The sequence below is a fragment of the Bufo gargarizans genome, chromosome 4 (genome assembly GCF_014858855.1).
Source record: "Bufo gargarizans isolate SCDJY-AF-19 chromosome 4, ASM1485885v1, whole genome shotgun sequence".
Taxonomy (NCBI): domain Eukaryota; kingdom Metazoa; phylum Chordata; class Amphibia; order Anura; family Bufonidae; genus Bufo; species Bufo gargarizans.
The window spans coordinates 532,117,762-532,240,497 of record NC_058083.1 but is presented as its reverse complement, the minus strand read 5'-3'; the positions used below and the strand labels follow the sequence as shown (position 1 = coordinate 532,240,497).

The following is a 122,736-nucleotide window of genomic DNA, read 5'->3' as shown; positions in this document are numbered from 1 at the left end:
TCTGGATTTTCGTCCAGAGTGGCTTGCCTCAAAACATTGTCATAATAGGAGCAACCAGGAATCCATTGTCTACCGTTTATCATACCAAGGAAAGATAACATTTCTTTCTTGGTGTGCGGGGCGACCAGACCCGCATTAGACTGGACTCTTTCTGTGCTGATTCTCCGTTCACCTTTTGTGAGGACAAAGCCCAAGTATTCAACCTGCATTTTACACCATTGCATTTTCTTAAGTGTCACTTTGTGACCACATCCTGACAACCATTTTAACAGTGATAAACCATCCTGAATGCTGGCCTCCGCTGACATGCTACACAGTAACAAATCATCGACATATTGCAGCAGCACAGAACCTTGGGGGGTGTACCATGGTTTTAACGTTGCTAGGAGGACCATGCTGTACACTACGGGTGAATCAGCATATCCCTGAGGCTTTCTGCACCAGGTCAGTTGACGTCTGTCAAAGGAAAAAAAACAAAAAGTAGTCTGGTTATCTTATCAACTGGGATAGAGAAGAAAGCATTTTTCAGATCTATCACACTGAACCAAACAGCGTCTGCTGGAATGGCAGAAGATAATTGAGGGACATCAGGCACAACAGGGGCTATAGGCACAATGATGTTGTTGACGGCCCTTAAATCCTGTACAAAGCGGGTAGTACCATCTGCCTTTGTCACTGGATTCACGGGCGTGCTGTAGGGTGAAATCACCTCTTCCAGGATTCCCTTTTGTAGGAATTCTTCTATCATTGGCCTAAGTCCATCAAGTTTCTCTTTTGACAGCGGGTAGTGTTTCTGGTATACTGAGATGACACCTGGTTTCACAGTAGCTATGTAAGGTGTGCAATCTATGAATCCTGTGTCATATTCATTTGAAGACCATAATGCAGGATTAAGTTCTGGGTGGTCCTGTATGTTTGCAAGAATCAGTGGGCCCGGTGTAGAGATTGGATGAGACCTGAGTGTACTCTTATGCCCTGATTCTTTGCTGATACCTGCAAGTCAAGCTTAATGAACAAATCTCTCCCTAATAGGCTGACTGGGCAATCTAGTATAATGCTAAATACATGATCTGTGATGTATTCCCTGTCCATGGTCTCGAATGGTAGTGAGTCAGTTTTGAAAAGTTTTGTCAAAACCTCATTAATTCACATAGAAGGCTCAGATTCTCTTTCCTCCCACTTTTAGGCATCTTAAGTCCACCCCTTTTAGTCGGACGCTGCGGTCATCCTTCCATCCGTCAGTAGTATGCCAGCTGCCCGTGAGAACAGAGCTCTGATGTTAAGCACAACACTTAACATGTAACTGCAAACATTGAAACAAACAGATCGGACAATACAGACATGAACACACAAAGGGCCCATAAAAAGTTTTCATTGACTTCAATAAATAAAAAATATACAGCTTGATCAAGGCTGTTGGCACCAATAAAAACCAAAAACTTCCAAGAAAAATAAAATAAAATTCTCAATGCGCACGTTATTCACATTTTCATGTACTCATTTCCACAAACAACTCATAACCTCGCTCTTACACATAAAAACTGAATTGCACACACAGCTCTGCTAAACATCTCACAGTCTTCGCACATTTTTCAACTTCACTTATAATTCAAAGCCATACTCATTCATATACCACTGAATCATATATCTTTCAATCTAGTCACACAATTTCTTTGTTACATTCCAAAACTTGCAACACAGACAAACACAGCTTTCCTGGAAACAGATATCCACACCATACCCAGAATTGCTAATGGTTTGTCATTGGTGAACTACTTTTTTTTCAATATCTTCTGTTCTTCACTCTGTGATTAATCAACTCTTATAAGAAGACAACATATGTGTTATACAGTACAGTAATTTTGTTAAAATCCAAATTATCTTATGTCATGTGGTTTTAGTTTAGTGTCGCACACATCGTCACTTACTCTATATAATCCCCCTTCCCCCCCTTTTCCTTTGCCTTGCGTCTCTTATTTCAGGAGTGTTCAAGCAGGGGAAGTAAAGCAATCAATCACAGGACATTCAACTGTCCCACATGTTTCTCAAACTTTTACTCATATCTGAATAGGGACTTAGAATGGGTGCAACCTTAGATTGATAGGATTGGACATGGGCACTTTCTTAACTAGTGGATTTGCAATCATTGGATCTAATTCAATGCTGAAGTCCTGTCTGTAAGATCTATAGATAACACAGGTTAGCATCTTCACAGTCTGCAGATGCATTACCAATTAGCAGCCTCCCCCCCCCCCCCCATATGAAATTCCTGAGCACAGGAGGGGGATGTGAGATGGGAGGGAGTTCTCTCTGAGAGCACATTTCCAGAGAGAACTGGTGGTACTACAAGTGAAATAATGACTTTTGAATGTTACAGCAGATATGGTGGGGGAAGGGATGCCACATGGCAACTTCTTTGTTCTCTGTAGGATTCAAAATCCTCCATTAATATCTTGCTATTACCTGCATCATACCAGTGGGGGGGCTATTTCCAGCCACTGTTCTCCTCCCCTGGACATGTACTCCATGTCCCAGGAAGGATCAGCATCGAAATGCGGCCAGGCTGTTTTATCACCTAGACATAGTCCTTTGACCATATCCATATGATAAATACTATTATCACCGTCCCTGGGGAATGGATGTGCAGCATCCATTACCTCAGTCCAGCCTGCTAGATTATCTACCCACGGGTTGATCAGGTAATAGTTTGTTGGACTAACACGAGCTACATTGATTTTGCAAGTCTCTACTGGTTCTGGTTTAGGGAATTTAGTTTGAGACCCTTGTCCTGCCATGTTAGTATTTATAGTTCAAAGAATAAGTGAGACAATCGCCGTCAGGACTGGCTGTGCTGCACTGAAATAGCGCCGACAAGACCTGTCAACTGATCAGCTGATTCGTATCTTAATGTCTCTCTATACTCTTTGGACCCCTATCGACTATTGTTGCTTTCGACCGCCACTTGCGTTCATATTTTCCGGGTCATCAGATTATTCCTAGCCGAAAAATTGGGGCGTCTTGCGGTCCTCCACAGCACAAACAATTTTACACATTAACAGTAAATAACCCAAAATACATCAATTTGACAATAACAGTGGGATATGACCGTACACTTACCACCCGGTCAGTATCTCACACAAACAGATAATCTTATCACTTCTAAAATACTTATACTATATATATATATATAAGAGTTAATCCAAGCTTTTAACCTTTCTGTTCCCTGAACAGTATCTCTAGTACGTACTACAAAGGGCATGGGTTCCCGGAACCTCTTACTGCCTATTTTAGCTCCCTGAGCTATAATTGCGTGTCCCGGACACAGCAATCTACCGAAATCATAAATAGATGGTTCAACTTACTTGATTGAGATTTTGGTCAGTGCCTCCAGGTCCAAGAAGGACAAAAATTGATGTCCTTCACTGTGGACGTGAAGATGAACCTCTCAATCCCAGACGATGCCCCCAGCTGTTGGACTCTATATATACGGACCCCTTTACCTTAGTGTCCCTCTAAATGATCTCGGCAGCAAGCTTGGATTAAGGCTTTCTGGTACCAGGAGGTGAATGAATGACAAACATGTGCCTTGTTCAAATTCACTCTGTTTAATGGCAGAAGAGCACAAGTAGATATAGGAGGGGTTGAACTTTCTTTACATCCAATCATGTGTTAGCATTTATCACAACCTATAGTATTCATACACATGAGCTCTGCATTAACATAAAGGATGCAGTAGTAACAGCACTTGACCAATCAGGTATGGACACATGGGCCACTATGCATCTAAAATCCTGATGACCTTATAAGGTGAAACTTCCAACTTTTAGGAATGTTTGGGTATTCTTGAAACCGCTCAGGAAGTGTCTCACATTCCAAAAGGGGGATGGAGATCTTAAACAGATGTACTGGTCAACTAAGAGAGACAAGATGGAGTTACCTATATCCCATCAGGCCTCCTGCACACAAACGTTTTTGGTTCCGTTTGGCAGAAAGCTTTTTCAATTCCATATATGGAACCATTCATTTCAATGGGTCCGCAAAAAAACGGAATGTACTCCCTATGCATTCAGTTTCTGTTTTTCATTTCAGTTCAAAGATAGAACAGGTCATATTATTGCCCGCAAATCATGTCCCGTGGCTCCATTCAAGTCAATGGGGCTGTAAAATGAACACAGAATGCATCCGTATGTTTTCCGTATCTGTTCCATTTTTTGCGGAACCGTCTATTGAAAATGTTATGCCCAGCCGAATTTTAGAATGCAATTACTGTGTATGCCTTGCTTCCGTTCCTCAAAAAACGGAAACCAAACGGAACGGAAACTGAGACAGTACTGAAACAAAAAAATGTAAAAACTGATCCGTTTAAAATGGACCGCAAAACCATCCAGTCTTCTGCAGGAGGCCTTATAATTAAAAATAAAAAACTGATTTTCTACCACTCATCTGTTAAACTTTATTTGGCAAAATTAATTGTAATTGATTCCATACCACAAAGGGTTAAGAAGGTCCTTTCGGCGTATGGAGTTTAGCCAATTCACGGTAGAGTCTAAATCCTAGCCAGCAAAAGGACCTGGTCCATCTGTTGACTATGAAATTAGCTTATGCTATATAAAAAGGCTGGATACTATTTTCCTAGGCAGCAGAAGGACCAGGTCCTTTATCCTATAGTATCCAGCCTTTTTATATAGCATAAGCTAATTTCCTAGACAACAGTAGGACCAGGTCCTTTTGCTGGCTAGGATTTAGCAATCTCACATAGAGCAGGCTATTTCCTAGGCAGCAGAGGGACCAGGTCCTTTAGCTGCCTAGGATTTAGACTCTACCGTTTAGACACAACCAATATCCTAGTGACTTCAGGACCTTTGATGATGTCATGGTCATGTGATCAGTCACATGAGGGGAGGGCTAAAGGAGTGGAGGTGTTTCACAGTTCAGCACTTCCTGTCATGTGACCAGTGTGACGTCATCGCAGGTCCTGCAGCCCCAGGAGGTGAGATCTGCAGGTCAGTTATTGGACTTGGTTCTGGGTTTATTAGAATGGAGCGGTTCTATAGGTGATATATAGCAGGTCCAGCCAGCAGGGGGCAGCACCGGCCATAGAGAGTCTCTGCTCACAGGAGGGGAGTTCTTCTCAGACATGTCTGCTCTCCCCCTGGAATATTAGGAGACCCCCAGACCCCTGTAAGAGGGGCTGTTCTCCTGGATTAGAGGGGTCTTCCATCACACAATGTTCTGTGATGTCACTAGGATATGGAGTCAGTGTGTGATCGGTGGGGACAACCTCTTCTAGATGAAGGGGCTGCAGCGCTGTGTCCTCTCCTCACTGTCCCTGCACAGCGGAGGCCGGAGCTCTAATGAGCAGGGACTGTGGAGGAGACTCAGCAGTAAAGCAGCTCTGCAGCCCCTTCATCCTCAGGATTAGTGGGGTCCGGATAGAGACGAGCCCCCACCTACCGCACACTGATGACCAGTAGGGTTGCCCCCCGGCCGGTATCTCATCGGCCAAGCCGGTAATTTACTGCCTCTGCTATTAATTTTTTCTACCAGCAATAATAATTACCGGTATTTTCCTATATGGGCTGTTACTAATGAGCGCTGTCATTGTGGGGGGCTCAATAGCACAGCCTTTAAATCCCCCCACCCACTTGTGTTAAGAAAAAAAAAAAGAACTCCCCTCCTCCATTTGATGGCGCTGCTGGGAACACTCGCTGCTCACTGGCAGCTCAGGACAGGACCGGCCGGACGCCATCATCCTGGAACGCAGCGGAGCCATTAAATGGATGAGCTGACTTCTTTGTTTTGCACATATAAGAGAAAGGAGCATTAGTAAATCTGGGGGGCACTAATGGGGGCATTACTATTACTGAGGGGGCTCTAATGGGGACATTATTAATTCTGGTGGGTACTAATGGAGGTATTACTGTTTCTGGGGGCACTAATGGGGACACTATTAATTCTGGGGGGCACTAATGGAGGTATTACTGTTTCTGGGGGCAGTAATGGGGACACTATTAATTCTGGGGGGCACTAATGTGGGCATTATTCATTTTGGGGGGCACTAATTGGGGCATTAATATTATTGGGGGCACAAATAGGGGCATTATTAATTCTGATGGACACTAATGGGGCATTACTGTTACTGGAGGCACTAATGAGGACTTAATTAATTCTGGGGGTCGCTAATGTGGGCATTATTAATGATGGGGGCACTAATTGGGGCATTAATATTATTTGGGGGCACTAATTGGGGCATTATTAATTCTAGGGGGCACTAATGGGGGCATTTATATTATTGGGGGCACTTTTAATTCTGGGAAGCACTAATGGGGGCACTTATTTCTGAGGGGCCCTAATAGGGCCATTATTAATTCTGGGGGGCACTAATGGGGGCATTAATAATTCTAGTCGGGCATTACTGTTACTGTGGGCACTAAATGGGGTAGTATTAATTCTAGGGGCACTAATGTGGGCATTATTCTAGGGACACTAATTGCAGCATTATTAATTCTGACAGGCACTAATGGTGGTATTACTATTACTGGGGACACTAATGGGGGCATTATTAATTCTGGGGGCACTAATGAGGGCACTATTAATTCTGGGAGGCACGAATGGAGGCATTACTATTACTGGGGGCACTAATGGGGCATTAATTCTGGGGGGTGCTGATGGGGGCATTAATAATTATGAGTGGCACTAATGGGGTTCATTACTATTACTGGAAACACTAATGGGGGCATTATCCATTGTGGATGGCACTGTGGCAGGCGCAGAGCTATGAAGTGCTTTTTGCTCTGTGGCATTAGAAGAATTTTAATATCTCTGACTTTTAGTCTAGCCAGACTGTCTGTTACTACAGTCGATTTAAAGAGCACACGAAATGCTTGAAATAACTTCTTTATTAACTTCTACTTTTCTTCATATATAACACTGCCGCCTCCGCAGCAGATAGTCCATGTACATAACACGTGTTGAAAAGATATCACAAGATGGCGGTATGCATAAGATGGTGGTTCAATTGTTCAATCTTGTCATTCAACATAAAATGGTGGATATATTTCTCTCTTCAGTATCTGTACTCTCACTTTAAGTTATGTAAGCACTTTATGATCTCTCTGAGAGGTATATCTGAGGTCTAACTAATAGTTCACTTGCTGAATTTGGTCGCAATTTGCAGTATGCAGTAACTATTTGCAGATTGGTTGAGCATGATCTGGTATGGTTGTATGCAATTTGGATTGCAATATGGAATTTGAATGGTTACTATTGTTTGTATGGTATTTGTAGTTTGTAGTGTTGAGCAAGCATGCATCACTATGCTCGGCACATGGTGGCATGCTCGAGTCTCCTTCCCGCACATTTCGCGGCTGCTATGCAGTCAATAAACGTGCAGGTAAGTACTGCCCTCACTGTAATGCCAGTAGCCATGTTGGCTACTGGCATTACAGTGATTGGCTGTCCGGAACACCTCATCGGGTGCTATATAGCACCCGATGACGCATGTTCGGCTCATTTGTAGTCAGGGAGAGCTGCGCTTCGGAAGGGAAAGAGAGTGTAGGGAGAGTGATTAACAATCTATTTAGTAGAAAAACGTTTCAAAGACCCAAAAGTCTTTTTAAGGACTATTGTGTGTGGTGGCAGGCTTTTTCTATAGAGGGTGTCTGCAGTGACTTGTAACATCTGTCCAATACCTTCTGTGTGTCAGGGCCAGAGATAGGAAAATATAAGTGAAAATTACTATATTTTTTCCATCATTTTCAATACTTTTTCTATAGAGGGTGTCTGCAGTGACTTGTGACATCTGTCCAATACCTTCTGTGTGTCAGGGCCAGAGATAGGAAAAATATCAGTGAAAATTACTATATTTTTTCCATCATTTTCAATACTTTTTCTATATAGGGTGTCTGCAGTGACTTGTAACATCTGTCCAATACCTTCTGTGTGTCAGGGCCAGAGATTGGAGAAATATAAGTGAAAATTTCTATATTTTTTCCATCATTTTCAATACTTTTTCTATATAGGGTGTCTGCAGTGACTTGTGACATCTTTCCAATACCTTCTGTGTGTCAGGGCCAGAGATTGGAAAAATATCAGTGAAATCTATTTTCCTTTTTCCATACTTTTACGTACTTTTTCCATATACTGTGCTTGCTGTGAACTGTGACATCCGCGCCACATCTTGTGTGTCAAGCGTGCATATAACATTTAGTATGAAGAAGGTGAGCAGTAAGGGACGGGGAAGTGGCCGTGATGCTGATGGTTCACACAGAGGCCGTGGCCCTGGGCGCGTTAAAACTGTGCCTGCTGCCAGAGCACAAGAAAAACAATCATCCAAGATACCTAGCTTCATGTCCCAGTTTGCAGGGTGGCGCAGGACACCACTCTTGAAGTCAGCCCAGTGCGAGCAGGTGGTCGGTTGGATTGCAGCAGATAATGCTTCCAGTCGGTTAAGCACCACCCTGTCTTCCACCAAGTCCAGTCTCAGTAGCCAGGCGTCTGGTCCACACAATCCCCACCCTGATCCTCCTTCCTTCCACCATTTACAGTGTGGCCAAACAAGTGATCCCACACTCGGATATTCCGAGGAGCTCTTTTCAGCGCCATTACTTGATTTGGCCCTCTCGCCAAGCACGCTTGAAGAGGGACATGAGATCTTGTGCCCTGATTCCCAACCTCTTGAGCATCCACAGTCACAAGAACATGACGGTGGGGAATGGAAATTAGTGTTTAAAAAGGTGGATAATGATGAGACACAGTTGCCAATGAGTCAACCGCAATTAGTGTCTCAAGAGGTTGATGAACAGGATGAGACACAGTTGTCAATCACTGAGGTTGTGGTTAGGTCAACAAATCAAGAAGATGATCAGAGTGAGGAAGTGGAAGAGGAGGTGGTGGACGATGAGGTCACTTACCCAACCTGGGAAGGTGGAAAGCCGAGCGAGGACAGCAGTACAGAGGGGGAGGGATCTGCAGTAACACAACAGGCTGGAAGAGGCAGTGGGGTGGCAAAAGGGAGAAGACGGGCCACACCAAACAGGCGTGCAACTGTTCCACGGAGCACCCCCTTGCGTAAATCTCCCTTGCCAAGGTTTAGGTGTTCCGCAGTATGTCGCTTTTTTGAAGAAAGTGCGGACGACAAAAGAATAGTAGTTTGCAACCTGTGCCACACTAAAATGAGCCGGGGAGTGAACACTAGCAACCTCACCACCACCAGCATGATCCGCCACATGGCATCCAAGCACCGTAATAAGTGGGACGACCATCTGGGTCCACAATCTGTGTCTGCGAGTCACACCACTGCCTCCTCTTCCTTTATGGTACGTGCTGGCCAATCGCCTGTCGAAGGCGCAGGTGAGGATGCCTCCTGCCCTGCACCTGGACCTTCGCAAGCACCATCAGCGACCACATCCACTTCTCAGTCCCAGCGCAGTGTCCAAATGTCCTTACCCCAGGCATTTGAACGGAAGCGCAAATACCCAGCCACCCACCCACAGGCCATAGCACTAAATGTGCACCTTTCAAAATTATTGGCCCTGGAAATGTTACCATTTAGGCTTGTGAACACTGAGGCCTTCCACAGCCTGATGTCGGCGGCCTTCCCGCGGTACTCTGTCCCCAGCCGCCACTATTTTTCAAGGTGTGCCATGCCCGCATGACACCAACATGTGTCCCGAAACATCACACGTGCCCTGACCAACGCAGTTACTGGGAAGGTCCACTTAACCACGGACACATGGACAAGTGCATTTGGCCAGGGACGCTACATTTCCCTGACGGCACACTGGGTGAACATTGTGGAGGCCGGGAGCGAGTCGTACCCTGGGATGGCACAGGTGCTACCGACGCCGAGAATGGCAGGCCCTAATTCCATCAGGGTTTCTGCCAGCACCTATGTTACTGGCTCCAACCCCCACTTCTCCGCCTCCTCCTCCTCTTCCATCTCCGTATTATCCGCGTGCAGGACCAGTCAGCCGGTAGCTGGAAGCAGTGTAGCACTGCAGTGGGGAAGCGTCAACAGGCCGTGCTGAAGCTGATATGCTTTGGGGACAAGCAGTACACCACCACAGAGCTGTTGCAGGGGATAAGAGACCAGACTGAGCTGTGGCTCTCGCCACTCAACCTACAGCAAGGCATGGTTGTGTGTGATAATGGCCGTGGCGGCTTTGGAGCTCAGCAAGCTCAGACACATCCCATGCCTAGCGCACATCTTAAACTTGGTGGTTCAGCGGTTTCTCAAAACCTAACCCAATTTGCCTGAGCTACTGGTGTCAGTGCGCCATGTGTGTGCACATTTCTGCAAGTCATCGACAGCTTCAGCCGGCCTGTCAACGCTGCAGCAGTGCTTTAACTTGCCAGCTCACCAGCTGTTGTTGCGATGTGAGCACGCGCTGGAACTCCACGTTCCACATGTTGGCCAGGCTTTGTGAGCAGCAGAGGGCAGTAGTGGAATACCAGCTGCAATATGGTTGTCTCCTTTCCAGTCAGTTTCCGCTAATCAGAAGCGAGGAGTGGGCATGGATGTCTGACCTCTGTGAGACTTTAAGGAATCAACACAGATGGTGAGCGGCGATAACGCTATTATCAGCGTAACCATCCCACTTCTGTGTCTACTCAAACGCTCGCAGCTCACAATTAAGGACGACGCTTTGCATGTGGAAGAGGTGGAAATGGGGAAAGAAGACATTACACAGGGTGATAGCCAGACCACCCTCCGTCCGTCTTCTCAGCGCGAATTGGACGATGAAGAGGAGGAGGAGCAGGAGACGGTTGCCTTCGCTACAGAGGGTAGTACCCATGGAAGTTTAATTCCATCTGTTCAGCATGGGTGGGCAGAAGAGGAGGAAGAGGATGAGGAGATGGACATTCATCCTCCTGATGATGACAGCGAAGTCTTGCCTGGCACATGGCTAACTTCATGTTAGGCTGCCTTTCCCGCGATCCATGCGTTATACGCATTTTAGACAACACAGATTATTGGGTGTTCACCCTTCTCGACCCCCGCTACAAAGAGAACTTCTCATCTCTCATTCCTCAGGTGTCGAGGAGGAGCAATACTAGAAGGTCCTTGTTTAAAAATTGCTCCAAAAATTTCCATCTGACAACACTGGTGGCAGAGTCCGTACTTCCTTGGGCAACCGAGGAGGGGAGACAAGGGAAACACACAGCAGTTCCAACAGAGGCAGGGAAACACTCTCCAAGGCCTGGGACAGTTTCATGACACCCTGCCAGCACCCTCACACTGATGCGCGGCCTAGTGTCACAAGGAGGGAAAAGTTTTGGAAGATGGTGAAGGAGTACGTAGCAGAGCGTGTCAGCGTCCTCAGTGATCCCTCAGTGCCTTACAACTACTGGGTGTCCAACCTGGACACATGGCATGAACTGGCGCTCTACGCCTTGCAGGTGCTGGCCTGCCCTGCCGCCAGCGTTTTGTCTGAGCGGGTATTTAGTATTACTGGTGGCATTATAACAGATAAGCGTACCTGCCTGTCAACTAAAAATGCTGACACGTTGACTCTTATAAAAATGAACAATGCCTGGATTGCCCCAGACTTCTCGACTCCACCAGTGGAAAGCGGATGAACAAAGGCAGTTTAAATGTGTTGTTTAATGTACTCAATGAACTGTATTCCAATGCACCCCTTCCACCACAAAAAAGGGTATATGGTTCAATGTTCCTTTTCTCCTCCTCAGCCATCATATCAACATGCTTATTCGTCACATATAATGCCCTCGCATATATGCCCTCGCATATAATTTTTTACAGGGTCAGCTCACCTGCAGGCCCTCGCATATAATGTTTTACAGGGTCAGCTCACCTGCAGGCCCTCACCTACAATCTTTTACATGGTCAGCTCACCTTCTGATGACGACAGCAAAGTCTTGCCTGTTGGTACTCTGGCACACATGGCTGACTTCATATTAGGCTGCCTGTCCCACGACCCGCGCGTTATACACATTTTAGACAACACGGATTACTGGTTGTTCACCCTTCTCGACCCCCACTACAAAGAGAACTTCTCATCTCTCATTTCTCTGGTGGATAGGACACGCAAAACGGTGCAATACCAGAAGGTCCTTGTTGAAAAATTGCTCCAAAGTTGATAGGGCAGACATCCAAATGGATCGTTGCCGTCACGGGGACGTGCGATCGCCTAGACGTTATCTATAGTCAACAAAGTGGCAGCAGGCCCTCATCTACAAGTCCAGTCTCAGTAGCCAATAGTCTGTTCAACATAATCCTCACCATGATGGCTCATTGCATGAACATTGTGGAGGCCAGGAGCAAGTTGGCTTCTGGCACAAGACTTGCCCTCCAATAGATCCTCGTTAACGGAAAGTGTACTCATTCCAATAGCAGGGCCTCTTAAGAGTGCTGTATTGTTATTTATCGTCGCTACCTCCCCGAGACGGGAGTGGGTAATTGACGCGCGCCTGCTGCCTTCCTTGGACGCTTGTACTTTAATAACTTGTCCCACCCTTTCTGGGTGGTTCACAATTAGGAAAAAAAGGGGCAAGGCAACAACAGCCAATCAGATTTCAGCCATTGACCTCCCTTGGATGTGGTAGCCGTTTCTCAGGCTCCCTCTCTGGCATCGAACCCTAATTCCCTGTTACCAGTGATCACCATGGTAGGCGCAGAAAAGAACATTGAAAGTTTATAGGGCAGACATCCAAATGGATCCTCGCCGTCACAGGGACGTGCGATCGCCTAGAAGTTATCTATAGTCAACAACAAAGCGGCAGCAGGCCCTCATCTACAAGTCCAGTCTCAGTATCCAAGAGTCTGGTCAACACAATCCCACTACCTAAACTATTGTACCACAATGTGAATGAGGCCCTCCATTATATGATATACAGGTTGTATCCGAGTACCTCTTCCTTGTAATTTTTGGCAGCACTTGCACTTTATATACAAGTAAATATACAGGAAAGAATGTTTCTTAACAATTTTTCCTCAAATTTTTTTTTTCCGGTTTTGTGCGTATTATTGTCAGTCTGTAAAAGTGGTGTACTACTCGGACAACATGGTTCCCAGCAGCTACCTGGGAGTCCAAGATGCATTGAGACATATCCTCAACCATTTCAGTGGTGTTTCCATAGATTTCTGACCTTTTCCTATAAACCAGACACCCTCCACTCTTCAGAGCAGGGGGTGCCTGATTTAATGCTCGGCTTCTCCAATTGACTTCCATTATACTCGGGTGCTCGGTAGAGCACCCGTGCTTACCGAAGTGTTCGGCCAGAGCACCCGAGCACTTTGGTGCTCGATCAACACTAGTAGCTTGCAATTGTATGGTATTTGCAATTGGTGGAACTGTAAGTAAACACACGTATACAGTTCTAATCACTATATTAACAGTGGGAACATTATATAACTGTTTTAAATACCTATGTTGGCCTCTCTGCTTCCATAAAACACAGCTCTTAGTGGAGTGAATGTCTGTTCAGCTTCTCTCTCTGGTGAATAATGATTTCTAGCAGCTCCTGCTAGGGAATTTCCCACACAGGCTGTGTATGAGGCTGGCTGTGATTGGTCAAAACTCCTGCTGTGTGTAATGCTGGCTGTGATTGGTCAAGACTCCTGCCCAGCAACAACAGTTTAACTCTATGCTTTCTGTTGTTTCTGCTGTGTCATTGAGCTTACCTTACATTATATAATGAATCTTAAAGGCATCATATTATCTTTTCTGCTTCTGTGAACACAATATATCACAGTTTTATGACATCCAAACATGAAGTCACTGTAAATAACTCTGCCCTTGTCTTTAACACACAAACATAGGAATTGTATTAAGGTTATTGGCAGGTTTAGCTGTATAAACATATAAGCTATATTAGCAACCTAGGACAGGTTCTAGGTGGCCAGCTACACTCCCACCAAAATTACCTATAATTCTATGTTCTTAGTGGTAGGACTTGAACATGAATTTGAGGAATTTTCCATCAGGTTCTTAACTTCCAAGTGTCTTTTATCACTCTCAAGTAGAGCAACTAACATCTGTATAGGATGTTCCAACTTGAGTGGAGTAGTGAGATGTTTTCCTTTTTTGTCAAGTTTTGAGTCTCCTATTTGTAATAAAACTGTTCTTACTAGTTTGTCTTCATCCTTTTGAACTTCTAGAACTTTGGCCAATTTCCATTGACTTCTAGGTAAATCTTCTTCTTTCACTAAGGCCTCATGCACACGACAGTTTATTTTCACGGTCCGCAAAAACGGGGTCCGTAGGTCCGTGACCGTTTTTTCGTCCGTGGGTCTTCCTTGATTTTTGGAGGATCCACGGACATGAAAAAAAAGTCGTTTTGGTGTCCGGCTGGCCGTGCGGAGCCAAACTGATCCGTCCTGAATTACAATGCAAGTCAATGGGGACGGATCCGTTTGACGTTGACACAATATGGTGCCATTTCAAACGGATCCGTCCCCATTGACTTTCAATGTAAAGTGTTCCTTTATACCATCGGATTGGAGTTTTCTCCAATCCGATGGTATATTTTAACTTGAAGCGTCCCCATCACCATGGGAACGCCTCTATGTTAGAATATACTGTCGGATATGAGCTACATCGTGAAACTCAGATCCGACAGTATATTCTAACACAGAGGCGTTCCCATGGTGATGGGGACGCTTCAGGTTAGAATATACAAAAAAACTGTGTACATGACTGCCCCCTGCTGCCTGGCAGGTGCTGCCAGGCAGCAGGGGGCAGACCCCCCCCCCTGTTTTTAACTCATTGGTGGCCAGTGACCCCCCCCCCTCCCTCCCCTGTACTTAACTCGTTGGTGGCACAGTGTGCGCCCCCCCTCCCTCCCTCTATTGTAATAAATCGTTGGTGGCACAGTGTGCGCCCCCATCGTCCCCCCCCTCCCTCCCTCTATTGTAATAAATCGTTGGTGGCACAGTGTGCACCCCCCCTCCCTCCCTCTATTGTAATAAATCGTTGGTGGCACAGTGTGCGCCCCCCATCGCCCCCCCTCCCTCCCTCTATTGTAATAAATCGTTGGTGGCACAGTGTGCGCCCCCCATCGGCCCCCCCCTCCCTCCCTCTATTGTAATAAATCATTGGTGGCACAGTGTGCGCCCCCCATCGCCCCCCCTCTATTGTAATAAATCGTTGGTGGCACAGTGTGCGCCCCCCCATCGGCCCCCTCTCCCTCTATAGCAGTAACAACATTGGTGGCCAGTGTGCGGCCTCCCATCCCCCCCCCCGATCATTGGTGGCAGCGTAGTTCCGATCGGAGTCCCAGTTTAATCGCTGGGGCTCCGATCGGTAACCATGGCAACCAGGAAGCTACTGCAGCCCTGGTTGCCATGGTTACTTAGCAATAGTACAATAGTAGAAGATTCATACTTACCTGCTTGCTGCTGCGATGTCTGCGACCGGCCGGGAGCTCCTCCTACTGGTAAGTGACAGTCCATTTACAGACCTGTCACTTACCAGTAGGTGGAGCTCCCGGCCGGACACAGACATCGCAGCAGCAAGCAGGTAACTATGAATCTTCTACTATTGTACTGTTGCTAAGTAACCATGGCAACCAGGACTGCAGTAGCGTCCTGGTTGCCATGGTTACCGATCGGAGCCCCAGCGATTAAACTGGGACTCTGATCGGAACTCCGCTGCCACCAATGATCGGGGGGGGGGGGGGGGAGATGAGAGGCCGCACACTGGCCACCAATGTTGTTACTGCTATAGAGGGAGGGGGGCCGATGGGGGGCGCACACTGTGCCACCAACGATTTATTACAATAGAGGGAGGGAGGGGGGGCCCGATGGGGGGCGCACACTGTGCCACCAACGATTTATTACAATAGAGGGAGGAAGGGGGGGCGGGGGGGGCGCACACTGTGCCACCAACGATTTATTACAATAGAGGGAGGAAGGGGGGGGCCGGGGGGCCGCACACTGGCCACCAAGCTATTATTACAATAGAGGGAGGGGGGGGGGCCGCACTGGCCACCAATGATATTCAAACTGGGGAGGGGGGGGGTCTGCCCCCTGCTGCCTGACGGCCCTGATCTCTTACAGGGGGATATGATAGTACAATTAATCCCTTCAGGTGCCGCACCTGAAGGGGTTAATTGTGCTGATCACCGCCCCCTGTAAGAGATCGGGTGCTGCCAGGCAGCAGGGGGCAGTCTTGTACACAGTTTGTAGTGTATTCTAACTAGAAGCGTCCCCATCACCATGGGAACGCTTCTGTGTTAGAATATACTGTCGGATATGAGTTTTCACAAAGTGAAAACTTACATCTAAAAAAAAGCTTTTATGCAGACGGATCTTCGGATCCGTCTGTATGAAAGCAACCTACGGCCACGGATCACGGACACGGATGCCAATCTTGTGTGCATCTGTGTTCTTTCACGGACCCATTGACTTGAATGGGTCCGTGAACCGTTGTCCGTCAAAAAAATAGGACAGGTCATATTTTTTGGACGGACAGGATACACGGATCACGGCCTCGGCTGCAAAACGGTGCATTTTCCGATTTTTCCACGGACCCATTGAAAGTCAATAGGTCCGCGAAAAAAAACGGAAAACGGCACAACGGCCACGGATGCACAGAACGGTCATGTGCATGAGGCCTAACCCTGTCACCAACTTGGACATTTCTTCTGGGTGTTTGCCATTTACTTCTTAGCATATGATTGGCTAAGTACTCTTTTCTCTATCTATTTCAAAACTGTTCTGATAGATATTGAACTCTTCGCCATCTCCTTCTGGCATATAAATCCTCTTTGGTGAACTTGCCAGATGGTGGCTGTATGTAATCAGACTTAAGGTGAAGTAGATGGTTGGGAGTTAAAGGGTCCAAACGTGTTGGATCGTTGATATTATCAACTGTAAGTGGACGAATGTTCACAATAGACATTACTTCAAAGAACAGGGTCCTAAGTGAAGCATCATCCATTCTTCCGGTGTTCTTTTTCAACACTGAACTTAACACATTTCTTACAGTTCTGATTTGTCTTTCCCAAACTCCTCCAGTGTGGCTTGCATGTGGAGCATTCATATGATAATCACACTGTTTCTCTAACAAATACTCAGTTACTTTTTCTTTATCGATCTCTTTTAGAGCTTTCTTCAATTCATTCTTTGCTCCGACAAAATTAGATCCTTGGTCAGATCTAAGCTCTCTGACGGTACCTCTAATGGCTATGAAACATCTCAAGGCGTTGATGAATGCGTCAGTTGACATATCCTCTAACATTTCCAGGTGAATTGCTCTAGAGCTCAGACATGTAAATATTTGTACTCCTTGCGGTTCTGTTTGGTGATGAATGGTCCAAAACAATGCATTCCGCTATAAAGAAATGGTGGTGATGGGTTTACACAATCTGCCATTCTTTGTTCTTCTGTAGGTCTAAGTGCCTTTCTGCAGACTACACATTTACTTATATATTTTGCTATAACTTTGCTTCCTTTTACTATCCAGTAACCACCTTCTCTCAAACAGCTTTGGGTAAAGCTTCTTCCTTGATGCAAGGATTTGTTGTGGTAGTGATCAATAATCAATCTTGTGACGAGTTTTTGGGGACAATTTCTGCTAGGTAAAGATTCATTTTCCAGTTTCCCTCCCACCTTCAGTATACCATCCTGCAGAACAAGATTAAGCTTGTACAATGGGTGGTTGTTTGTAAGCCTTTTAGGTTCTTGACTAAGTGATGGACGAACATCTGCCGGGACGGTTCGCGAACGCGATCAAATGTTCGCGAGCCGCAAGTTCGCAGCGGGTCCCATTCATTTTAATGGCAGGCAAACCTGAAAAACCTTCAGCTCATATTTGCAGCCAATAAATAATTACTAGAAGTGCACAAATAGTCCCACAACATGGACAGTGACATACCAGATGTATTATTCGAATTTGTGATCTCCATTCATTATTTTTTTCAAGGCAAAATATCGCCAATATAATTTTCAGGTACGCGCATGCGCAATGCACTATACAGTACCCAAATGCACTATAAAGAAAGTATATTGGTATATAACACCCCGCTTCAATAATTTTTTTTTGGGGGGGGACTGGTATATCACACCAGTAGAAATTATTTGTTCCAATAACGCTTGTCCCTCTATATACCTGCAGTATCGCAGCAGAACCGCACACAACTGCCGCACAATACAAATGCACTATAATATACTGTCTAACATAGAAAGTATATTATAACATTGTACAAGGAAGGCAATCTATTAGAATATACATGAAGATAAAACGTAACCTTTAATAATGTTACTATGAGGGTCCATTCACACGTCCGTAAGTGTTTTGCGGATCCGCAAAACACGGACGCCAGCAATGTGCATTCCGCAATTTGCGGACCGCACATCGCCGGCACTATAATAGAAAATGCCGAATCTTGTCTGCAATTGCGGACAAGAATAAGACGTGTTCTATTTTTTTTGCGGAAGCACGGATGTGGAAGTGTGGATCCGCAAATGCGGATGTGGATCCGCGGATGCGGACAGCAAATTCCAGCCCTATTGAAAATTAATGGGTCTGCACCCGTTCCACAAAATTGCGGAACGGATGCGGACCCTCAAAATGAAAATAAATTTAATTATTAAAGTTAAGCAAAAAGCATAGATGTGGTCGGCAATAACAAGTGCTCGGTGGCACTAAATCAGGTGCTCGGCGGCACCAAATCAGAAACCATATGTCCTACCACAATCCGGGGGGTTCCAGTGCACATCCATAAATCCAGAAGGGAAAGCAAAAAACATCTATCGCTAGGCTAGAAGATGATGTGGTATTGAAGGACAGGGTGGGCAAAGAACTGTCCCTGATATTGCCCTACAGGGGGTGCTATTCTAGCCCTGATAGCCTAACCACAGACCACCCGCCCTGATAAGAGCGACCCTGTCCGGAACCTTACCCTATATAAAAATGGCCCTAGTAAGCCCCCCCTAGCCCCTAGGCCCCTGACTTCCAGGTGATCACTATATTTGACTCATTATAAAAGCATATTATAAGTATATCGCACCCTCTGTGTATCACACCTATCGATAGCACACCTATACTAGTGCTTAAAATGACTTTTGTGGCCCTATTAGCTAGCGTTTGGTATCTCTAACAGCCTGTCCCTGCTCCACACAGCAACCTCTCCCTACACTAGCAAAACACTTAATGTAAAATGGCGGCCAGATCAGGTTTATTTATAAGGTAGGGGGTATGTCCATGTGCTGAAACATCTCAATTGGCTGTCTTGTACCACCTGATGGATGTGTCATGGGTTAAAGTTCTTCACAATGTAAAAGAATATGGCGGGCATGAACATCTCCATATGTTCGCATGTTCGGCGAATCGCGAACACGCAAAGTTCGCTGCGAAACGACCGCCGGGCGAACCGCAAGGCTATCTCTACTGATGACTGTTTCTTCAGCTTTCATTCTTTCTTCTACATTCAACAATTCCTTCTTTCTGATTCCCTTTGGCAAACGTTTAAAGGGCTTCTGTCACCCCACAAAAGTCATTTTTTTTTTTTGGCTAGTTACATTCCTTATAGCGCGATATATGAGAATATAATGTTGTCACTTACTTTCATGCGGCCGTTTCTTGAGAAAACGAAGTTTTATAATATGCAAATCCGGTCTCTACCAGCAAGTAGGGCGTCTACTTGCTGGTAGCCGCCGCAGAAAACCGCCCCCTCGTCGTGTTGATTGACAGGGCCAGCCGTGATCTCCTCCTCCGGCCGGCCCTGTCAGTATTTCAAAAATCGCGCGCCTCTGTTCATTCGGCGCAGGCGCTCTGAGATGAGGAGGCTCGTCTCCTCAGAACTCCCTCAGTGCGCCTGCGCCGATGACATCACCGAAAGAGAAGACGTCATCGGCGCAGGCGCACTGAGGGAGTTCTGAGGAGACGAGCCTCCTCATCTCAGAGCGCCTGCGCCGAATGAACAGAGGCGCGCGATTTTTGAAATACTGACAGGGCCGGCCGGAGGAGGAGATCACGGCTGGCCCTGTCAATCAACACGACGAGGGGGCGGTTTTCTGCGGCGGCTACCAGCAAGTAGACGCCCTACTTGCTGGTAGAGACCGGATTTGCATATTATAAAACTTTGTTTTCTCAAGAAACGGCCGCATGAAAGTAAGTGACAACATTATATTCTCATATATCGCGCTATAAGGAATGTAACTAGCCAAAAAAAAAAAAAGACTTTTGTGGGGTGACAGAAGCCCTTTAATTCGAGCTACTACATTTATGACCGTATTCCATTTTGAACATCTGGCTAGTCTTTCAAGTATGTCATCTTGACACTTGGCAGCAGTGCTCAATGTTTGTACAACTTTTAATTCTGGATCACCCATAGACAATTCTGTGTAACATTTACTGTTCGTGGTTTCCTTTTCCCAAAGGAACTCTGGGCCTGTTAACCAATTTGAATTTTTCAATTCTGTTACATTCAGGCCTTTTGAAGCATGATCTGCTGGGTTATGCTTTGTGTCAATGTGATGCCAATGTTCCGGATTTGTTATTTCACAAATTTTCTCAACTCTGTTGGCGACAAAGATATGGAGTCTTCAAGTTTTGTTGTTTATGTATCCGAGGACAACTTGTGAGTCTGTCCAAAAATATTCTTCATTTATTTTCAATTCCAAATCTTCTCTCAGAAACTTACTTACTGATGCTGAAACTACGGCTGCAGTCAGTTCAAGTTTTGGTATTGTCTGAATACTGGTAGTTGCAACTCTGGTTTTCCCCATAACCAGGGCACAGTGTATCTTTTCTTCTCATATTACTCTGATGTGGGAGCACTGGCCAAAACCATAACTACTGGCATGTGAAAAATGATGAAGTTCTATTTTCTTGTACTTTCCAAAATCATGAGGTACAAAACATCTGGGTATCCGAACTTCTCTCATGTTTTGCAAGTCTCTTATCCAACTCTCCCACATTGGCCTCAAATGTTCAGGTATGGGCTTGTCCCATCCCAACTTCTGTCTGCATAATTCTTTTAGTATTTCTTTTGCTCTGAGCATTACTGGGGCCAAGAATACCAATGGATCAAATATAGAAGCCACTGTGGAAAGAATGGTTTGTCTAGTTGCAACTTTCTCTTCAATAGATACTTCAAAGAAGAACTTGTCCTTCTCTACATTCCATCCCAATTCAAGTACGTTTTGAACTGGAAGATGATCATAATTGAGATCTACATTCTTCATTGTTGATGCACGTTCAGAGTCACTGACGGATTCCAGTACCTCTCTGTTGTTTGAGATGAATTTATGAAGGCACAGGTTTCCTCCTGGCATAACATTTGGCTTTCTTTAACTAGCTTGATTGCAGATTCTGTGGACTCTAGACTTATGAGACCATAATCTACATAAAAGTTTTTATTTAGAAAATTTGCTGCTGATGGGCAATCCTTTTCATTCTTATTGGCCAGGTGCTTCATACCATAATTGGCGCAACCTGGAGATGATTATGCTCTAAACAAGAGTACTTTCATTCTGTATTCTGCTGGCTCTGAATCTGTATCTCCGTTCTCCCAGCATAGAAACCTCAGGAAGTCTCTATCTTCATTCTTCACATGAAACTGGTGGAACATCTTTTCAATGTCACACATGGCCGCTGTGGGATACTTTCTGAATCTACAGAGTACTCCAGACAGAGTGTTTGGAAGATCTGGTCCTTCAACACCATTGTACTTTGCTGAGCAATTAAATACTACTCTAATCTTATCTGGTTTCTTTGAGTGGTAAACACCTTGATGTGGGATGTACCACACTTCTCCTTCTTTAGGTTGGTTATTAACTTTCTCTGCATGTCCTTCTTTGAGGATGCCTTCCATGAATTTTAAATAATCCTGCTTGAATTTGGGATCTCTTCCCATCTTTTTCTTCAAACATTTCAATCTTGCTTGGGCAAGATTTCTGTTATTTGGCAGACAAGGTCGTTCTCTAAAAGATAAGGGCATTTCAAGATGACCTTGCTGTTTTTGCTGAATACTTTCTTGTAGAGTGTGTACGAACTTTATGTCTTCTTGGGATACACTCTTTTCTTTAGAACTTATGTCTGCAAAGTCGGATTCAAGATCTTGATTACTTTTGCTGGACTTACAGTTGTATAACTCTTGGACAGATATTCGATGACACAATCCTGTCACCTGTCTTGAGTTTGCGATCTGCTGTTTTCCTCCAACAACACCCCATCCTAGATCAGTTTGAACAGCGTAGGGTTCACCCTTTCCTCCTGTGAATACCTTTCGTAGTACCAAGGCTTCGGGGCAATCATAACCTATCAACAGTCCAACACCAAACTCCTTCAGCGGGGACATTTCATGAAATATGACAGACAGGTGCTCCCATTCATTGGCTGTTTTACAGGTAGGTATGCAATCTCGATATAGAGATATATAGTCTTTTGTATAAGCTGGAGGTAGATCTAATGTGAAGTTAGAATGAAGTCCTCTAACTCCTTTGACCCTTTGACTGTTCACTAATGTGTCTCTCCCCGTTATTGTGGTGAGTTTGAGCTTCACTGGTTCTGTAGCCACTTGTAATTTCTTGCAGATTTCTTCAACAATGAAGGTGACGTCACTCTGGGCATCCTGTAGCGTACAGGCGTATACCTTCTTGTTCCTCCTTTCAGGATTTGAAATGCAAACTGGTACAACCAGTGATGTGCTGTTGCTTTCTCCTTCCCTCACTCTGCAAGAGAATACCAATACTTTCTTTCCTTCCTTAGTATCTATAGGTATTGAGGATTTATCCTTCTTTGGACGTTCTTCATGTAGTGGTGTAGGATGGGATCCTTTGCAAATGCTGCATGTGGCCTTTCTCTCACACTCCTTAGTAACGTGGCCTTTTCTTAGACATCCGAAACACAGTTGGTTATCAAGTACAAATTTTTTCTTTTCATCTGGGGACTTCTCCTTCAATTGTTTGGGCACTTGTGTATAGAGTGGTTCTCTTCACAGAACATAAATTTAAAGGTAGTCTGAAGATTTGTTAGTTCTGTCTCTCTACTGATCCCAGTAGTGACTTTGGACTTGCTCTCATAGGTATCTGGACCTTTAGCTGCTGTGTTGGTTGCAAAGCTAGTTGCTCTTGCGCATCTTATCTCTCTTGCAGGCCTTTCTTCTAAGGATTTTAAGACGTAAGATGATGTTACTGGATTACATGTTATCCGTGCTTCCTTATTGACGAACTCAGAGAACTCTTTAAAACTTGGGAAGTTCTTGTGTAGATCTAACTGTTCAGTCACATAGCGATTCCATCTAGAAGCCACTTCTTTAGGTAGCTTGGCTAGCATCTTGTGGTTTCTAGATAGTCGTTCAGTACTTCTAGACCTTGAACATGTGGGATGGCATTGCTGCATGCTTGCAGGAAATCACCATACACTTGGAGTCTGAAGAGTTCTTTGGGACCTATTTTAGGCCAGTTATTCAATTTCTCTCTAAAAGCTCTTTGTACTAAGAAAGGATGACCATATCTTGCATTAAATTTTTCCCAAGCTTGCTTGTAGGCTTCTTAGTCTTTTCTATAGAAGTTACCTTCAAGAACTTTCTTGGCTTCACCACCAACAGATCTCTGAAGGTAGAATAACTTGTCGACTGGACTGAAGCAATGATGCTCAATGGTCATTTCAAAACTTGCCTTCCACTCTATGAACTTCAGTACGTCTGCTGAAAATACAGTAGGTTCCAGAATGGGAATCTAGCTAGGACTGTTCTCTGTGGTCTTGCTGGGACAATGGTTGTAACATTTTCCTGAACATTGCTGTGGCATCTAGGAATTGAATAATCCGGCTCTATTTTCTCACTTAGTTCTGAATTAGGTGAGTCCCTTTCTTCTTCTTTTCCGGTAGAGATAGAGGGTAAATCCACACAGCTTTTTCCTAACACTGGACTAGGCCTCTCTTTGTCTTTCTGAGCAGGGATGGAAGGATAATGACTTATTTCTTCACTAGATGCTGGAGATTTCCTTTCATTCTCTTCGAGCTTATGAAGGAAATAGGAGTCTTTTTCTTCACTTAGTACAGATTTGAGCCTATGACTACTCTGACTCATATCCTCCTCTTGGATACTCTGAGTCTGGCTTTTATGATCTTAACTTCTTTCTTTCTTTCCAGACTTTTCATCTGTTGGGGCTGTGCTTCCTTTTCAGTTTCCTTTTGATGGCGCTGTGCCTCCATTTCAGCTTCCATCTAATGGCATTGTGCATCCATTTCAGCTTCCATTTGATGGCGCTGTGCTTCCATTTGACAGCGCTGTGCTTCGATGGCAGCTTCCATTTCAATTTCTGCTCTCTTGACAGCAAGTTGTTCAGCTAATTCCTTTCTTTTGGCTGAAGTATTTCAGCACTCTGATATATGGGTGGAACTTCTGCTAGCGAAGGAAGTCACACTTGAGATTGTGGTTCCCCCTAAGGACCTAAAAAGCTTGTTCATTCTACTTCTTGCTTTAACCTCATCATAATTAGCTGCAGATGAAAGTTCTCTCATCAGCTTTACTAAATCTTTAGTGACTGCAGTACATGTGACCATGTTCCTTACAATATCCTGGGAAGGTGTCTTAAACTACCGCAGGTTGACATATGCTGCCATAAGAAGCTCTGATTCAGATTCTTCTACCGTCTCTACCAGATCACTCAAGTTCCTTTTTATACTTTCTTGCTTTAGCTTTCTACGAATGTCTTTAATGTATGATTTCCACTTGTCATCCATCTGTGCAAATTTTTTCTCTTTTAATGCTGCTTCTTGCTCCAAATTTTCAAGCATCTTTGAGGTCGGTTTTTTGGCACGTGATGAACGTCTTAGTTCATCTGTTTGGGCTATATTTGTTTGAGGCAAGACTAATGCTGCATCTGACTCTTCTACCTCAGACAGGTTCCCTTGCTCTTCAACGTCTACTCTATCTATCTTTGTATCCTCTAACAGTGGCATGGTAATACTAGGCTCAGACATTTTACTTTCAATGCTATCACAATCAATACATATAATAAGATGCCTTTCATTTTAAATGTAATACTGACAAAATGCAGAAATAAATGACTTTCACTTTAAATACTTTAGAGTCCATATACTACAAACTGTCCTTTGTTTTTACTTTAAAGTGTTTTATTTCTGAACACAAAAAAAAATGTCTCTTTATGCCAAAGCCTATACAGTGGCGGAAATAATTATTTGACCCCTCACTGATTTTGTAAGTTTGTCCAATGACAAAGAAATGAAAAGTCTCAGAACAGTATCATTTCAATGGTAGGTTTATTGTAACAGTGGCAGATAGCACATCAAAAGGAAAATCGAAAAAATAACTTTAAATAAAAGATAGCAACTGATTTGCATTTCATTGAGTGAAATAAGTATTTGAACCCTCTAACAAAAAAAGACTTAATACTTGGTGGAAAAACCCTTGTTTGCAAGCACAGTGGTCAAATGTTTCTTGTAATTGATGACCAAGTTTGCGCACATTTTAGGAGGAATGTTGGTCCACTCCTCTTTGCAGATCATCTCTAAATCCCTAAGGTTTCGAGGCTGTCTCTGTGCAACTCTGAGCTTGAGCTCCCTCCATAGGTTTTCGATTGGATTAAGGTCCGGAGACTGACTAGGCCACTCCATGACCTTAATGTGCTTCTTCTTGAGCCACTCCTTTGTTGCCTTTGCTGTATGTTTTGGATCATTGTCGTGCTGGAACACCCGTCCACGACCCATTTTCAGTTTCCTGGCAGAGGGAAGGAGGTTGTCGCTCAGGATTTCACGATACATGGCTCCGTCCATTTTCCCGTTTATGCGAATAAGTTGTCCTGTGCCCTTAGCAGAAAAACACCCCCAAAGCAAAATGTTTCCACCCCCATGCTTGACGGTGGGGACGGTGTTTTGGGGGTCATAGGCAGCATTTTTCTTCCTCCAAACACAGCGAGTTGAGTTAATGCCAAAGAGCTCTATTTTGGTCTCATCAGACCACAGCACCTTCTCCCAGTCACTCTCTGAATCATTCAGGTGTTCATTGGCAAACTTCAGACGGGCCTGCACATGTGCCTTCCTGAGCAGGGGGACCTTGCGAGCCCTGCAGGATTTTAATCCATTGCGGTGTAATGTGTTTCCAATGGTTTTCTTGGTGACTGTGGTCCCTGCTAATTTGAGGTCATTAACTAACTCCTCCCGTGTAGTTCTAGGATGCTTTTTCACCTTTCTCAGAACCATTGACACCCCACGAGGTGAGATCTTGCGTGGAGCCCCAGAGCGAGGTCGATTGATGGTCATTTTGTGCTCCTTCCATTTTCGAACAATCGCACCAACAGTTGTCACCTTCTCTCCCAGCTTCTTGCTAATGGTTTTGTAGCCCATTCCAGCCTTGTGCAGGTCTACAATTTTGTCTCTGACATCCTTGGACAGCTCTTTGGTCTTTCCCATGTTGGAGAGTTTGGAGTCTGCTTGATTGATTGATTCTGTGGACAGGTGTCTTTTATACAGGTGACTAGTTAAGACAGGTGTCCTTAATGAGGGTGACTAATTGAGTAGAAGTGTCTAACCACTCTGTGGGAGCCAGAACTCTTAATGGTTGGTAGGGGTTCAAATACTTATTTCACTCAATGAAATGCAAATCAGTTGCTATCTTTTATTTAAAGTTATTTTTTCGATTTTCCTTTTGATGTGCTATCTGCCACTGTTACAATAAACCTACCATTGAAATTATACTGTTCTGAGACTTTTCATTTCTTTGTCATTGGACAAACTTACAAAATCAGTGAGGGGTCAAATAATTATTTCCGCCACTGTATGCAATGATAAGTAATCAAAGGAAAGCTCTGACCTTATTAAGACTGAACAAATGTCAGTCTTAAAGGAGATGTGTCTTTTCTTAATATATTGCGATGCTCTTTGCAGACTTGCGATGCTCTGTGCAGACTTGCAATGCTTGCCATGCACTGGCTTGGATACGCTGCTTGCTATGTTCTGTGCTGACTTGCGATTCTTTGTGCTGACGCGATGTGCTGGCTTGGATATGCTGCTGCAGACCTTGCGCCCAGTGGCATGAAACTAGCTGGCTGCAGTACGTGGTCTCTCTGTGGATAGCGGTGAGGGAACTCTAGCTCTAGACTTTGGCCTCCCACCATGCGTCTCTTTCTCTCTCTAGGGATCGCAGGAGGGTTGGCATTCTTTCCCTAACTATTTTGCCTTTGCCGTTCTGCCACTTTAAGAGTCGGCTGCAGTTTGACTAATGCACACGTTCTATGGCCTCTATGGTAGCTCTGCTGAGGTGTCTTTGTTTGCTCACTCAGTGAACAGTTGCTGCGCGGCGGTATATGCTGACGCTCTGCTGCTCTAATGTGCTCTTTACTGTGCAAGTTGAGGAGCGCTATCTCTTCACCCTCCAAGGGTAATAGTTCCACTGTGGCAGGCGCCGCACTATAAAGTGCCTATTGCGCTGTGGCATTACAAGAATTTTGATATCTCTGACTTTTAGTCTAACCAGACTGTCTATTACTCTGTAATTTCTCTAGCGCCGTTCTATGGAAACAGTTGGTTTAAAGAGCACACCAAATGCTTGAAATAGCTTATTTATTAACTTCAACTTTTCTTCATATAAAACACTGCCGCCTCCGCAGCAGATAGTCCATGTACATAACACGTGTTGAAAAGATATCACAAGATGGCGGTATACATAAAATAGTGGTTCAACTGTTCAATCTTGTCATTCAACATAACATGGTGGATATATTTCTCTCTTGAGTATCTGTACTCTCACTTTAAGTTATTTAACCCCTTTAGGACACAGCCTTATTTCACCTTAAGGACCAGGCCATTTTTTGCAAATCTGACCAGTGTCACTTTAAGTGGTGATAACTTTAAAACGCTTTGACTTATCCAGGCCATTCTTAGTTTTTTTGTCACATATTGTACTTCATGACACTGGTAAAATGAAGTAAAAAAAAATAATTTTTATTTATAAAAAAAATACCAAATTTACCAAAAATTTGGAAAAAATTGCAAATTTCCAAGTTTCAATTTCTCTACTGCTATAATACATAGTAATACCTCCAAAAATAGTTATTACTTTACATTCCCCATATGTCTACCTTATGTTTGGATCATTTTGGGAATGATAATTTATTTTTTGGGGATGTTACAAGGCATAGAAGTTTAGAAGCAAATCTTGAAATTTTTCTGAAGTTTTCAAAAACCCAATTTTTAGGGACTAGTTCAGGTCTGAAGTCACTTTGCGAGGCTTACATAATATAAACCACCCAAAAATGACCCCATTCTAGAAACTACACCCCTAAAGGTATTATTTTTGGAATGCAGATTTTGCTGGACAGTTTTTTTTTTTGACACCATGTCCCATTTGAAGCCCCCCTGATGCACCCCTAGAGTAGAAACTCCATAAAAGTGACCGATTTTACAAACTTTGTTAACCCTTTAGGTGTTCCACAAGAATTAATGGAAAATAGAGATACAATTTCAAAATTAAAATTTTTGGGCAGATTTTCCATTTTAATAATTTTTTTCCAGTAACAAAGCAAGGGTTAACAGCCAAACAAAACTCAATATTTATGCCATACGGTTTTTGGAAGGCAGATTTTGCTGGACTGTTTTTTTTTACACCATGTCTCATTTGAAGCCCCCCTGATGCACCCCTAGAGTAGAAACTCAAAAAAAGTGACCCCATCTAAGAAACTACGGAATAGGGTGGACGTTTTTTTGGTACTAGTTTAGGGTACATATGATTTTTGGTTGCTCTATATTAAACAAGGTAACAAGAAATAGCTGTTTTGGCACCGTTTTTATTTTTTGTTATTTACAACATTCATCTGATGAGCTGGTTAGATCATGTAGTATTTTTATAGACCAGGTTGTCACAGACACGGCGATACCTAATATGTATACTTTTTTTTTTATTTATGTAAGTTTTACACAATGATTTCATTTTTGAAGCAAAAAAAATTATGTTTTAGTGTTTCCATAGTCTGAGAGCCATCATCTTTTCAGTTTTTGGGCGATAACCTTGGGTAGGGTATGATTTTTGCGGGACGAGATGACGGTTTTATTGGCACTATTTTGGGGTGCTTGTGACTTTTTGATCGCTTGCTATTACACTTTTTGTGATGTAAGGTGACAAAAAATGGTTTATTTAGCACAGTTTTTATTTTTTTACGGTGTTCATCTGAGGGGTTAGGTCATGTTATATGTTTATAGAGCCGGTCAATACGGACGCGGCGATACCTAATATGTATACTTTTTTTTTTATTTATGTAAGTTTTACACAATAACAGCTTTTTTAAAACAAAAAAAAAAATCATGTTTTAGTGTCTCCATATTCTGAGAGCCATCGTTTTTTCAGTTTTTGGGCGATTATCTTAGGTAGGGTCTCATTTTTTGCGGGATGAGATGACGGTTTGATTTATACTATTTTGGTGTGCATATGTCTTTTTGATCGCTTGCTATTACACTTTTTGTGATGTAAGGTGAAATGTTTTTTTTATTTAGCACAGTTTTTATTTTTTAGGTCATGTTATATGTTTATAGAGCCGGTCGATACGGACGCGGCGATACCTAATATGTATACTTTTTATTTTATTTATGTAAGTTTTACACAATAACAGCTTTTTTAAAACAAAAAAATGATGTTTTAGTGTCTCCATATTCTGAGCCATATTTATTTATTTTTTTGGGCGATTTTCTCAGGTAGGTGCTCATTTTTTGCGGGATGAGATGACGGTTAGATGGGTACTATTGTGGTGGGCAAACGCCTTTTTGATCGCTTGCTGTTGTACTTTTTGTGATGTAAGGTGACAATTTTTTTTTTTATTTAGCACAGTTTTTATTTTTAATTTTTTACAGTGTTCATCTGAGGGGTTAGGTCATGTGATATGTTTATAGAGCCGGTTGATACGGACGCGGCGATACCTAATATGTAAAAAAAATTTCCCCCCTATTTTTTACCAATTTTTTATAACTTTATTTGGGGAAAATTAAGTTTTTGTTTATTTTTACTTAAAACTTTACATTTTTTGGGGGGAAAACTTTATTTTTTGTCATACTTTTGGACTTGAACTTTTGGGGGTCTAATCCCTTTACAATGCATTCCAATACTTCTGTATTTGAATGCATTGGCTGTATGAGTAATACTGTGTGTATTACTCATACAACTTCCGGCCAGTGAGATCCAGGGGGCTGGATCTCACAGGCTCGTTACCGGAAGGCAGCGCAATGCCTTTCTTAGGCATCGCGCTGCCTTCCATGCCATCGGGTCCCCCCTACAGCCCCATGGGGACCCGATGGCACCGCTGCCACCGCAATAGGTAAAAGCCGCAAACCGCAGGTCTGAATTGACCTGCGGTTTGCGGCGATCGCTGACATGGGGGGTCACGGGACCCCCCCGCGCATTTAGCCGAGGTGCCTGCTCAATGATTTGAGCAGGCACCGACTTCCGATCACCTCCCGCCGCGCAGCGGTGATCAGAAATACATAGGACGTACAGGTACGCCTTGTGTCCTTAAGTACCAGGACATCAGGGCGTACCTGTACGCCCTGTGTCCTGAAGAGGTTAAGCACTTTATGATCTCTCTGAGAGGTATATCTGAGGTCTAACTAATAGTTAACTTGCTGAAGTTGGTCGCGGTTTGCAATATGCAGTTAGCAGTAACTATTTGCAGATTGGTTGAGTATGATCTGGTATGGTTGTATGCAACTTGGATTGCAATATGGAATTTTAATGGTTGCAATTGTTTATATGGTATTTGCAATTGGTGGAACTGTAAGTAAACACACATATAACTTGTTCAGTATACAGTTCTAATCACTATATTTAAATACCTATTTTGGCCTCTCTGCTTCCATAAAACACAGCACAGTGGAGTGAATGTCTGCTCAGCTTCTCTCTCTGGTGAATAATGATTTCTAACAGCTCCTGCTAGGGTAATTTCCCACATAGGCTGTGTGTGCGGCTGGCTGTGATTGGTCAAAAATCCTGCTGTGTGTGAGGCTGGCTGTGATTGGTCAAAACTCCTGCACAGCAAAAACAGTTTAACTCTATGCTTTATGTTGCTTCTGCTGTGTCATTGAGCTTACCTTACATTATATAATGAATCTTAAAGGCAAATGATCTTTTCTGCTTCTGTCAACACAATATATATATATCAGTTATATGACATCCAAACATGAAGTCACTGTAAATAACTATGCTTTTGTCTTTAACCCCTTAAGGACACAGGGCGTACAGGTATGCCCTTGTGCCCTGGTACTTAAGGACACAGGGCGTACATGTACGCCCTGTGCATTTTCGATCACTGCCGTGCCGCTGGCAGTGATCGGAACCCGGTGCCTGCTCAAATCATTGAGCAGGCACCTAGGCTAAATGCGCGGGGGGGTCCCGTGACCCCCCCATGTCGGCGATCGCGGCAAACCGCAGGTCAATTCAGACCTGCGGTTTGCTGCGATTTCTGCAGTTTCTGATCCCCGCGGTCCCTGACCGCGGGGATCAGAAACTTTAGGATTAAAACTTTTTTCCAGTATCCCTCCCCCCTGCACCCCTGAGTTATTTGAGCACGGTGGGAGGTGCAGGGGGAGGGTTGCGGGCGGTGCGGGAGGCGGGCGGTGCGGTAGGCGGGATCGCGATCCCCCGCCCGCCTCCCATTGCGTAATCGTTGGCGTCTAGTGGGTATACCAGGGTGCCAGCACATTGCTGGCACCCTGGTATAAACGGCTGACATCGGTGATGCGATGTCAGCCGTTTAACCCTTTCCATACAGCGGTCCGTACGGACCGCTGTATGGAAAAGGTTAACAGCTCAGGGAGCTCCCTCCCTCTCCCATCGGGGGGCTGCTGTGCCTTTGCAGCCCCCGAATGGAGAGGGAGAGAGCTTCCAGGCAGCCCCCCAAGCCCCGTCCTTACCCTTCCCCGTCTGCGAAGTTCTGGCAACTACTGAGCAGACGGGAAGGTTCCCATGGCAACAGGACGCCTTCTCAGGCGTCCTGCTGTCCATGGTTCTGAACAGATCTGTGCTGAAAGCATAGATCTGTTCAGACAAAGTGTAAGTAAAATACAGTACAATATATATTGTACTGTACTGTATTATGCAGACATCAGACCCACTGGATCTTCAAGAACCAAGTGGGTCTGGGTCAAAAAAAAAGTGAAAAAAGTGAAAATAAAGTAAAAATCAAAAAACACATTTATCACTGATTAAAAATGAAAAAAATAAAATTCCCTACACATGTTTGGTATCGCCGCGTCCGTAACGACCTGATCTATAAAACGGTAATGTTACTTTACCCGAACGGTGAACGCCATAAAAATAAAAAATTAAAAACTATGATGAAATTGGAATTTTGCCCACCTTACTTCCCAAAAAAGGTAATAAAAGTGATCAAAAAAGTCGCATCTACGCCAAAATTGTAACAATCAAACCGTTATCTCATCCCGCAAAAATCATACCCTACCCAAGATAATCGCCCAAAAACTGAAAAAGTTATGGCTCTTAGACTATGGAAACACTAAAACATGATTTCTTTTGTTTCAAAAATGAAATCATTGTGTAAAACTTACATAAATAAAAAAAAGTATACATATTAGGTATCGCCGCGTCCGTATTGACCGGCTCTATAAAAATATCACATGACCTAACCCCTCAGATGACCACCGTAAAAAAATAAAAATAAAAACGGTGTAAAAAAAGCCATTTTTTGTCATCTTCCGTCACAAAAAGTGTAATAGCAAGCAATCAAAAAGTCATGTGCACCCCAAAATAGTGCCAATCAAACCGTCATCTCATCCCACAAAAAATGAGACCCTACTTAAGATAATCGCCCAAAAATTGAAAAAACTATGGCTCTTAGACTATGGAGACACTAAAACATTTTTTTTGTTTTAAAAATGAAATTATTGTGTAAAACGTACATAAATAAAAAAAATTGTATACATATTAGGGTATCACCAGCGTCCGTGACAACCTGCTCTATAAAATTACCACATGATCTAACCTGTCAGATGAATGGTGTAAATAACAAAAAAAAAAACGGTGCCAAAAAAGCAATTTCTTGTTACCTTGCCGCACAAAAAGTGTAATATAGAGCAACCAAAAATCATATGTACCCTAAACTTGTACCAACAAAACTGCCACCCTATCCCGTAGTTTCTAAAATGGGGTCACTTTTTTGGAGTTTCTACTCTAGGGGTGCATCAGGGGGGCTTCAAATGGGACATGGTGTCAAAAAAACCAGTCCAGCAAAATCTGCCTTCCAAAAACCGTATGGCATTCCTTTCCTTCTGCGCCCTGCCGTGTGACCGTACAGCGGTTTACGACCACATATGAGGTGTTTCTGTAAACTACAGAATCAGGGCCATAAATAATGAGTTTTGTTTGGCTGTTAACCCTTGCTTTGTAACTGGAAAAAAAATATTAAAATGGAAAATCTGCCAAAAAAGTGAAATTTTGAAATTGTATCTCTATTTTCCATTAAATCTTGTGCAACACCTAAAGGGTTAACAAAGTTTGTAAAATCAGTTTTGTATACCTTGAGGGGTGTAGTTTCTTAGATGGGGTCACTTTTATGGAGTTTCTACTCTAGGGGTGCATCAGGGGGCTTCAAAAGGGACATGGTGTAAAAAAAACAGTCCAGCAAAATCTGCCTTCAAAAAACCGTATGGCATTCCTTTCCTTCTGCGCCCTGCCGTGTGCCCGTACAGCAGTTTATGACCACATATGAGGTGTTTCTGTAAACTACAGAATCAGGGCCATAAATAATGAGTTTTGTTTGGCTGTTAACCCTTGCTTTGTAACTGGAAAAAAAATATTAAAATGGAAAATCTGCCAAAAAAGTGAAATTTTGAAATTGTATCTCTATTTTCCATTAAATCTTGTGCAACACCTAAAGGGTTAACAAAGTTTGTAAAATCAGTTTTGTATACCTTGAGGGGTGTAGTTTCTTAGATGGGGTAACTTTTATGGAGTTTCTACTCTAGGGGTGCATCAGGGGGGCTTCAAATGGGACATGGTGTCAAAAAACCAGTCCAGCAAAACATGCCTTCCAAAAACCAAACGGCGCACCTTTCACTCTACGCCCCGCTGTGTGGCCGTACAGTAGTTTACGGCCACATATGGGGTGTTTCTGTAAACGGCAGAGTCAGGGCAATAAAGATACAGTCTTGTTTGGCTGTTAACCCTTGCTTTGTTAGTGGAAAAAATGGGTTAAAATGGAAAATTAGGCAAAAAAATGAAATTCTCAAATTTCATCCCCATTTGCCAATAACTCTTGTGCAACACCTAAAGGGTTAACAAAGTTTGTAAAATCAGTTTTGAATACCTTGAGGGGTGTAGTTTCTTAGATGGGGTCACTTTTATGGAGTTTCTACTCTAGGGGTGCATCAGGGGGCTTCAAATGGGACATGGTGTCAAAAAACCAGTCCAGCAAAACCTGCCTTCCAAAAACCAAACGGCGCACCTTTCACTCTACGCCCCGCTGTGTGGCCGTACAGTAGTTTACGGCCACATATGGGGTGTTTCTGTAAACGGCAGAGTCAGGGCAATAAAGATACAGTCTTGTTTGGCTGTTAACCCTTGCTTTGTTAGTGGAAAAAATTGGTTAAAATGGAAAATTAGGCAATAAAATGAAATTCTCAAATTTCATCCCCATTTGCCAATAACTCTTGTGCAACACCTAAAGGGTTAACAAAGTTTGTAAAATCAGTTTTGAATACCTTGAGGGGTGTAGTTTATAGAATGGGGTCATTTTTGGGTGGTTTCTATTATGTAAGCCTCGCAAAGTGACTTCAGAGCTGTAGTGGTCCCTAAAAATTGGGTTTTTGTAAATTTCTGAAAAATTTCAAGATTTGCTTCTAAACTTCTAAGCCTTGTAACATCCCCAAAAAATAAAATATCATTCCCAAAATAATTCAAACATGAAGTAGACATATGGGGAATGTAAAGTCATCACAATTTTTAGGGGTATTACTATGTATTACAGAAGTAGAGAAACTGAAACTTTGAAATTTGCTAATTTTTCCCAATTTTTGGTAAATTTGACATTTTTTTATGCAAAAAAAATTTTTTTTTTTAACTTTATTTTACCAGTGTCATGAAGTACAATATGTGACGAAAAAACAATCTCAGAATGGCCTGGATAAGTCAAAGCGTTTTAAAGTTATCACCACTTAAAGTGACACTGGTCAGATTTGCAAAAAATGGCCTGGTCCTAAGGTGTAATAAGGCTGTGTCCCTAAGGGGTTAACATTTAAACATAGGAACTGTATTAAGGTTATTGGCAGGTTTAGCTGTATAAACATATAAGCTATATTAGCAACCTAGGACAGGTCTTAGCTGGCCAGCTACATGCACTAATGGGGGCACTATTTATATTGGGAGCCACATTATGACATAGCGACTTAACACCTTGTGTTAAGCCACGCCCCCACATCCCCATTGGGATGTGGCTTAACTTGGTCGGTATGTTTTGCTAGGAAAGGTGGTAACCGTAATGTCACAGTTCGACACCATAGACTAGAGCAGTGGTGGCGAACCTATGGCACGGATGCCAGAGGTGGCACTCAGAGCCCTCTCTGTGGGCACCCACGCACTGGAAAAAGTCTATGGTGTACCAATATGCCTTAGACTTTTCCTGCCATTCATCAGTGCAGGGCACGCTGTGAAAGACACGGGCAGCGCATTGAATGTAGGCAGGCTATTATAGCTAAATGATAAAGTAATAGTATAGATATAGTATACTATATTGGACTGTAGTATTCAGGTTAAATTGTCATGTTGGCACTTTTTGATAAATATGTGCGTTTTTGGTTACAGTTTGGGCACACAGTCTGTAAAAGGTTCGCCATCACTGGACTAGAGGTACAAAATTTGTTCCGCGACATAGGTCGTCGTGTTGATTAATGATGGATAAACACATGTGTGACCCCTTACAATAGTGCTGTCCCCTTAATGCCCCCTCACAATAGTGCTGTCCCCTTAGTGCCGCCTCACAATACTGCTGTCCCCTTAGTGCCGCCTCACAATAGTGCTGTCCCTTTAGTGCCGCTTCACAATAGTGCTGTCCCTTTAGTGCCGCCTCACAACAGTGCTGTCCCCTTAGTGCCGCCTCACAATAGTGCTGTCCCCTTAGTGCCGCCTCACAATAGTGCTGTCCCTTTAGTGACCCCTCACACTAGTGCTGTCCCCTTAGTAGTGCCCCTCTAAATTTGTGAGACACTTTACTTCATTTAAGATGTGATTTTGCTCTCAATCCTCCTTCTTTCCCTCGTTTCTTAGGTGCAGGAATCTCTTCTTTTTAGAGCCAATGGTCCTTTCCATCAAGGACCCACCAAGGATGGAGAAGGACAGAGACCTCATGGCTGCAAGGATATTAGACCTCACCCTGGAGATCATCTCCTTGATAACTGGAGAGGTGAGAGTCTCACGTGACATCACTCTTATCTCTAGTAATAAAACAGGGAAATGACTGGAAAGGTGAAGGATTCTTAGAATCTCTGTAGTGATCGGCGTCTCCCCATACACAGGATTACACGGTAGTGAAGAAGTCGTCTGGTGAGTGTGTGACACCCCGTGTGTCAGGAGGACGGAGCAGGACCCAGAGCCCCATCATCAAGCCTCCACCTCATCCCCTGATACATGAGCAGAAGATCCTAGAACTTACCACCAGGATCACTGAGCTGCTGAGTGGAGAGGTGAGCGCTGCTGGGAATGCTGGGACATTGTACAATAACGCCAAGGGAGGGGTCTGGTAATGACTGTATCCTTGTGTTGTCAGGTTCCTATAAGGTGTCAGGATGTCGCTATCTATTTCTCCATGGAGGAGTGGGAGTATTTAGAAGAACACAAGGATCTGTACAAGGACATCATGATGGAGAATCACCAGTCCCTCACATCACCGGGTAAGAGGAGACCTTCCATGATTGTAGAGGGGAGAACAGTTTTGAATTAGAGTGCGGATGTAGATGTGCTGTGCCACAGATTTGGCTGGGGCTACTGCTAAAGGAGCAGCTAGATTACCCCCTCCCCCCAGTCCTTACCTTTTAATTCATATGGACATCACTGCAGGGGAACCACCAGGCCACTACCTTTGGCAGCAGTCTCTGTTCAGTGACTGCTGACCCACTGGGATCAAGATATACCGATGAAAAGCCCCAAGGGATCAGTCAGAACTGTAGCCACAAGACAAGCAAAGATCAGAGTAGGCAGCACAGGGTCAGTACTAGAAACAGGCAGAGGTCAGGCAGCAATAAGTTAAATCCAGTTACCAGGCAGAGGTGAATAAGGCCGCTTTCAGACGAGCAAGTGTCACACTCCGGACTCGCAGCGCAGCTCCCGTCCTGACCTCCCAGCACTGCCGGGGTCGCATTATACTGATTTATGACGCTATGTAACGCTTACAGTTCTGGAACATATTGGATAACACTGACAGCATTATGTCAGTGTCATCCAATACATTCCAGACCTCTAAGGGTTACATAGCATCATAAATCGATATAATGCTATGCGACCCTGGCAGTGCTGGAAGTTCAGGACGGGTGCTGCGATGTGAGTCCTCAGCGTCACACTCGCTCATCTGAAAGCAGCCTAAATGTGCAGCTGAACTCAAGAGTGGAGCTCCTTGGTAGGAAACTAGAAACTCTAACCTCTTACTCAGGAATCATTCCACAGGGGAGGGTGCCTTAAATATCCCAGGGAGGCTAGCCATAGAGTGGACAGATTAGGGCCACACATGCTGGCCCTTTAAGAACCAGAAGAAGCACATGCCCTACAGGCGGACAAAGCCACTGCAGGCCAAGAGCTGGCCACAGATCAGCACGCTGTGGACAGAACAATGAAATGTCAACAGGTATGGACCACCGGAGCAGGGAATTGGGTAAGAGCTCCAACGGCCTTCAAGGAACAAGGAGATGTCAGCAGCCACGGACCGGCCACCATCACAGATTCACTCATTGGATATAGACAATGTATTCAGTCACTGTGTGTTTTCCTACAGATGGATCCAGTCAGAGAAATCCACCAGAGAGATGTCCCAGTCCTCAATATTCCCAGGACTGTCCAGAGGAGAAACCAAATATCCCACTGGATCATCAGGTAGGTGAAGCTGAGGTTTCTACAAATCCTCTATAGACTGATGTAATGGAGCTTTCTACTGACCTCCCCCAGCAGCAGTGGAGTATACTGTACGCTCCGTCTACTGACCTCCCCCAGCAGCAGTGGAGTATACTGTACTCTCCGTCTACTGACCTCCCCCAGCAGCAGTGGAGTATACTGTACTCTCCATCTACTGACCTCCCCCAGCAGCAGTGGAGTATACTGTACTCTCCATCTACTGACCTCCCCCAGCAGCAGTGGAGTATACTGTACGCTCCATCTACTGACCTCCCCCAGCAGCAGTGGAGTATACTGTACTCTCCATCTACTGACCTCCCCAGCAGCAGTGGAGTATACTGTACTCTCCATCTACTGACCTCCCCCAGCAGCAGTGGAGTATACTGTACTCTCCATCTACTGACCTCCCCCAGCAGCAGTGGAGTATACTGTACTCTCCGTCTACTGACCTCCCCCAGCAGCAGTGGAGTATACTGTACGCTCCGTCTACTGACCTCCCCCAGCAGCAGTGGAGTATACTGTACTCTCCATCTACTGACCTCCCCCAGCAGCAGTGGAGTATACTGTACTCTCCTCTACTGACCTCCCAGCAGCAGTGGAGTATCTGTACGCTCCATCTACTGACCTCCCCCAGCAGCAGTGGAGTATCTGTACCCTCCATCTACTGACCTCCCCCAGCAGCAGTGGAGTATACTGTACTCTCCATCTACTGACCTCCCCCAGCAGCAGTGGAGTATACTGTACTCTCCATCTACTGACCTCCCCCAGCAGCAGTGGAGTATACTGTACTCTCCATCTACTGACCTCCCCCAGCAGCAGTGGAGTATACTGTACTCTCCATCTACTGACCTCCCCCAGCAGCAGTGGAGTATACTGTACTCTCCATCTACTGACCTCCCCCAGCAGCAGTGGAGTATACTGTACTCTCCAGTCTACTGACCTCCCCCAGCAGCAGTGGAGTATACTGTACGCTCCGTCTACTGAACCTCCCCCAGCAGCAGTGGAGTATACTGTACGCTCCGTCTACTGACCTCCCCCAGCAGCAGTGGAGTATACTGTACTCTCCGTCTACTGACCTCCCCCAGCAGCAGTGGAGTATACTGTACTCTCCGTCTACTGACCTCCCCCAGCAGCAGTGGAGTATACTGTACTCTCCATCTACTGACCTCCCCCAGCAGCAGTGGAGTATACTGTACGCTCCATCTACTGACCTCCCCCAGCAGCAGTGGAGTATACTGTACTCTCCATCTACTGACCTCCCCCAGCAGCAGTGGAGTATACTGTACTCTCCATCTACTGACCTCCCCCAGCAGCAGTGGAGTATACTGTACGCTCCATCTACTGACCTCCCCCAGCAGCAGTGGAGTATACTGTACTCTCCATCTACTGACCTCCCCCAGCAGCAGTGGAGTATACTGTACGCTCCATCTACTGACCTCCCCCAGCAGCAGTGGAGTATACTGTACTCTCCATCTACTGACCTCCCCAGCAGCAGTGGAGTATACTGTACTCTCATCTACTGACCTCCCCCAGCAGCAGTGGAGTATACTGTACTCTCCATCTACTGACCTCCCCCAGCAGCAGTGGAGTATACTGTACTCTCCATCTACTGACCTCCCCCAGCAGCAGTGGAGTATACTGTACGCTCCGTCTACTGACCTCCCCCAGCAGCAGTGGAGTATACTGTACTCTCCATCTACTGACCTCCCCCAGCAGCAGTGGAGTATACTGTACTCTCCATCTACTGACCTCCCCCAGCAGCAGTGGAGTATACTGTACTCTCCATCTACTGACCTCCCCCAGCAGCAGTGGAGTATACTGTACTCTCCATCTACTGACCTCCCCCAGCAGCAGTGGAGTTACTGTACTCTCCGTCTACTGACCTCCCCAGCAGCAGTGGAGTATACTGTACTCTCCATCTACTGACCTCCCCCAGCAGCAGTGGAGTATACTGTACTCTCCGTCTACTGACCTCCCCCAGCAGCAGTGGAGTATACTGTACTCTCCAGTCTACTGACCTCCCCCAGCAGCAGTGGAGTATACTGTACGCTCCAGTCTACTGACCTCCCCCAGCAGCTAGTGGAGTATACTGTACTCTCCGTCTACTGACCTCCCCCAGCAGCAGTGGAGTATACTGTACTCTCCATCTACTGACCTCCCCCAGCAGCAGTGGAGTATACTGTACTCTCCATCTACTGACCTCCCCCAGCAGCAGTGGAGTATACTGTACTCTCCATCTACTGACCTCCCCCAGCAGCAGTGGAGTATACTGTACTCTCCGTCTACTGACCTCCCCCAGCAGCAGTGGAGTATACTGTACTCTCCGTCTACTGACCTCCCCCAGCAGCAGTGGAGTATACTGTACTCTCCATCTACTGACCTCCCCCAGCAGCAGTGGAGTATACTGTACTCTCCAGTCTACTGACCTCCCCCAGCAGCAGTGGAGTATACTGTACTCTCCATCTACTGACCTCCCCCAGCAGCAGTGGAGTATACTGTACTCTCCATCTACTGACCTCCCCAGCAGCAGTGGAGTATACTGTACTCTCCATCTACTGACCTCCCCAGCAGCAGTGGAGTATACTGTACGCTCCATCTACTGACCTCCCCCAGCAGCAGTGGAGTATACTGTACGCTCCATCTACTGACCTCCCCCAGCAGCAGTGGAGTATACTGTACTCTCCGTCTACTGACCTCCCCCAGCAGCAGTGGAGTATACTGTACTCTCCGTCTACTGACCTCCCCAGCAGCAGTGGAGTATACTGTACTCTCCATCTACTGACCTCCCCCAGCAGCAGTGGAGTATACTGTACTCTCCGTCTACTGACCTCCCCCAGCAGCAGTGGAGTATACTGTACTCTCCATCTACTGACCTCCCCAGCAGCAAGTGGAGTATACTTGTACTCTCCTCTACTGACCTCACCCAGATCAGTGGAGTATACTGTACTCTCCGTCTACTGACCTCCCCCAGCAAGCAGTGGAGTATACTGTACTCTCCGTTACTGACCTCCCCCAGCAGCAGTGGAGTATACTGTTACTTCTCTCCGTCTACTGACCTCCCCAGCAGCAGTGGAGTATACTGTACTCTCCATCTACTGACCTCCCCCAGCAGCAGTGGAGTATAACTGTACTCTCCGTCTACTGACCTCCCCCAGCAGCAGTGGATGTATACTGTACTCTCCTCTACTGACCTCCCACCAGCAGCCAGTGGAGTATACTGTACTCTCCGTCTACTGACCTCCCCCAGCAGCAGTGGAGTATACTGTACTCTCCTCTACTGACCTCCCCCCAGCAGCAGTGGAGTATACTGTACGCTCCATCTACTGACCTCCCCAGCAGCAGTGGAGTATACTGTACCTCCAGTCTACTGACCTCCCCCAGCAGCAGTGGAGTATACTGTACGCTCCGTCTACTGACCTCCCCCAGCAGCAGGTGGAGTATACTGTACGCTCCATCTACTGACCTCCCCCAGCAGCAGTGGAGTATACTGTACGCTCCGTCTACTGACCTCCCCCAGCAGCAGTGGAGTATACTGTACTCTCCGTCTACTGACCTCCCCCAGCAGCAGTGGAGTATACTGTACTCTCCGTCTACTGACCTCCCCCAGCAGCAGTGGAGTATACTGTACTCTCCATCTACTGACCTCCCCCAGCAGCAGTGGAGTATACTGTACTCTCCATCTACTGACCTCCCCCAGCAGCAGTGGAGTATACTGTACTCTCCAGTCTACTGACCTCCCCCAGCAGCAGTGGAGTATACTGTACTCTCCAGTCTACTGACCTCCCCCAGCAGCAGTGGAGTATACTGTACTCTCCGTCTACTGACCTCCCCCAGCAGCAGTGGAGTATACTGTACTCTCCGTCTACTGACCTCCCCCAGCAGCAGTGGAGTATACTGTACTCTCCGTCTACTGACCTCCCCCAGCAGCAGTGGAGTATACTGTACGCTCCGTCTACTGACCTCCCCCAGCAGCAGTGAGTATACTGTACTCTCCAGTCTACTGACCTCCTCCCAGCAGCAGTGGAGTATACTGTACGCTCCATCTACTGACCTCCCCAGCAAGCAGTGGGAGTATACTGTACTCTCCATCTACTGACCTCCCCAGCAGCAGTGGAGTATACTGTACGCTCCATCTACTGACCTCCCCCAGCAGCAGTGGAGTATACTGTACGCTCCATCTACTGACCTCCCCCAGCAGCAGTGGAGTATACTGTACTCTCCATCTACTGACCTCCCCCAGCAGCAGTGGAGTATACTGTAACGCTCCATCTACTGACCTCCCCCAGCAGCAGTGGAGTATACTGTACTCTCCAGTCTACTGACCTCCCCCAGCAGCAGTGGAGTATACTGTACTCTCCATCTACTGACCTCCCCCAGCAGCAGTGGAGTATACTGTACTCTCCATCTACTGACCTCCCCAGCAGCAGTGGAGTATACTGTACTCTCCAGTCTACTGACCTCCCCCAGCAGCAGTGGAGTATACTGTACGCTCATCTACTGACCTCCCCCAGCAGCAGTGGAGTATACTGTACTCTCCATCTACTGACCTCCCCCAGCAGCAGTGGAGTATACTGTACTCTCCATCTACTGACCTCCCCCAGCAGCAGTGGAGTATACTGTACTCTCCATCTACTGACCTCCCCAGCAGCAGTGGAGTATACTGTACGCTCCATCTACTGACCTCCCCCAGCAGCAGTGGAGTATACTGTACGCTCCATCTACTGACCTCCCCCAGCAGCAGTGGAGTATACTGTACTCTCCATCTACTGACCTCCCCCAGCAGCAGTGGAGTATACTGTACGCTCCATCTACTGACCTCCCCCAGCAGCAGTGGAGTATACTGTACGCTCCATCTACTGACCTCCCCCAGCAGCAGTGGAGTATACTGTACTCTCCATCTACTGACCTCCCCCAGCAGCAGTGGAGTATACTGTACTCTCCATCTACTGACCTCCCCCAGCAGCAGTGGAGTATACTGTACTCTCCGTCTACTGACCTCCCCCAGCAGCAGTGGAGTATCTGTACTCTCCATCTACTGACCTCCCCAGCAGCAGTGGAGTATACTGTACTCTCCATCTACTGACCTCCCCCAGCAGCAGTGGAGTATACTGTACTCTCCATCTACTGACCTCCCCCAGCAGCAGTGGAGTATACTGTACTCTCCATCTACTGACCTCCCCCAGCAGCAGTGGAGTATACTGTACTCTCCATCTACTGACCTCCCCCAGCAGCAGTGGAGTATACTGTACTCTCCATCTACTGACCTCCCCCAGCAGCAGTGGAGTATACTGTACTCTCCATCTACTGACCTCCCCCAGCAGCAGTGGAGTATACTGTACGCTCCATCTACTGACCTCCCCCAGCAGCAGTGGAGTATACTGTACTCTCCATCTACTGACCTCCCCCAGCAGCAGTGGAGTATACTGTACTCTCCATCTACTGACCTCCCCCAGCAGCAGTGGAGTATACTGTACTCTCCATCTACTGACCTCCCCCAGCAGCAGTGGAGTATACTGTACTCTCATCTACTGACCTCCCCCAGCAGCAGTGGAGTATACTGTACTCTCCATCTACTGACCTCCCCCAGCAGCAGTGGAGTATACTGTACTCTCCATCTACTGACCTCCCCCCAGCAGCAGTGGAGTATACTGTACTCTCCATCTACTGACCTCCCCCAGCAGCAGTGGAGTATACTGTACTCTCCATCTACTGACCTCCCCCAGCAGCAGTGGAGTATACTGTACTCTCATCTACTGACCTCCCCCAGCAGCAGTGGAGTATACTGTACGCTCCATCTACTGACCCTCCCCCAGCAGCAGTGGAGTATACTGTACTCTCCATCTACTGACCTCCCCCAGCAGCAGTGGAGTATACTGTACTCTCCATCTACTGACCTCCCCCAGCAGCAGTGGAGTATACTGTACTCTCCATCTACTGACCTCCCCCAGCAGCAGTGGAGTATACTGTACTCTCCATCTACTGACCTCCCCCAGCAGCAGTGGAGTATACTGTACGCTCCATCTACTGACCGCCCCCCCAGCAGCAGTGGAGTATACTGTACTCTCCATCTACTGACCTCCCCAGCAGCAGTGGAGTATACTGTACTCTCCATCTACTGACCTCCCCCAGCAGCAGTGGAGTATACTGTACGCTCCATCTACTGACCTCCCCCAGCAGCAGTGGAGTATACTGTACTCATCCCATGTCTACTGACCTCCCCCAGCAGCAGTGGAGTATACTGTACTCCAATCTACTGACTACCCAGCAGCAGTGAGTAACTGTAGCTCCATCATACTGACCTCCCCCAGCAGCAGTGGAGTATACTGTACTCTCCATCTACTGACCTCCCCCAGCAGCAGTGGAGTATACTGTACGCTCCATCTACTGACCTCCCCCAGCAGCAGTGGAGTATACTGTACGCTCCATCTACTGACCTCCCCCAGCAGCAGTGGAGTATACTGTACTCTCCATCTACTGACCCCCCCAGCAGCAGTGGAGTATACTGTACGCTCCATCTACTGACCTCCCCCAGCAGCAGTGGAGTATACTGTACTCTCCTATCTACTGACCTCCCCCAGCAGCAGTGGAGTATACTGTACTCTCCATCTACTGACCTCCCCCAGCAGCAGTGGAGTATACTGTACTCTCCATCTACTGACCTCCCCCAGCAGCAGTGGAGTATACTGTACTCTCCATCTACTGACCTCCCCCAGCAGCAGTGGAGTATACTGTACTCTCCATCTACTGACCTCCCCAGCAGCAGTGGAGTATACTGTACTCTCCATCTACTGACCTCCCCCAGCAGCAGTGGAGTATACTGTACTCTCCATCTACTGACCTCCCCAGCAGCAGTGGAGTATACTGTACTCTCATCTACTGACCTCCCCCAGCAGCAGTGGAGTATACTGTACTCTCCATCTACTGACCTCCCCCAGCAGCAGTGGAGTATACTGTACTCTCCATCTACTGACCTCCCCCAGCAGCAGTGGAGTATACTGTACTCTCCATCTACTGACCTCCCCCAGCAGCAGTGGAGTATACTGTACTCTCCATCTACTGACCTCCCCCAGCAGCAGTGGAGTATACTGTACTCTCCATCTACTGACCTCCCCCAGCAGCAGTGGAGTATACTGTACTCTCCGTCTACTGACCTCCCCCAGCAGCAGTGGAGTATACTGTACTCTCCATCTACTGACCTCCCCCAGCAGCAGTGGAGTATACTGTACTCTCCATCTACTGACCTCCCCCAGCAGCAGTGGAGTATACTGTACTCTCCATCTACTGACCTCCCCCAGCAGCAGTGGAGTATACTGTACTCTCCGTCTACTGACCTCCCCCAGCAGCAGTGGAGTATACTGTACTCTCCATCTACTGACCTCCCCCAGCAGCAGTGGAGTATACTGTACTCTCCATCTACTGACCTCCCCCAGCAGCAGTGGAGTATACTGTACTCTCCATCTACTGACCTCCCCCAGCAGCAGTGGAGTATACTGTACTCTCCATCTACTGACCTCCCCCAGCAGCAGTGGAGTATACTGTACTCTCCGTCTACTGACCTCCCCCAGCAGCAGTGGAGTATACTGTACTCTCCATCTACTGACCTCCCCCAGCAGCAGTGGAGTATACTGTACTCTCCATCTACTGACCTCCCCCAGCAGCAGTGGAGTATACTGTACTCTCCATCTACTGACCTCCCCCAGCAGCAGTGGAGTATACTGTACTCTCCATCTACTGACCTCCCCCAGCAGCAGTGGAGTATACTGTACACTCCATCTACTGACCTCCCCCAGCAGCAGTGGAGTATACTGTACGCTCCATCTACTGACCTCCCCCAGCAGCAGTGGAGTATACTGTACTCTCCGTCTACTGACCTCCCCCAGCAGCAGTGGAGTATACTGTACTCTCCATCTACTGCCCCCCCCCAGCAGCAGTGAAGTATACTGTACTCTGTATTTCATGTTATTGTTGTTTGCAAATGGTTTCTGGTGTCATAAAAGATTGTATTAATTGTAATTAAATGGAACTTGTCAGCAACAAAATGGCCCCTAAACTGTCCCCTTTAACCCTTTCCTGACATCCGCCATACATGTTCGGCGGATGTTGGGTCTCTGAAGATGTTGTTTGCTCCGAGACAAGCGCCTTAGCCGCCGGGTGCTTGCAGTTCCATACAGCAGACAAACGGGGCTAATGTCTATGATCAGTGATAATGCCGTTCACAGACATTAATCCCCTCAGACGCTGTGTTCCAATGTGACCGCGGCATCTGAGAGGTAAAAAACCCCAGAAACACGCGCTTTCTGGGCAGGAACACTTTTCCCTGGCTGAAATCAGGGAAGGCGTCCCATAGCAGTAATATGCCAGAGGCTGTAGAAGGCTTTTAGGACTATTACTTGTATATTCCAATGCAGGTGGCAGCATGTATTGTAATGTAATGATCTTTATATTCTGTAATGGCTAAAATTCCAATACTTAATATAAAAGACAATCTAATGATTGCATGTTGGGGGCCCAAAAAAGTTTTTTTTTTATTACAAAAATTCACCCACCCCCCTTTATCCCAAATTAAAATAAAAGTAAATAATAAAAAATATAGACATCATTACGTCCGATAACACCTCTACTATTTAAAGCTAAGAATATTGATCCCTTACGGAGAATAGTGTAATGGAAAAAAAAACATACCACAATAAAAACTGCAGATCGTCCCGCAAAAAATTAGCTCTTACACAGCTCCGTAGACCTAACTGAAAATGTTATGGGGGTCAAAATATGGAGATAAAAAGAAAAATTTATTTTTTAAACTTTAAAAAAAATAATAATTCATTATCAAAAAACTAGAAACACTGTATACAGTGTTATTCGACCTATTATACGAACCTGCCCATGAGACGCACCTAGGTTGTAAAGGAGGAAAACAAGAGTAATAATATTTTTTTATCCGACCTCAGCTCAGACCCCCAATGTTTATAAGACCCCCAATTAGGCATCAGATCAGACACCATGTTACTAACACTCCCATTCAGACCTCAAATCAGACCCCCATGTTAATAAAACCTCCAAGTTAATCAGTCCTCAGATCAGACAAAAACAATTAAAAAATCACTTTTCCTGTTCCGGGTCCCTCCTGAGATTCAGTGCTCTTCCTGCTGTGCTGTAGACCGACGTTGCACAGCGCGAGGTCACAAAGTACGCCGACATCCTCACGCTGTGCGCAGGTCACAGCGCAGCGCGCAGAGCCTGCAGAAGAAGACCAAGAAGCGGGGAGTACAGAGCTAGCACGGGGAGAGCTGTATTCACCGCTCCCTGGTCCTCCTGTACTAATTAGTGCTTCCAAGGATTTTTTTCTAGCTTCCCACTATATGATATGTAATATTAAATAGTGCCACTAGAAAGTACAACTTGTTCCACAAAAAACAAACCCCATATGGCTCTGTGAACAAAAAACAAAGAAGTTATGGCTCCAGGAGGCAGGAAGTGAAAAATGAAAATAGAAAATCTCTGTGTAAGAAAGCGGTTAAGCATTTTACCAGTGTGTTCATAGCAGGGCACGTTTATATGTACCTCTGTTAATTGCCAAATAGTTTCTGTGTAACTACCAATCATAATTCCACATTTTAGATTATTTGAGTGCCTCAGTATAAAAGTTTACTATAATGCTTTGTATAGCATCATTATACCGTGCAGTTTAATATAAGGCATTGTACTATTGCATCAATATATATACACCAGTTATTTAACGTATAAAACACATATATACACAGTACAGACCAAAAGTTTGGACACACCTTCTCATTCAAAGAGTTTTCTTTATTTTCATGACTATGAAAATTGTAGATTCACACTGAAGGCATCAAAACTATGAATTAACACATGTGGAATTATATACATAACAAAAAAGTGTGAAACAACTGAAAATATGTCATATTCTAGGTTCTTCAAAGTAGCCACCTTTTGCTTTGATTACTGCTTTGCACACTCTTGGCATTCTCTTGATGAGCTTCAAGAGGTAGTCACCTGAAATGATCTTCCAACAGTCTTGAAGGAGTTCCCAGAGATGCTTAGCACTTGTTGGCCCTTTTGCCTTCACTCTGCGGTCCCCAAACCATCTCGATTGGGTTCAGGTCCGGTGACTGTGGAGGCCAGGTCATCTGGCGCAGCACGCCATCACTCTCCTTCATGGTCAAATAGCCCTTTCACAGCCTGGAGGTGTGTTTGGGGTCATTGTCCTGTTGAAAAATAAATGATGGTCCAACTAAACGCAAACCGGATGGAATAGCATGCCGCTGCAAGATGCTGTGGTAGCCATGCTGGTTCAGTATGCCTTCAATTTGGAATAAATCCCCAACAGTGTCACCAGCAAAGCACCCCCACACCATCACACCTCCTCCTCCATGCTTCACGGTGGGAACCAGGCATGTAGAGTCCATCCATTCACCTTTTCTGCGTCGCACAAAGACACGGTGGTTGGAACCAAAGATCTCAAATTTGGACTCATCAGACCAAAGCACAGATTTCCACTGGTCTAATGTCCATTCCTTGTGTTCTTTAGCCCAAACAAGTCTCTTCTGCTCGTTGCATGTCCTTAGCAGTAGTTTCCTAGCAGATATTCTACCATGAAGGCCTGATTCACACAGTCTCCTCTTAACAGTTGTTCTACAGATGTGTCTGCTGCTAGAACTCTGGTTGGCATTGACCTGGTCTCTAATCTGAGCTGCTGTTAACCTGCGATTTCTGAGGCTGGTGACTCGAATGAACTTATCCTCTGCAGCAGAGGTGACTCTTGGTCTTCCTTTCCTGGGGCGGTCCGCATGTGAGCCAGTTTCTTTGTAGCGCTTGATGGTTTTTGTGACTGCACTTGGGGACACTTTCAAAGTTTTCCCAATTTTTCGGACTGACTGACCTTCATTTCTTAAAGTAATGATGGCCACTCGTTTTTCTTTACTTAGCTGTTTTTTTTCTTGCCATAATACAGTCTATTCAGTAGGACTATCAGCTGTGTATCCACCTGACTTCTCCACAACGCAATTGATGGTCCCAACCCCATTTATAAGGCAAGAAATCCCACTTATTAAACCTGACAGGGCACACCTGTGAAGTGAAAACCATTTCAGGTGACTACCTTTTGAAGCTCATCAAGAGAATGCCAAGAGTGTGCAAAGCAGTAATCAAAGCAAAAGGTGGCTACTTTGAAGAACCTAGAATATGACATATTTTCAGTTGTTTCACACTTTTTTGTTATGTATATAATTCCACATGTGTTAATTCATAGTTTTGATGCCTTCAGTGTGAATCTACAATTTTCATAGTCATGAAAATAAAGAAAACTCTTTGAATGAGAAGGTGTGTCCAAACTTTTGGTCTGTACTGTATGTTGAAATAACAAAAAAATAAATGTTGGATTAAAAACATGGCTAACGAAATCCCCCCTCTTGAAAAAACAAACAAATGATAGTTGAATAGTTGAAATTTGATAACACGTGGTCATTGTCAACAGGTGTTGAATTCCTCCGAGGTCCCAAACATTAGGCATTCACCGGACCGAAAAGAACAAGTAATTATGTGGCTGGAGGTATATTAGAAGGTCATTCAATATCAATTGTACTACAGGCCAGTGTAGTACAGGCCCCTAACATTAGGCATTCTCTTGACAGAAAATAACAATTGATAATGTGGCTGGAGTTACATTAGTCGGTCACCGTATTACAATTTTTCTTTTGGCCAGTTAGATACAGGCCCCAAAAATTATGCATTCAACGTACATAAATGATCAAGTGATTATGTGGCATGAGGTATATTAGATAGTCAATGGCTATCAATTTTACTACAGGCCAGTGGACTACAGGCCCCAAAAATTATTCAATCACCGTACAGAAAAGCAAAATTGATAATGTGGCTGGAGATAAATAAGGCGGCCATTCAATAGACCATTGGAGTACAGGCCTGCAGTAGGCATTCACAGGACAGAAAAGAATAAGTAATTATGTGGCTGGAAGTATATTAGACGGTAATTAGATATCAATTTTACTGCAGGCCAGTACAAATAGATGTCACATACATATGTTTAAAACAACAAAAATGTTTAAATTGGATTAAAAACATGGCTAACGAAATCCCCCCTCTTGAAAAAAACAAACAAATGATAATAGTTGAAATTCGATAACACGTGGTCCCCACAGGTGTTGAATTCCTCCGAGGTCCCAAACATTAGACATTCACCGGACAGAAAAGGCCTTTTATGCCGCTGTATTTACCGAAGACAGGGACCATTATTTGTTCTGGGTGGTGGCGGATATTTGTGGGCTGTCATGAGGAAATTCAATTAATCGTGGTCGTCACAGGTGTTGAATTCCTCCGAGATCAATGCCTCATTCATTTTTAGAAATGTGAGGTAATCCACACTGTCGTGAGCTAGGCGAGTGCGCTTATCGGTCACGATCCCCCCTGCTGCGCTGAACGTCCTTTCGGACAGAAGACTCAACGAGGGGCAAGCCAAGAGTTCCATGGAAAATTGTGCCAGCTCTGGCCACATGTCAAGCCTGCACACCCAGTAGTCCAGGGGTTCCTCTCTTCTCAGAGCATCCACATCAGCCGTTAACCCGATGTAGTCGGACACCTGTCGGACTAGGCGTTCCCTGAGGCTTGATCCGGAGGGCGGCTGTCGATGGGTTGGCTGCAAGAATAATCTCATATCCAAAGTGACCAACACATCTTCAAACCGCCCTCTTCTTGCATGCGCTGTAGGATTGGTACTCGCAACGGTTTCTCTGTGGGTGGAAATTCCTCTGCCAGTGCCCGCAACCGAAGAATGCAGCATCTCTCGAAGCAAGGCCTGGAAATGCTGCATTCTGACAGCCCTCTGTGATGCTGGTAAAATGTCCACCATTTTGTGTTTGTACTGGGGGTCTAAGTACGTTGCCACCCATTACTGGTCATTTCCCTTTATGCTTTTTATACGGGGGTCCCTCTTCAAATACTGGAGTATGAAGGCCCCCATTTGCACTAAAATGGAAGCGGTGGAGCGGCCTGGATCCTTCTCATCGCCCAGGAGAATGTCGTCCTTGGTCTCGTCCCCCCATCCACGGACAACACCAGGGATCCCAGAAAAGTTTAAAGGATAACTGTCACACTTAGACCCTAATTTCAATTTTCATATATGTAGTTACTAATAACATGATATTCCAGAATCAGTTACTATTAGACTGACTTACCCCATATTTAATAAGATTCAGCCCTTAGCAACCAGTCTGCATAAAACTTCAATTTCACTATTCAGTTAAGATGGCCGCCACTGCCCTCACCCTGAGGCTAATCCCGCCTGCCCTCACTAGCCAGTAACAATAGCCCCCCAAAAGTGTCAGTAACCACAGCCCTCCCCCTAAAGGGTTAATCTCCTGCAGCACAAAGGGGTCCTCTTACCACATGTTGCTTTCATTTATACACTGAGCAGACGGCAGATCTCCCTTCCCTGCTCTGCGCTGCTTCGGCTCTGCATTGTCCCAGTCTGCTGAGTGAGGGAGCATCTGCCAAGCGCAGGGACAGGGAGAAGTGCACACAGCCCAGGCACTGGTATCAGCTGCTGGGGAGGACCTGGCTCTAATCATTTACACACAGTCCCTGGCTGTCTGTAATCTGACCTTGCAGGCTGCGTGCTTCTGCGTTCTCCGTCCTTCAACACAGAGGACGGACCTGCATAGCAACCTGATTTTAAGCACAGATAAAAATAGGCAGTACAGGGAACAAAACTGTGGAATTAAGGGGTAATTGAATACACAGTGAAAAGTTGAAATAGGGCCACCAAGGAGATATTAATCACCACAATCCAATACTCCAAAAAAAAAAAAAAAGATGACAGTTATACTTTAAAGCCTGTTCTTCTTACTCCTCCTCCTCCCCCCAGGCACCATCCTCCTCTGACTCCTCTTCAGACTCCTCCTGACTTGTTTCAGATGGAGTAGGCCCCCCTGGGAATTCATTCAGCATTGCGACTTCCTTATCTTTCTGCTCCTGCTCCTCGACGGCTTAATCAATGACAAGAAGTCTGCATGCGTTGTGCATGAGCAGGCACTGGTGCGGTGAAAAAAAACAAGCTCCCCAGAACCTGTCCTGACGCAGAGTTCCTACAGGTAGTCATTAATGGCACGTTTCTGCTGTAGATGCCTATCAAGCATATACAAGGTGGAGTTCCAGCACCTCTGGCAGTCACAAATCAGACGTCTGACGGGCAGGTGGTCATGTAAGATCTTCTAAAATGGGCAGAGATTTTCCTGGCCTGCCGCAAGACGTCCTGGACCCCGGGGTATTTGGCAACAAATCGCTGCATGACTAAGTTCAGGACGTGTGCCATGCACGGCACGTGTGTCATTTTCCCCTGTTTTAGCGCGCTCGACATATTGGCACCATTGTCGCACACCACTTTACCAACTGTCAAATTGAGCAGGGTTAGCCACTGATCGGCCTGTGACCGCAGAGCTGAAAGCAGTGCATGAACGGTGTGGCTCTTGGCCTCCAGGCACAACAGCCGCAGCACAGCATGGCAACGTCTCACCTGGCACGTCGAATAGGTTCTGGAGAGCTTGGGAGGTACAGCGGACGAGGCGGTAACAGTGGAAAAGGAGGAGTCAGCTGAAGAGGAGACGGAGGATGGAGAAGGAGGAGGAGAACAAGAGGCAGGCCTGCATGCAATCTGTGGCGGCAACACCAAATCCACACGGGTGCCACGGGTTGCATGCTTGACGGCCGTAAGAAGGTTCACCCAGTGGGCAGTAAAAGTTATGTACCTTCCCTGCCAGTGTTTGCTAGACCACGTGTCTGTGGTCAGATGTATCTTGGCACTGACACTGTGTGCCAGTGATACATTCACTTGCCGCTGAACGTGGCCATATAGAGCTGGGATGCCCTTCCATTGCGGTGTGCCAATGGCCACAAATTTTCGAAAGGCCTCCGAGTCCACCAATTTTTATGGCAGTATTCGGCGGGCTAGCAGTTCTGACAAGCCAGCGGTCAGCCGTTGGGCAAGAGGATTATCCGGCGTCATAATTTTTTTTTATGCTTGAACATTTGGGCCACGGAAGCCTGCCTTTTGCCAGATGAACGCGACAACGGCACGGTGGAAGATGGAGTTGAGGACAAATGGGAGGAGAGAGGATAAGGAGAAGGAAAGGAGGCAGGACGTGGAGCATCAGGAGTGTGGCTTTGTGGGTTCTGACGGCATTGCTACCACTGGGCTCGGTGATGGGAGGCCAGGTGCCTTCTTAAGGCTGTCGTCCCTAGGTGAGTGTTGGGCTTACAGTGACTTATGCGTTGACTTTGGCAACACTATTATCAGCAGCTGACAAGTTTAAAAAAAGCTCACACTGCGGAGACATGTGTCGGTATCCCGGGAGCGCAAGATGTGATCGTACATGGTGAATGGCTCGCTCCAGATACATTTGCAGTCTGCTTTTTGCCTCCTGTGCACTGCGAGTTCTGCCTGCTTTTCCTCCTTCTCCTCCCTAGCTGCTGCTCCATCTCTCTCTCTGAACTCTCCTCCTCTTCCTCTCTTGTGGGCACCCACATGACGTCCATCGACACGTCATCATCGTCACCTTGACCACCACTGACATTAGAGATCTTGGAGTAGGCAGCAACAGCGGGGACCACCCTCCTTGGGATGATCTGGGTACTGTCGTCAGACCGCTGAGTGGCGGCCGTTGCTACCTCCTCTTCCTCCTCCGATGCCAAGCATGGCTGCGCATCGGTAAAGTCTGGGAAAGGATGGGAAAATAATTCCTCTGACTCAAGTGGAGGGGCTATGGTGGTGGTGTCACGGCTGAGGATGGGGGAAACCCTCAGCCGTGCGATGCCAGAAGATGGGTGGTAGCTGCTAGGCCAGGTCCACAGGATCAGGGAGCAGGTCACCTCCTATCACGTCCCCAATGCTGACCCTGACTCCTATCCATATGAGCCAACCCAGATAGTAGGAGGACCGTAAAATAGGGTCCCTACTAGCCCTAAGGAAATCCCTGGACTTAGGAGCAGGGTAAGACGACCTGTTCCTCCAGGACACGGACGAACAGGAGTCTCACTGTCCAAGCTGCAAGGAAGGGGGAACATATACAGACATATGGATATGGGAGGTGAACTACACCAGTTCCAAACCTACCTGCCACAGCCTCGCTGACTGGTACCCATGCACCAGTCAGTACTGCTGTCCACACAAACACGAAGGACACAGCACACCACAAAACACACAGGTAACCAGGACATCCAGCGGAAGCTAAATAGCCCAAGTAGCCACACCCACACACAGACACACCCAGTGTCCACACACTAGGAAGAGAGTTAACCCGTCCTACACCAGGCAAGGGAAGACAGGCACTTAAAGGGGAAGTGTACAAACAACATCACACTGCACCTGTTACCGCCGGCAACGACATGCGTGGCAACCATGTCCTGGGAGACAGCCAGGCCGAGACACTGCCACCACATGTACACAACACCACACGTTGCCACGGGCAAGCGCAAGTGAAGAAAAGTATCACAATGCACACCATAGGCCGTGACACTCCACCCCTCAAAGCCCCCCCCACCAAAAAAAAAGGGGAAAACGAGTGAGGCACCCAAAAACAGGGAAGGGAGAAGGGAAAAAGAAGCAGAACCAGTGTCAGTGCAAGCGAGTCTCCCCAGGACTGCTGCCAGCCCCTGGAGCAACACACAGGAACCAGGGCGCCGACTGCCAGCCTCTGGAGCAACACACAGGAACCAGAGACCAGCAAACAAACAGCCCGGAGAGACCGCACTGACACTGCGTCCACTCTCAGAACATGGTTCCCACCAAATCGCTGCCAGCATGCATCCTCTCCCAGCATACACCACAGCCAGTCCAACGAGGACTGCAGCCAGCCACACCGACACAGGTGAGCGAACCTCTGAGAAGTGGATAAGGAGAGACCAAACCACAAGTGCCAGTTCACACACACTGCAGCCACTGCTACAGAGAACTGCACTGTACTAGGGTTCCCCTTTCACCCTCCGTCCGGAGGATAAGCACGTGTGCCAGAAGGCAGCAGGCGCCACATGCTGCGCCCTCTTCCGAAGGCGGGACACTCCCACCCCTCAAAGCCCCCCCCCCCCCCCAACAACAAAAGGGGAAAGTTGGTGGGGCACAAAAAACAATGGGAGGGGGGGAGGGGAATGACAAATAAGGGGGCACCAATACGGACAACGGTGAGAAAGGAATGGTGGGGAAAAAGGGTTATAGAACCCCTTAGAACCCCTTAATCAGTTTTTTTGGGGGGCAACTGGTATATCACACCAGTTGCAATTAGTTGTTCCAATGGCGTTTGTCCCTCTGTATAGCTGCGGTATCTCAGCAGAACCACACACAAATGCTGCACTATACAAATGCACTATATAGAAAATATATTATAGGTATATCACACTCCTGCCTCAATCAGATTTTTTGGGGGGGCAACTGGTATAGCACACCAGTTTCAATTAGTTATTCCAATGGCGTTTGTCCCTCTGTATAGCTGCAGTATCGCAGCAGAACTGCACACAACTGCTGCACAATACAAATGCACTATAATATACTTTCTATGTTAGAAAGTATATTATAAGTATATGTCACACCTATCGATAGCACACCTATTCCAGTCCTTAAAAGGACTTTTGTGGCCCTATTAGCTAGCGTTTGGTATCTCTAACATCCTGTCCCTGCTCCACACAGCAACCTCTCCCTACACTGGCAAAAGACTAAATGTAAAATGGTGGCCAGATCAGGTTTATTTATAAGAAAAAGCCACTCACAGCGCCGTTAACGGTGAAACCCCCATAACGCTCTCCCCCCGGAGAACGCACATGCACCCCATCAGCAGATGGCAGTACATGCTGCACCCTCTTTCGAAGGTAACCCAGCAAGAAGCCATTGTGGTCATACTGTCACAGCTGAGGATGGGGGAAACCCTCAGCCGTGCGATGCCAGAAGATGGGTGGTAGCTGCTAGGCCAAGACCACAGGATCAGGGAGCAGGTCACCTCCTATTGCGTCCCTAATGCTGACCCTGACTTCTATCCGTATGAGCCAACCCAGATGGTAGGAGGGCTCATACTCCGGAACCTAGGCTCCCTACTAGCCCTAAGGAAATCCCTGGACTTAGGAGCAGGGTAAGACGACCTGTTCCTCTGTATAGCTGCAGTATCGCAGCAGAACTGCACACAACTGCTGCACAATACAAATGCACTATAATATACTTACTATGTTAGAAAGTATATTATAAGTATATGTCACACCTATCGATAGCACACCTATTCCAGTCCTTAAAAGGACTTTTGTGGCCCTATTAGCTAGCGTTTGGTATCTCTAACAGCCTGTCCCTGCTCCACACAGCAACCTCTCCCTACACTGGCAAAAGACTAAATGTAAAATGGCGGCCAGATCAGGTTTATTTATAAGGTAGGGGGTATGTCCATGTGCTGAAACGTCTCAATTGGCTGTCCTGTACCACCTGATGGATGTGTCATGGGTCAAAGTTCTGCACAATGCAAAGAATATGGTGCCGGCAGACATCGCCATATGTTCGGCGAACAGCGAACGAGCAAAGTTTGCCACGAAACGACTGCTGGGTGAACCGCAAGGCCATCTCTATTTACCAGCACCTTGATCTCCACTCCCAAGTAGGCCTCCAGCCCTAAACTCAACTTCTGTCAAGTAACATTATCTTCTGTCAAGCAGTATCATCTGTGTCAGAAAGAGGAAAGTAAAAGACCCAAGATTTTTGGGATGATGTATGAATATTAAAATCTCCCCAAAAAATAAGAAAATAAAATGAAAGCATAAATATGGATGCATTATAAAATTATTAAATATCATTAAAAATAATCATCTTTTTAGGTCTTGAGCATTATTAATGAGGATATATTTTTGAGAAAAAACGCAACAGTAATGCATTTATAACTCTAATGCGTTTTTGAGAAAAAATGGTATAATGGAATACTGGTCTTTATTGCATATGTTTGGGATTGCTTTAGCTTCGACAAATAAATGTATATAATTTAATATATAATGGGAATAAGCCTTATATTGATGTTTATTTTTTATTTCCATTCCCATTTCTTTTCTAATATTTTTGAAACCTTTGGACTATTTTATAAGAGATGATAAAGAATAACATTCTATATATTATATGTTTTGTGTTTTTAGTGTCAATTTTAATATATAAAGTCAAATTGCGAATCTTAACTATGCAGCCATAGAGAATTACATCCAGTCCAGGTCTTACGGAATTTTGGATCTTGGATGAATACCTTCCCCCAATAAATAAATACTGTTTAAAAGGAGACATTGATCTATTTACTTCAGGCCACTGAGGAAGGAAAACGCTGTTCCGAAACGCGTCTGGTATAGGTCATCTGCAGTGATTAGACATTGAGCATATTCTCTAAGGGGCTCTGCACCCGCAGCGACGGCTCGGAGACTCTACAAGCTGTTCACATTCTGTTACCCGCGTGTCAATTCTCCTGCGTGTATCGAGCGCAATATGCTTTGACCACGTGGGAGGCCACATACCGAGTCAGCGCATTGATACAGATGCATTGTAACCGGCAGTTGGATTATTACTCCGAGACGTCAGCTCCAAAACGAATGTCAAGAATCCTTTGATTATACAAAGAGCCATACCAACAAACCTACTTACCTACGATCCAGCAAGATTGGCACACGGACAATTCAGAGACAAGCCATCATCTTCAGGAGTGGTAACGTAGTACCTTGTGGCTACATTGTTTGTTAAGAAAACACCGATATTAACAAAAACACCAGTAGTTTAACGTGTGTCAACATGCAATAAATCACCAAAAACATACACACCTGTATAATGACATCAATCTTTATTATTTCAATGATTATTATAAAAACATAATTGTGGACATATACAAGGCAGTGATTGCAGGACAATACTGCGACAACAAAACAGGTCACCTCCTTATGTCACTCCTACTGGCGGAAGTGCAATATTTGTAAATCTATACTCAATAGCAATAGTATTATTGCACTATCCCCAATATCCTGAAAAAAACTCCAATTGGTTGATTACCTGTGCAGATCAAAATTGGACTAATATTCGAATCGTGTGATACAATGTCTGGAGTCATCAAAACTCCCTTCCATATGTTCTATCACACAGGAGCTCAGTGCATAATAACAATATGACCTCTACACTGTAATAACACAACTCCTAGCATGAATTAGCCCTTTCTTATCATGTATTGCTACAAGGGTGAACTACAAATAAAGTTCTACCCGAGGCACAGATGCTGCAATATCATTAATCAAAATATAGTCATCCATGCACGCTTTAATAAGCAGCAAGGGACACAGGAGCTATGATTAAAACTCAAAGATGTAACACTTACATGACACAGGATGGTAAGTACCAGGGGTGTTAGGAGGTGATCGACCCCGACACGCGTTTCGCCTCTGCTTCCTCTTGGGGGACGAAGTTATGTAGAGGCCGGCTGTGAGGAATATGTGGAGGGATGATTTAATGCCTGCCATCTGCTGAGGGTGAGGGGTAGTTGGGCAGAGGAAAGCAGGCTCCATAGGTGGCCCTGCTTGAAAATAGGGGGAGGGAGGGTGTGACTGACTAAGGGTCAAAATGACCGTGAAGGGCACAGACAAAAAAATCATATTTTACATTGTTGGATCTTAACAAGGTTCCAAGTAGAGCTTCAACATGCAACAAGAAGAAATGGGAGTGAGGGAAAACATTTTTTGAGCATTCAATTAATTGAAAACAACAAATAAACTGAAACAGGCCGTTTTTCAGCTGATGAAAAGTTTAGGACCACACCTCCAAAAAAAAAACTAAACCCCCCCCAAAACAGAAATCCAACTTCCAAACATGAACTCAGTAATGAGTAGCTCCGCCGTTATTGTTTATCACTTCAAAAATAAGTTTCGGCATGCTTGATGCAAGCGTTTCCATGAGGTGAGTGGGAACATTTCTCCAAGTGGTGAAGACGGCCGCACGAAGGCCATCTACAGTCGTGGCCAAAAGTTTTGAGAATTACATAAATATTGGAAAAGTTGCTGCTTAAGTTTTTATAATAGCAATTTGCATATACTCCAGAATGTTATGAAGAGTGATCAGATGAATTGCATAGTCCTTCTTTGCCATGAAAATTAACTTAATCCCCAAAAAACCTTTCCACTGCATTTCATTGCTGTCATTAAAGGACCTGCTGAGATCATTTCAGTAATCGTCTTGTTAACTCAGGTGAGAATGTTGACGAGCACAAGGCTGGAGATCATTATGTCAGGCTGATTGGGTTAAAATGGCAGACTTGACCTGTTAAAAGGAGGGTGATGCTTGAAATCATTGTTCTTCCATTGTTAACCATGGTGACCTGCAAAGAAACGCGTGCAGCCATCATTGCGTTGCATAAAAATGGCTTCACAGGCAAGGATATTGTGGTTACTAAGATTGCACCTAAATCAACAATTTATAGGATCATCAAGAACTTCAAGGAAAGAGGTTCAATTCTTGTTAAGAAGGCTTCAGGGCGTTCAAGAAAGTCCAGCAAGCGCCAGGATCGTCTCCTAAAGAGGATTCAGCTGCGGGATCGGAGTGCCACCAGTGCAGAGCTTGCTCAGGAATGGCAGCAGGCAGGTGTGAGCGCATCTGCACGCACAGTGAGGCGAAGACTTTTGGAAGATGGCCTGGTGTCAAGAAGGGCAGCAAAGAAGCCACTTCTCTCCAAAAATAACATCAGGAACAGATTGATCTTCTGCAGAAAATATGGTGAATGGACTGCTGAGGACTGGGGCAAAGTCATATTCTCCGATGAAGCCTCTTTCCGATTGTTTGGGGCATCAGGAAAAAGGCTTGTCCGGAGAAGAAAAGGTGAGCGCTACCATCAGTCCTGTGTCATGCCAACAGTAAAGCATCCTGAGACCATTCATGTGTGGGGTTGCTTCTCATCCAAGGAAGTGGGCTCACTCACAATTCTGCCCAAAAACAGAGCCATGAATAAAGAATGGTACCAAAACACCCTCCAACAGCAACTTCTTCCAACAATCCAACAACAGTTTGGTGAAGAACAATGCATTTTCCAGCACGATGGAGCACCGTGCCATATGGCAAAAGTGATAACTAAGTGGCTCGGGGACCAAAACGTTGACATTTTGGGTCCATGGCCTGGAAACTCCCCAGATCTTAACCCCATTGAGAACTTGTGGTCAATCCTCAAGAGGCGGGTGGACAAACAAAAACCCACTAATTCTGACAAACTCCAAGAAGTGATTATGAAAGAATGGGTTGCTATCAGTCAGGAATTGGCCCAGAAGGTGATTGAGAGCATGCCCAGTCGAATTGCAGAGGTCCTGAAAAAGAAGGGCCAACACTGCAAATACTGACTCTTTGCATAAATGTCATGTAATTGTCGATAAAAGCCTTTGAAATGTATGAAGTGCGTGTAATTATATTTCACTACATCACAGAAACACCTGAAACAAAGATCTAAAAGCAGTTTAGCTGCAAACTTTGTGAAAACTAATATTTGTGTCATTCTCAAAACTTTTGGCCACGACTGTACTGTCTGGAACTGTTGTCCATTTTTGTAAACTTCCCTTGCCATCCATCTACAAAGGTTCTCAATTGGATTTAGATCAGGGGAACACGCAGGATGGGCCAAAAGAATGATGTTATTCTCCTGGAAGAAGTCCCTTGTCCTGCGGGCATTGTGTACTGTAGCGTTGTCCTGTTGAAAAACCCAGTCGTTACGACACAGACGAGGGTCCTCAGTCATGAGGAATGCTCTCTGCAACATCTGGACATAGCCAGCAGCCGTTTGACGCCCCTGCACTTCCTGAAGCTCCATTGTTCCACTGAAGGAAAAAGCACCCCAGACCATTATGGCGCCCCCTCCACTGTGGCGCGTAGAAAACATCTCAGGTGGGATCTGCTTCTCATGCCAGTAACGTTGGAAACCATCAGGACCATCAAGGTTAAATTTTTTCTCATCAGAGAATAAAACTTTCTTCCACCTTTGAATGTCCCATGTTTGGTGCTCTCTTGCAAAGTCCAAACGAGCAGTTCTGTGGCGTTCAAGGAGATGAGGTCTTTGAAGATGTTTTTAGTTTTTGAAGCCCTTCAGTCTCAGATGCCGTCTGATGGTTATGGGGCTGCAGTCAGCACCAGTAAGGGCCTTAATTTGGGTTGAGGATCGTCCAGTGTCTTGACGGACAGCCAATTGGATCCTCTGGCTCAGTGCTGATGAAATTTTTGTTGGGTCTTCCACTTGACTTTTTTGTTCCATAACCCTCAGGATCATTTAAGAAATTCCAAATCACTGTCTTACTGCGTCCCACCTCAGCAGCGATGGCGCGCTGTGAGAGACCCTGCTTATGACCACGTTCAAAAAGGGAGAGTTTTTTTGCCTTTGCCATTACAACGTGTGACTACCTGACAGAAAATGACAATGAATCCACATCTTTGCACAGATTTGGCCTTTTAAAAGGCATGTGGTCCTAAAATTAGGATCAGCTGAAAAACAGCCTGTTTCAGTTTAATCGTTATTTTTAATTAATTGAATGCTCAAAAAATGTTTTGTCTCACTCTCATTTCTTCTTGTTGCATGTTGAAGCTCTACTTGGAACCTTGTTAAGATCCAACAATGTAAAATATGATTTTTTGCCATTTTTCAAGTGGTCTTAAACTTTTGATCAGGACTGTATATATCTGTGTGTATATAGTGTTGTGTCTAGTGCGCCCTTAAGGCAATTAAATATATAAATTAACCTTGCGCTGTTCTGTATCTCGATCCACAAATCCCCATGTACGTGTTTCGGCATTATGTCATACGCTACCTGGGTTGGTTCCTGACCCGATATAATCCCGTTAACGGACCGGGCTTATATCTAGGACCTGGTGACAGTCTACCGGGCTGGCAGTGCTCTGTTTCACTGGGGCAGTGAAAAGGCTCTCTCAGCTTGTCAGGGTTGTGAGCGAGTGTTGTATCCCGCTGAAGGTAGCATGGATCACCCTCTCTTACTCCCTGTGCCTTTCTGTGCCCATGCGGACAAGAGCTATCTCTGTAAACTGTGTCAAGCTGACCTTACGTACTTCCAGGGAGGGCGTAACATCACGTTTTCATAACCAGTGACAAAACCGTATCACGTGATCCCGACGTACAGTGACGCCATACGGGGCTGCGAGGTCTTTTGCAGGACAGGTTGCATTGTCTAATTCCACCATTTTATTATGGCATAGGATGTAGTGCGAAGCTGGAAAACAATTTCAAAAGGGGTGAAATTGGAAAAATAACACAATTCCCCCACAGTTTTATGAGTTCTGTTTTTACAGCGTTCCCCATACAGTATAACTGACCTGTTGCTTTCATTCTCCAAGTCAGTAAGATTACGGTGATACCACATGCGTATAGTTTTTCTTGCATTTTAATACTGAAAAAAAAGGGTTTTTTTCTTTTCATCTCCATATACTGATACCTATAACGTTTTTGTAGTTATGTGTGCGGAGCGGTTTGAGGGCTCATTTTTTGCGGGGCAATCTGTGCTTTTTATTAATACCATTCTGGAATGTGTAAGACTTTGTGATAAATTTATATAAAAAAATTTGTGGGAGGTGAAGCTACCAAAAACAGTGAATTGTCCATTTTGCTGTTTTTCCCATTTCGCCGTTTTCCGTTTGGGAAAAATATTTTTATATTTTAATAGTACAGGCATTTTCGCATGTGGCGATACCCATCATGTGTATTTTGTTTTGTTTGTTAACATTTTTATTTAGAGTACATGGGGAGGGGAGAGATTAGAATTTTGATATTGAAAAAAAAATTATTTTAGAAACATTTTCTTACGCTATTTTATAGTTCCCATAAAGGGAAGAACATTGTGTCTGCGCTGTGTCAAGGAGGGCCGAGCCATGCATCCTGCTTGGCGCACATGCTTAATCTGGTTATAAAGCAGTTCCTGAAGTCTTCCACCCATCTGCAAGACATCCTGAAAATGGCCATGAAACTGTGCATGCACCTCAGCCACTCTTAAACTGCACAGCACACTCTTCTTAAAGGGATTCTGTCACCTCCCCTCAGCCAAAAAACGATTTAAAAGCAGCCATGCAGCACAGCTTACCTGGATTAGGCTGTGCTGTTTTATCTTGAAATCCGTCCAGCAGTTACTTCAAAAAACGACTTTGATCAATAAGGAAATGCGTCCTGAAGGTGCCCAGAGGGGCGTTTTTTTCTTCCTAGTGAGCCCAGTACCGCCCCTCTTTCAGTGCCCAGCCCGCCTTCCTTGTATTTTCTAACCGCCGCCCCCAGCCTGCCACAGCCTCTCCTGCCTCTCCTCCCCCTCCCTCACGCCGAACGAAGTCTCGCACAGGCGCAGTACCCACTGAGGGCTGCGCCTGTGCGATCATCAGGAGACTGAGGGCGGCAGCTTCATCTTCGTCACTGGGCATGCGCCGAGCCCAGTGACGTCCGATGCTCGCTCTTCCCTCAGTCAGCAGGGAAGAGCGAGCATCGGACGTCACTGGGCTCGGCGCATGCCCAGTGACGAAGATGAAGCTGCCGCCCTCAGTCTCCTGATGATCGCACAGGCGCAGCCCTCAGTGGGTACTGCGCCTGTGCGAGACTTCGTTCGGCGTGAGGGAGGGGGAGGAGAGGCAGGAGAGGCTGTGGCAGGCTGGGGGCGGCGGTTAGAAAATACAAGGAAGGCGGGCTGGGCACTGAAAGAGGGGCGGTACTGGGCTCACTAGGAAGAAAAAAACGCCCCTCTGGGCACCTTCAGGACGCATTTCCTTATTGATCAAAGTCGTTTTTTGAAGTAACTGCTGGACGGATTTCAAGATAAAACAGCACAGCCTAATCCAGGTAAGCTGTGCTGCATGGCTGCTTTTAAATCGTTTTTTGGCTGAGGGGAGGTGACAGAATCCCTTTAAGCTGCAAAGGCAGAATGATGTTCCCCAACATCGGCTGATATGCGATGTTTCCACCCGTTGGAATTCCACCCTCCACATGTTGCACTGACTATATGAGCAGAGGACGACTGAAAACGATTTCTTGATGATGCAGACGGATAGGAGTGCTCCACTGTGTAACTTTGACGTTAGCCAGGGGCAACTCATGCGTAACACCTGCTGTTTGCTCAGGCCCTTTGAGGAGGCCACTTTATTTTTTCAGTCGCGAGGACTATTGGATGAACAACGTCATTCCACTGTTTCATGTCCTGGAGAAGATGCTGATAAATCTGTCTGACAAAGGAAACAGGAGACGTGGCGCCTACATCTCACGGCCACATGAGCCCTGTGGGGGCTGAACTGGAGGACGACATTCATGCACAAGCAATGTATACAGAAATGGGTGGTTTTTCTGCGCAGGTGAAAGGAGAGGAGGAACAGGAGGAGCTACAGGGCAATGAAAAAGACCAGGCAGATGACCCCAAGACACCGTGGCAGTATGCAGTGAAGATGGAGGCATTGAGTTCCTCCGAGTCACTTGCGCAAATGGCCCAATGCATGCTCAGTTGCTTGTGTAGTGACAGCCGAATTTTCACAATTCGGCAGAGGCATAACTACTGGCTCTCCACCATGTTAGACCCTCGCTACCAGTACAAAATGGGGGCCTTTTTTCCACCCACTGAGAGGGAGAATAAACTGAAATACTATTGAGACATCCTATGTAGTAAGTTGGCCGCTGCCTATGTACACCATCACCCATCCTCACGAAGGTCTGACCGAGGGGGCTCTCTGTGCTCACGTTCCACTGTCATGGCTGCTGGATGGAGGGCAGGAGCAGTACCAGCTCCATCAGCAGCAACTTAAGTCAAGAGTCTCTGATGAGCAGTGTTCTTCACCCGCCTACTGAAGAGACCACCCACCTACCAGCAGCAGCAAGACATGGAGCAGAACCTGAACCAGCAGGTGGTGGCATACTTGGACTGCACCCTGCCACCCCACATCGACAAGCTTTCCTGCCTGGCCAGTAGTGTGGCATCAGAGCGGCTGTTTAGTGTGGCTGAGGCCATAGTTACCCCAAGGAGAACTCACCTTTTTACCCAAAATGTGGAGAGACTGACCTTTGTGAACATGAATCAGGCGTGGATCAGCCAGGATTTCCACACACCAGTGCCTGATGCATCAGGCTAAATCATTCCCAGTGCCACACCCAAACTTTGTCATCTGCTTCACTTCTCTATCACTACCTGCTTCAGCCACTATTCTGATTCTGCCACCTGCCTGATGCCACACACCTGCTGCCATGTGCTCCTACTGCCACCCACCATCTTTTGCTGTTACAGCCACTGCTTTTGCCCTCCACCTCCCCACTCTGTGACTGGGCCACTGTGTGGACTCCTCATACTGTTGCCACCTCACCACTCTATGACAGGGCCTCTATTTTCCCTGTTTGGCCTTATTGACATCATCATTTATTTTACCAGCGACGTCAACACAAACTTACTGCTGACACCCGCTCAACTCTGTTGGGGGCGAGGGGGGGTGGAGCTACTTGTATCGGTGTGAAACATAACAGGTTCTGTAGAAATCTACGGACTCAGCTGATGACAGTCTAAAAGTAGTGTGCACTTTCACTCTATAGTAGAATCTTGGGCCACTGCACGGTTCTTCATACCTGGCTCTAACATTGACCTGTAAGGCTAAGTTCACACTTGAGTTATTTGGACAGTTTTGGCCCCGTAACTGACCAAATAAGTGAAGTGTGAAGTGACTCTAAGAGTGACGCCTGTCATCAGCGTGTCATACTGACTCACCGAACTGTTTTCCCATCACCCACGACAGCACCACGAGAGAGAGGATCCGCCCCCAAAGACAGGAAACCTGAGGTACAAAAAGGCGGAGGCTCTCCTCCCACTTCAGTATGGTTTCCTGTCTCTGAGGGAAGCCTGTGGTACTGCGTGGCTTCTCCTTTGGGTGCCCTTTTTACCTGCGGTTCCCCCGTTCTGTGGAATTTGGCGGCATGTTCTGATGTGCTGGGGGTCCGGCAGGGGCGCGGTAGCTGGTCTTGAGGGCTCTGGAGTGTTATGGGGGGATGTTGCTTGGTGGCATGGGTGCGCACCTTAGGCAGCTTTCTACTTGGCCCAGGGGAGGAGTGCTTACTTCCGGAAGTCTGGCGGCGTAACAGGAAGTAGAAGGCGTCTGAGAGCGAGGCCTGGAACGCACAAGCGCCGGATGTGGCATGGTGCAGTGAATAATGACGTCAGGGGAGGCGCATATAGAGCTTGAAATCCGGATGTAGCTGCCGGCTGGTTACATGGAATTTAACACCGCATGTGAATGTCTGCTGGTGGGTTTCTTTGAACGACCCAGATTAGGAGCGTGGAACCCTCCTGCAAGCTATAATGGAAGAAGAAAGAAAGGATATGGCGGACGATCCTTCTACCACTCCAGCTCTGGTACCTGCAAAAGGGGAGTGAGCGGCCTCTGGCCATTCTTTTCTTTAAAAGCCTGTATTAATTGTGTGTGTATAATTCAGGGTGGGCCATTTATATGGATACACCTTAATAAAATGGGAATGGTTGGTGATATTAACTTCCTGTTTGTGGCACATTAGTATGTGTGAGGGGGGAAACTTTTCAAGATGGGTGGTAACCATGGCGGCCATTTTTAAGTCGGCCATTTTGAATCCAACTTTAGTTTTTTCAATAGGAAGAGGGTCATGTGACACATCAAACTTATTGGGAATTTCACACGAAAAACAATGGTGTGCTTGGTTTTAACGTAACTTTATTCTTTCATGAGTTATTTATAAGTTTCTGACCACTTATAGAATGTGTTCAATGTGCTGCCCATTGTGTTGGATTGTCAATGCAACCCTCTTCTCCCACTCTTCACACACTGATAACAACACCGCGGGAGAAATGCTAGCAAAGGCTTCCAGTATCCGTAGTTTCAGGTGCTGCACATCTCGTATCTTCACAGCATATGCTGTGCAGCACCTGAAACTACAGATACTGGAAGCCTGTGCTAGCATTTCTCCTGCGGTGTTGCTATCAGTGTGTGAAGAGTGGGAGAAGAGGGTTGCATTGACAATCCAACACAATGGGCAGCACATTGAACACATTTTATAAGTGGTCAGAAACTTGTAAATAACTCATGAAAGAATGAAGTTACAATAAAACCAAGCACACCATTGTTTTTCTTGTGAAATTCCCAATAAGTTTGATGTGTCACATGACCCTCTTCCTATTGAAAAAACTAAAGTTGGATTCAAAATGGCCGACTTAAAAATGGCCGCCATGGTTACCACCCATCTTGAAAAGTTTCCCCCCTCACACATACTAATGTGCCACAAACAGGAAGTTAATATCACCAACCATTCCCATTTTATTAAGGTGTATCCATATAAATGGCCCACCTTGTGTATATATAAATATATATATATATATATATATATATATATACACTATATTTAAAAAAAATATTGTCACAGGTAGGGGCTGATTTTTTGCGGGATGAGGTGACGGTTTCGGAAGAGGATTGTGCCTTTTGGAATAAGGAGCCTAAGATCAACGTAGATATTTCTAAAGTGACTAAGAGGTCGTGTCTTCCTTTTGAAGACATGGGTTCTCTTAGAGACCCCTTAGATAAAAAAAAAGCATATGAATTCTTAAAAGGTGCTTGGGAAACTTCTACATCTTCCTTTAGACCAGGGATGCTCAACCTGCGGCCCTCCTGCTGTTGCAAAACTATCATTCCCAGTATGCCTTAACCACCTCAGCCCCCCTAGCTGAAATACACTTAATGACCAGACCACTTTTTACACTTCTGCACTGCACTACTTTCACCGTTTATCGCTCGGTCATGCAACTTACCACCCAAATGAATTTTACCTCCTTTTCTTCTCACTAATAGAGCTTTGATTTGGTGGTATTTCATTGCTGCTGACATTTTTACTTTTTTTGTTATTAATCGAGATTTACCGACATTTTTGCAAAAAAATGAAATTTTTCACTTTTAGTTGTAAATTTGTTTAACAAAAAACGACATCTATATATACATTTTTCTCTAAATTTATTGTTCTACATGTCTTTGATAAAAAAAAATGTTTGGGTAAAAAAAAAAATGGTTTGGGTAAAAGTTATAGCGTTTACAAACTATGGTACAAAAATGTGAATTTCCGCTTTTTGAAGCAGCTCTGACTTTCTGAGCACCTGTCATGTTTCCTGAGATTCTACAATGCCCAGACAGTAGAAAAAACCCACAAGTGACCCAATTTCGGAAAGTAGACACCCTAAGGTATTCGCTGATGGGCATAGTGAGTTCATGGAACTTTTTATTTTTTGTCACAAGTTAAAGTTAGTGGAAAATGATGATTGGCAATGTGTTTTGGGGTGTCATTTTACATATACCCATGCTGGGTGAGATAAATATCTCGGTCAAATGCCAACTTTGTATAAAAAAAGGGAAAAGTTGTCTTTTGCCGAGATATTTCTCTCACCCAGCATGGGTATATGTAAAATGACACCCCAAAACACATTGCCCAACTTCTCCTGAGTACGGCGATACCACATGTGTGACACTTTTTTGCAGCCTGGGTGGGCAAAGGGGCACATATTCCAAAGAGCACCTTTAGGATTTCACAGGGCATTTTTTACACATTTTGATTTCAAACTACTTCTCACACATTAGGGCCCCTAAAATGCCAGGGCAGTATAACTACCCCACAAGTGACCCCATTTTGGAAAGAAGACACCCCAAGGTATTTCGTGATGGGCATAGTGAGTTCATGGAAGTTTTTATGTTTTGTCACAAGTTAGTGGAATATGAGACTTTGTAAGAAAAAAATATATAAAAAAAATCATCATTTTCCGCTAACTTGTGACAAAAAATTTAAAATTCTGGGAACTCGCTATGCCCCTCACGGAATACCTTGGGGTGTCTTCTTTCCAAAATGGGGTCACTTGTGGGGTAGTTATACTGCCCTGGTATTTTAGGGGCCCTAATGCGTGAGAAGTAGTTTGAAATCAAAATGTGTAAAAAATGCCCTGTGAAATCCGAAAGGTGCTCTTTGGAATGTGGGCCCCTTTGCCCACCTAGGCTGCAAAAAAGTGTCACACATGTGGTATCGCCGTACTCAGAAGAAGTAGGGCAATGTGTTTTGGGGTGTCTTTTTACATATACCCATGCTGGGTGAGAGAAATATCTCGGCAAAAGACAACTTTTCCCATTTTTTTTATACAAAGTTGGCATTTGACCAAGATATTTATCTCACCCAGCATGGGTATATGTAAAATGACACCCCAAAACACATTGCGCAACTTCTCCTGAGTACGGCGATACCACATGTGTGACACTTTTTTGCAGCCTAGATGCGCAAAGGGGCCCAAATTCCTTTTAGGAGGGCATTTTTAGACATTTGGATCCCAGACTTCTTCTCACGCTTTAGGGCCCTTAAAATGCCAGGGCAGTATAAATACCCCACATGTGACCCCATTTTGGAAAGAAGACACCCCAAGGTATTCAATGAGGGGCATGGCGAGTTCATAGAAATTTATTTTTTTGGGCACAAGTTAGCGGAAATTGATTTTTTATTTTTTTTTCTCACAAAGTCTCCCTTTCCGCTAACTTGGGACATAGAATTTCAATCTTTCATGGACTCAATATGCCCCTCAGCGAATACCTTGGGGTGTCTTCTTTCCAAAATGGGGTCATTTGTGGGGTGTTTGTACTGCCCTGGCATTTGAGGGTCTCCGCAATCATTACATGTATGGCCAGCATTAGGAGTTTCTGCTATTCTCCTTATACTGAGCATACAGGTAATGAGATTTTGTTTTTCCGTTCAGCCTCTGGGCTGAAAGAAAAAAATGAACGGCACAGATTTCTTCATTCGCATCGATCAATGTGGATGAAAAAATCTCTGCCCAAAAAAAAAAAGGAGGGGAAAGGCGTCTGCCAGGACATAGGAGCTCCGCCCTACATCCATACCCACTTAGCTCGTATGCCCTGGCAAACCAGATTTCTCCATTCACATCAATCGATGTGAATGAATAAATCATTGCCGGGATTTTATTATTATTTTTTTATATACAAAGTGTTTGCCAGAGCATATGAACACCGCCGCCCCCTCAGCTCATATGCCTCGGCAAACGTATCTATTACTGCAGAGGAGAAATCTCGTCTTGCAGCGCTGCATACACCGACTTTTGTGTAATCTGACAGCAGCGCAATGCTTCTGTCAGAATGCACATCAGTGCTGCAGCTAGTCGATTGGTTGGTCCACCTGGAAGGTAAAAAAAAAACAAAAAAAAAAACAGGCCGCAACGCAATAAATTTATTAACTTTATAATAACATTTGAACGGAACATATAAACTTTTTTTAACTTTTTGAACAGAACGTTAACTTTTTTGCTTACTGGTGATTTATTTTTATTTTTTTATTTTTTTAACCTTTTATAGGACAAACTTCTCCTTCCCCATGGGACAATGTGCAAAGCGCAAATCACCCAGAGATGTGGCGAAGTACATTATGCACTTTGTCCCAGGTGAAAGGAGAGGTTTGCAGCAGCTCTGTGTGAATGGGCCCTAATAGCCCTGTGTGCCTGTCCTGTGAGATGCAATCCCTATGCTAAGTGTACCTGTGTGTGGTACTTCTGGAAACACTCCCCTAAGCATAGGGCAAGGCAGTCAGGACAGAAATAGCGGGTGTCACGCCTTATTCCACTCCTGCTACAGACACGACATCTTTGTCGGGGTGACGGTTGGGTTGAGGTACCAGCAACGACATTGGGGAAATGTCGCTAGTGTAGACGGCTCACTACACTGGTGGATGGGGCCACGGAACCTCCTGGATACAGAAGGTTCTCGATGATCGCTTCCTGAAATTTGAGGAAGGATCCTGTTCTCCCAGCCTTACTGTAGAGAACAAAACTATTATATGCAGCCAATTGAATTAAATATACAGACACCTTCTTATACCAGCGTCTGGTGCATCGGGAAACTAAATAAGGAGCCAACATCTGGTCATTGAAGTTCACCCCTCCCATGAGCGAATTATAGTCGTGGTACAGAGGGGCTTTTCAATGACACTGGTTGCTCGTTTAACTTGTATTGTCGTGTCTGCGTGAATGGAGGAGAGCATGTAAACCTCATGCTTGTCTCTCCATTTCACCGCAAGCAGTTCTTCATTATACAAGGCAGCCCTCTCCCCCCTTGTAAGACGGTTGGTAACGACCGGCTTCAGGGTCTGATCTTTACCCTCATAGATCTGAAATTTGTGGGTATAGCCTGTGGCCCTTTCACAGAGCTTATACAATTTGACCCCATACCGGGCGCGCTTGCTTGGGATGTATTGTTTGAAGCCAAGGCGCCCGGTAAAATGTATAAGGGACTCGTCTACGCAGATGTTTTGCTCAGGGGTATACAAATCTGCAAATTTCTGGTTGAAGTGGTCTATGAGGGGCCGAATTTTGTGGAGCCGGTCAAAAGCTGGGTGGCCTCTGGGACGGGAGGTGGTGTTGTCGCTAAAGTGCTGGAAACGCAGGATGGCCTTAAATCGTGCCCTGGACATGGCAGCAGAGAACATGGGCATGTGATGAATTGGGTTCGTGGACCAATATGACCGCAATTCATGCTTTTTGGTTAGACCCATGTTGAGGAGAAGGCCCAGAAATTTTTTTAATTCGGAAACTTGGACGGGTTTCCACCGGAAAGGCTGGGCATAATAGCTTCCCGGGTTGGCTGCTATAAATTGAGTGGCATACCGATTTGTTTCTGCCACGACTACGTCCAAGAGCTCCGCAGTCAAGAACAGCTCAAAAAATCCCAGTGCCGAACCGATCTGAGCTGTCTCAACCCGAACTCCAGACTGGGCGGTGAAAGGGGGAACTACAGGTGCGGCTGAAGTTGGGGACTGCCAATCAGGGTTTGCCAGCACCTCAGGGACTCTAGGGGCTCTACGGGCCTGTCTGTGCGGTGGCTGCGGCGGGGTAACTACTGCACGTGCCACCGTACCAGCTTCAGCTGACCTTCTGGTGCTCGCCACTTCACCATGTTGTACGGCAGTGCTGGTACTAGGTCCAGGGTGGGCTGCGCTGCTGGTGTATGCCTCACCACGTAATACGACAGCGCCAGCCCCACTCTGCTGCCTTTGAAGCGGATCCTGCGCAACCTGTGGTGTAGCAACACGGGGCCGGGTACGCCTGTTGGTATCAGGGACCTCAACCTCCTCGTCCGAACTTTGGGTCAGACTGCCACTGCTTTCTACAGGTTCATATTCTGACCCGCTGGATTAGTCAGATGAGGGTTCCCATTACTCATCCGACTGGGTCAGAAGCCTGTAGGCCTCTTCAGAAGAATACCCCTTGTTTGACATTTGGACTACTAAATTTAGGGGGTATTCCCTGAGACTACCCAAGAAAAAAAGCAAGCCTGTCTTACAAATGGGAGGCTAGCGAAGTACCAGAGGCCGCTGCGGTTGATAAAAAATATCAAAACAGATTTTTTTTTATCGCCGCAGTGCTTGTAAAGTGATTGTGCAGTGATCAAAAAAATTTATATTTTTTGTCACTGCAGCGGGGCGGGCGTGGGTGAACGCACGTGTGGGCGACCGATCAGGCCTGATCGGTCAAACACTGCAATTTTGGGTGGAGGGCGAACTAAGGTGACACTAATACTATTATAGATCTGACTGTGATCAGTTTTGATCACTTACAGATACTATAAAAGTACAAATGCTGATTAGCGATACGCTAATCAGCGAATCAGTGACTGCGGTGCGGTGGGCTGGGCGCTAAACGATTCGCTAACTACCTAACCAAGGGGCCTAAACTATCCTAAAACCTAACAGTCAATACCAGTGAAAAAAAAAGTGACAGTTTACACTTTTTTCCCTTTCACTAGGTGATTGACAGGGGCGATCAAGGGGTTAATTGGGGTGATCTGGGGGATCATGGGGCTAGTGTGTTTGTGTGTACTCACTGTGATGTCTGCTCCTCTGCTGGAACCAACCGACCAAAAGGACCAGTAGAGGAGCAGAGAAGTCATTTAACACCTTATATTTATAAATATAAGGTGTTAAATGGCTTGTGATTTGTTTTTTTGAAAATCATCAGCCTGCCAGCCACGATCATTGGCTGGCAGGCTGATGATGTAATCCCCCTCTAACTTTTGCCGGCCCGCGATGCGCATGCGCGGGCTGGCTTTGAGCGTCATCTCGCGTCTCGCGAGATGACGCACCAACATGTGACTCTGCCTCAGACAGCCGCCTCCGGACCGCGATCCTGCGTTAGGCGGTCCGGAGGCGGTTAATAGCTGTAGGCTGTTCATGCATGCTGGGAGTTGTACTTTTGCAACAGCTGGAGGGCCGCAGGTTGGGCATCCCTGCTTTAGACCCTCTATTGCGTCCACTTGTACGGCCTGTTCCTTAATTGTTTGGCTTTCAGAGTTAGAAGACCAGATTAAAAACAAATGCCCTAGGAAAGAAATCTTGGCAGGGCTTCCCACCATAAAAAAAGCAGCAGATTCACGTGGTTCACCTGGTTAAGAAAGTTGTCTGTGAGGGGCCAGTGGGTCCTTCCGGAAGTCCGCGACCTTCTGTCTCAGGGGCCGCTTTTTCATCCACAGATAAAGGGCCTCCATCTGACATCATGGAATTTGAAAGGTTCCTGCTGACCAATAGAGGGTTTTCTTCAGATCTATTTAATACCCTTTTAAAATACAGAAAGAAAATTACAATTTCCATTTATGCTAGGGTCTGGAAAAGGTTCCTGAGTTTTTCTGGTTTAGATTTTAGGAACATCCTTTCCCAGGCTCCGGTTTGCCAGATTTTGGAATTTATTCAGAAAGGTCTACAGTTAGGTTCGTCACCTAGCACTTTAAAAGTTCAGGTTTTGGCACTCTTGGCCCTGTTTAATGAGAAGGTGTCTTCAGATCCATGGGTTTCTAGGTTTTTTAGATCAATTTCCAGATCTTCCCTGAATTTTTCTCCCATGGTAGCTCCTTGTGATTTAAATTCCGTTCTAAAGGTTTTATCGAAACCTCCCTTTGAACCTATTGAAGAGATTTCTATCAGATGTTTGTCATTTAAGCTATGCCTCTTAGTAGCTTTAACTTCGGCCCGTAGGATTAGTGAACTCCAGTGCATTTCTATTAATCCTCCTTATACTTACATATTAGAGGATAGGCTAATCATCCGACCTGATCCAGCATTCCTTCCTAAGGTATCTTCTAAGTTTCACAGGTCTCAGGTGTTTATTCACACCTTTTATGAGACACCAACTACGGAGGAGGAAGAGTCTTTTCATTGTCTTGATGTTAGGAAATGTTTGATACAGTACTTGTCCAAAACTAAAGACTAGAGGAAATCTTCCTTGATGTTTGTTGTCTTTTAGGGAAAAAGTAAAGGTCATGCCACATCTAAAAATACTTTTGCTAGATGGATTACGTCAGCAGTGTCTTTGGCTTATTAATTTCCAGAAGGCCTTAGGGCCCATTCTGCAAGAGCTATTTCTTCCTCTTGGCTTGAGAGGGCTTCTGTCTCTATTAAGGATATCTGTAAAGCGGAAGTCTGGTCTTCTCCAACTACTTTTTTCAGACATTACCGGTTACAGTTAGACTTTTCTTCTGATTTAACCTTTGCTACGAAGGTGCTTTCGGCTGTCAACCCACCCTAAGTGTCTCCTTGGTTTTCACTCTCGTGGTGCTGTCGTGGGTGATGGGAAAAATTAAGATTACTCTTACCGGTAATTGGATTTTCCTGAACCCACGACAGCACCCTTATTTCCCTTCCTTGTTTGTATGGTGGTTGGTGCACACTTTTCACGGGTGTCGCGGCAGAAAAAAAAATTATATACCTTGTTTGGAGGTTTGATGCTAATACAGTAATTCTGGGCGAAGTTCCTCTCATCCTTTGAAAGATATACTGAAGTGGGAGGAGAGCCTCCGCCTTTATGTTCTTCAGGTTTCCTGTCTTTGGGGGCGGATCCTCTCCCTTGTGGTGCTGTCGTGGGTTTAGGAAAATCCAATTACCGGTAAGAGTAATCTTCATTTTCACTACCACAGAGTACTCCCTATGCATCTTTCTGCAATGCACAGTGTTCTACACCAATATACAGGCTCTCTGCTGCCGGGAAATAGCTGCTTTTTAACACAATTCATCACGAATAAATTTGAATCAAATCTTTTTTGGAAATTCGGCAACCGTCCGAATCAAATTTTTGAAAAATTCCCTTATCTCTACTTATCAACATTGAGGACCAAGGTGAGTTTATCTCTCTCCTGCCCTCCTATTCGTCCCACTTCATCTCTCACTGGCACTCCCCCATCGGGCCACCCAGTTACTTTATTGGTGGCTGTGGCTGACCACGTCACAGTGAGGAGAGAGGGACGTTCTCCCTTCTTCTCCACTGTGCAGCTGCTTATGAGAACATAGTGTGCATTGAGCTTTGCGCGCACCATGTTCACTGATAGTGACTGATTCTAAGCTGCACAATAGCGAAAAAATGTCAATCCTGGTATCGAATCAGGTACCTAACTATCGAAAAAATATAGAGACTTTGGTACCTGGTGCAACTCTACTTGGGTACAGTATAAGAGGGCATTTTTTTCTACTGGCACACATTATGGGGCTTTATTACAACTGGGGCACTATAGGCAGACATTATTATTACTGTCGTGGCTGTCATTACTGCTGGGGGGCATTAGCTCTACTGGGGGCATATTTACTACTGGGGCACACTGGGGGCTTTAATACTACTGGGGCCTTATGGTGGGCTTTAAAGCTACTGAAGGGCACTATGGAGGGCTTTATTACTACTGGAGCACAATAGGGGGCGTTAGTACTACTGAGGGCATTATAGGCGGGCATTTTGGTGTGCTTTATTATTACTGGTGGGCCATGGGGAACATGATTACTTGTATGGGCACTATGGGGGCATTATTACTTCTGGAGCACAATGGTAGACATTTACCTTTGGGGCACTATTAATACAAAGGGCACCGTGAGAGAGAATTAATATTATTGGTGGGACTTTTGGAAGCACTGTTACTATGGGGCGCACCCTGGCACATTATTTTTGGAAGACACTGCACTATTACTGTCAGGGGAACTATCTGCTGGGTGCAATTATTTTTGATGGCACTTTGTGTGGCAATAATTATTGAATGGGGCACTGTCTGTGTGGTACTAGTATTGTCTGGAGGACTATTCGTATCTGCAGTATAGTATTGGGGAGCACAGCAACTATTTAGGCAGAATAGGGTGTTGAGAAGGTGAGAGGTTTATGGAAAAGTAGGAATCTAAGATTTCTGTGTGACAAACTGTGAGAACGTCAGAGGAGACATCAGTGGATGTAAGAGGTATGTGGTGCTGTATTCTCCTGTATGTTTGGTAGGGCGGAATGTAATTTAAAAAGTAATGACCAGCCATCATGGGTCTTAATGTGATGTTATTTTGACAAGATGATTAACGCTGTAGCACCGGGATCAGAAATGTGTCACAACTTTAATTATTTTATGACATTCTAATGAATTTTCAAAAAAAATATTTTACACAATTGGGCAACCCCAAAACTAATATATACCTTCAGACAGATCCTGAAAAAATACAGACCCCAAAATAATACAGACTGCAAATCAGACCCGACAATTAGTACACATCCCATACTTATACAGACCCCAAATTGGCTTCAAAATGTATTCAGACCCAGATCAGAACCCAAATTTATACAGACCGTATATCAGATCCCTGAATAATGCAGACCCCTGTCACACCTATATCTCCCACCTCACCTCTTGGTCCCTTAAATGCAGACCTCAGACCAGACAAAAAAAAACTCACCTCTCCTCCTCCAGGTAGCACCGCTCTTAGTTCAGCACTGTATCCGGGCACTGGCGCTGCACTGTGTCCTGATGTCAGTGTCAGGTCATATCGCGTCCCGCACACTGTATCCTGAAACCTGTGTCAGAACAGAATGCAGAGCTGACGCCGGGAGAAGAGGACCATGGTGCGGTATGTAATACTTAGCACTGTACTTCCAACTCCCTGGGCCTTCTGTACTAATGAGCACTTCCACTACCTGTGCCTCATCATCTACGATTCAGAATGTGGGTGGCTGTAGTAGTGCAAACAGCATTAGCATCTCCAGCCGCCCGGCTAGTAGTAGTAGCAGCAGCAGACCACAGTTCTCCCTAGCTTCTAGTAGCCGCCAGAATATTATAGAGGACAAAGAGGATGAGATTGTGTTTTGGATGGCTCACTCCTCCTCTCAGTCACAGCAGGATGATGTCAATTTTCACGTCCTGAGTCTGACAATGGGCCATTGAGCCAAGAGTCACAGCATTTCTCCTGCTCTCCTCCTTGCGGATCCAGAGAAGCTTTTCATTTGTATCATCTCTGTCTCTTAATTCCGCTCTTCTAATGAGTGACCTTCTTGTTTCCTAAGAAGAGGCAACAAAACCCCATGTGCTGTGGAAGATAATTCAAATAGTCTTCCTGTTAATGACTTGTTTGAGAAATGTCAGGACTGCCATAAGTAGGAGGTTCAGGCAGAGGCGGAGGACCCAATACATAGCTGTTTTGGTGGTGGTGCTAGTAGTGACGGTAACAGCAATAGTATCTGTGGCGACATTGTGACTTGGGTCAAATGGGCAAACCCAGAACAGGGAATCGGTGGGGAGTGGGGGGAAAGGATCCCACGATGACATATCACTTTCTGATAAAAAGGACTGTGAGGATGATGATTTTGTGTTGGACAGGATTTAGGAGCGGGATCTGTGTGCTGAGGAGGAGGCGGCATCAGAGGAGAAGGGTGATGGCGTGGCTGCAATAAAGAGTGGAGGCAATGTATGGCCAGGGCCAGATCTACTTCTATTTTGTAGAGCTCAGGAACTGGTGATGCCACTGAAAACAAGTTTGGCTGCCGCTAGCTCTGTGCGAGCAACTCATGTATGGCTGTTTTTCTCCACGAGGCCAACACACAAAACTGATTTGCAGGATTAAAATATGTCCTTGACATTCAAACACAAGCATTGGCAAAAGAGCTCTATTGCAGCACATGAGACGGCATCACCGAATCCAGTGGGAGAATAGAACTGCGAAGCATTCAATAAAGTCTGTCTTCTTTTTCCCGGTCTTCTTTGTGACAGCCAGGCCACATCCCCAAGCAGTACAGTGACATTATCATCATCATTAGCTTCTTCTTCTCCTGCTCATACTCCTCCCCCTTCTTGTCTTCTGTTTCATCATGAGACATCGATAACAGAATGTGCGGCCATGGTAAATCTATTCGCAACCAGCAATTAGCTTTTGTGCAAACTGAACTCCCACGTGGCCAAGTTTCTGGCAGTGCAGTTGCTGCTGTACTACTTAGTTGTGGTAATTTCAGTGCAGTTCCATTCCTTTACCAAAATTTAAGTTACCGCTGTCTCTGCTACAACAAGTAGCAGAAGCTGCTGCCCCAACCTGATGCAGTAAACGGACATGCACTGTCTGAACAGCTAAGTACAGTTGTACCTGGACTATGCCCTTTCTCTGGCACACACCCTGATCCCTGACCCTATGGACTTCTGGGAATGCAGATTGGAACAGTGGCTGTAAATGGCCAAGTACTATGTTTTCCAGCCTCTTGTGTCATCTCAGGGAGGGTTTTCCTCATGGCAGGTGGCATTTTCCCACCCAAGCAGGAAAAATTGTCCTAAGCGTTTGTAAAACATTAGCTTAGTCAAAATCATTCAGACACATGGCTCCTTGAGGATTGTTACACATTTCCAGCAGATGACAATGAATAGATCTGCAGTGAACTTTGACTAGGACCGGGGTCCCCTCTGGTGGAAGTGGTTTAGAAGTATATTAATGTGACGCAAGTTGCAATGAAGCAACAAGGGACAAAGTAGATGGTGGTACCTAGGTGTAGGAATGCCAGAGTTGTGTAACGGTAGCCTATATTGTCCCTTTAGATGTGGCTGTGCACGTGTAATGGTGCTCCTACCTGGATATCCTGAAAACCCCAGGTGTTGTAGTCTGAAGCAGAGAAAGGGATAGTTGATGAAGGGAATGATGAAATTAATTGAGTACAGACCTTGTGTTGGAGTTGAACAGTAACTTTACTTGAATAAACTTTCATCAGGAAACAATCTTCCAACTTTATCTTGGTTACCAGCAGGCTTTGGCATAAAAACTCTGGCAGGCAAAAAAACTTGGCTCTGCTACATCTCTTGCACTCTGGCTCTGTTGTGTTAACAGGATTAAACAGAATCCTTTCTTTTCTGCTGAACTTTACTTTCTGTAGTCTAGTCTGTCTGTATCTTTATCCATGGAACTTCTCCTCCTGGCTTCTGAAGCTCCTTTCTTTTTCCTCTTGTTCCAGCAGAGCTAATGGTGCTCTGCTGGCTGGAACACAACCTTCCCCTTGGAGGGGTACACAGACTCACTTCTGCAGGGCTCGTCCCGGAGAGAAGAGGGCCTGCTTCCTTCCCCATAGAGGGGGTGCGCTAAACTAACTTCTTACTAACTAAAACTGCTCCCTCTCTAGAGAGGGCTAGAATGGAACAGAAGGGCTCCACTCTAGGCAAGGTAGCTCTGCCATTGGTGTCGCTATCTGCTGGTGAAGCAGGTACATTACACTTAAACATCATAAAGTAAGAAAAATAACACATGCGACAACAAGATGTCTTTTTAAACAGGGTGCTTCTTAACACTGTCAATAATGCGTTTACCCAGAGCTATACAGATCAGTGTCATTCTGACATTATTTAATGTTAAAGGACATAAAAGGGGGAGCGGAGAGAAGAAAATAAAAAAAAGAAACACAAGAGAAATAATATGTGTCCTAGGAGATCTTAGAGTGTGATATACCAGTTCTCAGGCCAATCGGAGCACTTGTAATTGAGGTAGAATCGATTCAGACCCAAATCAAATTAGTGGAATGATTCGTTCGAATTGGACCCCAAAAAATTTCAAGAAATTTGCTTATTTCTAAGGTTATTTTTACTTCTGCGCTTTCCCTTTTCACTATTGAGATTCGTCATAGGTTCTCAATAGCGGGGGAAAACGCTTGCGTTTTGTCCCCATTCATTGTCAATAGGGACAAAACTGAACTGAACGAATCGGAATGCACCAAAATGCATTCCATTCCATTTGGTTGCAAGTAGCATTTTTCTGTCTGCGATGTGGTGCGGAGCAAGACGGATCCGTAAGTCAATGGGGACGGATCAGTTTTCTTGGACACAATAGAAAACATGTCCGTCCCACATTGACTTTCAATGGTGTTCATGACGGATCCGTCATGAATATTTTAAAGATAATACAACCGGATCCAGATGCAGATCCAGATGTATTATCTTGACGGAAGCGTTTTTGCTGATCCATGACGGATCCAGAAAAACAGCTGGTGTGAAAGTAGCCGAATTCATGTCTTGTAGAAGTGTTTCATTTTTGCCTGGACATAAGAAAAACTAGCAGCGGGGTATATTTTTCTCATGTTTTTCATCTTGCAGGAAAGTTCTGGTGAAACGACGAGTGGACTTGAAAAACCCATCTCAGTGTCTGTGATAGGTAAGAGCCTTTCATAAATATTTTTTTATTATAAATGTCTTTAAGCCAAAGAACCTCTATTATGTGGACCCATGGGGTCTTTCTTGAGTGCTCCGGTTGTCCATATTAGTGTTGATTGCGAATATTCTAATCGCCAATTTTTATAGCGAATATTGGTACTTCGAGAATTTGCGAATATCTAGAATATAGTGCTATATCTTCGTAATCGCGAATATTCTATATTTTTTTTTATCAGTACCCATGATCCCTCACTGCTTATTGCTTGTGAGCCAATGAGAAGGCTACAATATCTTTGACTTTAGGAGTAGTGTTGATAGCGATTTTTCGTATTGCGAATTTGTATTGCAAATTTTCCGATTGACGATTTTCGCAATCAATAAAATAATGACTAGAGATCACAAAGTCTCGAATTTGCGAATATTCGCCCAAATATTCGCAAAATATTGCGAATTCGAATATTGCCCCTGCCGCTCATCACTGGTCCATATGCCCTCTCAGACAGGTTCCCACCTTGTAGGGGAGATCAGTAGTACAGGATGTAAGCATTCAGTCAGATTAGGGCCTGGTCCTAAAGTTGAAGGGTAAATAGCTTTTGAAATAATAACTGGAAAAGTGAAAATGTAGCAGTTATCTAAAGACCGATCAAAGGCTATTTAAAATAGGTGAACCTCTTAGACAAGAGGGAGGCTCTGCAAGAAAAAGTAAATGTGTAAAGTACTTTTACTAAACTAGTCTCCGTTCAGTACAGGCCAGCATCACAGGAGATGTTGCAGGAAGCCCAGCAGGGTAGCAGGGGAAGGTGGGGGAGAGGGCAGTTTTGCAGATCCGAGGAGACCAAAGGATTTCTAGACGGATGGGATCCAGCTAAGAAGGAAGTTGCCAAGGAGGGCCAGGCAGCCAAGATCACAGGAGGTAGATCTTGATCCTGAAGGAATCCTGGGTCTAAGAATAGATGAGCCTCACCTATTTCGGACAAAAAGGGCAAAGGGAATTGCCAGTGATAGGAGATCCCTCAAAACTGAAACAAGTCAACCAGTGGTTTTAAAATGACATGTTGCACCAATATGTGGTAGGGAAAAGTTTATATCAGTATGTTTATGCAGGGGATGCTACAGGTTATTGAAGATGGTAGTGATCACATTTCCTGGCTTGCAATTGTCATTATTTTCATTTTCCAGTGGAAGACAGGATGAGCGACTCCTATGGACATCTCCATTTATCTTCCCATCATGAAGCAGAAGATACCAATACCACACAAGATGATTCAACAACTCCTAATGTACCCTCAGTCCTTCACAGGAGAGATCCATCCACCGATACTGCTGGTCACAAGAAACCTTCATCTAAGCAATCACTGAATGGTAAAACAAGAACTAAACAGAAATGTGGGAACATTTTTTCTAGTGAGAAACGTTTAAAAATGAAATCTAATCTTTTTTTGCGTGAGAGAAATTGCAGAGATAATGGGTCATTTTCATGCTTGACATCTGGAAAATCTTTTAACATGAAATCCATTCTAGTTAGACATCAGAGAACTCACACAAGGGAGAATCCATATTCATGTCCTAAATGTGGGAAAGGCTTTAACAATCAATCTAGTTGTATTAAGCATCAGAGAACTCATACAGGGGAGAAACCATTTTCATGTCTTGAATGTGGAAAGTGCTTTAGTCAGAAATCAAATCTTGTTGCCCATCAGAGAACTCACACAGGAGAGAAGCTGTATTCATGTCCTAAATGTGGGAAAGGCTTTAACAGTAAATCTAATTTTTCTCAGCATCAGAGATCTCATACAGGAGAGAAACCATTTTCATGTCTTGAATGTGGAAAGTGCTTTAGACAGAATTCACATCTTGTTACACATCTGACAACTCACACAGGGGAGAAGTCATTTTCATGTCTTGAATGTGGAAAGTGCTTTGGTCAGAAATCACATCTTGTTACACATCAGAGAACTCACACAGGGGATAAATCATTTTCATGTCTTGAATGTGGAAAATCTTTTAGCATAAAATCAATTCTAGTTAGACATCAGAGAACTCACACAAGGGAGAATCCGCATTCATGTCCGGAATGTGGGAAAGACTTTGACAGTCAATCAAGTTTTATTCGGCATCAGAGAACTCATACAGGAGAAAAGCCATTTGTGTGTCCCGAATGTGGGAAGTGTTTTAGTCAGAAACCAAAACTTGTTGCACATCAGAGAACTCACACAGGTGAGAAGCCATTTGTGTGTCCCGAATGTGGGAAGTGTTTTAGTCAGAGATCAAAACTTGTTGCACATCAGAGAACTCACACAGGAGAGAAGCCATTTGTGTGTCCTGAATGTGGGAAGTGTTTTGATGCAAAGTCATTGCTTATACAACATCAAAGAATTCACACAGGGGAGAAGCCATTTTCATGTTCGGAATGTGGGAAATGTTTTAGTCAGAAATCAAATCTTGTTCGACATCAGAGAACTCACACATGGGAGAAACTATTTATGTGTTCTGAATGTGGGAAGTATTTTGGTGCGAAATCAATGCTTATAAAGCATGTAAGAAGTCACACAAGCGAGAACCCATTTTCATCTTCAGAATGTGTGAACCCTTTTTAGCCAGAAATCACATGTTGTGGAACATGAAAGACTCCACTTAGAGAAGAAGCCAATTTCATGTTCACAATGTGGGAAATGTTTTGGTCAGAAATCAAGTCTTGTTGCACATCAGAGAACTCACATAGGAGAGATGCCATCCACTAGCCATACAATTGGTCTTCCTGTTCACTGCACTGTATATATTCATCTACCGTTTCAACCGAGTTGAGGTTCTCCATAGTTCCACTTTCTCTATTGTGTGTAACGATATTAATTGCCAAAGAGTCTCCTTTACATTTTTCATTTTCTCTTTTATTTCTAATTCTTTTTCGTATATTCTTCTTTTTCTACTGTCAGCTAGTGGTTTTATGCTAGGGTTACCTTTCCATGGCTTTAATTTTTCAAACTGCTCCCTAATATCTCTATTTATATTTAATAATCGTTGTCTTCTTTTATTGATAATAAAACTCATCGCTTTCCTAGAGAATTTGTGGAATATCCGTTCCCATTCTTCAATAATGTCGCTGCTCCTTATATCACCTGACAGTATTTTTTCCACCTTAAGCCCCTTGTCCATATTCACTACGCATGCCGAACAAGAGGAAACTACAAATGAGGGTTCGGTTGTTCCACTGTCTCCAGAGATAATAATAAAAGAAAGGAGAGTTACCCCAAAGGTCCCGATACAACCCTCTATCTCAGGACAACAATGATTGGGAAGAAACAGAGGGAGAACCACTGGCCAATCCGTTTTTGGAAACAACAGTTGATGAGTTAGAAAATAGAGAAAAGAAAACTGATAAGCAAAAATACAATAAAAAGGGAATTGAGAATAACGATAAAAAAAGAAGAAAAAAAGAATAGCAGTGTAAATACAAATGACAATAGGAAAAAACTGTGATTAAAACAACTGTGAAACAGGATTTTTTTCAGGCTTGGAAAGAGGGAAATACAAAAAGGGAAGCAGAGGGGGGAAACTCACCAAAAAGAAATAGCAACAGCAGGGAGGAGGGAGAATGAAGAGGGGATTGCGGGGAAAAAATGTATAATTTAAGCAGACATACATTAATGAAGGGGGAAAATTTGATCCTCAAAAGGGGCTTAAAATTTGCTCCAACTACTTTTTTCAATAAATTCGTATTTATAGGAGTATGACAATTCCTGAGAAGGCTGGCCCTTAAGAAATATTTTATGAAAAAAAAATAAAAGGATTGGATAGGGAAAAGGAAGACAACATAGAATCTGAGGACAGCTATAAACATACTGGTCTAAGACCTAAGTCTAAATATCACCCACTACAGGAATATTCTCCAGCCCTCAACATTAGAGATGAGCGAATCGAAGCTGATGAAGTTGAATTCGATCCGAATTTCAGGAAAAATTTTATTTGCACCAAAGCCAAATTTCCTCATGCTTCATGGTAACAAATCGCATTTTTTCCTAAAATTGCTGCTGCACATTTGAGGACATGGAGCAAAGGACTCTGGGAAGGCGGGATCACCCATAATGCCATGCATGCAGCCAATCAGCAGACAGCCCTGGGATGTCACAGCCCTATAAATAGCCTCAGCCATCTTGGATTCTGCCATTTACCAGTGTACTTAGTGCAGGGAGAGACGTCAGCAGGCGCTAGGGACAGTGCTAGGAAAAAATGAATTGTGCTAAAAAGAAACGATATACAAGTGCAGGGAAAGATTATTCAAGGTGCAGAGAAGGGATAGGGAGGAATCATTCCACAGCATTTATGTAGAACAGGGTTCAGTAGGGGAGGTTACAGCCTGGGGAATGGGAACAATCCTATTACACCTTGCTGCACTGACTGGGGACCCATATTGCCATTATACAGCTCTGTAATTCCAGCAAACCGTTCTTGTTATTGGGGTACAAGTGCTGTGTGATACCGGCATTAACAGGGGTTATTACAAGGAAATATTTCTACGTCTTATTTGCCCTTGTGCGGTGCAGTTATATGTTCTAAAGCATTTTTTGGCTTGTATTAGTGGGGCAAAAAAGGGCTTATTAGCCGTTGTGTGATGAAGTGAGGAAATTACAGCCCTTTGTGTCGTGTATTAGTGGCAAAAGAAAAATATATTTGCCGTTCAGCGGTGAAGTTATATGTTCTAAAGCCTTCTGTGGCGTGTATTAGTGGCAAAAGTAAAATATATTTGCCGCTCAATGGTGCAGTTATATTTTCCTAAACCCCGTTTTTGTGTGTTTTAGGCTACTTTCACACTTGCGTTCAGAGCTGATCCGCCCAGACGGATTCGCTCATATAATGCAGACGATGGGATCCATTCAGAACAGATCCATCTGCAGTATATTGTAGAAAAAATTCTAAGTGTGAAAGTAGCTTCAGACGGATCCGTCCAGACTTTACATTGAAAGTCAATGGGGGACGGATCCGTTTGAAAATTGAGCCATATTGTGTAAAATTCAAACGGATCCGTCCCCATTGACTTACATTGTAAGTATGGACGGATCCGTTTGCCTCCGCACGGCCAGGCGGACACCCGAACGCTGCAAGCAGCATTCAGGTGTCCGCCTGCTGAGCGGAGTGGAGGCCAAACGCTGCCAGACTGATGCATTCTGAGCGGATCCGCGTCCACTCAGAATGCATTAGGGCTGGACGGATGCGTTCAGGGCCGCTTGTGAGAGCCTTTAAACCGAACTCACAAGCGGAGCCCCGAACGCAAGTGTGAAAGTAGCCTTAGTGGGAAAAAGGGCTTATTAGCTATTGTGTGGTGAAGTGAGAAAATTACAGAATTTTTGAGGGTGTTTTAATTTTCTTTTTATTTATTTATTTGATCTAACAGTATGTCAGACAGAGAAGTGCCAGGACCTGCACAGGGGAGTAGCAGAGGCCTAAATGTTTCTGGCGCAGGCAGAGGTCGAGGCAGAGTAAGAAGCCTTGGCAGCAGGGGTCACTTCGAGAGGCCTGAGCTCCCAGTTTCAGCTAGCAGTCGTGTTTTGACCAGCAACCCAGTGGTTCTTGAATGGTTGACTCAATCTTCGACTTCATCACAAGTGACATCAGACACCCCCAGCCAAGAGTCAGTGGGTTCGTCAGACACAACCCTTAGTTGGCCTGGCCCGAGACCAGGCCCTGTGCCCTCACCTGTCCTCAACCTGCCTCTGTCCTTTTCTGTTCCCTTAGCCAGAGAAGTATTGTATACTGTGGGCTCAGCTCCACTATACAGTGAGGACGAGCTACTAGAAAACAGTCAGCAGCTACTGGCAAGCCAAGATGTGGAGGAGACATCCACCCCTTCCACCGGACGTCAGCAGGGTGGCAGCAGTGGTAGGTCGGGAGCCAAACGTGCCCAGGGTAGACCATCCACTTCGCAGGAGCCTACCTGCCAGGGAAGTAGCGGTGCACGGGTTCACGGAAGCAGCGGTGGTAGCAGTCAGTCAGTGCGTAGTGTTGGGGTAAAATCATTTACTCTGCGGTGTGGCAGTTTTTTGTTAAGTTACCGGAGGAGGTGAACATGGCCATATGTAGAATCTATTGGCTGAAGGTGAAGCTTGGCCAGGGTGCCAATGTTGGCACCACGGACGTGCGTCAACATATGCAGCGTCACCATGAAGTAGCCTGGGAGAACCGTGGCTCCAATGTGGTGGTCCAGCCTGCTGCAGCAACCACTGCATCACCCAGTGGCACGCAGCCGATTTCAGGCAGTCAAGGCTCCACCACCTCAGCCGAAGGGAGCTGTCTGTCCTACCCATCATCTGCTGGTCCTGATGCTCCTGCTCCTCGCCCTTCATACTCCTTGTCAGTCAGTCCGTCAGCAATCGATCGCCAAAGCGATTGCCAAGAGACAACAATATGCATGCACTCATCCAACGGCGCAGAAGCTGAACGTGCCCCTGTCCAAGTTGGGAGCTGCAGTCCCTCCCTTTCCAAGAGGTGGACCCTGCATCCAGTAGTCCAGCGGATCTTCAATGTCGGGTAGCAGGGTGCTGTCCAAGAATGCCACCACCTGCTGGTTCAGGTCCTGCTCTATGTCTAGCTGTTGGTGAGTAGTTTCTTCACTATGCAGGTGAAGGAAGCTGCTCATCAGTGACTCTAGACTCAGGCTGCTGCTGATGGAGCTGGTACTGCTCCTGCCACCCCACCCCTCCCCAGCAGCCATGGCAGTAGAATGTGAGCGCAGAGAGCCCCTTGTCAAACCTGCGAGAGGATGGACGATGGCGCAGATAGGCAGTGGCCAACTGACTACATAGGATGTCTCTATAGTAGTTCAGTTTGTCCTCCCTCTGCCCGAAGTCTCTTTGCGGTATGTTTCTGTGTCGACAACCCGTCCAGGTACCCCCACCAATCTGAGATCAAATAAATAAATACTTTCAGGATCCCAGTGGTGGTTAAATCTGAGACCATAGGGATTATTGATGGTATAACCCACAAAATAATCAGGGCAAGAAGAAATTGCAGCACAGACGAAGCATTTTTCAGACACTGTCAGGGTATTTGGTCACGTCTAAAAGCTAGAGGTTATAGATGCTCAGAAGGGGGTTGGATATTGCTAAAAACAAATGTAGGGAAAGCTTACTCATTAATTGCCCCATTCTCATACTGTACAAAAAAGTGCTGATAATAAGTATAAAAATAAAAATAGGAATACAAATATGGAGGGGAATAGCAGACATACTATCAACTACAATATAAAACAATACAACAAACCCACGTTGGTTTTGATATATAGTAAACAATTTTCTGAAATACAGCAGGCTGTCGGCTGTCAAAAAAGGTTTACCAATGTTGTACGATGACAAAACCTTACATGATGTATTAAAAGAGGGCTGTCGTATAAGGAGATCTATAACTATAGCCAATGTGTTGTCACCATCATTATTTATGAATGCTACTGTCAAACCTCAGCACAATTGGCTGAGGTTTAGAGGGTTTTCAAAATGTGGGGGACATCCCTGTAAGACTTGTGGCTTTGTGACACAAACAACCAGTTTCTGCAATTCCTCCCATATTGACAATTGTTTAATCAATTGTAATACGTCAGGCGTCCTTTATCTTATTTTATGTACCAGCTGTGATCTAACATACGTTGGCAACACCATTAGGCAGTTTAAAAGCGAGATTCCGGAAACACTTAAACTACATCACGAATCCATTAGCCACAGGAGTCTCAAAAGCTGCTAACCATTTTATTTCAAAACATAATCGCAATGTTAGTAGCTTACGTACGTTTGCTTTCGAAAAGGTCACTTTGTCTGTCAGGGGAGGAGACTTAAAAAGAAACATTTTGACCCGTGAAGCCTACTGGATTTTTAAGTTAGAGACTAAATTTCCTGCTGGTTTGAATTAAAAAAAAGAAATAATGCATTTTTATTAATAATAGCTGCTGAGGTTTTTCAAGCATATTCTATCGGGAGTTTTTTGTCCTCCATTTAGACGATCGGGATAATATAGAGTGCAACAGTATGCTGTTTTCCCTAGATCTGTTTTTTAGTTATTTTACAATATATTTGGGACATAAGACTGCTGCATACACACTATGCGTTTTTTGTGCGGTAATGTTTTTTATATCATCATACCCCCTGCATGTTGCACTTTAAATCCAGGGGGTTTTATATGTCCAATGCAATATGTCTATATGTTCTTTTTTCAATATTTTGTATATCATCAGTAGTCATATTCACTGTGGAGGTGAAGCGCTCTCACTGGGTTAACTCTGTGCCTTCTTCCCTCCCCCCCTGAGCCATTGATTTTTATCAGCTGGTTCTGGCAGGACGGGAGAAGGTATTTAGGAGACCCGTTAGGTAAGTGCACGTTAGGTTATGATTAAGAACCAAGAGGGTTCGAAACATGTAAACCAGTTCGGAGGTGTGGGGAGGTGATATCCACGTTTTTGAGTTGTTGATTTATGGCTGTTTAATAAAGATGGACTACGCAAGATTATCCAGTGCTGGGGTGCTTTACTTTCTGCATCAACTACGGGAGTCGATCTTGACTTACTTCGTGCACGGAGTTCAACTGGGTGAGCTGGATTTATCTTTTCTATGTGTCTCTAATGGTCTAACATTAATGGCATCTGTGTATTTATTTCCAGGTCTTTCACCATTGTGCATTGATACTATTGTTATGAAACTGTTACCTTCCTGTAATATGTCTGGTTCACCAGCCAGGGGCAGCGTATATGGCAGAGCTATCCTTAGACAGAATGGAACCCACCATTCCATCCTCCCCCATTTGGGCAGAAGGGAGGGGTTGCAGTTCTAGTTTATTCCGGTTTAAACTTCATAGTGGAGCTGAGAAGACCTGAAGGAAGTAGCAGCTAGCTGCTGCAGCAGGAGTGTCTCCAGAGGGAATTAGCTCATAGAGCACCCTGACTCCTTGCTCATCTACTTACTGAGTGTCAGGAGGAGGACAACAGCCAAAGGCACCCCAATCCAAGGATTCCAGAACCAGCCAAAAGTCCAGTAACCAGACCCAAGCAGAGTTTAGCACAGCAGAGAGAGAATGCAGAGTTATAAAGATTGCCTGCCAGTTTATGCCAAAGCCTGCCGGAACCAAGAGAAACCCTGAATGTAAGAAAAGCCTAAATATTGTCTGGAATCAAGTTTACCCAAATAAAGCTGCTGTTAAAGTTTATCAAGGTCTGAACTCAAGTTATTCTTACTCCTCTAACTCAACTATTCCCCTTTATTTGCTTCAGTGCCTAAGCCTGGGGTCCCATCGTATCCAGGTAGGAGCACTGTGACACATATAGGGGTCGCACCACACCTTGGCATTCTTAAAAACCTGGGACACGATCGGGGGAATACTTAATACTAGTAAGTATTCCTATACAGTAGAAGTCTCATTTTTTATTTTTTTTGTGACTGGCTATGCAGCTACAGATGTAGCAGGGTTAACACACATGCTTTATGAGACATGTTATCTAAACTAAATGCAACTAAATGCGTTAAGCAATTGCTTTTCAATGGCTTTTGTTTCAAGATAACGCGATGAGTTAAGAAATTTGAGTTAAAAGTGTGGGTGTTACCCCTGCTACATCTGTATATAGTGTAGTGTTTAAAGTTCTGGGCTTTGATGCAGAAGCTGTAACTTCAAATCATGTCACAAACTTTTTTTAGAAATAGAGGCTAAACTTAATTTAAACATATATATAGGTTTATAGCCATAATATTTAGAATATATAATATATGTAAAAATATTATGGCTAAAACATCAGTAGTAGTTTCCCACATATTATGTATTCATATATATCAGAAGTATGATTTTATCTTATATATATATATATATATATATACAGTACAGACCAAAAGTTTGGACACACCTTCTCATTCAAAGAGTTTTCTTTATTTTCATGTCTATGAAAATTGTAGATTCACACTGAAGGCATCAAAACTATGAATTAACACATGTGGAATTATATACATAACAAAAAAGTGTGAAACAACTGAAAATATGTCATATTCTAGGTTCTTCAAAGTAGCCACTTTTTGCTTTGATTACTGCTTTGCACACTCTTGGCATTCTCTTGATGGTTTTCACTTCACAGGTGTGCCCTGTCAGGTTTAATAAGTGGGATTTCTTGCCTTATAGATGGGGTTGGGACCATCAGTGGCATTGAGGAGAAGTCAGGTGGATACACAGCTGATAGTCCTACTGAATAGACTGTTAGAATTTGTATTATGGCAAGAAAAAAGCAGCTAAGTAAAGAAAAACAAGTGGCAATCATTACTTTAAGAAATGAAGGTCAGTCAGTCAGCCGAAAAATTGGGAAAACTTTGAAAGTAAGGGCTATTTGACCATGAAGGAGAGTGATGGGGTGCTGCGCCAGATGACCTGGCCTCCACAGTCACCGGACCTGAGCCCAATCGAGATGGTTTGGGGTGAGCTGGACCGCAGAGTGAAGGCAAAAGGGCCAACAAGTGCTAAGCATCTCTGGGAATTCCTTCAAGACTGTTGGAAGACCATTTCAGGGGACTACCTCTTGAAGCTCATCAAGAGAATGCCAAGAGTGTGCAAAGCAGTAATCAAAGCAAAAGGTGGCTACTTTGAAGAACCTAGAATATGACATATTTTCAGTTGTTTCACACTTGTTTGTTATGTATATAATTCCACATGTGTTAATTCATAGTTTTGATGCCTTCATAGTCATGAAAATAAAGAAAACTCTTTGAATGAGAAGGTGTGTCCAAACTTTTGGTCTGTACTGTATATGAAAATAATTACACAATTATTTTGTGCCAAACATTTTTTACAATTACAAAAAAAATATATAAATCTAATTTAACATTTATTTCTGAAAAGGTTTGTGACTGGATTTGAACTCTCAGCTTCTGCATCACAGCCCAGAACTTTAACCACAACACTATATAGCTGCATAGCCAGTCACTTAAAAAAATAAAAAATAAAAAAAAGACTTCTATTGTAGAGGAATACTTATTAGTAGTAAGTATTCCTCTACAGTAGAAGTTTCTTTTCTTTTTTTCTTTCTGTTTTTTTTTGTAAAGTAACTGGCTATGCAGCTATTATAGCTGCGTGGTTAAGTGCCTTGCTTTTATGGCAGAAGGTTGTGAGTTCAAATCCCAGCAGAAACTTTTCTGAAATACAGGCTTAGCTTTAAATACACTGGGTGTCCCCAAGCACTGACTCCATATATGGACATAGCTATATATGGAGTCAGAGCAGGGACTCCTGAGCCGCGGACTCACACTGAGGGATTCCCTCACTGCACAGCGATCTTCTGCATAGAAATAAAGGCTAAATTAGATTTAAATACACTGACTCGAGCACATGCGGTGTTCAGCTGAGCATGCTCGCTCAACACTACTGATAGTACAACCATCTGCATCAGTTTTGAATGGATCTGGTTGTATTATGTCTTCTATAGCCATGACGGATCAGTCATGAACTCCATTGAAAGTCAGTGGGGGATGGATCCGTTTTCGATTGTGTCAGAGTAAACGGATCCATCCCCATTGACTTGCATTGTGGGTCATGACGTTTTACTCCGCATCCCATGACGGAAAGCAAACCACAGCATGCTCTCTGGTATGAGAACGGTATGAGTTCAGTTATGTTTTGTTCCCATTGACAATGAGAGGAGACAAAACTGAAGCAAATTTTTCCGGTATTGAGACCCTATGATGGATAGAAATAGAAACGCTAGTGTGAAAGTAGCCGAACACACCCTGTAAAATCACCACTCATCTGTAAACATAGATCTGCCTCGTCCCTCTGTTATCTTCATCAGCAATGGGTCAGTGATTAGTTATATTAGTGCAGAGACAGAGTTGGAAGTTAAATCTAATGATAGTAATAGAGAAATGGCGCTGATTTATTCATTATTTGTATTGACTTCACCATCAGTGAGATTCTAGACCAGAAAAGTGTGTGTATAATGATGGGCTGAACCTCCCAGCAGTCCCAGACCCAGCGGGACAATTCCTGATATCTGTGGCCATCCTGGGGTCCTGCGGTAACTGTGGAAGGTCCTGCTCTCCACTGTCTCGGTGTCCTTAGGACGCATGGAGTGCAATGGTGACGCAGGAGACATCCGCTCCCTGCTCCAACATTCAACTGCCGGCGCTCTCATTGCGTCTTCAGCGATGAATACCAGACCACAGAGGCCGGGGGATGAAGAGGATTTCCCGGTCCCTGCGCTCTAGTGCTCAGCAGGCACCATGGAGTCATAGCGCGCGCTGCTGGGGAGAGCGTGGGCGCTGTATACACTGGGGAACAGGGCTCAGGGGTGAATTATTTATTTTATTACTACTCTGTGGGGGTAATAAGGGAGCATCACTACTGTGTGAGGGAATTAGATGGCGTAACTACTGTGAAGTGAACACTAAGGCCGGCATTATATTGTGTGGCGGCACAAAGAGGACTGGGCAGGATTTGGGCAGGATTAGGGCATGAGTTAGAGGTGAAAATCACTGAAGTATTAAACCTACTATGAAACGTAACTTTTATATAACGATATTTTGTTAAAATAAATCCCACAAAAACAATATATATTTTAGATAGCTGCAGATAAAAATCTAGCGGAGTATGAATAGGGTATGCAGTACTTAGGACGTATATGTAACACACTGAGTCATATATGACCACTCACGGTTCGGACGTATGGTACTCGCTGGTTATCAGTCACGGATTCCCAAGTTTCCGATCATCAGGTCTTTAATTCAGACTGTCAGTGTGGTCCTTCCAACTGCAGATGTTCCAAGGGTTCAGAAAAAAGTATTGGTAAAGAAAAAATTTATAAATGGGAGGTCTGGCCCTATAGAACTATGGGTCCCTGCCTAAAAGTGGAGAAAACCCCCGCCTAATCGAGGTATTACCCCCTAATGGAGCGACCCCACTTATCGATGGCTAAACCCTGAACAAAAAACCCTAAAAAATTCTACTCCCAAAGGAAAGAAATCCCAAATCCCGACGCGTTTCCTCTGTCACAATTCCGAGGCAGGATCATCAGGGGATGAAAAGATGTATAAGTGGCTTGATAGCCAAGCTTGGTAAAAATGCTGGTCCTCCCAGATAGACGCATAGCAGTCCAGATTGATACTAGGTACTGCTGCTAATAAATACCCCATGTATCAATTAGTGACCCCTTACCGGTGTGTGCATTTGCCGAGCGCATCCCGGCGTGCGTTTCACATGGCGCCAAATTCCGCCTCTGAAGGAGGTAATGGAACGCAATAGCGTCATCAAGGAGCGTACCGGAAGTGAAGACGATGCTTCCTGCGTGTGAACCGCACATGGAACGCATCTCCGTGCAACAAAAGAATGTACCGGAAGTATGTCGATTACGTTCAGACGATGCTTCCTGCTCGTGGATCGCACATGGAGCGCACATCCGGTTGCGCATATCATAAGCGCATTGCATAGGCAAGAAAAGGAGGCACATTTTATATTATTTATTATTAGCGATGGAACGCAATGAACCGTAAATAAAGATACATTTTACCTGTCATTAACACCCAAATCAAGCGATTTCAATTCTGCATGTAAATGGATGTTTTGTGCTTCATTATAATGTGCGGTTCACCATTCAAATTTTTATTTCAAGATATTATTGCCAGGGGATAATTGGGTGTATTTATAATTCAGGGATGGCCAAATCTAAAGACATACAGGAAAAGACGATTATATATTTATTTACAATAGTCAATTCAATGATACCCTAAATCACCCTAGGATAAAATATGTTAAACCTATTACGGTTAGATATCACACACTAGTTTATAACGGGTTAAATTTCATTTTATATACACAGAGGTATTTTAGGAAGCCTCCTTGCAGGCAATGACGAAATAGAAGGAGTCAAATGAAGCATCCAAAGGAAAGGATCCCATTGAGGCCCAGTGGGCTCACAGTTTTTAGTCTGTGGGTCCACTCCGCCTCCTTCTGCAAGATCCTCCTATCAAGATCCCCACCTCGAGGAGAAGGGCGTACTACCTCCACCACACAAAAATTGATTACCTTATCGTTATTTTCATGAAAAATTCTGACATGTCTAGCGATGGCTGTATCTTTTTTGTTTCTAATATCCCCCAAGTGGTCCCCAACCCTTCTTCTGAGTTCTCTTTTAGTTTTTCCCACATACTGTAATCCGCAGACACAATTGATCAAGTACACCACCCCTGTGGTTTTGCAGTTGGCGAAGTCCCTACTTGTGTATGTCCTATTGGTGGTGTTGCTTTTAAAGCTTTTAGTTTGATATATAAAAGGACAAGCTATGCAAGTGCCACAGCGAAATGTGCCAAGTGGTCTTCTGTCCAGCCAGGTGCCCGGTTTGGAGATGGGAGTGTAGTGGCTGTGAATAAATCTGTCCCCAAGGGATCTTCCCTTTCTATAGGTTATGGCTGGGTACATAGGGAGCATATCTCTTATATCGGGATCCAGACGAAGCATTTCCCAATATTTTTTCAAAATATCTCTAACCTCTTTGTTACAATTGTCGAAAGTTCCTATTATACGAAAGATTGGGTCTATCTCCTTTCCTATTCGCTGACCTTTTCTCGGATTAAGTAAATCTGTTCTAATGGCATTTTCTGCTGACTTGAAGGCTCTATGTAGTGGTTGATTTGGATACCCCCTTTGATTAAATCTGATCTTTAGATCCCTAGCTTGTTGATAAAAGTCACTTTTGGAGCTGCAGTTCTTCCGGATTCTTAAATATTGACCTTTGGGTATGCCACACTTGAGATTATAAGGGTGGTGACTCTCCCATCTCAACAGGCTATTGGTAGCCGTAGGTTTTCTATATGTTTTGGTGCTAATGCTGCCATTATTTAATTAAATATACAGGTCCAAGAAAGCAAGGCCTTTATCGTTAATCTCTGATGTAAAATGCATGCCGATCCGATTTTTATTCAGATCAGCCACGAAATCCAAGAATAGCCCCCTGGGGCCGCTCCACAATATGAGGATGTCATCAATATAGTGGCCCCAGAAGGCTATCCTGGGTGTCCAGACACTCTCCTCGGTGAATACCACCGTATCCTCCCACCAGCCCAGGAACAAGTTAGCATAAGTGGGGGGCACAAGCGCTCCCCATAGCTGTGCCCCTGAGCTGGTGGAAGAATTTAGAATCAAACAAAAAATAATTGTGTCGTAGGACAAAATCCACGAGCTCCAGTACAAACTGATTGTGCGCCGTGTATTGTGTACACCTGCTCTTAAGGAAATAGTCTACAGACATTAAACCCAATTCATGGGGTATATTGCTGTATAATGCCTCTACATCTATAGATGCTAGTAGGGTACCCTCCTCTAAGTGTAAACCATCAATTTTTGTCAGAAGGTCAGACGTGTCTCTTATATAGGAAGGGAGTGATGTAACAAAGGACCTTAGAATGCGATCAATGTATACACCAACATTTTGTGTAAGAGAATTTATACCAGCCACTATGGTATAACCCTTATGGATTTTGGGTATGGTGTAGAATTTAGGGATTTGAGGATGTGGTTTCAGCATGAATCTCATCTCATCATTAGATAATAATTTTGCCTCCAAGGCCTCCAAGAGTAGGGTTTCCAACTCAACAGAGAAACTAGTTGTAGGGTCCGTTCTCAATGTATCATAGCCTTTCTTGTCATTAAGAATGGCACAGCACATGCGTTTATATTCGTGATGTTCCATTATAACTAAGTTACCTCCTTTATCGGAGGACTTTATTATAATGTCCTTGTCCCTTTCAATTTTAAGCATGGCTTCTATTTCTTCACGTCCCAGGTTAGATATGTGTATGTCTCTGCCTTGTATTTCTTCTAGTTTGTCTAGTTCCTGGGTAACAATATTTAAGAATAGAGCAATACTATTTGTTTCCATTGGTGGAGGGAGTCTTGTACTTTTTAATTTAAGATCTGTATGGGGGCCTTCTCCCGGCTTTCTTTCACCCTCCCTGAGGAGGTCCGCCATCGTCCTCGCCAAGGGCGCATCCTCCACACTGATACCCAGCCTCAAACTTTCTCCTTCGTCGTTATGTTTAAAATATTTTTTCCATTTTAATTTACGACAGAAAAGATTAATGTCTTTTATCCAAGAGAAGGTTTTGTATCTAGTGGTGGGTATGAAGGATGTCCCCCTGGCAAAGACGGATAGCTCTACCCCGGTGAGAGTTTTTTTTGGTTAGATTAATAATCTGGCAGCTGGTGCTGCTACCTATTTCACTTGTCTGGGGCGATCCCTTAGGTGATATGGGATTCCCCCCGGTTCTAAAAAATTTGAGGGCAAAACAGATGATCCAGAGGTTTCCCCATCTCCTATTCCTAGAGCCTTTGTCCTCTGTTTCCCCTAAATCTGGATCTGCCTCTGAAAGAAAAGTCAGCAGATCTATCAGTATCGGAGGTTTCTAATTCTGATAAAGATACTTCTGTTATATTAGATTTATTTTTATCCCCTACACGGTTGTAAGCACGTTTTTCTTTAAACTCTAGTTCTTTTTTGTATTGCTTGTGTTTTCTTTCTTTAATAGAGGTGTGATAATTTTCTATTGATGTTTGAAGATTACTCTCCTTCCGGGGGAAATCGGGGTCGTTTTTGAATTGTAAGTGTTTGTTCTATTACTTCATTTAATTTGGATGAAGTACGCTCTAGGGTCACCTTCTCCTCGGCCAGTAATAATCTAACTAAATTCAATGAGGTGCGGCTTAGTGTGAAAAATGAAGTCCCTCATTTGGGCTTTTTCAAAGTTGGTCGGTATGACCTTTAACAACTCGCAGAGGGACCTCCAGAATTCAGAAGTAAATGATATCCCTGTATCAGAAACTATGGGGGCATTTACCAAACTGGTGTAAAGTACAACTGGCCTAGTTGCCCATAGCAACCAACCAGATTCCACCTTTCATTTTCTAAAGCAGCTGTGTAAAAGGAAATGTGGAATCTGACTGGTTGCTATGGACAACTAAGACAGTTTTCCTTTACACTAAATTGATGAATGGGGGCGAATTGTACTTTACTGTGAGCTGCAATGTCACGTGATCCTGTGACGTCTGAAGGTCCTTACAGCTCACAGAGTGTAGATACTACCGATATTATATCCTAGTGACTTCAGGACCTTTGATGATGTCACAGTCAGGTGATCAGTCACATGAGGGGAGGAGTAAAGCAGTGGAGGTTTTTCACAGTTCTACACTTCCTGTCATGTGACCAGTGTGACGTCATCGCAGGTCCTGCAGCCCCAGGAGGTGAGATCTGCAGGTCAGTTATTGGTCTTGGTTCTGGGTTTATTAGAATGGAGCGGTTCTATAGGTGATATATAGCAGGTCCAGCCAGCAGGGGGCAGCACCGGCCATAGAGAGTCTCTGCTCACAGGAGGGGAGTTCTCCTCAGACATGTCTGCTCTCCCCCTGGAATATTAGGAGACCCCCAGACCCCTGTAAGAGGGGCTGTTCTCCTGTATTAGAGGGGTCTTCCATCACACAATGTTCTGTGATGTCACTAGGATATGGAGTCAGTGTGTGATCGGTGGGGACAACCTCTTCTAGATGAAGGGGCTGCAGCGCTGTGTCCTCTCCTCACTGTCCCTGCACAGCGGAGGCCGGAGCTCTAATGAGCAGGGACTGTGGAGGAGACTCAGCAGTAAAGCAGCTCTGCAGCCCCTTCATTCCCAGGATTAGTGGGGTCCTGATGGAGACGAGCCCCCACCTACCGCACACTGATGACGAGTCCTAGCGATAGAACCTCACGTTATGTGACAGGAATAGCCCTTTAATGCTGGTGATATTGGGGGTTCAGTGATGGCCGCAGGGATTGGGGTTTGCACTGTTGGGGGTAAATAATTGCACACACATGTGATAGTAACAAACCTGCAGCTGTGCGAGCAGCAGGACAAACCCCGGATCCATCACTGACCCCGGAGCAGAACACCAGCGATTAGATGATAACAATATGAAAGTGCGGTTCATTATTTGCTTCTAATTCTGAATTATTTTTCAGCAAATTGTGCTGCAGTATGGGATTAGGATTAGACTAGAAAAACTAGGCTTCACCCCTCACATGCATCACTGAACCCTGGCCACCCATGAACCTTTGCTGGTTCAACCGGTTATCTTTGTACTTTTGGTAGGTACTGACCACTACATACTAGGAACACCCCACAAGACCTGCCATGTTGAAGAATATTAGTTGCTCCTACAATTTCTTTGTGAGGATTATTGGCTGTATAGGAACCGTCAATAGCCAAGTCACCTGCATTGTTCTCTTTCATTGGTCCTTTATAATTCTAAATTTCTTCTTTACTTCATGTGAGATGCTCTTCTGTATGTGACTTTTCTCACAATCCTCCTTTCCCTCAGGTGACTCTCTTTATATTAAAGACAAAGGTCCTTTCCATCAAGGACCCACCAAGGATGGAGAAGGACAGAGACCACATGGCTGCGAGGATATTAGACCTCACCCTGGAGATCATCTCCTTGATAACTGGAGAGGTGAGAGTCTCACATGACATCACTCTTATCTCTAGTAATAAAACAGGGAAATGACTGGAAAGGTGAAGGATTCTTAGAATCTCTGTAGTGATCGGCGTCTCCCCATACACAGGATTACACAGTAGTGAAGAAGTCGTCTGGTGAGTGTGTGACACCCCGTGTGTCAGGAGGATGGAGCAGGGCCCAGAGCCCCATCACCGAGCCTCCACCTCATTCCCTGATACATGAGCAGAAGATCCTAGAACTTACCACCAGGATCACTGAGCTGCTGAGCGGAGAGGTGAGCGCTGCTGGGAATGCTGGGACATTATACAATAACGCCAAGGGAGGGGTCTGGTAATGACTGTATCCTTGTGTTGTCAGGTTCCTATAAGGTGTCAGGATGTCGCTGTCTATTTCTCCATGGAGGAGTCGGAGTATTTAGAAGGACACAAGGATCTGTACAAGGACGTCATGATGGAGAATCACCAGTCCCTCACATCACCGGGTAAGAGGAGACCTTCCATGACTGTAGAGGAGAGAACAGTTCTGAGAGTCAGATTCCCCATCATCTGATCATCACTAGAGATGAGCGAATCGAATCCCACAAAGTGGAATTTGATCCGAATTTCTGGATACATTTAATTTGCCTTGAAGCCAAATTTCCTTGTGCTTTGTGTTAGCGAATCGATTTAACCTGAAGTAGTGTAAAAAACAAAAAATGCATACTTACCTCCTCCATTTGCTTGCGACGGGCCGCCAGCCATCTTGATTGAAGATCTTGGCCGAAATCGCGTGCGTGGTGACACGCTGGCCGACATGATGATGTAATCTCGCGCCACATCTTCAAGCAGGCCCATCACACGCAAATAGAGGCAGTAAGTTTGATTTTAAAAAAAGTAGGTTAATTTCACACAGTTTTTACACTCAAAGGCCGCAATCGTGTATGAACGCGGAATCTGAGGGGTACAATGACGGGGGGCGGCGCTATCGCAGCTTCCTGTCAATGCACCTGCTACTTAGAAAAAAATGCTCTTCCTGATGAAGTAACTTGTCACAAAGGTTTTTTTTTTTATTTGGCGAAATTGAACTTTTTATAAATTCGCTCATCTCTGATCATCACATATAGACAATGTACTCAGTCACTGTGTGTATTTTCTACAGATGGATCCAGTCAGAGAAATCCACCAGAGAGATGTCCCAGTCCTCTGTATTCCCAGGACTGTCCAGGGGAGAAACCAAATGTCCCACTGGATCATCAGGTAGGTGAAGCAGAGGTTTCTACAAATCCTGTACAAACTGATGTCTGGGGCATAACTAGAAATGGCAGGTGGACATCGCCCCCAACCCCCACCAGTACACAGGTCGCCGTCTGTTGCCATCTCTCCAAACACAAATTTGTGCTTCAAAACAGCCCCGGCTCAATCTCCTCCTAAGTGTATGAAAGGGTCTTCCTGCCACATAAGCCTGCACCTGCTTCAGAGTCACGTCACTTGAGAATGTCATGTGACCCCGTGACATCAGAGGATCCTTAAGGTGCATGGGATTTATACAGTATATACAGTACACACACACTGTCACTTACAGACATTCTGGGTTACTTTGGGGCCATCGCTCTTTGCTGCTTCCGCAGCTGATTTTCTTTGCTTCCTCATATGCCGGAACCCCAGCAGCAGTGGAGTATACTGTAGGCTCCATTGCATCTTGTTGTTGGCTACAAATGGTTTCTGGTGTCATAAAAGATTGTATTAAATGTTCTCCTGTTTAGACATCCACTTGGCAGCTGAGATTCAATGTGGGTAAAAGTAAAGTCCTGCAGAGTAGATGTAAGTCATAGACTAAATGACAGCACAATGCCAGTCAGCTGCATCTACAGCAGATACTGTCCTGTATTAACAGTCAGTGACTGACTCATCAGGGACAGAATCTTCCTGCTTTTGCAAAACATTATTACCTTCTCATCTAGAATCAGGTCACCACAAAGGACGAGAGCAAGTGGATATAAGGTTCAGTTTCCAGAAGCAATGACAGGCTTTTTACCATACAATAATGTAAGAACTGGAGGTGATGAGCTCAGCGTCCTCTCCAGGATAGGATCAGGTCATTTCATGCAGAAAAATGTCACATTTCATATGTGTAAGATACTTGTCTGAATGTTGATCCTGTCTGATCACCACGTGAGGAGATCCTTCTTCTTCAGGGCAGAAAGGTTCATGTCTTCTAGGGGTGTTTGATCTTGGCCTGGATATACGATAAGCTAGCAGTGCAGTATAGTTTTCTGTTTTCTCATGTCTTTAATGTGGGATCTTTACTGCAGGAAAGTTCAGGTGGAACGACGAGTGAGCTCAAAAAACCCGGATCAGTGTCCGCGAATGGTAAGAACCTTTCATAAATCTCGTTTGACTGTAAATGTCTTTATTAATGGGAAATCTGATCGGAAGTTCAGAGAAACCTCCTCCTCCTGGATATAGTGCCCCAATATATTCATCATCTTCCTCGGCACCGGTACAATGTGACCCAATATGGACAGAAACAGTCACAAAAAGACTGGAGGGTAAATGCCGTTTCTGAGTAAGGCTGGGATCACGCGGGCATGTCCGGATGCGTCCCGGTGTATTGCGGCAAACCCGCACGATTAGGTACGCAATTGCAGTCATTTTTGACTGCGATTGCGTTCCGATGTTCAATTTTTATCGCGTGGGTGCAATGTGTTTTGCACGCGCGTGATAAAAAACCGACTGTGGTACGCAGACCCGAACTTCTTCACAGAAGTTCAGGTTTGGGTTCGGTGTTGTGTAGATGTTATTATTTTCCCTTATAACATGGTTATAAGGGTAAATAATATTCTGAATACAGAATGCTTAGTAGGTGGTCAATTGAGGGTTAATTCCCGGTTCCCCAGAGGCCTTCCTTTTTTTCGTAAACCCCAGTCCAATTTTAGGAGGCAGAGGGGTAGGCAGAGTGAGAGAGAGGGTCAATTGAGGGTTAGGTAGTTCCCGGTCTCTTCTTTACTTCATTAATGATGAACTACCGGCTAGGACCTGTGATGACGTCAGATCACATGCTCCAATCACATGGTCCATCACCACGGTGATGCCCATGATGTTTAATTTTTTAATTGTTTACTTTTTTATTCTTAGGGAAGCAGGTGATTTGAATAAAAAATTTCTTTATATTTTTTTTAACTTATTTTAAATCACCCAAAGTAACTATAACCAGCAATCATTAAATTGCCACTTGTATTCGGTGATGGATATTTATGCATATACAAGATGCAATATATTCCAATGCAATGCTGCCTCCTGCAGGCCAGCATTGGAATATACTAGTAATTGAGCTGGAAGCCTTGTGAAGGCTCGGGCCTATTACTAGTATGGGACTCCTTCCTTCATCTCAGCCAGGGGACGGTGGCCCAGTCCGGGAACTCGCGGCTCCCAGTTTTAGCTTTCCCAGATGCTGTGGTCAAATGTGACAATGGCATCTGAGAGCGCCAAAACCGGGAGCCGATCGCTATCTAATCATTATCTGTGTATTCGTCATATCTAACTCTGAACCGATGTCACCGATCAGTACCCTAGCCTGTTTCATATAATAGACCAGAATGCCATCACTTTCTTAAAGGGGTTATGCAGCAATATATATTATTGATCCTCAGAATAGGTCATTAATATCAGATTGGCGGGGGTCTGACACCCGGTGCCCCCGCTAATAAGCTGTTAGTAGAGGAGCGCTGCTTTTCTTCATTATACTGCCTGTCATCTTGAAAGTTTGGGCGGCGCAGTGTAATGACAGGTACTCTCTCCATTCACTTGCAGCTGCCTCCTCTTCAAACAGCTGATCAGTGGGGGTGCCGGCTGTCGTACCCCTGCCAATCTGATATTTATGACCTGAGGATAGATCGTTAATATATATTGCTGCACAGCCCCTTTATTGTTTCACTCACAGTCCTGGCTATATGGCTGGTGACAGGGCGCCTGCAGTACAACACCGCCAATGATATCAGACAGTAAGAGAAAATTATTTTCCATTTTTATTTGACAGCACCCATGCGACTAGGTCCTCCCTTCCAGGACAGGAAACCTGACGAGATACAAAGGTTCACACCCCCACCACACCTCAGTTCAGGTTTCCTGTCCTCCGCATAGGAGGTACCTAGGGAGCTCCTGCTTCTACCTTGGGTTCTCACCTCGGGGGGCTGGGGAAGGTCCGGGTCTACCTCACCGTGAAGGGACCTATCCCATGCTGCATCTCCTTGGGGAGCAGCTCCATGAAGCCGGGAGGATGATGATATGGAATCCAGCCAGAACTTATCGGATGATTTCTCCTCTTCAGAAGAGGATACAGCGGGGAGGGCTCTGTTCCCGGCTGAAGATACAGAACCTTTATTAAAAGCCATTAAGGCCACCATGGACGTGAAACAGCCTAAAACAATAGCTGATCAGTTTTTTTAGGGTCTGGGTCCTAAACATCATAGGGTTTTCCCCGTACATAAAAACATGGAAGCTCCTATTAGAAAGGAGTGGAAGAATCCTGACAGAAATTTTTTAAACCCAATAAAGTTAAACAAAGTATCCATTTGATGAATCGGCTTCTGACGTATGGGACACGGCCCCCACAGTGGACACTCCTGTAGCTAAGCCAAAAACCCAGCTCTTACATTCGAGGATCTAGGCTGCCTTGGAGATCCTTTGGATAAAAAAGCTGATGTTTATCTCAGACGATCATGGGAATCAGCATCAACCAGTCTTAGGCCGGCTATCGCCACCTCTTGGGTCTCTAGGTCTTTAAAATTATAGTTAGAACAGCTTGAATCTCATATTAAGGACAAGACCCCTACAGAAGAATTGCTTTCTTCCCTTACTACCTTTCTTAAGGCGGCAAATTTCCTAGCGGACACATCTACTGATGTGGTTTGGTTTTCTGCCAGATCGGCGGCCATGTCAAGCGTGGCTAGACGGGCTATCTGGCTGAAGTCATGGAAAGGGGATCAAGGCTCTAAGGCTAGGCTCTCTGCTATTCCCTGTAAAGGTTCTAGGTTATTTGGATCCTCATTAGATGACATCCTAGAAAAAGCTTCAGATAAGAAGAAGGCATTCCCGGTTCCCCAGAGGCCTTCCTTTTTTTCGTAAACCCCAGTCCAATTTTAGGAGGCAGAGGGGTAGGCAGAGTGACAGAAGAGAGAGAGTGAGATTTCCTAAAAGTTCTAGTGGTTTTTTGTTCAAGCCCCAAGAAAATAGATCCAAAGACAAACAACAATGACGCCAGAAGTCAGGTGGGGGAAGGTTATCTCAGTTTTCCAGCCTGGGGATCCATTTATCAAAACAAATTGATTCTAAGTGTTATAGAGAAGGGAGTTCGATTAGAATTCCTTTCCCGTCCTCTGGAATTTTTTACCCAGGCAGTCTGCCCCAAGAACCCCGAAAAGAGGCAAACTTTAGAATCGGAAGTATTTGCCCTTCTAGACAAAGGGGGTGGTTTGCCAGTTCCCAAGAGGGAGGTAGGGAAGGGTTTCTATTTCCCTTTGTTTCTAGTGAAAAACAAACAAACGGGACATTCAGAGTAATATTGAATCTGAGAATGCTAAACAAATCCCTAACTTACAAAAAATTCTTACTCTTTTAGAACAGCAGTTTGGGTAGAAGGGAAGTTTCTACACCTCCAATACAGGGCGCTTCCCATTGGCATATCTGAAGCTCCATGAGTCTTTACCAAGGTGGTAGCAGAGATAGTCTTACGAATGCTGCTATCAGGAATAACTTTGGTACACTATTTGGATGATTTTTTTTTAACTCTCTCTGTCAAAAGAAGGGTTAGAAAAATATATACATTTCCTTTGCTCCACTTCGAAAGACTTAAGCTGGAAGATAAATTGGAAGAAATCAATCCTGGTTCCCTCTCAAGTTTGTGTGTTTTTGGAAATTCAGTTGGACTCCCATCAGCAAAGAAATTTTCTTCCCCTTCAAAGGAGGGAATCAATCAGGGAGCAGGCGATCCTCCATTCCAGCAGTTGCATATGCACAGATCCACTCCAGAGAGCTACAAGCAGACATTCTGAGATCCAGGGACGGCTCCCCTTATTCCTTGAACCAAAAATTTCACCTATCCTCGAGAGCCATGCATTCCCTGTTATGGTGGGCAATCTTGAAAAATCTGTCCGCAGGGGTTCCATGGTCATTCAGGGATCAGACTGTAATTCCTACAGATGCCAGCCCCTGGGGTTGGGGTGCTCACTCTCAGAACAGGTACTGGCAGGGGAGGTGGGATCTGGATTCAAGGAAGGTGTCCTCCAACTTCAAGGAATTAAAGGCTGTAAAGATGGCTCTGGAACTAGCTATTCCAGACATAAGGGGCAAAAAGATATATATATTTTTTTTATTCCGGCAATTCGACAACAGTGGCCTATATAAACGGGGTTTGGAGCACATTCAACTAGAGCAGTTGCGGCCTCTTGAGCAGAGAAGGCGGACGCTTCTTTAGCCCAGATTTGCAGAGCGGCCACCTGGAGCTCTCCCCATACCAATTTTAGACACTACAGACTGCATCTTGACTCGGATGCAGCCTTTGGGAGGAAAGTACTACAAGCTGTAGTCCCCCCTAAGGTTTGGGCTTATAGTTTATTCTCGCATGGGTGCTGTCATGGGTAAGGAAAAAAACCAAAAATTACTTTTACCGTTAATTGTTTTTTTTTTAAACCCATGACAAACCCCCAAATTTTCAGATATAGTGTTATATACATAAGATGTAGTAGAAGGGATATAATTTACCAAATTAGTTATCTTCTCTTCTGCATTGTCTCTTTTTCTGGTTTCAAGCCTTTTCTTTGGTGGTTGGCATGCCTCCAGAGGTCGGGATATTAGAATCACTGAAGTGTGGTGGGGATGTGAACCTTTTTGTATTGTTGGGTTTCCTGTCCTGTATGGGAGGATGTAGTCGCATGGGTGCTGTCATGGGTTTCAAGAAAAACAATTACCGGTAAGAGTAATTTTAGTTTTTTTCCTTACCCATGACAGCAACCATGCGAGAATAAACTATAAGGGCCCAAACCTTAGGGGGGACTACAGCTTGTAGTACTTTCCTCCCAAAGGCTGCATCTGAGTCAAGATGCAGTCTGTAGTGTCTAAAAAAGGTATGGGGAGAGCTCCAGGTGGCCGCTCTGCAAAGTAATATTTTTAATTTTTTTTTTTAAACTGTGTTGTAAGAGTATTTTACATACATAATGAAGTACTGATTGGTTCTGTCCCCTTTAAATATTATATCACCTTTTTGTAATGATATTCCGTGTAATGTGGTGAGTCAGGGATCGTTAGATAACATGCACGTATCCCCCATTGTACTGAGAAGGCTGCATTCCTGAGTGATTATCTCTGCCCTGCGTGCCCCACACTGGACGTCCTTAGGAGGAGAGGCTGAAAGGGATAAACCTTGTGAATGACAGTTAATGGGAACTCCATTGAACATCATCCAGGTAGAATGTTGTAGATCTGTCTCTGTTTCTTATCACCATGGGGTGTCGGCCATGTGCGACTACATGGCGACCGGAGTTCCCCCATATTGTATAGTGTTGCAGGCCAGTGATTATTTACTTTTAGTACTCTGTACATGATTTGTCTGTTTTATATTTTTTATCACATTTAGTAAATATATTTATTCCCTTAGTATGCGTAAGCTTATTTATTCTCAAGTCTTTTGAATTCACATTAAAACAAAGACCAAACTTGAAGTTTCTATATGTGTTTCGCCATCCAACCGTCATGATCAGGGTTCAGGAGCTTAAAGGGTTTTTCCAGGATTTTAATATTGATGACCTATCCTCAGGTTAGATCATCAATATCACCTGGCACCCCCGCCGATCAGTTGACTCTGTGCGAGTGCTGCCTTCCCTTCTACCTTCTTACTGTCGACATCGCAGCAGTGAGCAGTGTAATTACAAGAAGCCATCCTATTCACTTCTATGGGACGGCTCCTTCCTATTCAAGTGTATTCGAGCAATCATACTGAACTGCAGAATGAAGCAAACATACTTTTAATGCCACATGGTAAACATTGTAAAATTTAAAATGCAAAAATCAGTGGTGGAATTGCTGTTGTTTTCTCACATTCCCACCCAAAAAGAATTAACAAAAATAAATCATTAAGTTGTATTTGCCCTAATATTGCCATTTTAGAAAATATAGAATGCAGCAATGGAACAACGGGAAAAAAAAATGCTTTGCCGTAAAGGCCCAAAAAAGGCCAGTAGTGAAGGGGTTAAGGGGAATATAAGGGCTGAGAATGGAAAATGGAAAGGTGTAAGAAAAATAAGAAAGAAGAAAGTAGCCACAATAAGTAAAGCACAAATAGGGCACAACAGCGATGAAAACAAAAGGAGGAGAAGATGTATCAGAGCTTGTTGAAAGGAAAATGGAGTTGCTGCCCATGACAACCAATCAAATCACGTATTTAATTTTCCAATGGTTGTCCTATTATAGTTGGAATCTGAATGGTGGCCACCCGCTCTAGTGTTGATAATTTTACTCAAAGCTCATTAAGCACTCGGGTGAGATATGGTTTAGTAAAGCACATAATAGGGTCATACATTAAGCGTATACACAGGTGGTGTGCACATGTTCATGCTGAATTTCCTTCCACACATGATATCTATTATATACATTTTTGGTGGTATCTGTTAAATTTCTGGAACTTTTGTTATCTGTTGACATTGCGATGTATTGGACTGTATAGTCTGGATAGAAACACCTGCCACCATCTCTAAAAGGGATTATATTATTGGACAACAACTAAAAACTCAAGATGAGATTAAATGGGCCGATGGATGGGCTGATTGTCAGGAAGGAAGGTTTCTTCTGGACAGCTGGCTGCTCGCTCAGTGAAGGAGAACACTGCATTTTCAAGCAGCGATCTCCTTCACAGTATGGGGACAAGGGATCGCTATAGTGATCCTTCGTCCCCATAAAGAATCATTGTACAATGAATATGCTGCCCAGAAACTATGATTGGTGGTTCCTGCACGAACAACAGGATCCCCCGATGAACAAGCGTTTTGCTCGTTCATCGGTTGATCAGCGGCACATTTAGATGCACAGATTATCGAGAACGATTGTTCGCAAGTATTGTTGTTACCGATAATCTAGACTATTATTGGTTTGTCTAAACCCACCTTTACTGAAACTGTACCCTATACTGTTATCTCACATGTCTTTTTTATTTTATGTTTTCTAGCTTACTATTGTTTCAAAAGAGCTTGATTGAGTAAAAAAAAAATATATAATTATGTTTTAATTTTCCAGGTGAAAATGGGATGAGTGTATACCATAAGCATCTTCATTTATCTTCCTATAATAAAGCAAAAGATAACAATACCACACAAGATGATTCAATAACTCCTGATGTACCCTCAGTCCTTCACAGTGGACATCTAACCACCGATACCGCTGGTCACAAGAAACCTTCATCGAATCAATCATTGACTGGCAAAACAAGAACCAAACAGAAGCGTGGAAAAATATTTTCACATGGGAAAACTTTTAAGAAGAAATCTAATCTTTCTTTACATGACAGAAATTGCAGAGATAAAAGGTCCTTTTCATGCTCTGAATGTGGAAAATCTTTTACCAGGGAATTTATTCTAGTTGCACATCAGAGATGTCACACAGGGGAGAAGCCATATTCATGTTCAGAATGTGGGAAATGTTTTATGTGGAAATACTCTCAAAAGAGACATCAGAGAACTCACACAGGGGAGAAGCCATTTATGTGTCCTGAATGTGGGAAATATTTTCGTGGGAAATCATTGCTTATAGAACATCATCTAAGAATTCACACAGGGGAGAAGCCATTTTCATGTTCAGAATGTGGGAGATGTTTTAGTAAGAAATTGTCTCTTGATAGACATCAGAAAACTCACACAAGAGCGAAGTCATTTTCATGTTCAGAATGTCAGAAATGTTTTAGTCGGACATCTGGTCTTGTGAAACATTTAAGAATTCATACAGGGGAGAAGCCATTTTCATGTCCTGAATGTGGGAAATGTTTTAATCAGAAATCAAATCTTGTGAGCCATCTAAGAATCCACTTAGGGGAGAAGCCATTTTCATGTTCAGAATGTGGAAAATGTTTTACCCGTCAATCAAGTTTTATCCGACATCAGAGAACTCACACAGGGGAGAAGCCATTTTCATGTATTGAATGTGGAAAGTGTTATAGTCATAAATCAAGTCTTGTTACACATCAGAGAACTCACACAGGGGAGAAGCCATTTTCATGTATTGAATGTGGAAAGTGTTTTAGTCATAAATCAAGTCTTGTTACACATCAGAGAACTCACACAGGGGAGAAGCCATTTATGTGTCCTGAATGTGGAAAGTGTTTTCGTGTGAAATCAATGCTTGTAGAACATCAAAGAATTCACACAGGGGAGAAGCCATTTTGATGCTCAGAATGTGGGAAATGTTTTAGTGAGAAATCATATCTTGTAAGACATCTAAGAATCCACGTAGGACAGAAGACATTTTCATGTTTAGAATGTGGGAAATGTTTTACCCGTCAATCAAGTTTTACTCGTCATCAGAAAGCTCACACAGGGGAGAAACCTGAACTATCTTCAGGATAGGTCATCAATATAAGATTGGTGGGCTTCGACACTTTAGACCCCCACCAATCGGCTGTTCGAGGAGGTCTCCTTGCAGCTTACAAAGCACAATGCTTTCCATTGGATAGTGGATGTACTTGGTATTACTGTTAAACAAAACAAGCAATGCAACAGCTCACTGCAAACCAAATAAAGTACAAAATTGCATCATAATATCAAATGCTGAACTAATAAGTTAGAGATACTTGGCAAATCGTTTTGTACAAAATTATTTGAGCCCGTCTGCCGAACGTCAAGGCAATCTCTATTTAGACGGGTTCCTAACACTAAATATACCTGTTATGTGCCATAGAGGCTATCACATAATTCAGAAAGTGCAGGTTCCACTTACATGCTGGATCCGCCTGAATTTCTGTCATTTTCGGTGCCAAAATGGCCTCCATTATATCCAGGGAAAGCAGTTACCAGCATGCACGCCGGGCCCACTCCACACCACCCCTGGCGCCACATGGTCACCAAGGACTACAATGAGAGTCCACACACTATCTCTCTCCTGGTGCCAGATAGCTTCAGTGAGTGAGGGGGAGCGGGCCAGGCTATATACTAACACTAATTAAAATCAACCTGTGGGACAAACGAGCTGGTCAGGAGTGCACGACGGAGGAGGCAGCCACACCTCCAGCACAAACTGCAGAGAAAAAGGGGGTCAGTCAGCACATCCCAAAGCGCAGGGGCACGTTGCTATGGCTGAAAACAAGACTGTTAAACAAAACAAGCTTGGTATTACAGTTCAGTCCCATTCACTTGAATATGACTGAGCTGCTTCTAGGTCTAGAAAGCAACCATGAGGCGTACCAAAGCTGATCGTCAGGGGTCCCTGGTGTTTTCAGTTGCTGCTAAAGGTGGTGTCATCGTGGCCATAACAGGTGACTGTCACATCACAACCACTTATACTGGAAGTGATTTGTTAATGGCTACTTGAATTACAAATATGATCTATAGAGCTGAAGATGTGGAGAACCCTACAATCAGAATGTTAATTTTCAAACAAATGGTTCAAGAGTGTTTAGTCTGAGAAAAAGAAATAAGAAAATTTAAAGGGGGAAAGTACTACTATATTAAAGATCATTTTTCATCTCTGATCTCTTATTAAATATCTTAAGGAGAGGATTATGGAACATTTAAAATCCCATGGATTGAAAGATGAAAAACAGCATGGGTTTACTTCAGGGAGATCATGTCAAACTAATCTTATAGATTTATTGAATGGGTGACTAAAATAATAGATGGAGGAGGTGCAGTAGACATCGCTTATCTAGACTTTAGTAAGGCTTTTGATACTGTCCCACACAGAAGGCTTATCAATAAAGTGCAGTCTTTGGGCTTGGACTCCCATGTTATTGAATGGATTAGGCAGTGGCTGAGGGACAGGCAACAGAGGGTTGTAGTCAATGGAGTATATTCAGACCATGGTCTTGTTACCAGTGGGGTAGCTCGGGAATCTGTTCTGGGACCCATATTGTTTAATATCTTTATCAGCGAAATTGCATAAGGCCTCGATGGTAAGGTGTGTCTTTTTGCTGATTACACAAAGATATGTAACAGGGTTGATGTCCCTGGAGGGATACACCAAATGGAAAAGGATTTAGGAAAACTAGAGGAATGGTCAAAAATCTGGCAACTAAAATGTAATGTTGGTAAGTGCAAGATAATGCACCTGGGGCGTAAAAACCCAAGAGCAGAATATAAAATCGGTGAAACAGTCCTAACCTCAGTATCTGAGGAAAGGGATTTAGGGATCATTATTTCAGAAGACTTAAAGAGTACCTTTCACCAGAATAAAACTTCTAAAGTAACTATACAGGCATGTAGAGCGGCGCCCAGGGACCCCCCTGCACTTACTGTTATACCTGGGCGCCGCTCCATTCTCCCGTTATTGCCTCCGGTATCTTTACAGTTAGGCTCCACCCAGGGGAACCTGCCGTCGGCTCATTCTCCCATGCTGTACCGCTGGCCAATCACAGCGCTCAGCTTATAGCCTGAGAGAGAAAAAAGCCTCTCGGGCTATGAGCTGAGCGCTGTGATTGGCCAGCACTGCAGCATGGGAGAAGGAGGTGCCGGCAGGTTCCCCTGGGTGGAGCCTAACTGTGAAGATACCGGAGGCAATAACGGGAGAACGGAGCGGCGCCCAGGTATAACAGTAAGTGCAGGGGGGTCCCTGGGCGCCGCTCTACATGCCTGTATAGTTACTTTAGAAGTTTTATTCTGGTGAAAGGTCCTCTTTAAAGGTAGGCAGACAATGTCACAGAGCAGCAGGAGATGCTAGCAGAATGCTTGGGTGTATAGGGAGAGGAATTACCAGTAGAAAGAGGTAGGCGCTCATGCCGCTCTACAGAGCACTAGTGAGACCTCATTTGGAGTATTGTGCTCAGTACTGGAGACCATATCTCCAGAAGGATATTGATACTTTGGAGAGAGTTCAGAGAAGAGCTACTAAACTGGTACATGGATTGCAGGATAAAACTTACCAGGAAAGATTAAAGGACCTTAACATGTATAGCTTGGAAGAAAGACGAGACAGAGGGGATATGATAGAAACTTTTAAAGGGAGTCTGTCATCAACATTTCACCTTCGTAACCCTTCCCATAGCTTTCTAGCATCCTTACAGTTAATAAAAACGTTACCTTTATGATCAATCGTGGACTTATAAAACCTGCAAAAAACATCTTTGTAGCATATGCAAATGAGGGCTCGCAAGTGCCCAGGGGCGGCGTTACCCTCGTAGGTGCCCTGCTAGCTCAGCCTTTTCTTCGCTTCCCCCCGCCCCTTCCTTCCCTCCGCCCGCCCATCCTTTTCCTCTGACTGCCTATCTACTAACTTCTTGTTTCGCCGAGATCCCACGCCTGTGCACTCAGTCCGTCGGCCGGCGCATGCGCACTGCGATGCCCATTTAAATTTTTACATTCTGTCTCTTAATGTTACAAAATTGAATCCCTCATCTCCAGTTCACAGAACAGATTATATGAAGGAAACTATGTTGGTGTCCATGATGAAGGTTCCTTCTTTGTGGATGAAGGTACTCACAATGTTGACTTGAGTTTCCCTCTGTAATGATCATCCTGTTTCCTTCCTATGGGATAATCATTTCATAAGATATTAAGAGCGATCATTCCATATTGTTCTATTATATTTCTAGTTATTAAATGTAATGTATATTTTGTTGTCAGGTTTCTTAAAGAAAAAAATAAATAAAAATTCCATATAACTGTGATGAAATTGTAGTAGTAATTGTGTGAATTTGGGATCAATATCTATTTTTGAGACTAATATCCAATCAATAATTTTTGTGTTATTTGCAGATTTTTGGGAGTTTTCTATCCTATAGGGTCAGAACAACAGGGTCAGCCACCGATAAGTGGGGTCGATCCTTTAGGGGGTGATTCTCCCGCATTTAGGCAGAATAGCTGGCTAGGGACGTATATCTCCCAGCAACCATGCTCTCTCTGCCTAAGGGGAGCTAGTGATTTTTAATACGATTTTTCTTCAGTATATCTGCTGTGAAGAGCTCCTCCTGGAACCCTGGTGGACCCCTCTACAAAATTTGTTTATTCGTTGCGGCCGGATACATCTCCTTTACTTTCATCAAACCGTGAGTGGTGACTATATAGTCCAAAAGTGTAATTTGAAAATATATACACTCAAGGTCTGCTAATAATACATAAATTTATCGTTTACATGTAGTTATCTAAATTGTTATCTAAATTCTCGTTGTGGGACTTATTTTAAATATATATCGATATAAAAGTTAAGTTTCAGTAGGACAATTATTCAGTGATATATAGTAATTGTGTGAAACATCAAATTTAGTAGAAAACTGACCAGCCAGATATGTCCATAGAAGGAAAAGTCCATAGAGATGCTAAGGACCTGCAGTTTTACATCAAGACACGGAGGCTCATATTGCTATCTCCTTCTTTACTTTCCACCAATAGCAGCAAAGAAGAAATTTACATAATCATAACAACAAAGGATCCACCCCTCTCAGATCCTATAATAAGCAGTGTCCTCTTAGTCACTTCCTCTTTCTTTGCTGCTCCACCAAAGATAAGTAACATCTATGCTTTGTCTGTTGCTGTGATTGAGGGGTTAATCTCTGGGCTTTCGTTTGCCCAGGACACCATGTTTGTGGCTTTTGTTGTTTGGGTTTTTTGTCTCCCCTGGCCCTTGTTTTTTGTCATTGGGGCCTGTGGATTATTTATGCTCCGCTGAACCCCCGTTTTTTCCCTGCGTTGGGGGGTCTCCCCCCCCCCTTTTTCTTCCCCTCTTTTAGTTCGCCCTGCGTTCGTGCCGGTTTTTTTCTTCCGGTTGCGGGTGACGTCCGGCGACTCACCCTTGTCTCTGGCCTGCTTGCTGCGGCCTGGTCCTGCGTCCGGTGGTGCTCCCTCCCCCTTACCTCTCCCCCTGCGTTCCACAGTATCGCGTCGCTCCGGCGCTGGTCTCTGCTTGCTTCCCGCGGCCGCGAGATCTCGGCGGCCATTTTGGGTTTCCGCCCGCGCATGCGCTCGCGGGATTTCGGATCGGCATCTACACCGGACGGCGGCGTTTCTCTCCCTGCGGCTTCTGGGGTGATTAACCCCTCTTTAGGTAGTTTTAGGTTCAGGGAAGCTCTCCTTTGCCCTTATTAGGCTCCCCCTAGGATCATAGTTTGCTTAGTGTGATCGGCATTTATATCAAAATATGTCTTCTGACCGATCCCCATCCGGGCCTACCCCACCCCCATTTGGGGACCCCGGTAGGGCTGATGTGAACTTACAGGCCATTGAATTGCAGTGCTCTGTGTCTAGCGCGATCATTGAGGCCATGGGATCCATGTCATCCATGATATCCCAAACAATATCCCAGGCCTTATCTGCCCATGCTCCTGGCCCCTCTAGTCTGTCGCCTATAACCCATCCGCAGCCTGCCGCTGGTGATACTCCTACTGTACAGGAGAAACGGACCGGTGTGATCTCAGCCACCATTGATAGCGCGCATAGATCGCGCAAAAGATCCTTGCCGCGCCAGGCAGAAAGGGTGCGTACATGGAAAAGTGCTAGAGCACAAAACAGTGATATAGAATCAGAGTTGGATTCTGAGGCGGAGGCTAACGCGGAGTTGAGCGGCCGTTCTGAGGAGGAAATGGATTATGACATCCCTGGCACTGCTGACCCTGTGCCTTCCACCTCTGGGTCTGTGGGTCCTGCCACCACCGCCCCTAGTGCGGCACCTTCCCTGGTGGATCCCTCTGGCAACCCCTTATTTGACCCTGATGCCCTTCACCACCCTAGGTCATCAGAATGGCTGCCAACGGCTCACGTGAGCACCTATCTGGAGCACTGGGTGCGCCGTCCTCTCAGTAAAGAGGCGCGCAGTAAGCTTCGGTCCGAATGTCCCAGACCGTTAGTGCCAAGCAAGGTCTGTGAGACGCCTTCGGTGGATCCGAAGATGACCCAGTTCCTGGCCAAAACTGGCTGGAATCCCCGTAAGGGGTTAGATTCGGCACTGAGGAGTTGCCAGGACAGGCTCCTAGACATCTTTGGTCCTCTGGCCAAAATTTTTGAGATGGCCGAATCGGCCAGAATTGACGGCTCTCCAATAGACCCGGAGGAGCTTTCTGGGCGGATACAGAGAGCCATCTGTATCGCGGGAAGCTCTAACTCATCCCTAGCCATTGAACGGCGTAAAGCCATACTTTTTAAGATTGACCCGAAACTGGCTAATCTGGCTCTTACCGAGGCAGGAAAGGACGCTAGTGGTCTACTTTTTGGGGACTCCTTTATCAAGGACCTCGGTAGATATGTGGGGGCATTTACGGCGCTAGACAAGGCCCAATCCTCCATGCGTAGGGTGTTCCGGGGTCGGGTCTCCACCAGGGCCGGCAGTGGTAGGGGCCGTCTGTCCGGCCGTTCCGCATTTCAAGCCCGCAGTTCGGGCAGAGGCTCCTATTCACAAGGACGACCCTTCCAGGAGCAGAGAAGCCCTCCTCCTCCGTTTTTCCCGGCCAGAGGCGGCCAATGGCGATCAAGGTCGTTTCGAGGAAACCAGAACCCTCGCAAATCCTTCGGTAAGTCCATCCCCAGAGGGGACTTCTTTGGATCCTTGTGTCGGGGGCAGACTCCGTCATTATTCCCATGTTTGGTCCACGGTTACGTCAGACCCATGGGTGCTGACTACGGTGAAGGGGTTTCACATAGAGCTCACGGAATCTCCAGGGCTCATCCTTCCTCCCCCGCCACTGGGTCTGGCCCAACCACACAGAGAACTCGTAGACATCGAGCTCCGGTCCCTTTTCCAAAAGAGGGCAATAGAGAGGGCTCCCCCTACCTCCGGGGGTGTCCTCAGCAGCATTTTTCTAGTCCAGAAAAAGGGTGGCCAGATGCGTCCAGTGATAAATCTCCGCGCCCTGAACTCTGTGGTGCGATATCGCCATTTCAAAATGGAGGGGATCCACCTCCTTCGGGACTTATTAGTTCCAGGGGACTGGATGGTAAAATTGGACCTCAAGGATGCGTACCTGACGGTCCCGATTGCCGCGGCATCCAGAGATCTTCTGCGTTTCCGTTGGGGGGACGAAGTGTGGCGTTTCACGTGCCTCCCGTTCGGCCTGTCGTCAGCACCTTGGTGCTTTACCAAACTGTTACGTCCGGTCATGGCCTGGCTGCGGTGTCGGGGTGTGCGTCTAATCATCTATCTGGACGACATCCTCATTATGCATCGATGTCTGTCGACGCTGCTGCAACACCTTCAGTGGACCTCACAACTCTTGTCGGACCTCGGTTTCCTGCTGAACCCCGAGAAGTCGATCCTCACGCCATCTCGTCAGATGGAGTTCCTAGGCTTTACAGTGGACTCGGTTTCGGAGTCCCTCAGCCTCTCGATGGAGAAATTGCGGGCGATCCGCAAGGAGTTGAGACACGCTCTCGCGGCTACCTCCCTGTCGCTGCGCCATCTGGCCCGCATCATTGGTCTGTTGGCGTCTTCGATTCAAGCGGTTTTCCCGGCGCCTCTCTACTATCGGGCTCTACAACGTCTGAAGATCACCCATCTTCGAGCCGGTGCCACCTTTGCGGATCTGGTGGTTATGGATCAGGAGGCTCGGGAGGAGCTCCGTTGGTGGATAGACAACTTGGAGGCGTGGAACGGCAGAGCGATCTTCGGTTTCCAACCGGATTTCGTGGTGGAATCGGACGCGAGTCTCAAGGGCTGGGGTGCCCACTGCCAAGGCATTTCCACGGGTGGTCGATGGTCGGAGGAAGAGAGCCGTCTTCACATCAACGCGTTGGAACTTCTGGCGGGTTCGTTCGCAATCCGGAGTTTCTCCAATGGCATGGCCCATGCGTGTATCCGTTTGCGCATGGACAATGTGTCGGCGGTCCGCTATGTCAATCACTTGGGCGGCACTCAGTCGGCTACTCTGGCTCGCCTCGCGAAGGAATTCTGGTCCTACTGTCTTTCCAGGGACCTCATGGTGCACGCGGAATATCTCCCGGGTCTTCAAAACTACCGAGCGGATTGGAACTCCCGGTACTTCACGGACGGCAGCGACTGGAGGCTCGCTCCGGAGACGTTCTGCTCGATTTCGGCCATCTGGGGCCCTTGCGCCATAGACCTCTTTGCGTCGCGGCTCAATACTCACCTTTCCAGGTTCTTCAGCTGGGGCCCGGATCCGGAAGCGGAGGCGGTGGATGCGTTTCTCCAGGACTGGACTTCGGCTCTACACTATGCGTTTCCGCCCTTTGCCATGATCCCGAGGATGCTGCTTCAGACTCGTCGTCAGATGGCAGAGTTGGTGGTGGTGGTCCCCTTCTGGGGGACTCAGGCCTGGTACCCTATCCTCCTGGAACTCCTGGTGGATGTACCTCTCCTCCTCCCGGATCGGACGGATCTCCTCCAGGGCCCTCTGGGTGTGCCCCACCCCCTACTGGTCGACGGCTCCCTTCAGCTTCTGGCGTGCCGGATCTCGGGACTCCCGGAGAGATCGAGGGAGTTTCGGAGGCAACTAGACGCCTCCTGGATAACGCTTGGGCTCCCGGCACCCGAAAATCTTACCGGGCAGCTTGGAGATCTTGGGTTAGCTGGTGCGTGGAACGGAACCTTGATCCCGTTTCGGCGCCTGTGACCCATTTATTGCAGTTCCTTACGTCTCTCTTTGAGGCGGGAAAGGCGTATCGGACCATCAATTTGTTCCGGTCGGCGATTTCTTCAACCCACCGGGGTTTTGATGGTGTTCCGGCGGGTCAGCACCCTTTGGTGTCGCGCTTGCTGCGTGGGTCTCGCTTGGCTCGGCCTCCTCGGCCGCGCTTCACTACCACTTGGGACGTTTCTCTGGTCCTCTCTTTCCTCACTGCGTGGCCTGAGAACGCGGCTCTTTCCCTCCGTCAGCTTTCGGCCAAGTTGTTGACCCTCTTTTGCCTTATTTCCTGTAAGCGGGTTCTGACGTCAGGGCTCTGGACCATGATGCTCGGTCCTTTTCTCCGGAGGGCGTCACCTTTAACATTACGCGGCGCACCAAGACCAATATTCGGTCTGTCTCTTTTCCCTGTTTCCCGTCTTCCCCGGCGCTGTGTCCTGTGGCTTGCTTGCGGGAATATGAGTTGCGCACTCGGGCTCACCGCTCTGTGGACGTTCCACAGTTGTTCCTCTATTCGCCATCCTTTTGGCCCTGTGTCTAGCCCCACTTTGGCGCGCTGGATGAAGTGGGTCATGTCCCTTGCTGGGATTGATACAACGGTCTTTACCGCTCATTCGGCCAGGGGTGCGGCTGCCACTGCCCTGGCGGTTTCGGGGGCTCGTTTGGAGGACATCTTGCGTCTGGCGGATTGGTCTAGGGCCTCCACATTTCGGGAATTTTATTTCCGGCCGCCTCCTCATGTGTTCTCCTCCATTATTGGTCAGCTTTGAACTTGCAATATGAGCCTCCGTGTCTTGATGTAAAACTAAATGATTTTCCTATTTCATGACGTAAAGTCATAGTTTTATTAAAGACACGGAGGCGAGTATTGCCCGCCCTGGATATTTCTCCTGCCCGCCCTTTTTTGTGGGGTGTTATTGTTGGACTGTTACATTGTCTTTAGTTGATAGTTATATATTTAATGTATATCATGTTATTATTTATTGTCCTATGTTTTTCACCGACCTGGCTGTGTGCTACTGTCTCCAGGGTCGCTTTTCGTTCATTACCTGATCCGATTCTTACACTGGCTATATTGTTTGCTCTGTTTCAGGCTGAATTCTCCATGGTGTTTGGTCTGTTCCATGGTTCCAGGTTTCCTGAGGTGTTAGCCAGGTTGGCTTGATTCTGCTGTTCGTGGGTCCCGTTGGTTGCAGTTCTCGGGTCCCGTTCCGGTTCCAGTTACAGTTACAGTTGGTGTCGCGGATGTAAAGAAAGAGGAAGTGACTAAGAGGACACTGCTTATTATAGGATCTGAGAGGGGTGGATCCTTTGTTGTTATGATTATGTAAATTTCTTCTTTGCTGCTATTGGTGGAAAGTAAAGAAGGAGATAGCAATACTCGCCTCCGTGTCTTTAATAAAACTATGACTTTACGTCATGAAATAGGAAAATCATTTAGTTTATCTTCATACATGACAACACAGGATGAATCCGAAAAATTATAAAGATTTTATTTATTTTTTTGCAATTTAGCATCTGTAAGAGCGGGTCTAGGTAAAGTCCAGGAGGGACATATGTCCCATGAAGCTGTAGTAGGTGGTCCGAAAAGCTTCAGCTAATCCTAGCAGTGGCCCTCCCAGCTGCAATCCAATTTGCACTGGTTAAAACAGGGTGTGAAATAAAAAGAAATATCTAGTATTCATTCTTTAACCTGTATACAAGGATCTGGACAAATTGCCCAAGGCAGGGCCAGTTTTAGACAAAGTGTGGATCTGTCTGTCATCCTGTATACAAATCTTGCCTGTTTCTCATTCTCAACTATGATTCTTCACTGCCTGCCCTGACTTCGGATTACTTTCTTGGATACGTACGAATGTTGCCTACCCTAACTTTGGATTGCTTTCTTGTATACAGTAGCACACTGCCTGCCCTGAACTCAGCCTGATTACACATATTGCCTGTTCCTTAAAGAGGACCTTTCACCGATTTTTACACTGTGAACTAAGTATACAGACATGGAGAGCGGCGCCCGGGGATCTCACTGCACTTACTATTATCCCTGGGCGCCGCTCCGTTCTCCTGCTATGCCCTCCGGTATCTCCGCTCACTAAGTTATGGTAGGCGGAGTCTGCCCTTGTTCTGCTCTAGCGCTGGCCAATCGCAGCGCAGAGCTAACAGCCTGGGAGGTTATTTTCCCCCAGGCTGTGAGCTCTGCAATGCGATTGGCCAGCGCTACAGAAGAACAAGGGCAGACTCCGCCTACTATAACTTAGTGAGCGGAGATACCGGAGGGCATAGCAGGAGAACGCAGCGGCGCCCGGGGATAATAGTAAGTGCAGTGAGATCCCCGGGCGCCGCTCTCCATGTCTGTATACTTAGTTCACATTGTCAGGATCAGTGAAAGGTCCTCTTTAAGTGCTTTGCACTGGTGTCTCTGATCGCCGTCAGTCAGCTGCCAAAAACAGCATACAGGAATAATCCTGCAAAGTCAAGATCTCTGTATAGGGGTTAAATAGTGAATACCAGGGAACCACCAGGACAACGCCCTTTCAGTTTACCCCGTAGCCAAATCGGTTAGTTGGCACAGTGGGTCCACACTGAGACCATACATCCTGCTGAGCCACACCAGATAGGACTACCAGAACTCTTCCAACTGTCACAGCAAAAAGACCGATCCAATCATTTCTATATGATGTTGCAAACTGAGATAAAGAAAAAATAGGCAGCACTCACCAATGGTTCATTTGCTTCATTATTTCAAGCAGACAAGTGCTTCATGTGGCAAGGTAGCAGTTAGCTACCCGTGGCGACGGACGTTTCGCGCACGAGTGATCGTGCTTCCTCAGGCCACTACAAGTGCACGCCCATACGTGCTGACCTGTACCCCGGCTTTAGTTTGCCATGGAATCCCACAACAACCAGGCGCCGTGCACACAAGAGATCATTAATTAACATGTTACAACAAAGAGGTACAATATTACAAAAAACGCATTTAAATCATTGTGGTAGTGACAGAACCATTGTTCCAGTATGTTGACTGGTTATTAAGACCAATATTAAGTAGTGCCCCAGCCTACATTAGGGACACTAATTATTTCCTCCTCTCTTTGAAGCAATTTCATTGGCAGGAGGGGTATCAACTAGTCTTCCTGGATGTGGAGAGTTTATACACACGCATACCACACACTGAAGGGGCAGTGATTGAGGTTCTACAACAAGCAGGAAAGAGCCCTCTTTAATGGGACTTTGTGCAGGAAGCTTTGTTGTTTATTCTAGAGAACAATGTCTTTAGGTTTGGAATGGACTGGTATAGACAAAAAATCGGTACTGCAATGGGGACTCCTGTCTCCTGTACTTTTGCAAATAAGTACCTCGCAAGATTGGAAGATAAGTGTATTTTCAATACCAGTAATCCTCACCTACAGTACATTAAATTGTTCCTACGGTTTGTGGACGATGTTTTTATAGTTTGGTCCAGGACAGAGAACATGTGTAGGGAAATTGTACAGCACCTCAATGAAGAGAATTGTATGGCCATGAAATTCACGATGTTTGTGGCGGACAGTTGGTCACGGAGGGCTATCGCAAGCCCACGGTGACCAACTCTCTGCTACACCACGACAGTTTCCATCCATATCCCGTCCAAAAATCTGTGCCTTATGGGCAATTTGTCAGGTTGAGGCGCATAAATAGCAAAGATGAAAGATATATAAAACAAGCACTGCATTTGAAAGAACGGTTATTGCAGAGAGGCTATCCTCAACATTTATTGGATGAGAACATAAAAGAGGTTGAGAAAGTGTCCTAAGAAAAAGAGGGATTGGTAGGAATGGGCAACAGGAAAATAAAAATAACAACAAAAAGAGATGGGTATTTTCATTCAAATTTAGCCCAATGGCTAATTCTATACGCACAGCAATATTCAAGCACTGGGATATCCTGAAAAGAGATGGGAGTCTGAGAGGCATAGTGGATGATAAACCGTTAGTCATGTATAGACGTAGTCACTAGTGTTGATCACGATTCACGAATATTCGGATTTTTATCGCGAATATAGGTACTTCGAAAATTCGTGAATATTTTGAATATAGTTATATATATTCGTAATTTCGAATATTCGAAATCTTTTTTTCCTTTTTGTTTTTTATTCTTTTTTTTTTTTTTTTATCAGTACACATGATCCCTCCATGCTTCTAGCTTGTGAGCCAATACGAAGGCTGCAATATACTTGACTTTAGGAGTAGTAGTGTTTGCGAATTTTGCTCTATATTAGTTTTTTCAAATATTCGCTATATTGCTATATATTCTTGTTTTAGAATATTCCGAATATTTGAAAAAACGAAGTTATAGCAATATAGCGAATATTCGAAAAAAAACCAATATAGAGAAATTTAGCTAATATAGTGCTATAATCTTTGTCTAATAGTTGTAAGTTTAAAAATTCGAATCCGAAAATTCAAATTACAAAAATTCGCATAGTACACAATCATTACCTTGCCGATTTTTCAAGTAAAAAATATTCGCGAAATATCGCGAATTCGAATATGACCCCTTACCGCTCATCACTAGTAGTCAAACAATAAAAGATAGGATTGTAAGAAGCAGATTTTTGGGTAAAAAAAAGACTAATTGGTTACAGGAGAGGTTGCCGGCCGGTAACTATAAATGCGGCAGTTGTTCGCTATGTGAACATAACTGCCAAAAAAAGATTGTCAAAATAGGGACCATCACAAAAAGGATCACTAGTTCCATAAACTGTAGAAGTACTTATGTAGTATATGTTGTGATGTGTGATTGTGGCCACTTCTATGTGGGAAAGACCATCAGATGTTTATTCGAGAGGATCAGGGAACACAGGTTGCACCAGACTAATTGACCATGTGAGAAAGGTACATGGGGGTAATGTGAAAGCACTGCAGTTTGCTGGGATAGAGACTGTCCCATACCCAGTTCAGGGAGGAGACGGACACCGCACCCTTTTGCAAAAAGAATCAAAGTGGATCATTTGTACAGGA

At 45.0% G+C, this 122,736-nt stretch overlaps 1 pseudogene; it reads left to right on the top strand.

The window, feature by feature from the left end:
- The first annotated feature begins 4,963 nt into the window (after positions 1-4,963).
- On the top strand, positions 4,964-112,666 carry LOC122935560 (annotated as a pseudogene).
- Positions 112,667-122,736: the final 10,070 nt, after the last annotated feature.